At 45.2% G+C, this 109680-nt stretch overlaps 3 protein-coding genes across 8 annotated transcripts; 2 read left to right on the top strand and 1 right to left on the bottom strand.

The window, feature by feature from the left end:
• Window positions 1–5031: 5031 nt before the first annotated feature.
• Window positions 5032–39407, bottom strand: P2RX3 (purinergic receptor P2X 3). The gene is made up of 13 exons (XM_063116942.1): window positions 39250–39407; window positions 26547–26682; window positions 18690–18761; window positions 18064–18130; window positions 17500–17593; window positions 16224–16301; window positions 14384–14525; window positions 13329–13465; window positions 12450–12543; window positions 10238–10303; window positions 9023–9108; window positions 8196–8206; window positions 5032–5411 (listed from the first exon to the last, which is right to left on the bottom strand). The coding sequence occupies exons 1-13, from the start codon at window positions 39381–39383 to the stop codon at window positions 5305–5307; spliced, it is 1224 nt and encodes a 407-aa protein (XP_062973012.1). The 5' UTR covers window positions 39384–39407; the 3' UTR covers window positions 5032–5304.
• A 6426-nt stretch (window positions 39408–45833) lies between these two features.
• Window positions 45834–61764, top strand: SSRP1 (structure specific recognition protein 1). Of its 2 annotated transcripts, none has more exons than XM_063116918.1 (17): window positions 45834–45878; window positions 46301–46566; window positions 48525–48710; window positions 49474–49579; window positions 49855–50045; window positions 50142–50372; window positions 51589–51692; window positions 54026–54154; window positions 55489–55710; window positions 56094–56166; window positions 56784–56925; window positions 57052–57097; window positions 57936–58056; window positions 59021–59191; window positions 59865–59956; window positions 60074–60254; window positions 61237–61764. In XM_063116918.1, the coding sequence occupies exons 2-17, from the start codon at window positions 46513–46515 to the stop codon at window positions 61303–61305; spliced, it is 2118 nt and encodes a 705-aa protein (XP_062972988.1). In that variant the 5' UTR covers window positions 45834–45878; window positions 46301–46512; the 3' UTR covers window positions 61306–61764. The 2 variants fall into 2 exon arrangements, with proteins under 2 accessions (XP_062972988.1, XP_062972987.1); XM_063116917.1 differs by lacking the exon at window positions 45834–45878 and adding an exon at window positions 45920–46005.
• Window positions 61765–75638: 13874 nt separating this feature from the next.
• On the top strand, window positions 75639–108160 carry TNKS1BP1 (tankyrase 1 binding protein 1). Of its 5 annotated transcripts, none has more exons than XM_063116902.1 (12): window positions 75639–75704; window positions 83309–83450; window positions 84747–85512; window positions 86213–86285; window positions 87600–89045; window positions 91337–93120; window positions 98827–99208; window positions 101994–102135; window positions 102968–103101; window positions 103937–104088; window positions 106086–106160; window positions 107692–108160. In XM_063116902.1, the coding sequence occupies exons 2-11, from the start codon at window positions 83321–83323 to the stop codon at window positions 106144–106146; spliced, it is 5070 nt and encodes a 1689-aa protein (XP_062972972.1). In that variant the 5' UTR covers window positions 75639–75704; window positions 83309–83320; the 3' UTR covers window positions 106147–106160; window positions 107692–108160. The 5 variants fall into 5 exon arrangements, with proteins under 5 accessions (XP_062972972.1, XP_062972975.1, XP_062972973.1 ...); XM_063116905.1 differs by lacking the exon at window positions 75639–75704 and adding an exon at window positions 82601–82928 and having other exon boundaries at window positions 86216–86285; window positions 87600–89039; XM_063116903.1 differs by lacking the exon at window positions 75639–75704 and adding an exon at window positions 82601–82928 and having other exon boundaries at window positions 86216–86285.
• The last annotated feature ends 1520 nt before the right edge of the window (window positions 108161–109680 follow it).

The raw sequence follows: 109680 nt of genomic DNA, 5'->3' as shown, positions 1-109680 counted from the left end.
TCATAAAAATGGAGGCAACTTGGTGCTGTCAAGGCAGCCTCCCAGGCACAGCAAGTGAAACAGTGCAGTCAGTTGCTGTGTCCTAGAATTGCATTTCTCCCTCTCCATTATCTATTATCCTTTATCAATTATCCTTGACTGCAACAGCAGTTGCTGTGTTTTTCCTGATTCAGCCCCCCCGCCAGCTAATCTTAAAGAGGACTCTTTCCCCACTCCGTGCTTCCCCCTTTTCTGAGGTTTTTGAGAAAGAAGCCCTGAAGCTCTAGCCATTTCAAGCTAAGCCCTTTCGGTGGAAAAAACAAGAAATAGTGAAACAAATGCCCCTTTATTCCTTGGTGCTCTGGGGAAAGTGCCAGAACCCCACATTTTGGAAATGGGCAGAAGGCTACCAAACACTGCATTCCAGGAGGTAGAGGGCTAGGAATGCTTCCACAATTATGTGACCAAAGGAGCAAGTAGAATGGTGAGTAGGCCTGGACAGGGGACCAAGTGTATCCTTGCCTAATCCCTCAGCTTGCATAAAATGCAGGTCCTCACAAACACACGTCTGTTCTAAAAAGAGATTTACCTAGACCTAGTCCCAATCTCTCTCTCTCTCTCCCCCCAGAGTCCGAATTGCAGCACTGAGAGCCTTTGTACAGGTATCCCTGCTCAGAGCTTTTAAGTTTCATTCTCCTACTCTACAACATATATTTAGCTAATTATTTAGTGAGCCAGATGCTGTAGGGTGGTACTTCATGTGGCTGTGCATTGGCTAAGTTTAGACTAGGGGAGGGTGGAAGGTAAACCTCCAGATGACTTGGTCTTCAATTCCCTGAAGCCCCTGATTGCACAAGCAATGCTCCGGAATAAGCAATAAAAGGCCAAAGCATCTGGAGACCTTTATGCCCAGCTCTACTTTAGACAACCTCATAACCCATTTTCATCTTACCCATTCTTACCAGCAGAATTCCAACCCCATTGCATTGATCAGAGGGTTGGACTGGATGGCCTACAGGGCCCCATCCAACGTCATGTTTCTAGGTGAAAAGGCTTATGGTGAAAGCTACAGATAACCGGGCAACATGTGCCCGTTGCAGTCCTGAATGTGTTGAAAATGCTGTATGCTGGATGTCTCAGTACTCTCAGATGAATGGCTGGTAAGTGGTATTGCAGTGGCTATTTCTTCATTTCTCAGCTATCAAAAGTGGGAGATTTATGACCTTTCCTAAAACAGAAAGGCCTTTATCCCTATATGTGACTCAGAAAGCTCCCTCCCACTGACCTAGACAGCTTCCAGAGGGATGCTTCCTAGTGCTACCTGTCAAAAGATGTTATGCAGTGATTCCACCTTTCCCTCAGTGGATTTTCTGTGGTAAGAAAAAAGGGAGAAGAAATTATGGGAAAACACAGGTTACAATATGTCATCTGGAGCCCTGATAAAACTCCATGAAGGAGGCAGAGTGGTTGTAAAAGCCTCACCTGGAAGCATTCTTCACCTTAGGGGTTGTCTTCATGGCACTGGGTTGGCACCGCCTCCCCCTGAAACCCCAGTCCTTCCCACTCCTGGGGTGGCGTTGGGTAATCCCAATGCCAAGGAGGGAGCGGGGGTTTCTTAGTGGCCCTCTGGGTTCTGGAGCCAGCCCCACCCTCTTCCTGGTAGAAGGTAACCAATCACTGGTTGCCTTCCATCAGGCACTGCCTCTAGATTGGCCCCGGAGTGATGTCAGATGGCAGAAAAACTGTACCGACGTCGCTCTAATTGAAAAAGTCGGGGTAGCACATTCGCTACGAAAGAGAGACGAGTAAATCTATAAATTCTATATGCGGAGCTTCGCATATTCATATAGTCAAACCAGGATGGGGGAGAAGAACGAGGCAGTAGAGGAGGAAGCGAGAGGGAGACGGAACACATCTCCCTCTCCCATATATGACAAACCAAGGGGGAAAGGAATGAGGAAGCGAGAGGAAGAAGCCAGAGGGGGCTGTCACTGCCCATTCAACCTTTGTTTTACTAAGCTCTATCTGCGGAGCTCCCATAGAATTCAAACTGAAAACGGCAGGCGCGAAGGAATGAGGCAGCCAATAGGTTGGAAATCAGCCAATCTGATTGTCCTACCCTCAAAGCTCCACCCACATATCAAAATGCGATTTAACTCCCCCAACAACACATAACCATAATGCGGTGCAAACTTGGACGCTGACATGGTAAATCCCAACTGCGAATATGCATGTTATTGTGGTTAAAAGCAGACACTGAAGCAAATTGGCAGCTGTGTCATTGTCCTAAAACAGGAATCTGCGCATTTACTTTGGTGTAAAGAGCCCGTGTAGATGTGCCCTAGTAACAATTCATGCATGTCCTGGTTTTTACCAAAGAACACACACACACTGCTCTTGTTGGATCAAACCATCAACATCCAAAAGGATTTGCATAATAAATCTGTGGTGTTAAGCTGTTGGGTGACCATCCTTTGCTGCACTGATAACTTGCTAACAGTGAAAAAATGACAGTGGGTATTTCTTCAGTGGAAGACAATGATTAGGATACATTTTTCTTTCATTCCTGAAAAGGCATTTTGCCTGCACAGTGGGATCTGAGACCAGTGCTTGGGGAGTCACGAAAAGAGAAAACTCATGGCAGTTTTGAGTTTGGGACAGGGAGAGCTGTGAGTTTAGCTGGATCAGAAACCACCTGGTAGGCAACAGGGAAGGTCTTTAGCTCAGTGGCAGAGTACATGTTTTGCATGCAGAAGGTCCCGGGTTCAGGCCCTGGCATTTCCAGGTAGGGCAGGGAAAGGCCCCAGTCTGAAAACGCAGGAATGCTGCCGCCAATGAGTGTGTAGGCAACACTGAGTGAGACAGACCAATCGCCTGACACAGTATTTTTCTAATTTCATGTATTTAAGATTAGTTTTAGGCTACTTCCTGTGTTCCTCTGAAGCAGGATTAGCAGTTGCGCTGACTGCTGCAGGAGTCCTGCTTTCTTGCCATAAATGCTGCTTGTATATTTGTAAATGAAACAGATTTTACCAAGGCACCTGCTCCCTCATCCAAAGGCCCTTAGCTTTGTCTTCACAGTTCATGGAAGCAGGGAGTACCTAACAGCACTGCTGGAGAATGAAAAATAAAATTAAAAATGCCCAGACATTTTTATAAGACCTCCATTCTTCAGAAACATTCACCACTTTGCCTCTGGCTTGCAAGGGTAACCCAGCTCACACTGGGGCACAAATCCAGCCTGTGAAGGGCTGGGCATGCTCTGTGGGTACCATCCCTGAATTCTCTTTTGCACTGCTCATTCTCCATCAGAGGGTAAGTAGCACAAAGAGATAGGAGAGAACTTGGGATCATTATTCGATAGGAGCTCCATGCCTTTCTCTCCATGCGATGGGAGTGGGCACCATAGCACTAATGATATCATGGGAGAGGAAGGGGTTTCAGGAAGACCCCCTTGATGTCTTCTGACCCCCAGACCAAAAGAGGTTGCTTGCCCACCACGGCCTAAGGCCCGCCAATTCCCCCGCCCATTTCCCACATCAATTTATTTTGTGCTCTGTAGCAGTATTATCACTACATGATACAACTGTAGATGTCCCTCCTGTTAGCCCATGTGGTAGTGGTGATTCGTACAATGGCAGCAGCCTCCCCAGGTGAGGAACATTTTTCTTCTACCCATGGGCTAGATTCCATTTTGGAGAAGCTGCCAGCAGCTGCATTCCAGAGTTACATGGGACCACAGGCACCCCACCCCAGTATTCCATTGTTACTCATTTAGAGTAGAAAGCAAGTCTACTCAGAAATAAGCATGAGCATCACATCTACTCAGAAGTAAGCAGGACTGAATCGCTCAGCAGCTTCTGCCCCTGGTCCTGTTCCCTCCACTCAGCAGGGAAAAGATCATATCCCGATCAGCAGCTGATCAGAGATAAAAGCTTTTCCCTCCATGGCAGAAGGGGTTTTGGCCAGGGAAAGAAGCTCCTGGGTTAGATGGGGAACCTCCATGTGCCTGAGTTTCCCCATCCCTGCTTTAAGCAAGCTAAGATGCATATTTCAGTGAGAGATGTACTCTTTTCAACCTTTAAAGCTTCCAGTTTTATTGGTTGTCTTATAGAGGTTTTCCAACTGATGTTTTCTTTCTTCAGTTCACACATATTGGGTGGGACAGCTAATACCCTGGAAGATAGAAACAAACTTCAAAGTGATCTTGATAGGCTGGAGTGCTGGGCTGAAAACAACAGGATGAAATTTAATAGGGATAAATGCCAAGTTCTACATTTAGGGAATAGAAACCAAATGCACAGTTACAAGATGGCGGATACTTGGCTCAGCAATACTACAAACGAGAAGGATCTTGGAATTATTGTAGATTGCAAGCTGAATATGAGCCAACAGTGCGATATGGCTGCAAGAAAGGCAAATGCTATTTGGGGCTGCATTAATAAAAGTATAGCTTCCAAATCACGTGAGATACTGGTTCCTCTCTATTCAGCCCTGGTTAGGCCTCATCTAGAGTATTGCGTCCAGTTCTGGGCTCCACAATTCAAGAAGGATGCAGACAAGCTGGAGCGTGTTCAGAGGAGGGCAACCAGGATGATCAGGGGTCTGGAAACAAAGCCCTATGAAGAGAGACTGAAAGAACTGGGCATGTTTAGCCTGGAGAAGAGAAGATGGAGGGGAGACATGATAGCACTCTTCAAATACTTAAAAGGTTGTCACACAGAGGAGGGCCAGGATCTCTTCTTGATCCTCCCAGAGTGCAGGACACGGAATAACGGGCTCAAGTTAAGGGAAGCCAGATTCCGGCTGGACATCAGGAAAAACTTCCTGACTGTTAGAGCAGTACGACAATGGAATCAGTTACCTAGGGAGGTTGTGGGCTCTCCCACACTAGAGGCCTTCAAGAGGCATCTGGACAACCATCTGTCAGGGATGCTTTGAGGTGGATTCCTGCATTGAGCAGGGGGTTGGACTCGATGGCCTTGTAGGCCCGTTCCAACTCTGTTATTCTATGATTCTATGATATCAGCATTTTTATGTTGGGGACCCAGAGATCAGTCTTTCATTAAGTAATACTTTTGTTGTGGCCATTTCGCTAAAAAAAGTAAAAGAGGAGTGGGCTTCTGGCTAAATAAGACTTGAGAACTTCCCAAGGAGAGGTGTGGCAAGATATGTTGCTGAGGGAAAACGGAAAGCATGAGGTAAACCAAAACAGCCGACCAGTTCCCTCACTGGGAGGATGGGATAGGAGGGTCCAAAAGGCAGGGCTGCCAGTAGAACGATGCAGGGGATGTCCTAATGTCCTCTTCAGGGTTCCTTATATTTTTAGAGCCCAATTGAATAGGCTCCTGAATCAGTTGATTGCTTCTCCTCACAGCGACCTCCCAGTGTCTGGTTGCTCCGGTACATGGGGCTGCTGGAAGTATCTGTCTCTGACACCTGTGGCGGGGGGGAAGGGGTGAGAAGAGCTATTAGTGTCTCACCATTCTGAACACTTCTTTCCACAATATCCTCTGCAGAATGTGTACAGGCAGCACACCCTCCTGGCATCCATTTTGTATTACATTTATATCCCACCTTTTTTTGTATTACATTTATATCCCACCTTTTTTTCCTCTTGCAAGGGATGCAAGGAGGCTCACATGATCCTCTTCCTCCTCTCCATTTTATCCTCACAAGGACCATGTGAGGTAGGTTAGGCTGAGAGTCAGTGACTGGCCCAAAGTCACCCAGTGAGCTTCATGGCCGAGAAGGGGCTAGAACCCGGATCTCCAATGCTCTAACCACTACACCACACTGGCTTTTACAATGGGCTTATTTATTACATATCTCACCTTTCCTCCAAGGAGCTCAGGGTGACATACATGGGTCTTCCCTCTCCCCATTTTATCCTCACAACAGCCCTGTAAGGCAGGTTTGGCTGAGGGAGGGTAACTGGCCAAAATTCACCCAATTAGCTTCATGGTTGAACAGCAATTTGAGCCTGCCTCTCCAAATTCATAAGAACATAAGAAGTGCCATGCTGGATCAGACCGAGGGTCCATCTAGTTCAGCACTCTGTACCCACAGTGGCCAACCAGCCATCGGCCAGGGACCAACAAGGCAGGACATGGTGCCACAGCACTCTCCCACCCATGTTCCCCAACAACTGGTGCACACAGGCTTACTGCCTCGAATACAGGAGATAGCACACAACCTCAGCTGAAACTGTAATCACTACTGGAAGAATTCTTTGCGCTACCTCTGCCTCTCAAATCCAAATTCTGACCAAGCAAATACTCTCATTCTGTGCTTAAAATAAACACAACTTATGCAAAACATTTACTTTGTGCCCAGTTACCCAATTAGTTCTCCCCATTCTACCTGATTCTTATACCTCCTCTCCAAATAATTTCTTTATACAACACAAACCATGACTTGTGGGGAGGGGAAGTGGATCTTTCAGTAAGTATTTTTGATTATTTCTCTGAGAAGAGTCTGCGTCTGTAGGGAGAAATTTCCCAACAAAATACCTTTAGAAGGAGTTTTGCTTTGTTTGGAAATCTGAAAGTCCTGCTTCATTCTTGGAATTAATGCCTAAATGCTAGCTTGCTACTCTATAATGATAGGGAGAATGTGGCTAGAAAGATAAGGCGTAAGGTCCCTGCTGCAGCCCAGATGAAGGAGATATGTAGCTTATCACATCTTGTAGCTTATCACATCTTGTACCTACGCTACATGTATTTTACACATTTGGATCCCATCTTGTGTTTACTTAAAATATTTGTGTCCCACATGAGCAGCTTACTGAATGTTTTGTTTGGCTGTTTACAGCTCTCCTGGTCAGCTTCTGTATAAAAAGAACTGATGGATCGCAGCGGAATTTCCCAGAGGACTAAAATTGGATATATTTACCTGCTTACTGGCAGTTTGAGTCAGGAATGCAGGCGCTCTGCTTAGAGAGGGAGTGTCATTAGATAGGGGGGTTTTTGCGTTTCCCTACCATCGCTTTGCCTCCTGCTTCTGTTCCACAATATGGATAAACAGCCTCCTCTTTCTTCACACAGGGAAGAAAGAGGAAGCCAGCAATGACCGCATGGCCCATTCAGTGGGCATGGTAGCAAGTTTCGCTACAGCCCCCCAAAATTGGATTTTCTCTGTCTTATTTTATGATGGAAAAAAGACCAGGAGATGCACAGGAGGTGGATGGCATCATCAAAAGGATCTATGAACATCCGTGAGTGGAGAGTGTGGATAGAAAGACATTTTCCCCCTGTCTCAAAATATTAGAACCCGGGGTCATCCCATGAAGCTGATTGGTGGGAGATTCAGGACAAATAAAAGGAAGGACTTCTTCACACAGCGCATAATTAAATTATGAAATTCACTACCACAAGATGTAGTGATGACCACCAATTAGGATGGCTTTAAAGGGGTGGTGGCAGATAAATTCCTGGAGGAGAAAGCTATCAATGGCTACTAATCCTTATGGCTATGTGCTACCTCCAGTATCCGAGGCAGTAAGCCTGTGTGCACCAGTTGCTGGGGAACATGGGTGGGAGGATGCTGTTGCACTGTCCTGCTTTGTTGGTCCCTGGCCAGCAGCTGGTTGGCCACTGTATGAACATTTCATTAGAAACATTTCTCCGGCATTAAAAAACACCGAACTTATTGTTCTTTCTAGTAAGGCAACATTTCTCACAACTCATTCTTTTCTCTCTACTCTCCCGTGCTTCAATCAATTGCTGGGGAACATGCTGGGGAACATGGGTGGGTGGCAGAGTACTGTTGCACTTGTGTCCTGCTTGTGGGTCCCTGGCCAGCAGCTGGTTGGCCACTGTGTGAACACAGTGTTGGACCAGATGGACCCTTGGTCTGATCCAGCATGTATGTTCTTATTTAAAATCCTCGGGCTGTGGCTGGCAACAGATCCCAGCAGAATCAGACCTAGAGTGGAACAGGCCCCTAAACAGTGGGGTTCCCTATTGAGCTCGGGTCGGCACACTCCCTCCTTCCATTTCTGGAATAGAGTAATGAATGACCTATTTCAATGTGCCATTTCTGTTTGATATTAACTGAGAATTATTAATGCTGGGCCATTTTGTTTATCTATTCTTTGCCGGTTTGCCTTCATTTTGTTGTGTAAATTTTAAATTAAGAATTACTTTAATTAATAGTTATGATGATAATAATAACAACAAGACCTGTTTTGAGATCCATTATGGGCTGAAAAGCACGCATAACAGATCTGAATCAGAACTGTGCTGAATCAGAACTGGGCCCGGGAGTATCAAGTCAGACAGAAAGAAGGATGGGAGAGGAAGCAGACAGGCAAAACCAGGAAAGAATTCAAACTAGGCAGGAAGCTCAAGGGAAAAGGTATATAGTGGGTGGCCAAGAACCTGGCTTCACAGGGGAACTTACAGCTCCTGACTTGGGTGGGAGAAGAGAGGAGTAGGTGTGATTTTTCTCACAATAAGCACAAACATCAGGGCTGTTGAACCTCAGGCCCACGGACTCACTGGACATTCCCCAAATGGCCACACCCCCTTTCCCCAACCTCTGATCTGATCATTTGTGGTTTCCTGGATATTGCACATTCCCCCACCCCATTTTAAAAGGTTTCAATGGCTCTTCCAAGGCTTAGTTACTGGCAGTAAGAGCTTTAAGCTAAAATATGCTGGTATTATTATTATTTTTATCATTTTGGCCCTGCACTTTTTGCCTTCAGCCCTGCTGAACCCTAGAATGAGAGTCCTGAGAGCTTCTCTGAAATTGAATCTGGCCATTGGTCTACATCATTGGTCTTCAACTGGCCACATTACTGGGCTGCAGCCGGATATAACATGGGCCACAACATTGCCACCACCACCACCACCACCACAAAAAAGGAAGGCATGCTCCCAAATGCATGTTTGGACTAAAAGAACGAAAGTGTGCCCCCAAATGTATATTTGGACTAATGTTGGGTCCCAGGTCTCAAAAGTTTGAAGACAACATCATGCCGTACACATGCCTTTTGCTGGCAGACGTGGGCCAGGGAGCTTTACTGTGTACTCTGCACAGACTGACCTCTTCAAATTTCTTGGCCTTGTACTGATCTGCTCCCTTCAGGAAGTTGAGGAGAATGATGTCACACAGAACTGTCCCCTAAGGTGAGAAGAGAACAGGTTAGATGGCCTCTTCCTTGAGAAGGGGAATAGCAAAGTGATACAGCAGGAGGAGTAACTCTGGACCTAACTGATGATGATACACCAATCAACATTTTCCTGTCTAAAACAGGGCTTGAACCTTTGACCTTCTTGAGCTCCCTAAAACCCAGGACCCAGCCAGAGCATCCAAGCAAGGATTCCTGGTAAGGAATGTACTAAATATTCCATAAAGCTTCGTTTGCCCCAACCTTGTCCTGCATAGATGAACTATAGGGTGGCCACTTACATATTGCAGTAAAAGAGGAAATGCATCCTCCCAAAAGAGGATAATAGGCCAGGCTTACATGACATTTTCATATGCTAATTGTTATGTACAACTACAAATTTAGAATGACTATAATTTAAATAGAAATACAATACATCTCAACGTAGTGAGTGTGACAGGTGACCTGTTGTCCTGCTACGGCTGGATCAGGTTCACACTAGAGGCATTCAAGAGGCAGCTGGACAAGCATCTGTCGGGGATGCTTTAGGGTGGATTCCTGCATTGAGCAGGGGGTTGGACTCGATGGCCTTGTAGGCCCCTTCCAGCTCTGCTATTCTATGATTCTATGAGCTTAAACTAAGGGGCAATCCAAAAGTAAGCCAATAAGCAAGCAATTGTCATAGCAGTGTTTGATCAGACGAAACGAAGAATCCAAAAAGAGAAGTCTGAAGAGCAGCCAAGGTCAAAACGCATATAACAGTCAGATACAACGCACAGTCCAAGAAGCTGAGTCAAGTAGGAGTCCAAGATCAGTAACACAAAGATCCAAACATGGAGCAAGGTCAGAGATACAAGGCACTGGGGCTGGTAAAAGACATAGCTTCCATCAATGGCTAGAGAGATACTGCAGGCTTATATTGTCAGAGCTTCTTGAGTCCCACCCAGGGTTCAGCTGCATTTTGTGACAGGCCTTGCTTCCAAGGAATCCCTTCCTCTTGAGGAGTCCTTCTTTCTATTCAAGCACTTCTCCCTAAAGAAGCACTACTGGCCTGCCTCTTGAGGCAAGCATGCTGACTCTTTTGGAGGCTAGGTGGTCACCCAGCCTCTGCCTCAGGTGTGTGTGGTGGAACCAATTACTTACCACCCCAACAGATGTGAAGGCTGCCACCGTGTTGATAAGGGTCGGAATGATATTAAACTTCCCAGCCTGAGAGAACACAAGGCAGAGTTAGTATATATAAACAGTTTCTCCACAAACAACCATGGGCCAGCACAGATATGAGCCAAGAATTAAAGCTCTCCCTCCTTCTGTTGAGGAATGGGTTCTCTGGCTACTCAGGTAGCTATCTGTTTCTTTATAGCTTGTGGCTCCCCATGGAATGGCCACAGTCATGGATCTTAAAAATTGATTTTAAAAACATTCGAGGTTACCATCTTTGCAGCAAGCACTCTTTCTCAACTTACTTGTCAGATATCCCATTATTCCTCTGCAGTGACATCACAATGTGGGACTTGGGTGGAAATTTACTTCATTCTATACACCCTGCTGATTAGACTGGGGAAACAGGAGCACTTACAGAATTCTCATGGATGGAGTCAGTGGGAGGTTAGCCAAGTTGTAACACGTAGGCTTTGTCCTCAAAGGTGGTGTTTACAGCAAACTGCACTTCTGGAGGTGAATACCAGCCAGTCTATTCCTGGGACCCTGGAAAAGGGCAGGAGGGGCTCTCAGGGTTTCATCTTTGATTAAAGTGCTCCACTGCAACAACTACAACAAAAAGTGCTCCACTGTGAAGAAGAAAAAAAGTAGATGTGGGGTCCCCAATCCATAATATGCTCCAATCCAGACTGCATTATGGATTGGGTGCCCACAGATGCTTTTGTCACAGTGGAGCACTTTTGTGGGGGTGGGGGGCAATGGAGCCCTTTCATCAAGGACAAAACCCTAGGGCTGTCTATACGCTTTTAAAAAAAACACAGTGGTGCTGTGCCAGTTATACAATTCAGCAGCCACCTCGCAGCCATCATGGGGCTTTCACATGAAGCTGTGAATTTAAAATGTCAGGGACTTACCCCAACTTTTTCACTGGAGCGAGGCAAGTACAGTGCATCCAGCATCTAACCTCGCTCCGGCATCAGGGTGGAGGTGTTCCCAGGCAGATGGCACCCCCTGACTGGTTGCCATTCGTCCAGGCAGAGGGCGGGGAGTAGGCTTGGCCCCTGGAAAGCCCACAACCTCCCTCTGCGTTGGGATTAGCCACCACAGAAAGCACGGCTTTTCCTTAAATGCGGTGGCAACCCAGCACCATCGATGCAGGGGCCCTGAGAGCATCTTGTCCTGTTCCAGGGTCACAGGAATAGGAGGGTAAATCCAGTTTGTTCAGAAACACAGAGCTGAATGCAGACTAAAGGTACGTTTATGTACGTTTAGACAAACTCCCCACATTCCCCAGCTAACATGCATAGGATTGTGCCCTAAGTTAATTGCACATAGTTCCCACTGAAATCAATGGGACTTAATTTCAATGGGACTTAAGTTCAACTAACTTAGTCTGGATCCAACCCACTCTCTTTTCTTTAAACTAAACCATGAAAGGCCTCTCCACGTGTTCTAGCCTCCTTCACAAGATGAAGGGAGGGCCAGGAGGCCTTCACCAGCCCTATTCCCTCCAGCAAAGCCCCTTGGCCCTCCATGCCTTTGGAGGTATGCACATGTGAAGGCCTGTAGCAGGGAGCCTGTCCCCCTGTGCAATTTCGCTCCCTGATTGTGCAGGCAGCACTCTAAAAAACCAGATGGCGAGCCTGTGCACACAGACTAGTGTTCCTGCTGCAGAACAGCTTGTCCAGTGCTTGGAAGGTGGTGGGGCCAGCTCATGGAGATGCAACAGAGGGGGCGGGGCCAGCAAGCAAGTCCCTCCTCTTCCTTCATGCAATTATAATTGCTTGAGGGCTACAACCCACATCTCCCGGCTAGAATGCCTGAACAGGATTTAAGTGTCCCTTTTAGGACTTCGTGCCTTTATACTTTATATAAAGGCCCACAACTTCCACGATCCTGCACTACTGTCTATGCTGGCTAGGGCTGATGGGAGTTGTAGGTCAAAACTTCTGGAGCTCCACAAGTTGTTTGTATGAGCTCTAGGCTTTAGAACAGCCTTTCCCAACCTGGAACCCCCCACATGGGTTGGCCATTGGCTGGCTGGGGATGGTGGAAGTTGTGCTTCAACACATCTGGAGGGCACTAGGATGGGGAAGGCTGCTGTACATATTCTCCAATTCGCCCCTTAAAGATCTCATTCTCTCCCATCATATCTCAGCGGCCACCTCTCTGGCTATTGCCTTGTTCTACTCACATTCCCATATACCAGAACATCAATGCGGATGCCATATGCCTTCATCAGCGTGCGGAACTCTGTGCCATTCTCTTGCTTGTAGTACTTGGCATACCTGTGGGCAAAGGAAACACACACACACTGTTTATTCTGACAGCAAATATATCATTGCATATGCACATCCATCATGCCACATAAAGGTAGTGGTGACGTTTTATGCTTTGGGGAGATGTATGACCTGACTTTGATATAGAGGAGAGCTGGCAGGGTGCCTCTTGGCATGTCTGCTTGCAAACTGAAGGGCACTAGAGGCAATCTGTGTGCCTGAACACACTAGAGCATAGGGAGGGAACTTGCTAGGGTGCAACAAGGAAGTCGTGGAGGAATTAAAGGCACCCAGGAGTCCAAGATCCATAGGATGCTGCCTTATCCTGAGTCAGACCATCTAGCCCAGTATGGCCAACACTGACAGGCAGCAGCATCTCTCCGGGGTTTCAGGCACCCACCACCCGACCATGTAACTGGAGATGCCAGGGATTGAACTGGGGACCTTCTGCATGCCAAGCAGGTGCTCTCCCACTGAATTTCCACCCTTCCCCTTCATCCTCTATATCTGGGGGGGCAGAGTGAGGACATGCGTAATTGGGCATATATCAGGTGTGACTTATATGGGGGATGAATAGTTGTGTTCCTATAAGGAGAGGAGTCTCTGATCTGTCTGCTGTGCAAGTGGATGAGATGCAGGTGGGGGGAAGGGAGGCTGCGAGTTCAAGGGGCAATACGGTTCCAAGCCAGAGTGAGCTTGGCAGAGCAGGGAGGAACCTTGGCTCACAAAGGATTACAAGGGAAGGAGGGGTTTCTGGGTGTCACTTCGATTTAGGACTGAAGCTTTTGACTTGCCTGAAATTGTAGCCACGAGAGACTTTGCTCTTTTCAGAGACACTGTCCAGCCGGTTAAAGGAATAGGTGGGGATGCAGTGCTCCCAGGAATGGTCCAGGTCACACACCCATCCAATCTTGATCCCTATTATCCCACCCTGTGCAGAAAAGCACAGCTTTAGGAGAAATCTCCTTATCTGGGGTCCTAGACAACCATGCCCTTTCCCCTGGTCCCACCTTCTTTCTCCTGGCCCCACCCCTTTCCTAAGCCCCACCCTCTTTCTCCTGACCCCACCCTCTTTCCCTAGGCCCCAACCACCGACTGTTTGGCAGCTTCCCACTTTTGCGTGGCGTTTTCGTCTCATTCTAAAGGTTTAAATGCTTTTCCTAGACCTTAGCTATTAGCAGTAAGAGCTTTCAGCTAAAATATGCTGGAATTCTCCAAAACTGAATTTGGGTGAAAGAGGCTCAGCCCTCCTGCCTTACCAGGGCAGGGAGCTCTCGGCCACTAAGCAAGGACAGGAATTTAGAGCTGAATCTAAAGGCACATGCTCAAGGCGTGAATACAGATTAATTTCCCTTTCAACACTCTGTTTTGTCATACAATCTGGGTCACTAAAGGGAAGCAAAAGCACAGATTTCCCCTCACCCTCACAGGGATCCTAATTCATGCTAGTAATTGATTGTAAATGGAGTGGGTGGGTAGTTATTCTGGATCAACTAACCCAAAGTACAGGCTCCAATCTAGTTCTCCATACCATCTCCTATGCCCTATACATGCCTGTGGTCCTTGCCATCTCCATCCGCCAAGGCTTCTAGCCTGGCATCTCTCTGGTAAGTGGCATCACCACGGTACCACTTCTTTCATTCTTAGTTGCATTTGTATCTCTGCCTTTAACACCAAGGAGATGAGTGCAGCATTTCAGAATTTCAATTACCCTGCAAAATTTGGGGCAGCCTGAGAAAACGTGGCTGGGTTGCCACACTAAACACTTGACATCCAGTGCTGGCCACTACCCTATGGAGGCCACAGAGCACCCATGCCGGTGTCATACACTGGCAGCAGACAGTCTCACCGTACTAGCCAATGCGGTAAAGTTTTGCCCAGCGAATTTCACGATGTCCCCGAGACGCAGGATGGGGCAGAACGGCTGCTTTACGGGGTCAAAATGGCACCTCCGAATCTCTTCCGTTGTGACGTTGGGCAGGAGATTTCCCCTGGGATGGAGGCAAAGGAAGCCATACTGAGAGGAGAACGGCAGGGCCCCAAACGAAGAAGGGGAACGAGAGAGGGAAGACAATTCTGAACTTGGCAGAAGAAAATTCAGATGGAGGAGGCTTCCCAACCCATCCCTTCAGCTAGCACCAATAGGAAATGGCACTAGAACTATGGCCGTCATAGCATGAAGGAGACAGGCCTAAAGAGGTTGCAATCAGTTTGCTAGGGGCATCCATGAGCTGCTCTTCTGATCTGTCCCAACACGCTTTTGTGGTGTGACTTGATTGGAGATGGAATATTGACCTCTAGACTTTCCCCAACAGCCAGTGGAGGGGGTGGAGCCAATAGGAACTGCCTGGATCTTTGGCTTGCAGCTCTGTCTCTTCACAGGTGTTTACTGGGGCTTTTCACATTCCTACTGAATGCAAAAAGTTGGACCTCTAGCATAAGGAACGATTGCATCAGCAACGTTCCTGCCAGCGTGCCACATGCACCCACGGCACTGCTTCTGCAATCTCCCCAGCCTTCAGTGAAGACGGAGATCTACAACGTCAATCACAGCTTTTAAAGTTCAGCTAAAAACTTTTCTTTTTCCTAAAGCTTTTAAAACTTGATGTTGCTCAGACTTTAGACTGTTAGTTATACTGTTATACTGTTAGTTTTACCCTACCCTGTGCCTGTTTACCCTACCCAGTGCCTGTTTCCATTCTCTTCCCCTCCTTATTGCTTTACTATGATTTTATTAGAATGTAAGCCTATGCGGCAGGGCCTTGCTATTTACTGTTTTACTCTGTACAGCACCATGTGCATTGATGGTGCTATATAAATAAATAATAATAATAATAATAATAATAATAATAATAATAAATGTAGATCAGCTTTTCCCGACTTAGTGCCCTCCAGATATTTTATTTATTTATTTATTTATTTATTTATTTATTTATTTATTTCATTTATATCCTGCCTTTTTCCCTCCAAGGAACCCAAGGTAGCATACATAATCCTCCTCCTCTCCATTTTATCCTCACAACAACAACCCTGTGATGTAGGTTGGTCTGAGAGTCTGTGACTGGCCCAAAGTCACCCAGTGGGTTTCCATGGCTAAGAGGAGACTAGAACTTGGATCTCCCAACTCCCAGTCCAACACCTTAGCCACTACACCACGCTGACAACTGCGAGCGCACACACACTCACACGCCAGCTATACTGGCTGGTGGGTGCTGGGAGATGGAGAGCAACACATCTGGAGGGCTATGGTGACTGGGGGAGCACCAAGAAGAGGAAGGCTGATGTAGAAAACTGGGGGTCTGCATCAGAGGCTATTTGATCTCTCTCTCTCTCTCTCTCTCTCTCTCTCTCTCTCTCTCTCTCTCTCTCTCTCTCACTCACTCACTCTCACTCTCTCACTCACTCACTCACACACACACACACTACCGAATCACTTGGTCAGATATGCCCTACTATTCTGTATACTAGTTTTAGGACCCAGGCCTGGTTAAACACAGTCTTCACTGCCCACCCTTTGCACAGGGCCTCCTATAGGGGGAAATTCTGCAGTAGAGGAAATTCTGCAGGGGAAATTCTGCAGTAGAGGAATGTTCAGAAGGTGGTTTTCAACTCAAGCCCACCTCAAGTTTATGATGAATCACACTCCCAAATGTGAGCGCAGGTTTGTGTGTTAGACTCCCCTTACTCACTTTTCAAAATTGAACAGTGGAAAGCGAATACTGTTCTTAATGAAGATGGTGAAATTTTCTGCTTCTAGCATGACAGGTCTGCAAAGAGGAAAAAGAACTGAAATCAGATTCTTGGAACAAGGGAAAATAAAGGAAATAAAGAACAACAGAGAGACCCCACCAAAGAATTGCTCCCTGTCCTTGGGAAGTCTATTTCGACCTGGAGAGGCTATATGTGCATGACGACCACTAAATGCCCTTTTTTACTTTAAGGCATCTACCCTTAAAGGTGGCCTAAAAACAACAGCAGCAGCAATTTTAAATAAATATTGCATTGACCAAAAGCATGTGAATTGGGAATTGCAAGGTGCAGACACCAGATCAAGATTTTTTTAAAAGTGAGATGCTTTAGAGCTGTGAAGAGAGAGGCATATTGTTCTGTAGAAGCATGGAGAAGGAAAACAAAGAACAGGCCACATGCTTTTTTTTAAACTATCTTTCAATTTTATATTTTCAAAATTTGTTTTAAGTCAGATGGAATATTTTAGAAAAGCATCTAAGAAATCATGCAGCTGATGAATGGGCAGTGTCCACAAAACTTTTTGCCAGAATAAATGCCTTAGTCTTGAAGGTGCCACAAGACTCTTTGCTGATGTTTTAAAGAAATCTAAGATGACAACATCATAATCATCATATAGTCATAACACCTTTGATAGTGATAACACAACTAGTCACTAGGCCTCTTTTTGTGTGTGCAAGACAATATACATTTAGAAGCCTATAGAGGAGGGGATTCCCTATACTAAATCAGGAACGGGTACATCTGTCTGTGAGGCATGAAGATGTGTGAAGCTTCCACTTGGTTTCCAGAGCCAAGAGATGGTGCTGAAGTTACAGCTGAAGTTCAAAGTCTTGCCACCGAAAGCACTGGCTAGTCTACCAACCAGTGCCCCAACTTTAATTGAAGGTTTGCTACATGGCCAATGGGTAGTATCCAACGCTGCTGCTGCTGCACTTGTGGAAGTGACTGCTACTGCAACTAGAAGGTAATGCTTGTTGTTATCGCGTCCAGAAACTAGTTGAAACAACTACTTCCAAAATGGTCCAAATCAGTGGAATGGAGAAGGGGGCATGCTGAAGGGAGCTTCGTTGGTTGTTTTCGCTAATATCCTGGGTTGCTCTAGCATTCATTATCACTAGTGTGACATGTTTAGCATAGGCGGATGGTCAACACTGGATATTGCCCAATGTTTCTTCACTTTGAAATCATCATGGGCTGTGCTATGGGAGCACTTACACCTCGACACTGTCCACCTCTGCTGGGCACCAGCCCTGGATCTGACAAGTCCGGAAAGTGGCATTGTATTCAACACATCGGCCCGTCAGGATCCCTGCAGAAGGAAACATTCCATCACACATATACATACACAGTCCCTCTCCCCTCTCCCACTATTCCACCCTCTGCTCTCTCCCATGTCCCACTCTCCCCAGTGGGCTGCTGGAGGAGGGACACATTGCTTTGGCCAGAGGGCTGAACCGATGGTTTGCAGAGGGGTCTTGAATTTGGGACAAAAGCCACACACTGGCCAGCCCTCTTCTAAAATGCAGGTCTGCAAGCCAAGTCAGAGCCCAAGACGGGCTTGCATGAGGCTCCCTGGCAAGATGTGATCCGGGCGCTAATTGGTCTTTAACCATGCCACAGCTTCCCATCAAGTGTCCCATAGGCTTTTCAAATTGAAGAAATTCTGTTAATGGTTTATAAATGATTATGCAAATGCCCCACAGTCAGAGGAACAATTAAAGCCTCATAAGCCTTTCATTAGTACTGCAGCTCTTTCCATCCGCGGCACCATTAGCTTACCCCCTCCTGTGGTGGGGACCGGATTCTTGCACTCGCGGTCGGACTTACACATGTACTGCGATTGATTCTGAAATAGGAAAGAAAAGAGGTGGCTAAAGAACACAAGCCTCCGGTAGTGTGTTTTTTATTCTCATTCATCTTATCCCCTTGCTGCTGTTCCGAAACACTCATACTCCAAAAGAATAGGGTGTCTTAGCCACACACACCCATCCGACCAGCAATCAGGGAACAAATTATGGGGTTAAGGTAGGAGGCCTCTTAAAATGACCCACAAGCCCCCGCTCCACCTCTTCATCAATTGACTCCCTCAGTGGTAGGTTACATGCTCTGCAAGCAGAAGGTCCCAGGTTCAATCCCTGGTATTGCTAAGTAGAGATGGGAATGATCCCTCTCTCTGAAACTCTGGGCCACTGCTAATTAGCACAGACAATACTGAGCTAAATGGACCAATAATCTGATTCGGTATAAAGCAAAGCATGCCCCTCTACTGCCTGCTAAAAATAGTGGGGGGGGGGGGAGGCAGAAGATGCTGAGTTCCCAATGCTGAAAACAAGGCATCCTTGATCATCTGTGCTAGGCAGGAGAAACCACATCCCCAGTTCATTCTCTTTTGCCTCTCTGCTTACCTCAGGGCAGAAACCTTGTACCTGGTTCTCCGTCACAATGAGTTTGGTGATGATTACAAAGACTGATGTTCCCTGGAGGGGGTGGGGTGGGGAGAGGATGCCAGGGTTTTGGAAGATGGAGAAAGAGGAAAAGATGTCAAGTTGTTGAATATAAGGACACCAAAAACAGAAGAATACACAACGTGTATGAGAGAGAGAAGTAGAAAATACCCAGGCAGGAATTACAGGGACAACTACCAGACAGGAACAAGCAAGTTCACAAAATGGACATTAGCCCAACAATTTTAACTAGCTGCTTGCCCAAATGTACCAATATTAGTCATTTGTGAACCAACTCTTGGCAACTTTTCAAAAGTTTATCAGTTCAATCACCTGGAGGTAGTCTCTCCACGGTTTACCAGGCCTGTGTATTTACAAACCTGGTGTAGAATTTTTAAAGTAAGAGTAGCTGTGAGGTGCAAACTGGAAGGGATAAACTGGGATGCTGGGTGTTGTAGTCCAACACATCTGGAGAGCACCAGATTGGGGAGGGCTGTTCTAAGGCATTCAGCTGCCCCCCTTGCAGGTGTTGGCCAAAGCTACATTGTAGCTGAATTCCTTAAGGACCATTTCTCATGTGTTTTTAGGTGCACCCATAAAATGTTTGACATATACACCAAAAACCTACATGTGTCAACATGACAAAAATCCACTAGGTAGTTAAGATTGATTGTGGCTCCTCACAATGCTTACATGAGCTGAAAAACAGACTGAAGAGAGGCAGTGTGGCATAGTGGTTAGAGTGCTGGATTGGGACTGTGCTACAGATTTTAGTGCTTGTTAGTGTTATCAGTTTATAATTCCAGTGTTTAGAAATACTTAGGCTACCAGCTAATCACTTTTAGCTGACTGACTGTGCAATCCTATAAATGTCTACTCAAAAGTAAGTCCCATCGGGTTCAAAGTGGCTTACCCCCAGGAAAATGGGTGTAGGATTGCAGCCTCAGACACCTAAGCAAAGTATACACCATGAATTGTTGAGCTGAGTTCAATTCTAGTTTTACACTTAACAAGAAATAGTAAAAGGAAAGTATTTGAATCCATTTTTATTACTTTTATTATAAACATATACTTCAACCAGTAAAAAACAATATCAAAATATAATAAACATAGGCAAAGAGTTTTTAAAAATCATCCTTTTCCTAGGGATTGCAACATCTTGTAAACCGCCCAGAGAGCTTTATTTATTTATTTTATTTATTTATTTATTACATTTCTATACCACCCAATAGCCGGAGCTCTCTGGGCGGTTTACAAAAAGCTTTGACTATTGGGCGGTATAGAAATGCAATAAATAAATAAATAAATAAATCTTGATCATTCAATGGGAGAGTTATTTCACATCTAAATTCATTATTGGACCCATCTCTTTAAACTGACCAGCAAAAAAGTCAAACATGAAGGCGACAGAGGGGAAAATGCAACTTGTCCACTTAGAATAAACCCATAGAAATGAATGGGACTTAAGTTAGGGAACAAATTAATCTTAACTTAAATTCTATTTATTTCTGTTGGTCTACTCTAAGTAGGCTTTATGGTGTCTTTTTTGTTTTGCCTGATACACTCAAAACATTTGAGCATATTTATACTTTTTTTTGGTAAACATTGCCTCACTCTGAAATAATCTCCAACATAACTTAGCTGTCCATAAATCAGGGCCACCATTCTAAAACTAACTCATTGATACTACACATTCCAAAAGGATAAGACAGGAGACATATATCTTCTTTTAGGTAAGGCAAAACATGTCTTAATTTACTATTGTCTAACAATAGCACAAGTATAACAACTTTTCTAAATATAACATAGCTAGATCAATATTACATAACATAACACAACATGATTCACCACTAAACGGATAAGAAAAACTTGTAAATTCACCTTTTTTGCCTTGAATGAGAGATTAATCATCCATTCTTCAGGTAAACCTCTGACTTTGAACATTAAAATTATACACCTCATAATTCCTAAAATAATCATTTGACCCTGAGTTTGAACTCAACATCCTTTCTTTCTTTCGATTATTCAGACCATGAATAAATTTATAGAGATTATTCAGATCACGAATAAATTACCCAGAATTCATTATGAACTTCCTTTATGGCTTCAGTTAATCCAGTTGCTACTATCTACTTATTCACATCTCCAAATTCTTAATTATTTCTCAGGAACTGTTTCCACTATTTTTTTACTTGGTATTTAATAAGATAGCAGCTTAGATTGCTTTGATGGAGGTGACACTATTCTCAGTAGCCATTCTTCATAAGGAAGTGCACAGACCCTGATTTGGTGATTCAGAAAACAGCTCCATTTGGTGTGAACTGATTTGGAGATCACCTGCTTTGATCCAAATTGGCATGCCTCCCACTGGCTTTAACTGGAATTCAACAAATCACTATAACTTTTTCCTGTTTGCCAGAATTGTATGACTTTTGCAGATATCACAGTCCATTATTAAGAAACCAAGGGTGCAATCCTATGCATATTTAGACAGAAAAAAGTTCTACAACTCCAACATTCCTGGCTGGAGAATGCTGGGAGTTGAAGTATTTTTTTTCTGTCTAAACATGCATAGGATTGTGCCCTAAATCTGCCAGATTTCACACAGGCTCTGTTTGGAAGACACCTTAAACCACTGCTTTAACCACAGTGAATAAGGCAAAAAGCCACAAATAGGAGCTGGTGTGGACAAAAATGGAACTAAATACATTTCTTAGTGAACTGGTCCTGAAATAAGGACCAAACTTAGATGAAGTCCAAATGGCCCCTTGTGTTCTGAAATGAGCAGCGTGGAAAGATGAACCCTACCCACAACTGTCAGAGCAAAATGAGATTCATTTCCCCAAGCACCTGAAAAAAAAATGAACAGAGAGCTTGGCTCTGTACTCAGCTGGGAAGTAACCTGGCTCTTCCCTTATTTCTGGCCATATCAATTCCTCTCCATTTCTGCACCACAACTTCCCCATCTCTGCAATCAAGAAAGATTACTCATAATTTCCAAGAATTGTTCTGAGAATTTTCCCCACTGTAGTTTTCAGCTATCAAAATAAATAACTGGAAATAGTGACTATAAAGTTCAGAAAGACAAATGGGACCTCCAATAACATATTGCAGTGTGGAGCGCTCTTGTTCTGGATACTCCTTTGCACACAGACACCATTTCCGCCTCAAAAGTCTGTAAGCATCCCACGGTCACTGAGTATGACCAATGCCCAGGGTGGTAATGGCTCTTTTGTCAGTAAATGCACTCTGGGTTTCAGTCAGAACCAGACAGAGCTATCCAAGGTACAGTTATTTTTGAGGCTTGTCCCCTTAACAGGTTTCCCCTGTCATAAATCACCGGTGGTATACTCGATAAGCAGGAGGGATACATCAACAAACAATCCGTCATCAAAAGCCAAAGTATCCGTCAGAAACTGGATTGAACAACACTGGATTCAGGAAAGCATCAAAGAGTAGTCAGGGTCCAGTCCAAGGTCAGGATAAGTCCAGCAAGATCAAGGAGCTGGTATGCAAGCACCAAGGACAAGGCACCAAGAACAATAGTTGCTTCCAGTGACACTTTTGAGTAGGGCTGTGCACGGACCCCCAATCCGCTCCGGATCCCGATCCATAACTTCCGAATCAGGTCCGCTCTGCATCGAGCCGCCTATGGTCTGCTCCGCTCCATTGCGGAGCTCCGGATCTGAATCGGGGCTCTGCGGCGTCGGCGCCAGGTAAGGCCCCCCTACCCCCTCAAAACTTACCTGCCTCCATCATGGTCCAGTGGTGCCTTCAACTGAGGCCGAGGACTCAAACAGGAAGACGCCCTGGTCTTCCGGTTTGAATCTTTGGCGTCAGTTGAAGCCACCGGTGGACCACAGTGAAGCCAGGTAAGCCGCCCTCCCCCCTGCCCCTTACCTGGCTCTGCCACTGTCACTGCACAGACCACAGCAGCACCAGGTAAGTCCCCACTTCCCTTTTTTTTTTTTGGAGCTCTGGATCGAGACAAAGGATCCGCTTGATCTCAATCTGCAGCTCCCCCGACCCGATCTGTCTCCACTTTTGTTGGAGATGAATCAGGCCGCATCGCTATCACTTCTCCGATCCGAAGCAAAGCGGAGCACAGCCCTACTTTGGAGTTCTGGCAAGTCTTTTATGGGGATTGTGGTGACTGGGAATTGTTATCAGCTGCATGGGCTTTCAGCTAGCGGCTGCCTGTTCCTGTGAAAGGCCACTCCCAGGCTCAGCTGTTCCTCCTTTCTGTTTAATCCCTCAAACTGAAGCACCACCCACCCCAAACTAAAGATTTGGTGTAGTTCTGCAGACATGAAGGTCCCCTGAGCCTGCTGCTGGTGCTTTCCTCTTGTGAGTTGGAGAGTGTTGTTTTGGCTACACAAGCAACAGCACTCATAGTCTGAACGTTAGAACTAGAGGGAAAGATAAATTTCTTCTTTAAACGAGTTATTTCTAGCATGCTTGTGAATGGCCACTCACGAAAGTTTGCAGGTCATTTTGATGATGTTGTGAGCCTCCTGCATGTCTCCTGCTCCTTTTCCCAGTTATTTCATTTTAAAATAAATCTAGAAAACTGAGATTCTTCTGAAAGTTGTGCCATAAAATACCCACTAGAGAACGCTGTTCCCATTCAACTATATGAGTTGGGAGCTTTTATTTATTTATTGCATTTATATCCCATCTTTTTTCCTCCAAGGAACCCAAGGCGGAATACATAATCCTCCTCCTCTTCATTTTATCCTCACAACAACCCTGTGAGGTAAGCTGTGCTGACAGTCTGTGACTGGCCCTAAGTCACTCAGGGAGCTTCCATGGCTGAGTGGGGACTACAACCCACATCTCCCAACACCCACTCCAACACTGTAGCCACTACACCACACTGCTTCTCTTAAATTACAAGCCACGTGGTTGCTGTTCTCCTTCCATGTAATTCAGCTCATTTCAAATGCGAAGAGAAGCAGGAAGAAGAGCAACAGTAAGGAAACATATTTTCCCCTTGCCTGAAAGCACTCTCTGTGTTTTTTTCAGTAGCTCCCCATTTCCCTGAGTGGTGAGAATCCAGGATTGTGTGCTATCAGGATTGGCTTCCTTGGAATGAGAGACCAACTGAAGGTTGACCGTGTCTTCATCATATTTATTTCATTCACAAATACACAAACAGAGCACACTTGGGAGGCAAACAGGCCCTCCATCTCCAGGCAGCAAATCCCACGCCCATCAGGACTGCACCATCAGGTCAGGCTAACTCCCAACCAGCCTTCCTCAACCTGGTGCCCTCCAGATGTTTTGGACTACAACTCCCATCATCCCCAGTCAGCATGGCCTGCTTCGGACAGAAACTCTCGGCTCTCCCTTTCTCTTCTCAACTGCTGTTTCTCATACTCATTTGCACCGTCTGCCCATTCAGGGACCATCCAAAGTCATTAAGAAATATTAACGGCCTTTGGTTAAGGCCCTGGCCACTCATTCACGGTGACCAAGCCAGCCACCTTCACAACAATACTATGCTGTTTCTCTAACAGAGGCACAGATTCCATCGATCAGGTTCAGGCAGCTGCTTGCTCAACCTTAGAGTGAAGGAGCTTTCTTTCAAATTTCACCCAACCCAACCCTTCAATTTTAGGAGGAGGTGCAGCAATAGTGATTGACTAGGACAGTAGATGGTGCCAGAATTCAGAGCAGCTGCTTCGATTCTTTTGGCAAAACCACCAGCTAATGCACTACACAAGCACCTCCCTGTTGGCTTGCTTCAGATGCCTGATGGGCCTGCACTTGCTCGGGTGGGGAATGCGAGAAAGGCATTTGAATTCTGTTGCAGATGCCACAGGGGCGGGGAGGGGAGGGGGTGCTGCAGGAAGAGGGTTATCTGCGGTCCTGAGGAGTACAGTGTATATATTTAGAACAGAAATTGCTTGTGCTCGCTGACCTGTCCCAAATGTGATGCTGAAGGTACAAAGAAATGCAAACACAGAGCCCTAGAATATTCTGGCTCAAGACTCCCAATAACTTTTATCTACCGTTCTGCTGATGTTGGGAGCTTGTTGCCTTAGATCCACAGGAAGGCTTCCTCATACCTCTGCCGGGACTGTTGCTACCAAATAATTGGACTTCATTGTATTGCATACAATAAGCAAGCACATTTGAATGGCAAATCATTTAGACAATATTTATCGGTGCAGATATTTCAGGCAGCTGCTTTAAACATGACTTTGTACTCAGGTATTTTTGTCCAGAGCACAAAACACTTTCACTGAGCATTTGAACTGGGTGCACATGAGATCCTAGTGACATAGGGTGGAATACAAATGTTTTAATAAATAAATAAAATTAATAATAGTTGTTTGTCCTTTTAAAATTCATTGCTGGCAAGATCCTGACCCTTTTCCAGTTACTGCTTGCATGTATTGTAAATGGACAATACACACTAGTATCAGGGGCAGCAACACCAGTTGCTGGGGAACATGGGGGTGTGGGTGCTGTTGCACTTGTGTCCTGCTTGTGGGACCCTGGTCAACAGCTGGTTGGCCACTGTGTGAACAGAGTGCTGGACTAGATGGACCCTCGGTCTGATCCAGCAGGGCTCTTCTTATGTTCTTACGACACACGGTTAAAATATACACGTCTGCAATTCAAATATTATGTATCCTTTGTGTCTGGTTCACACACGTATGTTTATCACTTGATGGCTGTAATATCAGATGATGGATTAGATGAGTGAATGGACTATCCCAGATATAAACATCACAGACTGAACATCCATATTAGCTCATACCTCCTTAAATGCAATGGGTTGGATCCAGAGACCTACCCACAGAAAGGGGCAGCAAGAACTGACCTTCTACCTTGTCTCTGCCAGTCCCCAGGGCCCCCCTGAGAAGGCTCCTCCTGAGGGTCAAGAGACCCTACTGAGTGGCACTGGGGTGAGGGAAGGGGAGATGGAGGGATATCCAGCAGGGGCATCTCTGGTGAATAGATGCCTCTGCTACCTTTCATCCACCTCTTTCTGCAGGCAGATCTCAGTGTTTTTCATGCACGGAGTAGCTAACAATTAGGTTACTGTAATCTATTTTTGAAAAACCAAAATGATGTACATCCATGTGTAAACCAGGCCACAGAGCAATAATAAAAAAAAACATACCAGAAATGTAAGCCCAGAGTCGGCACAACATGCCACCCCAAGCAGAGAGAGAGAGAGAGAGAGAGAGAGAGAGAGAGAGATCTTGATTTTGGATAGCCACTTTTGATTCATCCATATATTAATAAACCAAGCTGCTGTCTCATCATCCCATCTCATGAGACATCTATCCTGTCAGGCTCCTGGCTGTTCCAAATCCAGGGGAGACCTTGGAGGAGGAGGAGGAGGAGGATTCCATAGCAAACCCCAGCTACAAAGAAGACTTGGGGCAGCCCAAGGAATGCTGCCACAGGGACGCCTCACCTGAGAGCCCAAAGAACTCCCTTGACCCATCCTGAGCTCTGTCTTGGTTCCCTACTCTCCTCCCTCATTCTGCAGCTCTTTAGAGCACCGGCAGCGATGGACCAGATGGAAGACTCAGAGCCATTGTTGGAGCACCTGCCAGGCCACTAGAAGATCCTTTTGCCGAGGGTCTACTCAGGAGGAGGGGAAAGACTCTGCTGTAGACAATGAGGAAGCAGACCCAGGGGCACCTGCTGATCTATGGAAGTAGTTGACAGCATGCATATAAGCCCTCTGTTTCCTCCCAAACCTTAGTTGGGTTAACAGCTCCCTTTGAACCGCTGCTCCAGCTGGGTGCTCAAGACATAGCCCCTTGCAACCCCCAGATCTTCATAAGGAGTTACCTGTGGAGGCGCAACGTAGTCAGCTGTGTCCATGACCTGGTTGCTGTACTTGCCAAAGCCCTTCACCTTGGTCACCACGGAGGACTCAATGGAGGTGTCCCTTATCTGGTAGGCTTTCTCATGCAGGAACACCCACCTGTGGGGAGGAAAAAAAACACCTCTCAGCAACTCCTCTGGGCCTGGGACTAGGTAGAAAGTACTGGTATTGCTTCTGATATGGCAAGGCACGTAACAATGCTTCTTTAGATGAGCGTTTTATTGCACGCTCATGACTGGCCACTCACGGGATCTTTGTGGGTCATTTTTTTTTTAATAATTTTTATTTGTTTTCTACACTATATAAACATACAACATTACAATAGTAATAATAATAAAAAAAGAAACATCAAACAACTGCTACATACATATTGAATAAATGTTGAGTACATATATGTTGAATAAGTATTACCTATACATTATCGTACTACAACATAATCATTCTTAACATAAAAGTGCACCCCCCACCTCGGGATCTATTCCTGAGTCCAAAATCTGATCGTTTCTTCTGCTGGCGGTTTCCCACTTCCCTTAGTAAACACAAATATTAGGAACTGTTTCCAGATTCCTTCAAACTCATTTATTTTAGTTACGCCTTTTCTCCACTTAATATTACATGTCAGTTTATCATTAATGGCTATATCCCATACTTCTTTGTACCATCCTTCAATAGAATATTCCCCTTGAATCTTCCAGTTCCTAGCTACCATCAGTCGTGCTGCAACCAGCAAACTCGATATCAGCTCTATAGTTTCTTTTCCACACTTTATATCTTCAAATAGTGACAGCAATGCAATCTTTGGTGTTTGTTCTATTTTCATTCCCACTATTTCTTCAATTTCTGAAAACACCATCTTCCATAATCTTTGTACATATTTGCATTGCCACCACATATGTAATTACGTTCCTTTTTCCCCACAACCTCTCCAACAATTTGCTGAATGCTGATCATTTATCTTATTCAATCTAATCGGGGTTAGGTACCACCTCCATAAAATTTTAAAATAGTTCTCCTTTATTCTCACTGATAAACTTCTCAACACTCTTTGTTTCCATAGTCCCTCCCATCTCTGTCGCCCTATTTGTACCTTCAAATCTGACTCCCATACCATTTTCTCTGAGTTCTCTCTAAACTCCTTTTCTAACAATATTTTATATATTTCACTCATTAACCCTTTTAAAACTATACTACCTCCTTTACCTTTTTCCTTATTTACTATTAACTCTTCAAACTTCGTCATCTTTCTACAAACTCTATTATCTTTAATCCACTTTTTATTCCATTGTTCTAATTGCCCATATTCTAACCAAGATAATTTTTTCTCCTTTAGCAATTTTTCCATATCCTCTCTTGTTTTTATATCTCTTAACCAATCCTTTAGTTTCATTTTGCTTTTCTCTTTTAATATTTTACATAATCTACCATTCAGATCCTCTGGGAAATTCTTTAACATTATTATCGGTGCTAAGGGAGAGTTGCTCGGAAGCAGCTTCCCTTTAAATTTACTCCAAATTTCCCATTGAGTTCTCAGGAGTGGATTATCTATACTTCCAACCCACTTTCTCCCTCCACAGCCATTGTCCGAGCTCATCTCTACGTTACTTATAGTTTTTTCTTCCATCCAATATTTGTGGGTCATTTTGATGACACCATGTTCCGCCTGTGCGTCTTCCGCTGGTCTGCTGCTCCTTCTGTCATTGCAAAATAATGTCCCAAAAACACGGCTCTTCTGAGCTATAGCGATGCTTCTCCTGCTGTGTGCAGGAGTTTTGCTATAAAACGTCCACTAGAGAGTGGTGTCCCACTACACTGAATGGGCCACGTGGTTGTTTCTCTTCCTGCTCTCTTCCTCCGTGTAATTGCAGCTCATTGCAGAAGAAGAGAAACAGCTTCAGAGCCAACGGAAAGGGACCGTGTGTGTCCGTCCCCCCAGGAAGGAGATCTAAGATAACTCTGGAATTATTTGCATGAGTAAAAACAATCTTTTGGTGAACAGGGCAAAGGGCCTGCCTTAAACATTTTACGCACCCTTCATGAAATGGCTCATTATGCATGCTAGATCCTGGGGCCTGTTAGCTCTTCCATACTCCTGAGACAAACCAGAGGAAAAAAAATAGGTGTGATGGAGTCCATAGAGTGTTCAAAAGACTTTACACACATTATGAGCTCCTTCACACCACTGACTTATTGCACTCTCGCCATGCCTAGTATGTGTTTTTGCAGCGCGGTACTCACATGACGTTGTCCCTATCCTGTGCTCATCTAGCCTCTTCCCCTCACTTTTCCATCTTATTTTGGAGCAGGGTAAGTCTGTTTTCCCCTTCCCTACGCAATTAAGCCGCTCCTCCGTCCCAGGTATGGCTGTCCTTGCACTACTTTGAACCATCCCCTTTTTTGTTGGCTCTGTGTGTGTGTGTTGAAGGGCGGTCTTGCTGACAAAAGAGGAGTGTGGGGTGGTTCTCCACTCAACTGCTCAACCGCGGAGGGAGAGGGGGCTCCCAGACACCCTGCGGAGAAGGCAAGCGAGGCCGCCCGTGCCTGGGACTCGGTCCCATTCAACTCTATGGTTCTTACTCCTGAGTAAGCATGTCTAGGTTTCCTGACTGGAACAATGTTGGCTTCCCGTTGCCATGCCAACATTGACCGCAAACATCTCCAAAAACTAATTGTAATACTTTCTCTTCACTTATATTGTTTAGTATGGGCTTAGGGGAAAGCATAGTGTGTTGTTTTACCGTAATAGCGCAGTTTCAGGCTGCCATACTATTGTATTTGTGTAGAAATTATCTATCTATCTATCTATAGATAGATATAGATACAGATATATATCTTTTTACTTCTTATAACATACAGAAATAATAAAGAGAAATACAAACTATAACTGCAGGGGGAAGGAGAACATAGGGGACAGGGCAGGAGATTTTGCCAGCACAGTAGCGATACAGGGGAAAAGATACATGAGCTGAAAGAGCGCAACAACACAGAGACATGAAAGTGCTCAGTGCGAGACTTGCTAAGGAAATGGAGGGGAAAACTGTGGACTCAAAGCGGGGTGGTGGCGGAGGTGTGATGGAGCTCTATGTTGTTCCGGTCTTTACAACAACCTTAAAAGGTAATTCAGTATTATTATCATATCTGAAAATGATTTCCCATTATCAGAGGCAGGAAGCCTATATGCACCAGTTGCTGGGGAACATGGGTGGGAGGAGGGTGCTGTGGCACTTGTGTCCGACTTGTGGGTTCCTGGTCAACAGCTGGTTGGCCACTGTGTGAACTGAGTGCTGGACTAGATGGGCCCTCGATCTTATCCAACATGGCTCTTCTTACGTTCATATTGCAGATGAGGAGCTAAAGATGGCTTGCTTAAGTTCATCTGATAAATTCACATTTGAGGTGAGGTTTGAACCCCAAACATTCCTGTTTGTGTCTCAGCCAACATACTAAAAAAATCAGGCCCCTGCACCATAGTAGTACAAGCAAATTGCTCCTACAACGTGCTTCCCTGCTAGGTAATCAACAAGGGAAAGGATGTTTAAAATGTTCTTATTCTAACCACATTCTGGTAATTCCTGTTTCCTGTCTCACTCCTGGTTAGGTGCTGCCCTCTAGTGCTCAGAGTTAACTTGTTTATTGCAGCAATAAATTCAACTCCCATCAACGTATAGCAGGGGGGGATCTACACTATTGCTTTTAAAGCGCTTTAAAGCACTTTGAAAACTGTATATGCAGTGTGTCCTGGGCTCCAACAGTTGTCAAAACTGTTATAAAGCGCTTTAAAGCTGTAGTGTAGATCCCCCCCCCCCCCAGTGGAACTGGCACCAGTGACTTCACCAAGAACAGGACTGGGCAGACGATCACCATTTGTCGAATGTAAAGTTATGATCTAAACACGTTTAGTTGGAAGAACATCTCACTGATTTCAATTAACCTTGCTCCCCAATAAGAGGGGAATGCAGCCTGTGTAAGAATGCAATTTGCCTAGTTTGGGCTTCAGTGAATCACAAATTATACAGGGCACTTCTCATCATTAGTCCGATGTTCTGCATACAGCAGGGTGCATATGTCATCTCCCCTGTAATGGCAATTCTTAGACCTTTTATGGGATATCAAACGTCTAGTCCTGATTCAACCATTTTCTTTGGCAAACTGTTCCAAATGCCAATTATATTTCCTGTGAAACATTTACACTGAATTTCCAGTCCAGGAACTTCATTCTCACTGTTGGATCTCACACTGTCTGCCTCAAGTTAAAATGTTTCTGATATGAGACATCACATCCCTGTTCAGGTACACGTTTAGATAGGCTATGTGAGCAAGCACAGCTGATGCCACCCCATACTGTATGTGCTGGAAGAAACACTTTGAACATCACAAGGGAGGGCAAAACCCTTGTGAAATATATCAGATGCCAACACATTCAAGGCTGGCAGCCACTAATGGATCAAATTAAATTAGGGTCCCATTCCCTCCTGCCGCCTCGAAGCCCACTTAGAATTTGGTAAAACACTAACAACATTAAGCACAGTCATCTTGAAACCAAGCTGCTTTCTTGGCTAAAAGGTTCATTCCACATGCACTTTTGTTCTGGTTTACCTTTGAATTATCCCGTATCGCTTATATAGTGCTTATGTAGCATATGAAAACTTGTAAACTTACAGCTCTGCTGTAGCGCGTTGGGGAGATCCGTTGAGGTTCACTCACACATGTTGTTATCCCCACCCACCCCAGATCTTCTTTGTACCTCCTCCTACCATTTATTGGTTGTTTGAAGTGGGGACAACTGCCCCTCGGACAACAGGGATTGGGATTTGCTTCTCTTGTTAGTGAACACCAAAGTAGAACGTTATGTAAGACTGCAGTCAACTCTTTGCATGCTTACTCAGTAAATAAGGTTGATTTTTGTGAACTGCCCAGAGAGCTTTGGCTATTGGGAGGTATAAAAATGTAATAAATAAATAAATTAATTAATTAAATTAAATTAAATCCCATTGAGTTCAATGGAATGCATTTCCAAATTAGAGCCCCTCAGATTGCAGTCTTAATATTTGCAACTTAAAAAAAAGGGGGGAAACACAAGGTGGATGGCTGAGGTGGGGGAGCGAAGCGAGGTAGGAAGTGGCCATCTCAACTCCCAGTGTACGGAGGAGGAGACTTCCAATGCAGCACAGGACCTCCAATGACAGAGAAATTGAGAGGCAAATCACAGTTATTGAGAGGATTAAGCCATCCTTTCCCATGTGGGGGCTCCCAATAAAAACTGGACCCCCCCATTGTTAAAAGAAAAGAAAAGAAAAAGGTGGGGAGATGCAGGATTCCCCCCCCCCATGGAGAACGTTTCCATCTCTGCTTCCCCTGTTTGTGTCTCCTGCCATCCCCCACTCAGCTTTACATACTCAAAGAAATGGAAGTATTATCTGTGTCCTTCCCCCACCAACTCCCGTTCAAATAGGAACAAGAGCAACACAAAGTAAGATGGAAAAGGACAGACACACACAAACACACACACTGATTCAGAAGCAGCCAAAGGACTTTGCTTGAAACTGACAAGACATTTGGGTGAAACTGACCAGCCTTTGAAGAGGGCTCTTCCACACCTACAGAGGAACAATGTGTTCCTTTGCAGTCAAAAACACACACACAGATCTAAAGAGTCTCTCCCCCCCTTCCTTTCCTCCCTTGCTGTCCTGTCTACTTGATTTGTATATATGTGGGTAGGGGTTGCTGCTGCTGCTTTGGAGGAGGAAAGCATTTGAATTTGCACACCCCTCTCCTTCATCAGCTATACCTCCCCTTGAAAACACGCCCACAGTACAGCTCATTGGAAATGATGGATGAAAACACATGTTGAAATTTGAGCAATGTGTTTTTGCATACCCAGAAGAACCAGACTTTCCCCGCGCCAAAATATTTCACTTTAAGGGGGGGAAGAACCGCAATCACAGCAGGATATAGTCGATGTCATCGGAGTACTTCGCAGTAAACGCAGACTATAATGTCGCCGTCATTTGAGTCTTTTGCATAGATTTCACTGCAACAGCACAATATAAGGCCGGTGTGATGAAGCATTAAATGGTCCCAGCTATTTCCCTCCATTTCATCAATGCAGAAGAAGCCAAAAGTGTCATCCAGGGTACATCTACATGGAGGGTTTGCCCTGGGGTTGCTTCACAGTAGCGACAAGTCAGTTACATGATGCTCCCGCCACTGCAAAGCCATCCGGGGGCAAACCCTTGAAAATCCATGCCAAAAAAGTTGGGCATTTATCATGACTTTTTTTGGCAGCGGAGGCAGCTCCGTGCCTCTAAAACGGGGGGGGGGGGGGAGGAGAGGAAAAGTACTGTTCCTCCCCCCCCCTTTTTTACATTTTATGAGCCCTATTTGCAGAGCTCTGCATAAATATAAATGCGGGTGGGTTGGGAGGAATGGGCAACCTCCAGTCCCCCTCTCGCATCCTCCCTTTGGCTGCTGCAGGGCCGGTGCCAGACTATTTTGTGCCCTAGGCAAGGCGAGCTACTTGCACCCACCCACCCCAAAAATACCAACTTCGATTCAGCTGTTCAAGAAGAGTTTCTGAACTATATTTTCCTTTTATTATGTTTTTTCTTAAAACAGCTAATTTGTATAAAACTGTGACCCTTAAAGGTCAGTACTGTGTCCCCTGAGGTCTGCGCCCTAGGTGGCTGCCTAGTTGGCCTAATGGTAGCACTGGCCCTGGGCTGCCGGTTGCCCCTCTTTTGTTTTAATTTTATAAGCTCTATCTGTGGAGCTCTGCAAATTTATATATGGTGGGGGGGGGAGAGAAAAGAACGCGGCAGCCAGAGCAGGATGCGAGAGGGGGACTGGAGGTTGCCCGCCAGTTTTAGTAGCTCCTGCCCTTTAGGCTTTGCCAAAGACAAAGGGACTTTTAATCTATTTTTTTTATCCCATAACAAATATACAGTGGTTGGTATTCACTTGTTGCATGGGATCCAGCACTCCTCCCTCAAAGAAGGGCTTCTGTTGAAGGGAAGTTGCGTTTCCCTAGCATTCAAACCATCCTCATTTTGTCACTGGTTTTAGCATGTCCACTGATACTATTGCCAAAGGTACATGGGATGTAATAGTGGGAAGGAGGATCACTAAGGGTGAGTGATGCAACTCCTCCACCACCATGTCAACACTGTTTTAGAACTTCCTGCTTTAATTATTGCTGTTTAGGGGCTGCCGCAGCACTCCAGGTTAGCAACAGATATCTACTCCTTGAAAAGGGGGGGGACGGACATACACCAGAAAGGTTACACCATCCCTCTATAATGATCCCTTGACACTTCATGAAATGTTTTCTTCTATAATCAGCCAAATACAATTTCATTCGGATTTGTGTTGCTGATGAGTTCCTCTTCCAGTAAAGAAGAAACACTTCTGAGTTTTCCAGCTCAGAAGAACAGAACAATATGGAGCGCTGAGCGCCAGTATAAAAGGCCAGGCCAGGCTAAAGGTGTTCAGAGAAATCTCAGAGGAGATGGTGCAGGGAAGTAGGTCAGCCAAATCAAAAGGTCAAGACGGAACAAGGGGTGCTGCAATGCAAGACTCAACCCTCCCAAATCTATTTGTAGGTGTGAAAGTGGGTCGGGCGTCACATCACAGGCAGCAATCCCTCTTCCAAGAAGCTTTCAGCTCTCTAACATGTATTCAAGTTCCCCCCACCCCTGTCCTGCCCACAGCTCTATCTTCTGTTGCCCACCAAAAGCTCACAAAATTGCACAGAAATGAAGTGAGGCAGCTGGGTCGCCTGCCACTTGAGAGACCCCAGGCACCCTTCAACAGGCCCCGTAGCACCGGCACAAACAAATCCTGCTACTGGGGTGAGACTGCATTCTACCAGTGACAAAATATTGCAGGGTTGTGGGTTTTTTTTTAAGTATTAAAAAATGTACTTGAGGATTCCACACATCAGTGGTCCTAACAACGCTATCGACATTTGAACAGGTGGCATCTAGGCACCACTCGGGAATGGATAAATATATTGATTTTTGGTCTGCTTTTCTTTTTTTAAAAAAAACTTATGCATAATCTCCCCACCACCACCACCACCCATCTGCCCCTTTTAAAGAATGTTGTACTTGATGGAATATTGATATTTCTATGCATGTACTTTCTTGCTCTTTTTTCGTTTTTCTTTTCACGATTTGCGTTCTGTTTTGTTGTTAAATTCAGAATAAAAGGGGGAAATTAATTAAAAAAACACATATCAGTGGCCCTAATTTAGCTAAAGTTTGCTATGACTAATGGTCCTATCCCATCCATCCTAATGCGTGCAAGCGGATTTACTCCCAAGGAGCTGTACATAGGATTGTAGCCAAAGTCCCACTGAAACCAACAGAAGAAATGGAAGTCCCATGGCTTTTATTGAGATGTGCTGTGTGCAATCCAATGAGTAATTTACTTAGATGTAAGCCCTGCAGTGTTTAACGGGGCTTACTCCCTAGGAGCTATGCCCGAGTCACATTAACTTGAACTGGATTGGGGCCTGTGCACTTACTGCACTGTCAAGTAATTGCTCTGAGAAGAATAACGTGTTCATTAGCCTGATGGGCCCCTGGGAGGGGAGTGGGAAGTCAGGACGTAATAGGCTAGTTCTCCCCAGCAACACTGCATCCGAGAAGAAAACGTGCTCCCCCCTAAGAGGGAAGGATGTGGCTGGGGGGTGGGTGGGCTGGCAGTGGCTATTCATCCTAATGGAACTCTGGTTAACAACATCAAGGGAGAGGGGGAACTCAGTCCAAGCACTCAAGCAGAGCTGGGGTGTGGGTGGGTGAGTTAGTGAGGGCTGTGCCACGGCACCAGGCATTTCCTGCCATCAGCCCCTCCATCCATATTCCTCTGGAATGCCCCTTGCCCATATAAGGGAGTTGCCTGTTACATTGTTGCCTCTTCTCAGCATGTCACATCTTTACCACACAGAATGGTACGTGCACTTTTGATTTTATATAATGGACTTTTAGAGCTGCATCCCAGCCATGTTCTCTCAGAGGAAGTCCTGCTGATCTCAGTGGGACTTTATGGTAAATAGGCAACTCTAATCTGCTTGGCAGTCTTTATCATGTTTATCTTTTTACAAGCAATTCAGCACACACACACACACACACACATTTTACAGATCAGGAAGTGAGGTTTACAAATACTGACTTGCTTGGGGCCAAACAAGGAGTCCATGTCAGCGGTGGGACTTGAATCCAAATGACCCAACCCCATCTCTGTAGCTACTAGGCCACACTGACTCTATGTTCATTTTTAAAAACGATTAGCTTAATCTCTGCCCTCCTGCAAATATATTCCATCAAGCCCTGTCCCCTGGTGGAATGCCACAGTTATCTCCAACCTGATTGGAGATAACAGTGGTGTTGTGGCTGGTTGAGTCGATTTGCACACTACATGAAGTCAGAGGAGTATCTGACTTCACGCAGTGCGCAAATAGACTCAGCCGGCCACAACGCCACTGTTATCTCCGATCAGGTTGGAGATAACTGTGGCCTTCCCCCAGGGGGCTGCACTATGTCTTCTCTCAGTGGGGAGGACGTGGTGCAGGCGAAGCAGCCCTGACCAAGGCAGTGGCTGCAGCACTCCTCCAGCCACCACCTCAGTCAGGGTGGCATTGCTTTGCACAAGCTGTTCCCCAGTCGAAAGGCCAGCTGGAGCTCCAACCTGTGCTTCAGCTGGGACCACATGATGGCAAGTGGGCATAGCAAGGCCTCTTGGCTTGCAAAGTGCCGGGTGGGTGGGTGGGTGGTTCATTCCCCACCCTTGTTTCAAAACATGGTGTTTTGAAACACCACTCCTAAGTGGTGAGGAGTTCCAGGGGCAACACAACCCCACCTACTAGACAAGGCTTTTCTAGCACCATTGCTCTGCCTTATTCATGGAATTTTACAGGGGTTCCAAATGACATCATCTTCCCTTTGTAACCCTTCCATATTTTCCTACTGCTTCTTCCTCCCCCCCCCCCAAAAAAGAACCCATTAAAGAAGGAAAAATTAAGTAGCTTCACAATACCTTTGAACTGGTAGCACTAGGAGCTATTTATCTGGAAGCGCCCTTATGGCATTTTTGTAATATCTGCGTTATTTACTAATCTACAAGCAAGCAGCCCCACACTCCCACTAGGCCATGGCTCTGCTACCTCAAGCCAGCTCTCAGACACACTCTGCACCCCAATATCCTTCCAGCCTCCACCTCACAGCCTTCTCTCTGTCTGTGCCTCTCTCTCTGTTCCCAAACTGCTTGTTTGGTTGATTATCTTTCACTCAGACTTCACATCAGCCCCCTCCTCTTGCCTGGCGCTTGTGGTGGACTGTATCACTTTCCCCAAACTCAGATGGATGGTTTTCGCATTCCAAACATTCCAGAAAAGGTCTCAGTATCAAGAAACCATCTTCTAACAATTAGCTCCCATAAAGAGATCCTCCGAGGGCTATTAGGAACCATTAACATTCTTCCCTCCAGTCCCAGACTCTGATCAGACATTGCCTGTAAGGTGAAACCATAGCGATAGACTTCCTCACAATCATCAATAACAGCAAGCCCACCACACTTGGATGCCTAGCAGGGATGTCCCTGCAACAACTGCTGCTGCTAGCATTTGTGTCTTGCCACCACATCTTCACAGCCTTTGCTTCCTCTCCCATTTAACTACTGCCTTTCATAAGTTACCTCACCACTCATGATCATTATCCCTGCAGTTTACTGTACAATAGCTATTATCTCCATGCATACAACTCTCCCCCACCCACCCACCCTGCGCTCTCACAGACACACATAACCTCTCCGGCTGAGCTAGCTTTTAGCTGGTCAATTTTGCTCACAATCCACTGAAGTGCCTTGTCCCAGGTGTCATCCCGTGTTGTCTGAATAACGTCCGCCCTTGTGTGCTACAATTCTGAAACTAGTTTATTTGAAGTAATCATCCAGGCAGTGATGGATTACAAGTGGACTGCGGGGGGGGGGGGGAGGGGGAGTTCCCATTCCAAAGCCATCATTGAACTGTCATTGCTTTCTTCCCACATTGCCCCAGTTCCCCCATGAAACTCCAGAAGCTGCTTTATACCAAGTCAATCTGTTTGTCCATCTAACCCAAGGGTGAGCAACTTGTAGCCCTCCAGATGTTTGGGCCTATGACCCCGATCAGCTCTAGGCAGCAGAGCTAATGGTGACAAATGATGGGAATTGTAGGCCAAAACAACTGGAGGGCCACAAGTTGCCCACTCGTCACTAGCCCAATATTGCCTACTTGAACTGGCAGCATTGCTCCAGTTTTAGGCAGGGGTCGTTCCCACCCCCTGCTCTCCGACCCTTTTAACTGTCTGTCAAGAGACTGAAAAACTGAATGGAAAACGCATTGTGTGCAAAGCATGTGCAGTCACACTGAGCTAAGGGTCACACCACGACTTCGGAATTTATAGAGGGAACTCTGTCCCCCCCCTCTCAAATAATCTCCCATATTCAACACTAGCTGCCACAGTTACTTTGTCAGGAATGACACAGTCACCAATTTCTTCACCTCTGCACATTCAAGCACACACGTTTAACAGTTCTTTGCCCGTGTCCACATGAACACCCATCCTACATGGAGAGTGGACTCATACGACCACCTGGAACATTGGGCCATACAGTGAAGCAGATTTTACCTTGACTCCGTAAACTGGAATAAGTATGCCTTATTCTGTGGCTACAGATGACCAGATTTCCATGTGGTTACAGTTCGCCCATTGCAGTGAGTTTAGCACAGTTCAAAGAGTTGTTTGAATCCATCCAAATTCTCACCTTCTCTTGCAAGACGATATGGCTATATTTGCAAACAGTCTTGCCTATATATCCAAAGTAAATCTCTCATGTGACCCATATGCATTTGACTGCCTGGAGCTTCCCCTGGACACACACGTGAGACAATAGCTGAATAATAACATACTGTACAGAAAAAAAGGAGTTAGCTCTTCTTTGCCTATCAAATCAGATCAAAAGCCCAAGAATTTGGATAGCATTCCCTTGGATAACCACTAAATGAGGACATAGGGTCTTTGTAAACAATTTTTTTTGATGTGATCCCGAAGCCAGGTCTCTTGTCTCTCCAAAGAGTGTCCTGACTACAGCATAGTAGACCTGCGAGAGAATGGAACAACTTTTTACCCATTATCAAAACCTTGCCAGGAGGAAACATTATCTACAGCACCATGAGATCTCAGAACTCTTCTTGCCACATGCAGGTTCCTTTTCCAGACCTGGCAATCATGGATATCAGTTTTTTGAGACCTTTTTTTTACAGATCTATGCAGGTTTGGAATATATTCCAGATATAAATCCAAACATCTCTCAAAACTGCCAGATGGAAACAGATGTGTTTATGACCCCAAGAGTTCACATAGGAACCTCTCCTGCTTGGCTTCTCACACCTTTCAATAATAAGATGGGGTGATTCTTTTTAGAAATAGAAAGATAGCTAAGCTGTACTTGGACACTTTTCCCTATCACTTTCCTTGTTCCATGCGCCCCACCCCCAATCAACAAAGGTGTCATCACCACTCAAATGAAAAGTATTTGGAAAGTGATTTTGGGGGTTTAAACTTTAAACCCTTACCTGGTCTTCCTGAATTAGGATACATCCCCCCCTCCCATTCACCTGCCTTCCCTCACCCAACGAAGTAGGAAATGATGAGTAACTGGACAGCCCGGTTGATCACGCCGATGGTCCAGCTTTTTACCACCACTGATTTGGTGGTTTCGTAGGTGAAGAAGTCTGCCACACAGGTCATGCCCGAGGAAAGCATGGACTCCGAGGAGCAAATCCGGGATGCTCTTCAAACCAGATGGAAATGTCAAGGTGTTGTGAAGGGTCTAGGTGTAGACACAGTAGAGTAATCTGTGCTGACAGAACATGCAGGTGCCGGTTTTTGAAGATCTCAAGCTGGCTCCCTCCCGTTCCTCTCTGCTGCAACGTCTGAGCAAGCTTGAAGCACAAGGACCCCTTTAATAAGATCCCTCCCCCACCCCCACCCAACACTATGGTGATGCCGTCGGAGAAAGGTGGGGCTTCCCAGCTCATCAATTACAAATTAGATTCCGGCGAGTACATAGATCTTAAGCATTAAATAATGAATCTGCGATTGCTGCATTTTCTCTGAGTGGTATTCCAGCCATACAGACATTGCTTCTGCAGTGTTAGGCTTTGCATTATCAGGAAGGGAGAAAGGGGCCAGAAAGGTGAGATATAGGCTGAATAAGGTTTCCTTTGGAAGACAAACTTTAAAAATGTGAAATGGGAATCAGCCTGACATGATATTGTTCTTCACTAGCTTCCTAATTAATCCCAAATCAGTGATAAGTGTGAGCAATAGCAAATGTAAGTTCCTGGATATCCCTTTAGAGTATTGTTCTTCGATGCACATAATTCAAGTTCACTCACCAAAGCTTATTCAAAGGCAGTGAATGGGAACAATTCCAAAGGCCAATGATGCAGTTAGGTAATTTAAGGGTGCAATCCTATGCATAATTAAACAGAAAAAAGTAATACAGTTCCCAGCATTCCCCAGCCAGCCATAAATAATGTATGCTTTACATGTTGGAGGTCCCTGGTTCATATTTAACCTCACACTAGGTAATAAAGAAGTTTCCCTCCACCTCTAAAACACATCAAAGTTAATCAGGAATGGGGAGGTGTGCCATCTTGTCCTTTGCTTCAGGAAGCAAAATGTCTTGGGCTGGCTGTGGCATTTCCCATCACCAGTTTTGCCTTGTGAGTTCTCAGTGTGTGGGACATGAGACCAGAGATACATAGGGCTTTTCGACATGAAGCTTTTAACTCACCACTTTACTGAGGCTTCTCCTTCAGGATTCGTTGTGGGATTAACATTGGATCCTTTAAATATATGTTTTTCTTGGGGTTTTCTTTCTCTGCCTTTCTATATGTTCCATTACATAACCATCAGGAGGCTCTGTGGTGAAACTGCACAACTACACTAGGGTTTCATTCCTTAGGTAAAGCACCTGCAAACTGTGAGTGAGGAATCATGAGCACACAATAAATGCCTCGTATTGGAAGACTCATAGCCCCATGTCACACACATTGTCATCGAAGTTATTGTCTCCCTGAGTGGTGGTGTGCTGATTGGGGGTTGAGTTATATCATCTCCTATGTCCTGTTGTAGTAATTTGGGCAGGGTGGTGACTGACCTGGGGGCTGCTATTTTTTATTTCCCCCCTCTCATTGAAGTGAATGGGATTTTTTCTCTGCAACGGGTCAACTTCCACAACAAATTCCTGACCCATGCCTTTGAGGTCTGTCAGCTTCCCTATATAATTGATAGAGTCTGGAGGGAACTATCACAACTTACATATTTAGGAGTATAGAAGTTTAGGAACCCTAAACCTATTGTTTACTTATTTCTGGAGGAATTGCCATGTTATCCTACTGCAGCATAAACAACAGAGGATCTTCAGGCACAATCCTGTGCATGTTTAGACAGAAAAAGTCTTACAATTCCCAGCATACCCCAGCACAGTGCCCCCCGATTCCCAATCACCTCAGGCGTTCCAGGATACCATGGTTGATGGTACTGAAAGCTGCTGAGAGGTCCAAAAGTACCAGCATGGACACACTCCCCGTCAATACTCATGCGGAGATCATCCACTAAGGCGACCATAGCTGTCTCAACTCCATATCCTGCTCTGAAGACAATTTGAAATGGCTCTAGAAAATTTGAATCATCCAAGACTGCTTGGAGTTAGAAGGCAACTGCCCTCTCAATCACCTTGCCCCCAAACTGTAATCATTAAGGTCCAGGGGGTTCAAGGCGGGCTTTTTTAGAAGTGGCTGTACTATCGCTTCTTTTAAGCATGGTGCAAAACTCCCCTCCATGAGAGATGCATTAATAATATGTTGTAGTCTAACTGCATCTTGTCCCTGAATGACCAGCCAAGAAGGACAGGGATCGAGAGGACAAGTTGTCCTCCTTACTTTTTCAAGCAAATTGTCCATGACCTCAGTACTCACCAACTGAAACTGATCCAGTGTAATCCTACTTGTGGAGTTGGTGGTAGACACTTCATCGTCAGCTTCTGTTATAACGACGGCAACTAAATTGACTCTTATCCAAGAGATTTTATCTGTGAAATGATTGTTAAATGCATCACAGCGAATTATCAAAGGCTTTAAAACCGGGTCCAGGGGGGAAGGTGTCAGAATTAGACCCCTCACCACCTTGAACAGTTCTGCTGGACGTGAATTTGCAGACGCAATGTGTACAGAGGAAAAAGCTTTCTTCGCTGCACGTATTGCCACCCTATAGCAATGAAGACGTTCTCTATGTTGTGTCTTGTCAGATATAAATTGAGTTTTCTGCCATCTGTGCTCCAGTCGTCGTCCTTTCCACTTCAACTCCCTGAGATCTTCTGTATACCAAAGTGCCAAATTGGAAGCGGGTCGGAGAGAACATTTGGGGGCGATCGTGTCGATAGCCCTAGTTAGGTCTTGATTCCCTCTATTGACCAGGGCTTCAATAGGATTGTCTACGATACCAGCCATAGAACCCTAAGGCTTTCTGGAATCCAAAAGGATCCATCAGCTTTCGAGGATGGACCATCTTAATAGGTCTGCCACCCCTGCAGGGGCAGATGGTGGCCATGATACTAACCCTGATGAGAAAATGGTCTGTCTATGACAATGCAGAGGTATTTATCAACTCCACCCACAGATCCAACTGTTTAGAACTGCAAACAGCATCAAGGGTGTGACCTGCTGAATGTGTGGGTCCAGAAACCAATTGGGATAGGACCATGCCAGTCCAGGTCCGGGCCCGATTCAAAGTGCTGGTACTAACATTCAAAGCCCAAAACGGCTTGGGGCCAGGTTATATGAAGGAACGCCTCCTTCCATATGTACCTGCCCAGACCTTAAGATCATCCACAGGGGTCCTTCTCCGTGAGCCCCTGCCAAAGGAAGCTAGGCAGGTGGCTACTAGGAGGAGGGCTTTCCCCATTGTGGCAACCCGGTTGTGGAATGAGCTCCCCAGATAGGCCCACCAGGTGCCTATACTGTACTCCTTTCGTCATCAGCTGAAGACCTTTTTATTCTCTCAGTATTTTAACAACTAATTTTAACTTACATTTAAATTTTACTGTTTTAATTCTGTATTTTAATCTTATATCAACTTCTGCTGTGTGGTTTTATCCTGGTTGTGCTTTTTATACTGTATTTTGTATTTGTGTTTTTAGATTGTTAGTTGTTTTATTATGTTCTTCATGGTTTTAATTTTTATGAACCGCCCAGAGCTTCGCCTATTGGGCAGTATACAAATGTAATAAATAAATAAATAAATAAATGAATGTTTGTCATGGATGCCATGAATTCCCGAGCTGCACCTGACAAACTGGTCTCGAATGGGATGTTGAAGTCGCCCAGGACCAAGAGCCTAGGCAACTCCAACACCAACTCTGAGATCAGTTCTGTAAGCTCGGCCAGGGAGTTTGATTGGTAGCAGGGGTGGGGAGGGGGGTGCAGTACACTAACAGAATCCCTAGTCTATCCCTGGTCTTCAGACTCAGGTACACACACTCAATGTGATTCAATTCTCGGACAGGAAGTCTCGTCAGGTCAAGATTGTCTTTGTAGACCACAGCTACTCTACCCCCACCCACTTTTCCTCGCTTGCTCACTAACACATTACCCAGCTGGGAGGGCCTGGGCCCATGTCGGGCCACTGTCATCTCCCAACCAGGTCTCTGTGAAGCATGCCAGGTCAGCCTCCTCATCTGTAAGAAGGTCATAGATGATATTTATTTTGTTTTTAACTGACCTAGCATTGCATAGGAGCAATGAGAGGTTCTGTGGGTGGCTTGGTTCGTTCTCCAAGTTCCCCAGGGTGGCAGGTCAACCAGAAGGTAAGATAGGTGTTAAATATCTACCTATCCTTCCCCTGTAAGGACACTTAGCCCTGCCATTACCATATCTCCCTCTACCCTTTATACATTATGCTCTATAATACCCCAACAAAAGCAATACCCACAATAGCAAATTAACAAAGTACAAGAATACAAAATTAACAGTGAAATTTAACAATTAATTAGTTCAATTTGACAATCACCAAACAGTGAAGATTTTTGGTTCCCAATTTGTACATACTGGGCTTGTAGAACTGATAAACTGGCTAATCCAACAAATCTTACTCACACTAAGGCAAAGTTGTGCAGCCAACTAGATGGTAGTTACAGACATACTCCATTCAACCAATCAATCATACACATCCAACTAGCACAATCACAGAAGATACTTTATGGTAATAGCCAGCCACTCGTCACAAAAAGGATATCAGGCTAGCTAATCCACTAGCAATATAAAGGTAAAGTATTTCCCAGTCATTCAGATTCATACACACTCCATCTCTCACATGGAATCTTACATACATTCCTCCCCTCTGTCTCTCACTCAGAGGGTAACCCACTTCAAACCACCACACGCTCTCACCCTGAGCAGAAGAAGCAGTCCTAATACACAAACAAACAGGACGGAAAGAGCAAACAAAGAAGACAAAAATGGGAGGCGCCCTCATCCTCATGGCATCCCGAAGGGGCAACCCCCCTTTGTTGTTGCCCCCTTCGGGGACACCCCTGCTAGGGCAGCCCGCAGTGAGGCTGCTGTTATCTCTCTCTGGGCCTGAGATAGTCCAATGCCTGAGAGACAGTGTCCTGCCTCAGCATCCTGGATCTTCCAGCAGGTGCTTTCATTTGGTACACTTGGCGAGAGTTCCACCACCACAGTTACTGGAGGTGGGAATGGGCAGTTGCAAAGCCATTCTTAAAGCAGCAGTTCTTAAAGCAACACAGTTGTTTAATCTGCCACAGTCTGTCCTCTTCCCCAACTCCTGTTCTCCTCACCAGCACAAGCGTAGGGTGTCAGTCCAGAGCCCTTCTCAGTCCTGCAGCGAGGCTGCTTTTATCTCTCTCTGGGCCTGAGATTGTCCAATGCCTGAGAGAGAGCGTCCTGCCTCGGTGGGCCTGGGATTGTCCAATACCTGAGAGAGAGCGTCCTGCCTCAGTGGGCCTGGGATTGTCCAATGTCTGAGAGAGAGCGTCCTGCCTCAGTGGGCCTGGGATTGTCCAATGTCTGAGAGAGAGCGTCCTGCCTCAGTGGGCCTGGGATTGTCCAATGCCTGAGAGAGAGCATCCTGCCTCGGTGAGCTGGATCTTCCAGCAGGTGTCTTCATTCAGTACACACGGTGGTCAAGCAAAGAAGCGCTGGGCAGTCTGCAGTACTGAGACCCACCTTAAGGTTGGCTGAAGCCCACTGGTGGATCCTCCTGACCTACAGTTTGATAAACATTGAACTCTTTGTCCATCACTGAAATGCACTCCCCAAGCACTTCCCCCAAACTGAATTCAAACCTTGGCCTGAAAGAAGTTCAACACCCCTGCTGTACGGGGTCTGTACGGGGAAAATTATATTCTACAATTAATTTATCTCCCCCCAGCATATGAAGCATTGGCAGGGCATTTTTAAAAATAAAATTATAAAAATAAATAAATTAAAACCACATTTTTCCTCACACAAGACCAGAGTGCGAAAAAGTATGAACTATCTCCCATCTTTGCTATTACTTTTGTGCGTGAGTGAATGAAAGAGATTAGATTTCTCCATTGTCTCCTATGAGCATCTCTCACTTTTACCTTCTATTAAACAGAGGGAATAACTTTGGGAGTAAAAAACAAACACAGGGAGTCCGCCACGACGACGTCAAAAGAATTGCCGGTCTATCACTTTCTTACGTCTTTGATACGAATTGGCTTCCGCTTTCATGAGCAAAAAAAAAATACTTCAGCGGCCTCCAGACTCTGGAGATTGACCACGGCAATAGCCAATCAAGTTACAGCACTGGGACTCGCTCGTTCGCCCTCTAGATGAGAGGCTTCAGACCCTACCATAGAGTGAGGGCGGGAGGAGAGCGAGCCTTACGCTCCTGACGTCCGCTCCTCCAGAACTGAGCTGGTTTCCCGCTCCTAACCTTTCTAACGCAAAGAATGTAAGAGTTGCACCATAGAGATGCCAAAGTGATGGCGCTCCTCTGCGTTCATAGAGAATCATGGCCGATGGCGGTTTTCCATTTTTACCGGAAGTTTGGGGGGGGAGAAAGAGAAAGGGCGGACTTTTGCTATCTCTATACTGCCGTACAACTGAAGGTCTCCGTTGTGGCACCGGAAGGCGGAAGTGAGATTTGTCTTCCGGTGCAGTGGGGGAATGTGACTCGTGTTGCGCAGGCGGGAAAGTGTATCTGGTGAGAGGGTGATGTAGGGGTTTGGACATTGATGGTGGTGGGCGCTGTGTCGGTCTGTCTTGCTGCTCCCTTGTGAGGCGAGCTTTGGCTTCCCACTGCTGCATGCAATCCTATACATTCTTAACTGGTAAATAAGTCCCGTTGATCTCAGTGGGGTTTACTTCTGAGTAGACACGTATAGGGAGGAACAGTAAGGCAGACTGACGTGTGTTAAGGCAGAGAGGCAGCATGCTTTGGGAGCTCTTGCAGAGTTTGTGTGGCCTCTTGTGAGACTGCATTGGGGGACCCCGTAGCCAATATGGTTCTGGGATTGCTGTGTATAATTTGGGTAAATGGCAGATACTTGTCCCACAGTTGTAAAGTGATGGATTTTGTTTGTTTGTTTGTTTTGGTAAATGTTTGTTTTTATGCTTCCTTCCCAGGTGCTTTAGGACTGTTTGAGTGTTCTCTGGATCTCAGGGCTCCTTTGGCTTTTCTTACGGACTAGAATATGTCAACTTCAAGAATGGACTAAAGCGTTTTCTTTTCTTCCTGTCTGATTCTATGCACAAAACGTTTTCCAGAGCAGCACATCTTGTTGGTGTGGCTCCGACCCCTGCCATAGTGGCTGAGGGGTTGGGAGGGAGCTGTCAACATGGCAGATACATTGGAGTTCAATGAAATTTACCAGGAGGTGAAGGGATCTATGGTGAGTGAGGGTGGGCAGTTCTGTAATTTGGTGCTATGGGAGGAATAAACTGTATGTTTGGAGGAAGACTGGCTTTGTAGATAAGATGGCCAGCTTGCCACTGTAGAAATCTGAGATGGATCCCAGTGCTCTGCCACAGACTTATGTGATCTGTGGCAGCCGTCTCCAACTTGGTGTGCCCCAAATGTGTTGGGCTATGGCCTAAGCCATGCTGGCTAGGGATGATGGTGTTTCTAGTCCAACATATCAGAAGGCCACTAGATTGAGGAAGGTTGATCTGTGGTATCTTTTGGGTATCCTATCTTTAAAGGGAGCAAAAAGTAATACTGCTATGCCTCTGAAGAAATTATTGAGGGTAAATACTTTAAATGTAAGACTGTGGAGCCTATGATAATACATTTATTGGGCTAATAAGTACTTTAAGAGTGATGGTTAGATGTATAGCTTTACTTTTCTATCTGTACTTCGAAGCACCAAGCATTGTGGACAAATAACTTGGGGTAGAGTTGAGTGTCATCAGTGTGTAGGTGGTACTAAAAGCCTGAGATTACATGTGTTTGGCCAAGGACAGCATGTATAGAGATAATAGCAGAGAGTCTGGAACAGATCTGTGGGATCCCAGTGGAGAGGGGGAAAGCTGGAAGGAAAAGCTTCTCTCTGTAGAAACACTGAATAAGTGATTAGACAGATAGAAAGAGACTCAACTGAAGACAGAGCCGCAGAAACCCAGGGCATGGAAGGAGCAGAGAAGGAGAAAACGAGTATCTGTACGAAAGGCAGCAGAGAGGTCAACAAGAATGAAGACAGAATAGAAACCTTTGGATTTGGCAGTGAGGGAATAATTATAATGGTGAGGGCATCTGTTTCAGTGGAGAGCAGAGGGCAGAAACCAGATTGCAGAACACTGATATCTGGAGATTTAATTGAACAAGTGGTCATTCTCTCTAGTTTTCATATTATAATAAGCCATATTAAGATTGTAAGAATTGCTTTTCTGAGTCAAACAGAAGGTGCACTCTGGGAAGTTCAAAAGCAAAGTATGATTTTGCGCTTTTGTTTTTTTGCTCATCAGAAACACATAGCTTGTGTGGGTTTTCAAACCTGAAATCATTTGAGGTATCCTAAACTATAAGAAAGTCTGATAGCCTACTCAGTGGTACCAAAACTTGCCTACAACCCTGATTTCAACTGGGTGCTGAATCCTGAGTGCTCAGTCTAGGTGGTGTCATGATACGAGATATATTTAGACTCCTAATCTGCCCCATCCCAGATGTTTGGGCAGAAACAATTGTAGGAGAAGGAATTCCCACAATTTAGGAGAGTTATTGTGAGCATTACTTTAGATGTATGCTTATTTATTATTTATTTATTAATTACATTTCTATACCGCCCAATAGCCAGAGCTCTCTGGGCAGCTCACAAAAATTAAAAACATTCAAAGTATAAAACAACAGCATAAAACCATAATATAAAATGCAATATAAAAGCTCAACCAGATAAAAACAGCAGCAATGCAAAATTACAAATTTAAAACACCAAGTTAATATTTATTTATTTATTTATTTTGCTGCTCAGGGGATTCTGAATGGTATTTGAGAGACAGCATTTGGTGGTTCTTTGAAGAATGAAGATGAAGAACCCACCAGTCTTCACATTTCTAATGGGAATTTCACATATCCCATATATATATATATATATATTTATTTAAGGATTTTTATGCCGCCATTCAGCCAAAAAAGGCTCTCACGGCGGCTTACAAAAGTATTTCTTGACAGTCCCTGCCCACAGGCTTACAATCTAAAAGACATGACACAAAAGGAAAGGGGATCCGGAGGGAGGAGGAGGAGGGGGAAAAGGAAATTTTGATACATCTAATTATACAGTTAGATGCCATTCCCTGTCCAAGTGCTCCAGTGGCACCGCTTTGTTGCTATCATTCACTGTCTCTTCTGGCTTAGAACGATGGACGTCTGCGGCTAAACCGTCAAGGGGTGATTTTCAAGAACAGCAAAACTGGAAAAGTTGACAATATCCAGGCCTCGGAGTTGTCAGAGGGCATCTGGCGACGAGTGGCATTGGGCCATGGTCTCAAACTACTTACAAAAAGCGGCCATGTCTACAAGTATGATGGGTTCAGAGAGACGGTAAGGTCCCTCTTGTTAATGAGTTTGCTTCTGAACATGATACAACACAGCCCTTTGCAGGTCCCCAGGACTTGTAGGGATGAGCAGCTTCAGTTATTAAGGCTATCTTTTGGTTGTTATCTTTTGAAATCTGTCACTGATTGTTCATTGTAGCCAGAAATTCTGTAGTTTCATATTCAGTTAGATTATGGAGATGTATGTGCCTCTTAACTTTAGCCTTATGCACCCATTCATGGCTTTTATTAGTTCCAGGTTCTTTTAGAGTTGCTGCCAGTTTTATATTGGGTTGTGTCTAGAGAATTTCCAGTTTTATGCATCTCTTGTAGGAAGTTGTGCTGGCAAGGCATACAACGCTTAAGTTGTTTTTTTAAATGGCTCATCTACGTCATTGAATGTTTGTTAGTATTGCTTTCCTCTTTACATTTTCATTTTGCATTTACTTTCTTCTGGACTGTGGTGTGAGACATGTTTCATTTTCAAGGCACAGTGGGAACTTTTCTGCTTATGTAGAGAGATCTACTCCCTACAAGCCACAACTATATACTCACAACAAGTCACAATCATATATGTCAATGTGATTCACCCCCCCCCCCCGATGTTGTAAACAACAGCTCCTATAATTCCCAGTCAGTGGGGTCATTGACCATGCTGTTTGGGTGTGATTAGAGTTCTGCTCCAACACATCTGGAGGGCACCAGATTGGGCAAGGCTGTACTAGTGCGTTGTCTGGCTGTTTCCTAATTAATGCATTTTCCTCCCTTAGGAGTTTGACAAACTCTCAGATTTCTTCAAGACCCACTTTCACTTGGAACTTGCTGAAAAAGACCTGTGTGTGAAGGGTTGGAACTGGGGGACAGTGAAGTTTGGAGGTGAGTTTGCATGGGTTAGATGGAACCCATGGGAAACTGGCACATAGAACAGAAGCATCTAGCAGATAATATAGCTAATAGGAAGGCATCATTTCTACTTATTATTATTATTATTATTATTATTATTATTTATTTATTTATTTATATAGCACCATCAATGTACAATGTACTTACCTTGGAGCAGGATTGACCGTGACCTATGTGTGTTTGGGTTAACTGTGGGCTATGAGAGTGTATTACATTCTCTTGAAAGCTATCCTGTTGATCATTTGCAGGGCAGCTCCTCTCTTTTGATATTGGGGAGCAGCCGGTTTTTGAGATCCCACTCAGTAATGTGTCCCAGTGCACAACTGGCAAGAATGAGGTGACGCTGGAGTTCCACCAGAATGATGACGCTGAGGTGTCGCTGATGGAGGTGCGCTTCTATGTGCCGCCCACCCAGGAAGACGGCGTGGACCCTGTGGAGGTGAGCATAGTGTAGTGAATGTAGCCTGAGGAGGTGATGAAGGAGACGGGGAGGAAGCATTAGTTCATAAAACTCTCATTCCAATCTTTCTTGCAGGCGTTTGCCCAGAATGTGTTATCCAAGGCAGACGTCATCCAGGCCACTGGAGATGCCATCTGCATCTTCCGAGAGCTGCAGTGCTTGACGCCACGTGGACGCTATGATATCCGCATCTATCCCACCTTCCTGCACCTCCATGGCAAGACATTTGACTACAAGATCCCCTATACTACTGTTCTGCGGCTTTTCCTGCTGCCCCATAAAGACCAACGGCAGATGTTCTTTGTGGTGAGGAGCAGTGGAATTGTGGGGAACAGGTTTCTTGTTAGGAGTAGTAACTATGGTTGCCTTTTGGAATATGCACCATGCAAAAACCCTCTTCCTTCTCCCGGCACTTGATGTGAGAGAGACCACTTGCTTTAATTCTTTGTTACTAATTTAAAATCCAGGAGTAATGGGGGTTTGTCCATGTTATACTGCATTCCTGGTGGCTGCAGAGCTGGAGGGAAGAATCCAGAAATGGCCTTCCTCCCACATACTAAGTAATCAGTAATCGTTCCTGATAATGTTCCAGGGGTAGTTGTGTATCCTTCCCCCTCCTGTTCCTCTCCCCTCTTGATGATGCAGGCAAAGGAGCTCAGCTTCTGTGCCTGGGTGGCAGGCTTTGTGGCTTTCTTCCTATGTACTGATTACAGTAGTTGTGGAGAGAGGTGCCGGAGTTGTTCCCTCAGTATTGCACTACTAGCTTGCCCATTCCCGTCTTCCTGTTAGACTGGGAGAAAGCATGGCCTCATTAGGCTGGGAGAAAGTACCGTCTCCTTAGAAAGACAGCTGGGTGGACTGGAGGTTGCATGCCTGTACCAGGAGCTGTGTACCAGATTGCACACGTGCCCAAGTTCTTTGTTCCTTGGATGGGCCTTAGGAGAAAAGAAAGTCAGAGCTTGCACATCCAACCTGGCCCGGGAGGTTGGGAGCTGAGCATGCAGGCAGTGGTAACTTGGGCAGCTTCGTGCACAGCATTGAGTGGTTTTCCACTTGGATACTTACTTGTAAGCAACTGCTACTCTAGGTACACTAAACCTAGATCATGCTATTTCTGGGGTAGCTGTTGCCGTTGTGACCGTTTCCATTTCTACATGTCTGATTTTTTAAAAAATAGACAACTGTTATGCTCTTGCCGTTCCAAAAAGATCTGTGTGAACTATATTCACTTGGATCCAAGTCCAATTGATTAAAACAAATTCTCAAAGTGGAATAAACTGTTCTCCAAGTTGAGTGTCTGTTGAGACTGGTGCTGTTTAAGATGCCATTCAGATTACTCTCCTGTTGGTGGCTTGCAAAATGAATTTTGACCAGGCATGGGTGGCTAAGTTAGGAGGAAGGTCAAGTTTGTTACCATGTTATGAAATAGGAGTTGAATGTGATTGTGGTGTGGCTGGTTGCTCCCTATGAGAATGGGTCAGAACTCATGACAAAGGTAATTGTTGTCTCTTCTTCCTCCCAGATCAGCTTAGACCCTCCTATAAAGCAAGGCCAAACCCGCTACCACTTTCTTATTCTACTCTTCTCAAAGGATGAGGACATCTCCTTGACCCTCAACATGAATGAGTGAGAACCCTTCACCATATTGTGTTCCTTTACAGCAGCTGTGGGGAATTTGTGGGCCTCCAGATGTCATTGTATTCTGACACCCATCAGCTCCAGCCAGCATAGCCAATGGTCAGGAATTCTGTTTTACCACATACGGAGGGCCACAGGTTCCCCAGCCCTGCTTTATTATATATTTGCATATGACTCTGCCAGATGGCTTCCAACGCCAACTTCTAAGCTTGATGCCATAGATCATCTCCAGATGTTTTATGTTGTTTTATTTGGTGGCGTAATAATCTTTGTTGGCCCTTGCATTTCCATTTCTGTTGAACATGGTGTGCGTGGGTGGGGTGGGGTGAGGGAGGGGGAGAGAGACTTGCACAAGGTGACCCTAATGCATGGGTCACCAACCTTCTAGGGCCAGTGGGCACATTTGGAATTTTGGGAGAGCATCGTAGGTGCTCTCACAAAATGGCTGCCATGGTGGGTGTACCCAGTCACAAAACATCCATTTGTCTGAAGGCAAACTGGCTGAGGTTGAAAGAAAAAAATAACTTGCCTCAGAACTCAAGTAAAAGGGAGAACGAGAATCTGAGCTCCAAAACACAAAAGCACTCTTTTGAACCCACAGTTCTTTGCTCCAGCAGCCATTTCACAGACAGCAGTCTGTTTTTATGGTTTTAAATTTTGTATAACAATTTTTAATATTTAATGTTTTAATCTTTTGTAAATTGCCGAGAGAGCTTCGGCTATGGGGCGGTATAGAGATGATGATGATGATGATGATGATAATAATAATAATAATGAGGCTCAGAAACAAGAAACTTGGTCAAGAAATTGAGAACAAGGCAGAGGTGGAGTCTGTGCCCTAAATGCCAAATCACATATTCCACCCCACACACACCCCGTGAAGCACAACAAAATACCCATTTCACAGAAGACAAACTAGCGATCCTCAGAGAAGCACCCCACCCCCGAAGAAAAAAGACCTATTCAAAACACACACAGTACGGGCAAATGACTCCCTTTGCTCCTCGTTCCCCCTTCTAGCCCAGGTGTTGCTTAACCCTTCCCAGCTTCCTGTGTTCTTTTTTCTAGGTGGCTGGTTGCACTTCAAAAACAAAGCACTAGGCTTCAGCTGCCCACCATTTTATTTTCTAAGAACGCTCTGGGCCCTTCTTAAAATCTCTATTAATTTTTCTTTAAATAAAACGGCTAATGCTTTTTTAAAAAATTAAGTGGGGCAATGAGTCTGGTGAGAACCAAGAGAGATGTCTAGGTACATTGATGGCCTCAGGCACCATGTTGCAGACCCCAACACTATGTATACAAACTGAGGTCTTCTGGTTCCAAGCACAAGGTTTTAACATTTGGGCAGGCATTAGCACTGGTCGTGTCTCCATGTATGCCTTGTTACTCCTCCCACCCATATATTTTTTTTATTTATTTAAAACATTTGTAACCTGCCCTATATCACTAGGGTCTCAGGGCCGTGTCCTTCCAGCGTCTTTTAGATTCATCATTGTCATTTGAGGCTCAGGTGACCTCGGTGGCACAGAGTGCCTTTTACAAACTCTGGTTGGTGGCCCAGCTATGCCCCTATCTGGACAGGGATAACCTGGCTTCAGTTGTCCATGCTCTGGTAACCTCCAAGTTAGATTACTGCAATGCACTCTATGTAGGGCTGCCTTTGAAGACGGTTCGGAAGCTGCAGCTCATGCAAAATGCAGCAGCCAGATTGATTTCGGGAACCAGAAGGTTCTACCATATAACACCTGCTCTGGTCCGCTTGCACTGGCTGCCTGTATGTTTCCGAGCCCAATTCAAGGTGCTGGTTTTGACCTATAAAGCCTTACACGGCTTGGGACCACAATACCTGATGGAACGCCTCTCCTGACGTGAATATACCCGGTCATTACGTTCAACATCTAAGGTCCTCCTCCGGGTGCCTACTTTAAGAGAGGCTCGGAGTGTGGCAACAAGTGACAGGGCCTTTTCGGTGGTGGACCCCAGACTATGGAACGATCTCCCTGATGAGGCTCGCCTGGCACCAACGCGGCTATCTTTCCGGTGCCAGGTTAAGACTTTCCTCTTTGCCCAGGCATATGGCAGCACATCTTAATCACCCACATGTTTAGTTTTTTTAAACGGTTTTTAATGCTTTATGTGTGTATGTTCTGTGTTTTAAAATTTTAAATTTTGTATACTTGTTTTTATCTCAATTTTAGAATTTCTGTAAACCACCCAGAGAGCTCTGGCTATGGGGGCGGTATATAAGTGTAATAAATAAATAAATAAATAAAGGGCCCCTCCAGTGTGGTTGTTTTTACTTGTATTCTCTTTGTGTTTAGGGATGAAGTAGAAAAGCGCTTTGAGGGAAGGCTCACCAAGAATATGTCTGGCTCCCTGTATGAGATGGTCAGTCGTGTCATGAAAGCCCTTGTCAACCGCAAGATCACCGTGCCTGGGAACTTCCAAGGGTGAGGAGTGCTTGGATTCAGGGGCAGAGGAATCATCAGCCATCAGCTTTTCTTGGGGTGGGTGTAAATGAGAAGAAGGGGTGGATTGAGATTGCTCCTGGTGTTGTGGTTGAAAATCATCAAGACTTCAAGATGGCTGGTGTAGTGCTCTGTAAAATCACAAGTTTTTATTGTAATGTGACAGATTTGTCCTTGCCTAGGGATACTATGATACTATGATAAATTTCTGAATTTAGCTTGATCACGGATCAGCAGGTAACCTATCCCATGCCATATTCCAGGAACAAAGTGTCACGAAATTAACATATACATTTTTTTTTAAAAAATAGAGTACTCTGAAATCAGGTTTATCATTTCATGTTTTAATTCAAATCTTAAGCAGCTTCTGCACGATTCACATTTTAGATAAGAGCATTAAATATTTCTGAGCTTGTAACAAAAAGGATCATAGAGAAGCCCAGACGAGGACCAATATTGTGTCCAAGTGAAGACAGATAGAATGTGCTGGTGAAACCAGTGTTTTGAAATCCCTATATATTTCCCCTCATATTTATATGATTCTTTATCAACTTGCTTATGTATGTTTCCCACAAAGCAGAATTTCTCTAATAATTAGCTACATTTTTTTCCAAAGTTCCCAGCTATGATTTGGGGTGATGTATTTACTGCATATCTTCTCAGCTTTTCTGAGTCACACTTTCCTTCATAGCAGAATAACATTTGCTTCTCTTCATAGGTTTATTATTCCACTATTTAAAATCGTATGCGTTTCTAAGTTCTATTTACTTCCCATTATATTTCATGTTCACTTATTTACATCATAGCCACACGTAAGCAGATAATGAGGACAGTAGTCCAGTAAGCAAGCAGTTATCCTTCCTTTTCCCAACTTTCTTATCTGAAACACCTGCTGGTCTTTCCCAAGTTCAGCTGGGGAAATGTCATCTTTCTCCAAGAAAGCACCTAGGTCAATGAAAAGTTTTGCAGGGATGTTTCTGTTAGAATGCCTCTGTTAGTATCAAATCAGTTAAAACTAAATACAGGAATATGTCTTAATATTCCATGTGCTTCTCTCTGAAACTCATAGCTTAGGAGAATTACCACTTATGAGAAAAAAATGTGGAAGACCAATAACTCTTTTTTTGTACAAGTATTTGCAAGGTAGCTTATTATGTAGGTTGGTGCAGGAGTCTTGCAAGATGCAAAGGCTTCTGGGGCAAATATTTGGCACCGTAACAACTCAGGGTAATGGGGTTGTGTGATGGATAGGCTGTACCTGTGCATCAGATGGTGGCTGAGTGAGATGTATGTTAACATGTCTTTCCCTGTTACAGGCATTCCGGGGCACAATGTATCACCTGCTCTTACAAGGCCAGTTCGGGGCTCCTGTACCCTTTAGAACGTGGCTTCATCTATGTGCACAAACCACCTGTCCACATCCGGTTTGATGAGATCTCTTTTGTAAACTTTGCCCGTGGAACCACAACCACACGCTCCTTTGACTTTGAGATAGAAACTAAGCAGGGGACACAATACACGTTCAGCAGCATAGAGAGGTGAGTGAACCTGACAACCATGGAGGCACACGTGTGCGCTCTGTCCGTCTCTCCATCCATCTCAGGATGTAGACATTGTGAAAGAGGGAGTCAACTGCTGCCACCTTCGAGCCTCTTTCATTCCAAAAGATAGCTCTTTATTGGTGATGCATGATTTCAAGATGCGTTTTCATTCAGTGTCTCCGTCAGGCCTTGATCCTGCTCAACCGTCACAATGCTCCTGTCCTCCTTTTCCTTCTCCTCCTCTCCTTCCCCTCCTCACCCTCTGCCCACCACAAGATAGGAGGTGGTTTCCCTGAGAGCAGCAGAGTCACTGCTATTGTGACCAGTTCTGCTCCAGGCCTGTACTAGATGATTTCAGCTACGGCTTCTCTTCCCTGCAGAGAGGAATATGGCAAACTGTTTGACTTTGTGAATGCCAAGAAGCTGAACATCAAGAACCGAGGACTCAAGGAGGTACTTGTTATGGGAGGGTGGGCTAAAGAGAGGACAGAGAAAGGCAACTGCTGTCTAGTCCTGATCCTGATCTGCTTGGGCTGGGCTGTGGGTTTCTCTTACTCTCCAGAGCTTTTCTCCCTTCTCAATTTCTGTTCTCTCCTTGTAGAAGAAAAAGGTCTGTGCGATTGTCCCCTCCTCTTCCTCCTCTTGGTTCAGGTCTCCTTTGCATGGCTGTGGTGAACATTCCTAATCACCATAGTATAACCTTGCATGAAAGCACAGGGAAGGGGCAGCAGCCTGCTTTGCTCCAGGAGTGGCTTCTACCTAATCCACCTTATAGTCACTGGCATGATTCCTCCCTTCCCCTGGGGAGGGAGGTAAGGTGTGTTCTGGCAGACCTGAGAGGCAGCATGTACTCAGTTGTTGAGGAATCCACAGTGTGTGTGTGTGTGTGTGTGTGAGCAAGAAATCTTTCTTATGCGGTCTGTGAGCCCAGGAGCATGGTGAGAGTTGTAGTTTCAGGATCCCTGCATGCTTTGGGTGTGGAAAACGTTGAGAAAGTGTGTCGGCTCAAAGAGTGGAGTGGGGAAGTCTTGTGCCAGTTCCCATGGGACATCTCCTGTGTGCATTTCTAGGGCATTAAGTCTGTGCCCTACGATGACTATGCCGGCTCAGATGAGGACACCCACGATGCCTACTTGGAGCGTATGAAGGAGGAGGGCAAGATTCGTGAGGAACATGCAAATGATAGCAGCGAGGACTCTGGGGAGGAGACAGGTGAGCCTTGAGATAGAAGCTGGCCCTATTCCCCCGAACTGCTCTCCGTTGCAGCCAGGACCATCCTCTTGCCTTCCCTTCTTTGCATTTCCCTTTGGGTTGCAAACCAGGATTTACTTTTTCTAGATGAATCGTTTAATCCTGTGGAGGAGGAGGAAGATGTGGCAGAAGAGTAAGTAAAATGTTTTTCGTTGCCAGTGATATGGCTGTTGAATGGAAATGGCTGTTCTGTATGAATGGGGTTGTTCTATGCTCTAGCTTTAATACCCTAGTGACAATATTGCCTTGGGGGACCGTATGAGGGTCCAAAAGGCAGGAGATAAGTGTTTTAAAAATAAATATTTGGGAATCCTGTCCTCTTGAAGGGAGTGGTATAACCCTAAAGCTGCAATAAAGTCTGAGGCATTGTGATGGGATCTTCTGGAGTCTTGGAATATGATTAAGACAGTGGGAGAAGGGAAATTGCATGATTGGAAGACTTGTAAAAAGGGATTGTTAGATGTCTGTGTTAAGAATGACTACAATAATAGGGCGGGAAGGGAGAACAGTTTGGGTTTGATTCTAGAAATGATGTGAGGATCAGTAGGGTGAAAACAATAAAAAAATGATAATCAAAATTATTGGGGAAGAATTGGTCTTAACAGTCAAGGTGCTACCTTGAGACTCACTTCAATCATTTTATGCCTTTCATCTTCAACTTTGAAATGCAGTGTCCTAGTGTCAAGCTAATATTATATGCTGATGGCTAAAGCTTCAGGAAAATATTGTGAGTTAGTAATCTGGCAATGCTTTCACTTCATTATTCTTTATTTAATGGCCCTGTAGTATAATGGTCAGTCTTGGAACACATGGGAGCAGTAGGCTAGACTCTGGAAACCTATTAGGGAAGGAGGATGTTACTCGAACGAGAGAGAGAGAATGTATGTGCACACACTTATTTACAAACCATATGGGATTTGTTAGTCGGGCTGTGAAGCTGCTGTCTCCTGAATGACTTTTTCTTGAGATAGGTTTGACAGCAACGCCTCAGCCAGCTCATCTAGCAACGAAGGAGACAGTGATGAGAAGAAGAAACCTGCTAAGAAAGCCAAAATGGTTAAAGAACGTAAACCCCGCAAGAAGCCGTCTGAGGTGAGAGCAACCAGGATGTGGAGATGGTTGAACCCAAGGCCACTCTGCTCTTGGCTTACTCTGGGCACAGGGAGAGAGAGTACTCTTGGGGCTTACTGTTAGGACTGGGCATCTGTGAGAAGGCAAGTAAGTAAATGTTTCAGGGCACAATCCTGTGCATGTTTATACAGAAGAAAAGTCCTATAAATCCCAGCATGCCTCAGCGAGCCCTTCTGTGAGTTGTAGGTCTTTTTTTGTCTGTAAACATGCATAGGGTTGCCTCTTAAAGGAGGTTTTATGTACCTTAGAGCTAGGGGCATTGTGACATACAAGGAACTTCTTACACCTGGAAATGTATGTCTGTGGGTCTGTGATGTGCAAGATCATCCCTGTATCCTACTAGGAACATTCTTCCATCGGCCAGAGAACTCTCAAGAGTCAGTCTACAAGTGATTAGCTGTCTTCACGCTGTTAGGATCTTGTTGTTGCTGTTGCTGTTGTTGTAAGAACCTTCATATGTGGCTCTCCTAAGTCAGTTGCTAAGCTTTATCATGCAACTTTCCGTTATGTGGCTTCAGAGCCTGGGTTTTTTAAGGATTGTCTTGTGCTTAGATAATATCAGCAAGATTAGCTGCATGAAGAGAGAAGCTCCATAATCAAAATGCATTTCAGGCATTTTGTGTTTAATCCCTTGGAGCCTTCAGCATCATGATCAAGAATTGCAGTAGGAGATGCTTTGGGAGAAGAATATGAGGCACTTTGGGGGGTGGCAGCTTGCCAGAAGAAGGGTTGGCCTGAAGTTCGCCATCCTGGCTGTAGTGAAAAGTCAACGTGGAGGTCTTTGCACAAGTAGCTTTATGAGGCAGGTTAGCAGGGATCTTTTTTGAGGAACCTGGGAGGATGTATCTTTACCCTGTGATGGATTGTTGTGCTTTTTCCCTTCTGTTCCCCCTGCCCCCCCCCACCCACCCACCACCACCAACAGGGTAAGAAAGGGAAAGACCCCAATGCCCCAAAGAGACCTTTATCTGCCTACATGCTTTGGCTCAATGCTAATCGTGACAAGATCAGATCTGAATGTCCCGGTATGAGCGTCACTGATGTGTCCAAGAAGGCTGGAGAACTCTGGAAAGGGATGTCCAAAGAGAAGAAAGAGGTGAGTGAAGAGGTGGTGGCAGCGGTGGTTGTGGTTGTACTCGTTTTATGGGGGTCGGATGAAGGTTATGTGCTTTCTGGACAGGGCTTTGGCAGCTTGTACCATAAATCCAAACTTTGCACCACTTTAGCATCATTTTGTACATGGTGTATGTGACTTTTGGAGTGCTGTGGTTTTCAGAAAAAGGCCAAGGGGGTACGACCGAGGTTTATACAACTGTGCATCTTGAGTACCAGTTGCTGAAGGGCAAACCATGAGGGAAGGCTATGATCTTGATGTCCTGTTTGGGGCTTTCTCAGAATGACCTTTGGGGCAGGCCATGGCTCTGTGGTTGAGCGTATGCCTGTCCTCCCCAGGTAAGACTGGGAACGACCTCTACCTGAAGCCCCAGAGAGCTGCTGCTCGTCGGTGTAAAGATTGTTGAGCTTGATGGACTGATGGGACCATAAGGCAGTTCCTTACGTCCCTATCTGGCTGGCCACTCTGTTTCATGCATTTTAAAACCTTGACATATAAGTGTAAAAGTGGGGGTAAACAATTTATTAAAAATATCAGTGTCTTATATAGGATATAAGTCCTGGCTTTGGTGTTAGTAGGGATGGTAGAGGAATTCGTCTTTTATGGGTTACGCAGCTTTTTATGAATGAGTAGAACTGACTACGTTTGGTTATAGGAATGGGATCGCAAAGCCGAAGAGGCCAAGAGGGACTATGAGAGGGCCATGAAGGAGTACACGGAGGGTGGCAAGTCGGAGAGCTCCAAGAAGTGAGTCAAGAGTTTCCCTAGAAGGACCAACTCCCTTCCCCATCTCTCCACAGTGCTTCTGCTACCCCAAAGGGATTCTGCCATTATAGAATCTTGTCTGCGTTCTTGCATGTGCAGGGAAAAGCCCAAGAAGAAAAAGAAGCCGGAGAAGCCAGGGAAAGGCAGGCCAGAGAAGAAAGCTGCGCCCCCTGCAAAATCCTCGGCCAGCAAGAGCCCTTCCAAGCAGCTAGGCGAGAGCTTCAAGAGCAAGGAGTTTGTGTCCAGTGACGAAAGCTCCTCAGGCGAGGACAAGAAGGAGGTGGGTGCTCTGTGGTGGCACTGAAGTGTCTCTGCCAATGACCTGGGAAGCGGCGAGGGAGAAATGCATGTTACATTGAGTTCAAAATCATCTTAGCAGCTCTTCTTGCTGCAGAGGAGCTGCCAGATCCCGCCACTTTTTCTGGTGTTCTTTCTGTAATCCCTAAAAGTTACAGACCAGACCTCTAACCTTGTACATGACGTTCCGTAGCATGTGTGTTTTGGTTGAACTGTACCCTTGAGGCAATGCCATATTTGTAGTGTTGTGGATGTCACAAAATTGAGAACACTTTTGCAAGAACCAAGGCTTTATAGAGTCGTGTGAGTAGGCGAGTGCGTTAGGACAGATGCTGTTCCAGGGAAGATCGATCTAGGGTCATGGGAACAAAAAGGCCTTCTGGTTTTAGAAGTCTCACCTCTGACAACTGGAAAGGCTTGCTTAAAGTCCCCCTGGGTTTTTGAGCCTTTGGAAGACACATCTGTGCCCATGCATTTGCTTTGCTATGGTCTGCAGCCATGAAGGCTAGAAACCTCATATTTTAGAAATGAAACCTGAGACTCCCCTGAACCCTGTTCTTACGCTGAATATGTGCATATGCACAAGTTGGGGGGCAATCTTGGCTTTAAACATATATCATATTAACATTTCCATTCCTCTTTGGTTTCCAAACTCACTTGCTTATTCATTGCCATTTGCTGAACCATGTTGCCCACTTCATCTATGTTATGGATTGTGTTTCTAGTGTAGCAAAACATTTTGAGCTACATAAGCACAATGCCTTTGTCTCTGGGTCTCCCATTCTTCATGCAGCTTACACATCCTTTTGGCTCCTTTTATTGCCGTTGGCTGCTGAGCTGAGGTTTAATTGATCTGGTCCCAGTGGTAGCTGGCTCTCCTTTCCGGTGTTGATGCTCTTAGCGTAGATCCTGTAAGACATGCAGTTAATCTTGATTGCCTATCCCTGTGTCACTTTCTTTTTCAGGACTCGGAGGAGGAAGAGATTGCCAGCACCCCACCCAGCTCAGCAGAGTCTGCATCTGGCTCCGATTAGCAGGAAAGACCCACACAACCACCCAGGTTCCCCTATCCCTCTTCCAGGTGGTCTGGCGGTTAGATTGCTGAGACGAAACTGACTGGACACTGTTTTATCCCGGCAAGTAGGCTGGAGAGCTGGCACTGTATAGGACTCCCTACTGGCCTACCCAGCTTGTTCCCCCCCTCCCAGTATTGCAGGTTGCTGCCGGGGCCAGCTATTATCTCTGGAGAAAATGGATGCCACTAAAAGAAAGAGGATGGAGAATGCCAGTTATCCCCTTGTTCTGCTTCTATGTTGTCATAGATGCACTGTATCCCTTTAGATGGCAGTCTGGGTAGTATGTGACATGGAGCTGGAAGCTGGGACACTATGCAGCCTCCCTAGTCAGATGGCGTTGTTTTTCTTCTTTTTTTCAAGGCTCTCTTTGTATTCTGTCTTAATGTGACTAACTGATTTAATAAAATCTTGAATTTGGATGAGATTTCTTCTTGTTTAACCCAAAGCAAGGCCTGGATAAACAAGCAAACTTTTTTCAACACCGATACTTACGAAGAAGTAGTAGAAGAAGAGAAAGTAACCAAGGCTTCTGCAGCAGCAGGAAAAGACCTGCCCTATTCCCCCTCCCTCCCCCCCCCACCTGAGCCAATGATTTCTCTGTAGGGCTTGGGGTGGGAGCTGCATCTCCTTTTGCTTTGGACCAAGGGGCTTCACTGCCTTCCATTAGCAGCTGTACTAATGGTGTTTAAAGGACACTTGTGTGCTGCTGGGACTTGGCTAATGCAAGCAAGCAGTCAATAGTGATGAGGTCTGGCAGTGCAGGAGGCTCCACCAGCAATAACAATGTCTTTGAGCATCACCAACGTTAACGCTGGGGGCAGCGTTTGGTTCCTGAGCTTTCCCATAGCTGCCACTGGCACCTCCTAAAAAGTGTGGGGAGCTTCTATACTATGCCTCTCCAGTGTGAAGCAGTATTCCTCTAAGGAAAGAAGCTAGCACACAATTTCTCTTCCCCTCTGCTAGTACATTCTCCCTAAATCCAGCCAATTTGGAAGCAGAGATATGTGTGGGTGTGAAGGGAATAATGGTGAGCTGGCCTCCAGTGAAGTGCTGATGGCTCTTCCTTTGGCAGAGCTGCTGCTTTGAAGATGACTGTCTCGGGATTCATGAGTAGATCTGGAGGGAGACAGGACTAAAAAAAGTTAAGTTGGACCACATGGCTCAGCCCATGGAACTCAACAGCCTCTTTGCTAAGAGTATAATTGGTCTGCTGGGCCAAAAGACTGGTCCGTCTCCTTCAGCATTCTGTCCCCCAGGCACAGGAAACCCCATTGGGGAAGCGCACAAGCAGGGCATGGCAATGAAATCCAGCATGTTAACCTCCTGGGTTGTCATGGGAGTTGCTCTTTTGGCTAACATTTGTACTTCTTTTTTAAAAGCAATTTATGCTGTTGGCCATCACAACATCCTCTGGCAGTAGGTTCTATGTGCGAATTACACATTCTGTGGAGTACTTTTGATTTGTCTTAATCAGCGATTGAGACATTCCAATGGGGGGAGCTTTGTGCTCTTGAATTTTTAGAGCGAGTTGATCTGTAAATTCACTTTTCCTTACCATTCAATCTTGTGTTCCAATCTTGCCTCGCCTCAACTGATTCCCCCCCCACCCCACTAAGCTAAATTCCACAACTGATTCAGCCTGTCTTTGAAAAGAGCGGGAAACCCACCATTGATAGTTTTATTCCTCCTTTTTACTGCTGTACTAATCCTTTCTGAGATGAGGCAGGCAGAACTCAGCACTAAAATGTGAACAGAATCCAAAGTTGTACGAGCAGATTTCTGCTCATGCAATGGAACTTTCCCTTCTCTCCTGCCTTCCCCACCCCACAAAAAAACCCAAAAAACTGCTCTAGAATATCCCTCAGTTGTCTTGAACAGATATTGGGGGAGGAGGGGTAATTGGCCCCTTTCCTGTTCTGCTGATGGAAACCCTTGATTAGAGGAGAAGCACTTGCAGGATTTCTCCCATTGACTTTTATATAATTGATACTGATGGATGCTGTTTGTTGTCTCTTATGTCTTAACATTTTTCAGTTTTAGTTCATACCACATTCTTGTATCTGTCCTGAGATCTTTACTGAGTAGTTATGACTATTTCAGACATGAATCTGCATTTATGTATATTTAGGATCATTTATAATCACACTGGGGAAAATAATATGTATATAATGCTTTTAAGTGCTTCACACTATTTCAGTAATTCATTATTAAATGTGTGTGTGTGTATATGTGTGTGTGTGTGTATACACACACACACACACACACACATATATTCAAAGCTCTACAGATAAAATTGGAGAAGGTAAGTTATAGTCATGGGAGCTGGTGTAGTTCATTTCCCTCCTGTTGGAAACAATGGGATGGAAAAGTTTATTTTAAAAATCAAATGGCTGGAAAAGGCCAAAGAAAAAAGATACTCTCTTCCCACTTGCCCTGCTGGTATAGGAAAAGGCAATTTCTCTTCTTTGGTTTCTCCCTTTCCATTCCCCCGTAAGATTGCTCTGTTAAAATATATTTATGAATATATGTCTAAATGGCTGGGCATATACTGTATTCATCTTAGGTAAGTAAGAAAGGAAAGGAAACCACCTCTCAAAAGATCTCTCAACTTGCTTGAAACAAGACTAGTCTGGGGCAATGTGACTTATCTGCTGCATGCCATAAACAGCGTTATACCTACTTGCCATATAAAAGGTATCTGAAAACATAGAATTAACTGAATTCCACTTTTTAATTTTTTTATAGAAATTATCCCATTATTAAAGTTCCTACATGTTGTTTTAGCAGACTTCTATTATCAGACTTCCTTCATCTCAGTCTTTCAGCTGCCTGAAACTTTGCAGTAAGAAGTAAATTAATTAAATTCTTCCAACGTGCTAGAACATAATTCTGACTGAAATAGCACAGTGAAATCAGCAACATGCCCAGTAAATGTGTTTACCTTCATCCCAAAATGTTGAATCCTGGGACAGAATCACCCATGAAAATATGAGCCAGTCCAAAGTGTGTGTGTAAGTAAGAGTAGATGTAGGCAGAGAATGGCTTAAGGCTACCTGATGAGTTCATGGTCAAACTGGGATATGATCCAGGGATGTCTAGCTCATGCTCTTAACGCCTGCACTAACTTCGCTTACCTTGTACTTGTTTACTTTCACTGAGTCTCACTTTCCATTTTGTCTAGTCCTGAAATATGGAGAGCCTTCTGCAGGTTTTTCCAGTCTACTTTGGATTTTGGTATTATCAGTATTCAGTTTTAATTTCATTAATGTGTATTACACCTATCATCAGAAAGGGTATTTAGTCACATTTTGAAGGTTGCAAGTGACGGAATAAGATCTGTCTCTTGGTAATCTATTAAAATGATGGATCAGTCTTGTTTGCTTTCACCCACCCCCCACCTCTTAACCGTAAGCTTCAGTAGCTGTCCCTTTCTCGCCTTATAATTCTAACAAGGTTTAAGAACCTGCTACTTAATTTCTCCTTGGGCAAATACTTTATCATCTTTTTACAGCAATTACTTCCATTTTAGCTTTTCTAATGATACCATTTTGAGTTCTTAATGACTTAACCAGTACTGCCACTATTTATGAGAATACTACTTAGGGAGTCATCAAACTCCTTTTCTCCTCCCAAGTTAGTGCAGTGCCTGAACCATTAATTGAAATTCATTGCTTTAACCCAAACCAGAACAGAGCTTTCAATTTTGATTTTTTAAAAAACCAACCTACTCTTTCAGCATAGAGGTTTGCAGTATTTTTATACATTGATTTTTTTCTAGGTTCTGTTCTCTTCCAAGAAGAAATATAAAGCGATAGGATGGAGGATTGTCATTTTAAGGTTGCAAGCTAGCGTAAAACAGCCTGTTGAAAAAGTTTAACGTTCTGGTGTATAGCACAGTGCTTTCCTCTTGCTGTAGTGCTCAGGCAATCTCTGTCATTGCTTAGGTGTTAAAGTTATTAACTTTTTGGAAGTGGTTCCCAAATAGGCAGTCTGCATCTTTTAGGACTGCAGGGTTGTGGGCCCTGTAGTGTAGCCCCTTCTCATTGCACATAGCTCCGAGAGACTTGAGATACGGAATCCTGCTGCAGGCAGGTGGCTGTTGTGTTTGAGCAAGAAAATGGCCGTGGTCTTTATTTAAGCATTAGAAGTTGTTTCATTATGTTATAGCTTTCAGTTAGGGTGGGCTATTAAATAAGTTTTAGTAGGGTTGATTTATCATGACTTTTAGTCAATTTAGTAGAAGAAATCTGCATATGAGAAAGCAATCGTTCTAGAGAAAAAGGATATTTTGTGTATGTGTGTATTATATCAGGAATCTAGTTACAAAAGATTCCCCACCCCCCATTTCTCTCAGCATGGGATTCCTCTTGTAACAGGACATGTCATTTGTTACTTTCAGTAGCCATCCAAGTAGAAGATGTGTACGGATATGGTGAAATCCAGAATTTCTGTGTGCAGAGTGGTAGACTCCCACTGCTGGAAGTGGTAGTAAGGTGCCTTTGCTCAGTCTTCCTTCCCAAAGCTCCCTTTCCCCTTCAATCTGCTTTGGAGGGTTTGTGGGGTGGGAGACACCCCAGAACATGGGGAGCAGTGCGGGGCAAAGGGGGAAGTGGTGAAAATCATCTCCTTCCTCCAGTGGCAACCTCAACTGGATCTCAGTTCCTTACATGAGCAGGAGTTGGGAAGGGCAAGTCTGGATTCAACCCATAGTTTTAAAATGAGGCCATCTTATTGCATATGCAAAACACCATCATTGTAATGTGAATATTTGAATTTTTCAACATGAACTTGATGTAAACTGGTGCAACCAAACTAAACTCCAATAATATCAGTTCCAGCTGAATCTGTGGCTGATTTGACTCTGCCAATATTTAATCTTTAGTGACAGGCTAATGCTGAATGTTTCTTACTGTAAGATTTATTTTTCCAAGCCTCAAATATCCTTTGTACTGTCTTTTCTTTCTTTGACTTCCAAGATTTTAAAAAATATTTTAAAATACCCGAACTTCAGATTCCGTGGTATATGCTGAAGTTAAATTACCTTCCTTCTGTTTGCAAGAAAAGCTAAGAATCACAGTAGCCTTTTTAATAAATAAATATCCTGCGCTACAGTCAAGGCCAGACTAAATGTGACGGTGCCAGTTCAGTGTGCTTAAATGCAGAAGTCCTCCAAGCATGCATAAAGAGGTAGAGAGGTGTGTGTATGAGGGCAGATTTTTATAGTAAAAGGGCCACTGCATGAAGATGGCAGAGCACTCCTGTAGCTTAGTTCTTTGTGGCTCCTCTCAGAGTTCTTTTCTCCTTAGCTTAGCTCTAACATTGGAAGTGACCTCAGTTGAGCAAAACATGTGGTGGGCAGGGGGAGAAGGAAGATGGGCTGCAGGTGGGTAAGTTACAGATGTGTAAGTGGGTGTCAGCTGCCCACACCTGCATGCTCCTTTTACTGTTAAAAAACCAGTCCCTGCCCCATCCATTGTTGCAACAATGCTATGTTAAACACTCACACACAGATTTACTTGCTGCTCTCCTATCTAATTTAAACCTGTTCACTGGTTTAATCACCCTTGGAGGGCCGAGTGCTGTCTGAGGGTCACTCCAAGGATTCAACCACTCCCTTGTTGTGTGGATAATGGAATGGATCTTGTCTCCTTCTCCCAGAAAAATTCACTTTTGATGTGCACATTCCAATCCCTTTCATTAGTCATCTTATCCCCTGTAGCCCATCACTTTTTGTCAACTTAACAACTAGGTGACAATTGCTATGAAGGTAAATTTTCTATCTAGCTCCATTACTGTTAAAGCAGCCTGAAGCTTTTTCCTGCCAGGGCAGCTAATTTGAGCTAGGGGACTGAGCCATGATCCAATTAGTGTGGATTACCGGTCCTCTGCCATCCATTAAAGTGGCTGCGGGAACATTTCAAAACCCATCTTCCAATCACCTGCGAGTCAGCCAGCCTTTTCTGTTTTGGGATAATTAAATAAGCACTGAATTGTTTTTCTGAGGCCTGGTAGGGAAGAGTCCATCTCCTGCTATGCTGCTTGATAAGGAACTGAGCACTGGAGTGCTCCAAAGGGGGTCTGAACAAGATTGCAATTGAAGGCAGCAGCAAGTTCCTATTTGGCCATCTGGAAGCAACACAGGATGTAAAAATCTTGAGACCCTTGTGTTTCTGCCAAGTTTATTCAACCCATTTACTGGAAGGGTACATATTGGTCGCCAAGAGTAAATGGGAGCACATTTCATCTACCTGTAGAGTAGTCCACAACTGTGATGTTTAGGTGCCTTACTTAAATGTAATTATTGCCAAAATTATTGTGTAGGATGCATGTTTAGATAAATGGTTTTAAAAGGTTATAAAATGCATACAAGTTCCAGGAAATAAGTAGGGCTAAATGTACTTTTTGTTGTTGTTGTTGTATAGCTTAGAAGGAGGGGGGAGTGAATGCCTGAGTGCTGACTGGATGGTGGCAGGGGAGTGCCTAGATTAGATAGCAGTGTGAGATTAGGAGGAGCTAGAGAAATGTGTCTGTATATATATGGCTTTGGCTGACGGGAGCTGAGTAGTAGATGAATATATGAGAGTGTATGATAAGGAAGAGAGAGTGTTAGATTATAGGGTGTAAAAAGACCGATAGGCAGATACTGGATAGGAAAGATTTAGGTGGGATATTGTGTTGAGAATATAGATATTTATAATACGGAACAGTCAAATTCCACAGTGAAACCTTTTAAGAGAGAACTTACAGAAACCAATACACATTGAAACCCTGTAACCATATGCACTGCAACTGAAGAAACCATTAAGCTTGTTTACACACAATTACTTCTGTTAATAAATTCCAATTAATTTGAACAACTGATGTGGTCTGTGGAGGAGTGCCTGAAGAGGGTACTGTTAATGGTGGCAACGGAAAGGAGAACTGAGCACTAGGTTGGTGGGCTGTGGGGCCTAAAACAGTAAAGGCGAGACAGGGCCAGCAGCAGTAAGCCTAAACCCTCACAAGCGTCATCAGCACAGTGGGGGATTGAATTAAGTCCCGAGTGCGAGTGGCGTGCCTAGCCCTGTAAGGTGTAGCCCGATGGGTGTCACAGGTAAAGGTAAGACATCCTCAGAACAGCCATGAAGCTCTTTTGACGGAACAGCTAAGGCTGGCAAATAGATGCTATTAGCCTGCCGTTTGATGGTCCTTGTGGCTATTTTATTTGATGAAGTCCTCAGCTTTCTATGTTTTTGAAGGGCACTGCCCTTAGTTCAAGGAGTTACTTTAGTTTGCATTTGTAGGGCTGGCCTAATAATATTTAAGGTACAATATTACAAATAAAGAATAGGGCTCCTGTATTTGTAATCCTTCCCAGGTGGGCAGGAGTTAGTGATCTTGGGGAAGAGATATATGTGGAGATGAAGGTGGGTGATTGCTAGACTGAAAGGCGGTTTATCAAGGCAATGATCTGATTCTATGCAGTACATGCAAGTAAGTACAGGCAATGGTACTTCTAAATAAGTATGTATAGGATTTGTAGCCCAAGAATCAAAGATAGTGGGAATGAAAAAATGCATCCTTGCAGCTGAACAGTGAAACATGAGTATATTACCTTGTTAGAACGTAGTTCCAGATGCATCTGGCTCTCTGGTGTGTCCATTTTGTTCAGGAAGGCATGGACTGAGAGCTGCCATGAATGATGTTTAAAGCTCAGGAACTGCCACAAAGGAGTCGGAGAACGTTTGCGCTTTCTTCTTGATTAAATAAAGTTGCTCCCCACATCTGCGGAAAATATGCAAATGTCTGCCTGATTGCTCTGCCCCCAGTCAGCAGATTAACCCACAAGGGTACTTTGAACTGGACAATCAAAAGCCATTGTGGTGGTGGTGGGGGGGGGGATCCATTCCTGAGGTCTCCCAGCAATTATACCTGAACAATACTTTTTGTTTTGAAGGTTGAACTATGCTATTCAATACTGTCTTGGAGTTCAGGCAGTCAATGTCCTTTTTTTCCTGTTTGAACATCCTTTACATTTTGGTATGTCTCTGCTCTGAGAATAAACACAGAGCCTGTCTTGATTTTTACAACAGTTTCTTCTGATTCTTTCCTAGCACTATTCTTCATTCTCTTCTGGTGCCTATCCTATGTTTCCTGGGCCAGAGTCCCCCATTCCCCTCTGCTTGCCTCAGTTAGATCCCTTGGCCCAAGATACCTCGAGAGAAAAAACTTTGCCCTCTGATGAAGCCCATCTTTGGGTTCAGGGCCAGGTTGCACACATAACAAAGTGGATTGAAACTACTGCCCCAGTTTTGTATTTTGGAACTAAGCTGAGAATCCCAAAGGTAGTCTGTGGCCATGTTTTTCTAAACTTTAGCAACCAACTAGGAAGTGAAGTCCTTCACATTTCCCTTCCTCTGAAATCAGGTAATAGAGCAGAAGCAGCTATGATTTCCTCTTCTTACCTTCTAAAGCTATCATTTCCCATCCCTGCAGCTCACCAACAACAGCTCACCATTTTCACTTCACCCTGAGTGTCTCAGGGCACAATCCTCTGCTACTCATAAGCCTACAAACTCACACTTCCTGCTCTGCATTTAAGCTAGATGGGCAATTTCGCCCATCTAGCAGAGCTTTGTGGAGGGAAGGAGGCTGGGCTGCCATAGGATTTGTTGTATTGCTGCTACATCAGTCTCCTCCCCCAGAGAATGTTCCATTTTCCCTGTCTTCACACTTCATTTTGCGAGTGCTGAGTGGTAGCCAGCATGGTTCTCTCTGTGCCAGTGGGGAGCCCGGTTTCCTGATTCCCAGCTTAGAGGCCAGTCTACAAGCTTGAAGCCAGAAAATCGGACAATCCTATGTCCCCATCAGATGCTGTCTTGTTCCCTCTCTATACCACCATTTCCATAATGCTTCCTTCCCTTCCTTTTGTGGTAAACATTAATTCCCCCAGCCTTTACCTTATCTTATCTTCTAAGTTAGGCCCATTCCAACTGCTATACTGACCCATTTGCTAGGACAGCCTCCCCCAGCCTGGTGCATTCCAAATGCTTTGGACTACAATTCCCAGCATTCCTATTAGCCATACTGGCTGGAGCTTATGGAAGCTGAAGTTCATCTGAAGGGCATCATTTTTGCTTCCCTCTGGTGAATGCTGTCTGTGTTTCTGAGAACAAAATCCATGTTTTTGTTACTCTGAGCTAATTTTCTTATTTGACAAGTAGATACCCACCCACCCCATTTAGTAATAGTATAGTGTATAAGTCTGTTACGTTTGTACCACACCTTTGGTTAAAGTCCACCTTAGATCTGCATTATACATGCTTGTCCATGTGAACGAGGATGTGTGGCAACAACTTACAAAAAGGATTTTGGTTTAACTAGGCTGTTGCCAATGGAAGCTCATGCCTCAGTTAAATTTGCTTTTGGAGGGACCCCATGATACTCTGCTGCTTTGGCATAGTATGGCTGCTGTTCTGGGAATTAGTCATTTTTGTGGTGAGTCTCTAAATCCTTATTCATCCCCAAGAAACATTGCAAGAATTATTAATAAATGAGGAACAAATATGAGGGGAAAGAGGAAGGGCAGAGTGGAGGACTAGTATTCATTGTCAATCTCCATCAAGTAACAAAAGGTCCATTTTCAACCAGGTCATAACAATATATGGGACAATTCTAAAAGCTACTGTGGATTGATTAGCCCCATTCAAACCTTGTTCTGAATTCAAATAAGGAGGGTTGGTGGTTTTATGGATCTTGCAACCATTCTAAACAGGAGAAAATTGGCTGTGGGCCAGAATTCAGCTATGCATATTTCTATATGTCAGAGAATCCAATTGCTCTGTTCAAGAAAGATGCCTTGTTCTGAGTGACAAAAAAATCCTCTGGCCTTCTTCCGGCCTAGAGTATATATTCCTTCACCTTGTTGCGTTTTATGTCTTTTTACCTTGTGGTAGTGGTCTAAAATCTCTAAATACTGCAAGAGCCAGACTGTATATTTCAGACCTATGGCTCAAAAAGAAGTGGTTTCAGAGCATGGTGGAGGGGAGAGGTAGAATGGGAATAAATCAATGATCCTGCCAGCAAGAATGTTGAGGTTCCTAATTGCCAATACTTTACAGCACAGCAGATGAGCATGTCTATTACCTGTGTTAAGTCCCCATCTAGTGGCCAAAATAAGTTTCAAAAATTGCCCAGTAAAATAACTTATTCTAGAATCCTAAATACATCTTCTTGAAATAACACATTGGGGATGGGGAATATATTTTGCTACTTATATTTCCCTAATCTCTTTATTTTCAAGATACTTTTAAAGCATGTTGTAAGGGTCAATGCATCTGTCAGTTATGGTTATATGTGCCTTGGAATTGGGTGCAGCTAGATAATTTTAGACTCTGGACTTAATGGTCTTATGGGCACCCCTTTAGCCAGGCAAGTGAAGCACACAACTAACATTTATCTTCTCCACACCCCCACCCCACTGCCATTCTATGCTTTAGAACTGCTCTAAAATTCCTGATATGCAGGAATGGCCCTCGCATGAGGCAGGGTGAATCCTCTGTCTCAGGCAGCAGAAAGGCAAACTTCTGCTGCCTGGAGCACCTGGTGGCCTGCCGGTGCCAGAAGGTGCTCCAGAGTCCTGCTGGCCCCGCTCTCCCACTCTGGCAAATACCAGCTGCCTTTGAAGAGTGGCCACATGGGCTCTGTAGAGCAGCCACATGGCCTCTGGCTCCCATTACAAGTGATTTCCAGGGGCACCTGTCCCACAATGTCTGGTTCCGAGGAAGGGCTCCCTCAGAGCCAGGCATTTGTGCCTGGCTGGTTCTCTAGGCCCAGTCAACACATATAATCATAGAATAGTAGAGGGGCCTATAAGGCCATCGAGTCCGACCCCTTGCTCAATGCAGGAAACCTTAAAGCATCCCTGACAGATGGCCACCTGCCTCTTGAAGGCCTCTAGTGTGGGACAGCCCACAACCTCCCTAGGTAATTGGTTCCATTGTTGTACTGCTCTAACAGTCAGGAAGTTTTTCCTGATGTCCAGCCGGAATCGGGCTTCCTGTAACTTGAGCCCGCTATTCCGTGTCCTGCACTCTGGGAGGATCGAGAAGAGATCCTGGCCCTCCTCTGTGTGACAACCTTTTATGTATTTGAAGAGTGCTATCATGTCTCCCCTCAATCTTCTCTTCTCCAGGCTAAACATGCCCAGTTCTTTCAGTCTTTCCTCATAAGGGTTTGTTTCCTCATAGGGGTTTGTTTGTTTCCCAGTTCTTTCCTCATAGGGGTTTGTTTCCAGACCCCTGATCATCCACATTGCCCTCCTCTGAACATGCTCCAGCTTGTCTCATTCTTCCTGAAGTGTGGTGCCCAGAACTGGACGCAATACTCAAGATGAGGCCTACCAGTGCCGAATAAAGGAGAACCAGTACCTCACGCGATTTGTAAGCTATACTTCTATTAATACATTTATCTTCTCCCAGGCATTTAACAGCATAGGCTGAGTTTTTTTTAACTGACCCCAGAATAGTTGTTTTAAACGGATATTGTGTTTTTGTTTGTACTTTATGCTTTTTATGGTTTTAAATTTTGTATATTTTTTTTAATGTTCACTGTTTTTAACTTTTGTAAACTGCCCAGAGAGATTTGGCTATGGGGTGGTATATAAATGTAAATAATAAAACAATAATCCCAAAATAGCATTTGCTTTTTTTTGCAGCCACATCACACTGTTGGCTCATATTCAGCTTGTGATCTACAGTAATTCCAAAATCCTTCCCATTTGTAGTATTGCTAAGCCAAGTATCCCCCATCTTGTAACTGTGCATTTGGTTTCTTTTTCCTAGATGTAGAACTTGGCATTTATCCCTATTAAATTTCATTCTGTTTTCAACCCAGTACTCCAGCCTATCAAGATCACTTTGAAGTTTGTTTCTGTCTTCCAGGGTATTAGCTATCCCACCCAATTGTGTGTCATCTGCAAATTTGATAAGCATTCCCTGCACCTCCTCGTCCAAATCATTAATAAAAATGTTGAAGAGCACTGGGCCCAGGACTGAGCCCTGCGGTATCCCACTCGTTGCCTCTCCCCAGTTTGAGAAGGTACCATTGATAAGCACTCTTTGAGGCCAATTCTGTAGCCAACTGTGAATCCACCTAATAGTTGTTCCATCTAGCTCACTTTTAGCTGATTTGTTAATCAGAATATCATGGGGCACTTTGTCAAAAGCTTTGCTGAAGTCAAGATATATTATGTCCACAGCATTCCCACAGTCCACAAGGGAGGTTACCCAATCAAAAAATGAGATCTGATTAGTCTGACAGGATTTGTTCTTGACAAATCCATGCTAGCTTCTAGTAAACACTGCATTGTTTTCAAGGTGTTTTACAGACTGACTTCTTTATAATCTGCTCCAAATTTTTCCCAGGGATGGATGTCAGACTGACTGGTCTGTAGTTCCCAGGTTCCTCCTTTTTGAAGATAGGGACAACATTAGCCCTCCTCCAATGGTCTGGCACCTCACCTGTCTTCCATTATTTTGCAAAGATAATAGACAGTGGTTCTGAGAGTTCTTCTGCTAGCTCCTTCACTATTCTAGGATGCAGTTCATCAGCCCTGGACATTTGAACTCTTTCAAAGAAATTAAGTGTTCCTTGACCATTTGTTTATCAATCTCAAACTGCAATCATGCCCCTTCAGCTTGTACTTCACTTTCTCCAGGGGGCTCATAGACCCACTTTTGGGAAAAGTCTGAGCCAAAGTAGGAATTGAGCACTTCGGCCTTTTCTTTGTCCTCCGTTATCAATTTGCCATCCTCATGAAGCAGTTGAACCACCATTTCTTTCCTCTTTCTTTTACTATTCACGTATCTGAAGAAAGCTTTTTTATTGCTTTTAGCATCCCTTGCTAGTCTCAGCTCATTCTCAGCTTTAGCCTTCCTGACTCTTCAATCTTCTCTCAATTTCAGCAGCTGAGGATAGAATGGCTACATTAAAGGGCACTGGTAGAGTCACTGGGCTGGTTTGCATGATCACAACGAGGGAAATAAACCATGGTGGCTTCTTTTACCTGCTGCTGCTCATGCCAGCTGGATTTCACAAATTACCCTTGCTGCTGTGGCTTGCCATGTTGTCCCAACACAAGATAGAAAAAAGTGCTACAACTTCCAGCATTCATGGCCCATCCAACCATGTAGATTGGGATTGCTGGGAGTTGTAGGACTTTTTCCTGTCAAAACATGCACCCTAAGGCAGCAATCCTAAACTAACCTACCTGGGAAAAACTCAGTGGCACTTTTGTCCTGCCCAACCAGGTATAGAATTGTGCCGTAAATCATTCAAATAGCAGCATTAGAGGGGCATAAAAGCCAACCGGGTCAGTTTTAAAAATATACTGCCACAGTAGGAGGTTAATGGTGCCGCCCCATTACATTCAATGGGACATACTTCCAGGTAAATGAGGATAAAATTGCATCCTAAAACGGATTAAAGGCAGGTTAGAATTTAAAAGAGCTGCCCTCATCAAACGCAAAAGCGTTGAGGGTGGGTGGCAAGCAACCAAACCTTTTTCAAGAAGTCCTTCCAGTCTGCTTGCCATTAATCAAATTAATAGCAAGACGTCCCCATGCTGGATGGGGATGATGGGAGTTGTAGTCCAAGATATGTGGCGGGCGCCGGGTTATGAAGGACTGCTCTACAACGTCCTAACGCAAATTGCCCACGGCCGGACCTTCCCCACAAAGCCGCGATGATGGGTGGGGCTTTTAGGCAGGGTCGTGCTGCCTAGTGCCGGGCAAAGGCTGGGAAGAAGTCACTTCGCTTGCAACGCTGGAAGTTTGGGGTGGGGTGAAGAAGGCTGTGTCGGTGGGTGGGGAACCCGCGACCAGAGAGGAGCCTTTAAAGTTTGGATCGCCGGCCAAACCTAAAGTCATGAATAAGAACGAGAATCGGTTTTTTATTCTGTGTCCTTGAAATGGAAACCACATGTTCTTTTTAAGCCGCTAGTGATTTTAGGGTGGAGAAGTAAAGGCAGAAATGTTTCGAAGTGTAGTGGGAGAGGGGTAGAAAGAGGAGGCGCCTCTTGGTAGCTCCTCTCCCCGCCTCCCGCCGTGCTCGTAAAGCAGCCAGTTTTTTCTTAATAAGGCGGACGGAGCGAGCGCGTTTTCTTCGTCAAACGCAAGCGGAAGGCTCCCCGCCCCGCCCCTTCTCGGAGCCACTGCTGGCCTCGTGAAGGTGACACGTGGGGGCTGGGCGCCTCCGCCTTTATGAATATGCATCGGAGTAGGCGGGGCGAGCCTGGGCCTTCATTTGAACGTCATGAATATGCAAACAGAACGAGGATCGCCTGCGCCTCTGTAAAGGGCCGTAGATCGCCGAGCCCGGTAAGGCGCTTTCGCAGCAGCCCCCCAACCGGGAGTGCGGAGCGCGCCGTCCCTTTTCTTTCGTCCTGAGCGGCCGAGCTGTGGTTAGCGGGAAATCCTGGGGTTTTCGGGGGCGTTGGGCGGGAGAAGGGTCGGCAATGGCTGTGCAAGAAAGGAACGGACCGCGAGGGTCCCGGGAAGGGGGGAAGGCCGCGTGTGCCTCCAAAATCTCTAGAGTTGCGAGCTTTGCAGGCAGAGATGGGCTAGGATTCGGAAGATCCCATTTGCCTAGATTCGAGTCACCGAGAGTTGTGCTTCGTAGCCCTCATTGCTGTAGGGATTGCAATAGGCCTGGTTTGGAGATCCGACTGGAGATGGTAGAAGAGGCAGGGGTAGCGGATTGGCTCTAGCGGGAAGGCCGATTAGTACCATATGGTATGCGCATGCAGGAGTTCGTGTGTTGCCTGTGCTTTTCTGGGTCTGTAATTGGCTCTGATTGTTGGAATCCGGAGTCGGGTGTTCCCCAGGCTGCCTTCCCACTTTCTCGTTTCTTTAAAGTGGGATCCTTGTCCCATTCTTTGTAACCTCGCCACTAAGTGCGTTATGAGTCTGCCTTCCACCCCCTTCTGGCTGGAGTTCTCCTCTGCAATACTGCCTCCTACCACTCCCTCTTGGCTGTGATTCCATGTACACCCAGCTGAGCAATCCTTACCTCCCTTTAAGTTTAGCTAAACAGTTATTATAGACAGACCCCGTGACCCTAAAATACACTCTCCGACCTGTCCTTGCACCTACCCGCTTCTGTATCAACATAAAATAGTATATCTTGCCTGACGGTCACTTGACTATGTTTACAGTCTTGCCATTTTGCTTGTGGGAACAGTGGTCTGTGTCAGACTATGGGAACTCTCCAAATGGGTTCTCTCCTTCTCACCCCCAGTCCTTTTTGTGGGGGACTGATTTTTTTCTCGCTCTCTCTGTACAATAAAGCGTCTTCTCTGACAGGAAAGATCTACTCTCTGTGTTCATGATTTACTCCTCTCTTACGTTCTCTATACCAGCATTCCCCTACACGTTGTTCATTTCTTGCAACCATCTCGCTGCACCATTCTCCACCTGATAGAAGAATTACCTTCTAGACCCTTAGCTATCAGTCTGTCTTTGACTGTCTCCCATTCAAAATTCCATAATAACCTCTTTTCTATCTCTGCCTGGTTTCTGTTTGGGATTCATTTTGAACCTCCTGCTCGGAGATCTATTTCAGCTAAAGGCAGGGGTCAGGACACATCTTTAGGATGTATCCATCTTTAGGATATAGTCCTAACTTTTCAGTTTGTAATAAGCCACTGAAATTTCCATTTGGGATATGCCTCTATTACTGCAAGCTTCATATGTCTATAATGCTGTGCTTTTCTACTTTTGTTCTTTCCCAAAAGAGGCTGATCCATTTTTTATCATCCCCCATGAGGGTTTTTAATCCAGTAGTTATTGTAAAATGTGTGTGCACACATGTGTGTATGCTATGGTTATGTTAAGATTAAGTCCCCTTTGTATGTGGATGTACAGCAGGAGACAATGACTGCTGGCAAGGATTTCACAGTTGTAATGCAGGGTAGCAGGGGAAACAATGGCTCAAAAATGGTAAGGATTTGCCTGGAAATGTGTAGTAGTTCAGACAGTATGGCAATTGGGATTCCTTGATTTACACTGTAGTAGGTTCCTGCTGTCTTTCTACTTCCTTTATTTATTTTTTAAACCACTGGTTTCCACTCCATCTAAACTGTGGCCTTGTTCACATTAATGCTTTTAGATGGTAAATAGCTTATCTACTTCCTTTATTTGTTTTTTAAACCACTGGTTTCCACTCCATCTAAACTGGCCTTGTTCACATTAGTGCTTTTAGATGGTAAAGAGCTTATAGGGTGGTAGCGTGATTCATTGCTAATTACACAATATGTAGTTCGGACACAATGGAGCTGCTTCTTCAAAAGATGTGTCTCTCCCTTCCCTCTTGACTAGAATGCGTGTCATTGCTGCTGAGGGAATCCTGACCTGTCCACCTCTTGCCTGTAAGAACTCCCATGTCACCATAGTTATTGATGGTCTATGGAAGGGGAAATCAATTTCACTTCTTTTTGTTTGCTTATGAGGACTGTCATTTTCACCTCACTTTTGACCAGCCTTCCCCAACCTGTTGCAGTCCAGATGTTTTGGACTACAACTCCCAGAATCCTTGATCATACGTCATGGTGATTGGGGCTGATGGGAGTTGAAGTCCAAAACATCTTGAGGACACCAGTTGGGGGAAGGCTGCTCTGGAGGACTTGCCGAAGAGGTAAACGGAAACAAATCTTACGAATTTGCCTTGCCTCCCCCCCCCGCCACTACCCAGAGTTTTTTTTGCAAGTTCTAGGGGGGCTCTATGTACTCCTTTTAAAAAAGTACACTTGAAAAGCTTTACCCCTGTCACCTCTGCCTCATTTTCAAAGCAAAAATGTGTGAAATTTAATTAAGGTGTTGCTGAATTTCACCCAAACTGCTACATTTTCATGTCCAGAGATACCATCGCATTTAGAAAAGATAATGATGATGGGCACATCACAAGCCATATTTCCAAGCCCAATGGGACAATAGTCCTATTTCACTCCAGGCCTGAAGACTGTGCTATTTTATTTATTTATTTGTTGCATTTCTATACCGCCCCATAGCCGAAGCTTCCAATTGCAATGGAAGCTTTAAAAATGGCTGTTAGCCATCATTAAAAAAGACCTGGTATGATACTGGTTTGAGTGTGGTAGGAGGAAAAGAGAATGAAAATTCAGCAGTTTTGAAGAACTCTTGTCTAGATTCTCAGGAAGAAATGATTCAGCAACTTGTATCTATACTGGAAAGTGAGCCTACTGTGGAAGCCTTTTTTGTGCTATGTATAGCATTAATGACCCCCTTCATGTTACATAGCTCAGCAGTGGGGAACCCTGGCCTTCTAGAAATTCCCATCACCCTTGACCATTGGCCATTATGGGAGTTGTAGTCCTACACATCTGGAGGGCATTAGGTTGGAGAAGGCTGCTCTTGAGGAATAAAGCAGTTATATCCCAACTTGGTTGCGAGTTTGTAGGCAGCAAATTGTATACACATTGGGAAGGTAGTCATTGATGCCTAGTGCAGTACATCAGAGCTTGGGGCCAAATATGGCCTACCAGGGAGCCCCATCTGGCCCTCTGTGGTTGGTGACACCCTCTTCCTTGGCACTGCCCCCTTTCCCCCAGCTGCTAATCCTTTCATGGTTTCCTGATATTTGCACTGTTTCCCCCCATGCTAAAAGGTTGAAATGCCTCTCCTAAAGCTTAGTAACTGGCAGTAAGAGGTTTAAGCTAAAATATTCTGGTATTTTTGCTATGGCACTTTTGTCTTCATTCCCACCCTGAAGAGCTCCAAAACTGAATTTGACCCTCAGGCTTAAAGAGGTTCAACACTCTTGGAGTAGACAGATCTAAAGGATGTGCAGCTTCCTCTTCTCCAGTAATTCCCTCTGCACTAATGTCTTGGAGGTATAAATGTTTCAAGAGAGGAGTCTCTGTAGATACCCAGCAATGCCCTTTGGGCATTCTCTCAGCTCTATTTTCCTAGCTCAGCTTTTGTACTTGCTGTCTTCTGCATGCATCGTTTGGCGTCCTTGAGTCTGAGGTTTCTTCCTCCCACATCTTCTCTGTTACTTGCTCATCCCGTGGTCTTTCCTCAACTAGATCCCTGTTATAGTCCGAGTAGTTTATTTCTTGTAACTTTCCAAGTTGCAAATCTCAAGTGGTTCCAACATGGGGAGATTCTGTTACTGGCCTTCTTGCACACACCAAGAAGTCCCTTCTGTGCAGTCCCTTCTTATTTGGGAGCCAACGGTAGGGAGGTGGATTTAGATCAGTGGGCCTCAGCTCAGTGATCTGCTCAGCCATGGTGGTGGCCTTGGCTAAGTTACTATCTCTCAGCTTCAGTTCCTCTACTGTAGTATGGAATAATAATAATTTACATTACATTGTTGTGGAGGACCAAGATACATGACAAATTATTCTACTTTAGATACTCATTTCTATTCTTCACACTTTGAACCTGCCTTTCTTCTCTTTCTTCCATTGCCTCACTCTTCAACTTTATGAATTGCTTTTCTGCATATCTCCATTTCATCATTGTAGCCCAAGGCTCACTTGTGCCTAAATAGTTTCTAATTCTGTCCCTTATTTATTTTTTCTTTGAAATGATAATAGATTTTCTTTAATATTGCATCACTATTAATCTTTAAGTGCCTCCTTGTAAGCCTACATACACCAGTAAGCCTACATACACCAGTTGTTGGGGAGCATGGGTAGTGCTGTTGCGCCTGTGACCTGCTTGTGGGCTTCCTGGTCAACAGCTGGTTGGTTACTGTGTGAACAGAGTGCTGGACTAGATGGACCCTCAGTCTCAAACAGCATGACACTTATGTTCTTATATGTCCTCTCTATTAGGGGCAACATAACTTTGTAAAATATGCATACATAGATATGTGGACCTGTCGCAGGAGTGCAACTAAATCATGTATCTGAGAAGGGAATGGAGATCATAGAGGGAATGTCAGTTTGCTTTATGTGCCTTTCAAACTAAAACTTTGATCATGTTTGAAAGAATGCAGCCTTCACGGAACTCTTGCAACTAGAGGTACAATCTTCCCACAATGGAAATTTTATTGCAATACAAAGTTTCTTCCCATTTGAAGACTGTCAGTTTCTAACTACAGAGCAATTTCTGTCATTGAATGATAACACTTTTCTTTCTCCTCACATTCTCCAGTAGCCAAAGATATTTTTTCCCTTCCGTTTTTTTGTTTGCCCACCTGTGTGTATGTGTGTGTTTTCTCCCAGACAAATACTTCCTCTCTAAAGGTCACTTCACACTTGACAATCTTCCTGTATAGACATTGCTATTCTTTTTCAGTGTAGGAAAATGTGTATATCTTCTAGTGTGATAAATGCATACAGTATCTGTTTCCCTGCATGTATTACGGCAAAATGGATGTGAGTGGATTCCCTGATATAGAAGGAATGTGGATGTAAATAATAATGTGTGCACCAGTCCTAACTGAAATATAGTTTTGTGTACGTCCTTGTATTTGTTGCACTGGAGTAGGAAAAGCTTGTCTGTCTGAAGTCCTCTTCTGCCTGACAAGTACCTTTCCCAAACTAGTACCACCTAGGCGTTTGGGACTAAAACTCCAATAATTCCTAACGATTGCTAGCATATGCTCCCTGTGGCTGATGGGAGTTGTAAAAAACAAAAAGGAGAAGAGTTCTGCTCTACTGTGAAAAGACGGGTCACTAATCAGAACAGAAGAATAAAAAAATTCCTATGATGCATGAAATAACTATTATGGCAAGTAACAAATATTTATAACACAATGAACAAATGGTGTGAACATGTAAGTACAATAATATATAAATACAATGGCTTTTATTATATTATTGTATTTACATGTTCACAGCATTTGTTCATTGTTTTATAAATATTTGTTACTTGCTGTAATAGTTATTTCATGTATCATTGGCACCTTTTGATTTTCTGATGGAAGTTGTAGTCTAAACATCTGGAGAGTACCAGGTTGCTGGAGACCGGGTGCCTCTTAAGTTCTGCCTCTAATTTTTTTTGCTAATAGTGCTGAACTTGGAAAGAGTCTGATTTATTTCACTGTGGATTAGGTATCTGTGGCTTTAATAGATTTCGCTGGGGTGACATGTGACTTATTTTGCTGCTGGTTTTAGATGTCCTTGTCCAGCCATTCCTGCTTTCTCAGCTCTCCTTCTTCTCATCCCTTTCTCTCTTCGCTAAATGAAATGCCTTCCTCTCTTTAGTAGGTTCTCCCAGTCCTGTATTCTGGAGCAATATTACTCTCAGGAGTTTCTTTGGGAAATTTACAATACAAGTTGCATTGAATCAATTATGCCTTTGCCTATGAAACCTTTCGTAAATGGATATATTCTCAATAGGGTAAATAGGATGGTACCTCAGAGAGGCAGGGGTGTGAGAAGTTAGGGTAAAGATTAATACAAGAGAATATGAAGAGAGAGAAGTCAGCAGTATATGAAAAAGTAGGTTAAGCAAAAATCAGACCTGGGGCATTGGTATGTCTAGAGGCTCAGAGTTAGCAGTCTAGGATTAGGGACGGCTTTCCCCAACCTGATATTGGACTACAACTCCTAACATTCCCCAGTCAGCCATGCTGGGTGGGGGATGCTGGGAGTTGTAGTTCAACATATTTGGAGGGCACCACGTTGGAAAGGGCTGGAGTAGAGGATACTACCACAATTTGATGTGGCTTGTAGAAAAGAACTGTGGGGGCAGAGCAGCAAGAACAGAGGTGGTTGTATGGCCTTTGCCTTCAGAGGTACTCTGTCAGCCTTTGTCTGTCAGAGGCAGTTTGAAATCTTCCTCATACTAGCTTTGTAGGAGGGATTTGTTGCTACTTCAGCCTAATGTAGAGATGCAGGCTGAGGGCGAGGATTGTTTACAGTCTTGTGGCTGTGCATTAATCTCAGCCCTTTTCCTATTGTGCTAGCATTTTTGTTGTTGTTGTTATACTGAGGGCAGGTTTGTTAATGAGCCCTGCTTCTGCCTTCTTTTAGGGTTCCCTTCTGTTCTTGAATGCTGGAACAGTTTCTGGAACACACACTGCCTGTAACCAAGATGCTGGCTGTTTCTCCTCTTAGCCAGGGTTTGGCCCTCTCCTGAAATCTAGTGGGAGGCCGTTGCCATAGTGATGGGAGCAGGCCTGAGCTTTACCTCATTGAATTCCAGTGGCTGCGCCAAGCGATTGAGAAATCGGGAGGGGGGAAGTACTCCAGATGTTTACTCCCTGCGCTACATATCCGGGTTGGGAGCATATATAGCAGAAACTCTCCCGCTGCTTACTCGAAAGGGTGGGAAAGAAGTGAGGGAGCAGGAATGGACTTGGACGGAGAAGGGCAATTCTGACAGGAAAAAGCAGCCAAGTGGGAGTTTTATGGCGAAGGGACAGGAGCTGACAAAAGAATGGCGGCTGCAGAAGAGTGGAAGAGGCAGATTTGGCAGGAGAAAGGGGGAGAGAACAAGTTGGCAGGGAAGGAGAGGGTGTGGCAAAGGTGGAGCAGGGCAGAACTCTGCAGAGCAGAACCCTGCAGAGCAGGGTAATAGCACAGGCTGGGAAGCTAAAGCTTTATGAGATTGAGATCCTCATCCTTCAGTGTGAGTCATGGCCTGGATGCTTGTGGGAGACCTGCTCCCCTTCATCCTTGTTCTAGCCTGCCCTGGGAGTGGCCTAATGTAATACTGTGTGTGCATGTGCATTTGTGTTTGCATTTGCGTGTGTGTGTGTGTGTGTGTGAGAGAGAGAGAGAGACAGAGAGAGAGAGAGAGAGAAAGTGGGGGCAGGGGAGGAGGAAGAGAGTAATGGCTCCCTATGTTCAGGCTGGTAAGGATCTAGATGAAGAAAGCGAAAGAGGATGTTGGGAAACTTGAGTTTTGTGCTGTTAGTGCCAGTGGTCTGACATTGGATAAAAATCCTTAGTTTTCGCTTGACTCGATTTTGCAAACTGCCTAAACTTCTTTTTTTCCCTGTGTCCTAGGGGCTGGTATAAATGCTGAGTTCAGAGTCCCATCCCGGTGATGTGATGGACTCTAAGCCCCAGTCGCTGTGCTCCTCATTTCCCTGTACTGCTGCCAATGGCCGTAGGGGACCCAAACAACCTTCAAGCAGCCCTGAGACAGGTATGTCCTGGGATTGAACTAGAGTGGCAGCAAAACTGAGTTGATTGTTGCAGAGTAATGGGTATGGGTCAGGGTGACCTGCCAAGTTGGTAAAGGCCCTGATTTTTCTATTAATATGAAAGAGTGGTGGCTCATCTGAAAATTGAGCATTATAGTAAGCGGGATCACATGATGCATCTCTTGAGGGACTGGACTGCTTTAAACTTTAGGTACAGGATAGCATATTGTGATTTTCCCCTATGTGTAACCCACACACAGAAACTTTCAGCCCATAGAAACTACTATGTCAAGAAGACTAAGGCAGAACCCTTCTACATTTTATGCTAGTTTTGTATGTACAGGGAGGATTCTTTTTGACATGGGAGATCATTCAAACTTGCATCCTGCACCCACAGTCTGAAGTGGGGCAGTCTCTCAAGAGGCAGACTGCATAATCCTGGTGATTATGTAAAGCTCAGATCCCACTTTCTGGCCTAAGAATACTGCAACTTAAAATCAGTCCAAAGGGTCTTTTACAAGCTATATTGCTAGTAGTAATTTTTATTACCCCTGAGAATCACAGGCTTGACAGACCAGAAATTCACCCAGTCTGACCTGTGTCCAAAGATGCATGTAATCTTAGTGGTTTCTTTGTGGTCAACATATTACAGTTTGGTCTGACATGTGTTTATACCTTTGTGAGATTGCACAAACTGTCGAACCTGCTTACCTTGGCAAAGAGAATGTGTGATCTCGTAACACCAGCACCCACCCACCCCACCCGAGTAGTGATGTAGCCTTTAACAATGGGGAGCAAAACATAACAGAAAAGGAGATAACATGTTTCATGTCGGGGGGTGGGGATGTTAAGAAAATGTGTTCTCTATCCCACTGTTTTGCCTTGGCACTGGTTTAAACCATTTAGTGGAGAGAAACAATTGATGTTGGGAATGTATGCACACTGTGGCTTTTATACTAAGTGATACCTAATTACAAGTTGGTATAACCTGTGAGCAAGCACCCACTGTTGAAAGGGATGGGAATGGAAGGCTTGGCAAGAGGATACAGGGCTTTGGCCTTCTGGAGCCCTGTTGAGCTGCACTTGGGAAGTAGGCACTGGACAGGTAAACCTTTTCCCAGTACATGTCACTGCTTTCAATCTATCCCCTTAATAATGGTTTGGAAATTAAGAGCAGGGAGTGATTTAATTTTTTGTGCCTAAGCAGTGGATTCTCATCTTGGATCGATATAGTAATTTAGTCATTGTCCATTGAGGTTGAACTCTGCATTAAAAGCCTTCCCACTTTTTTTCATCAGGGGACACCCGCCCAAAGCCGCCCGTGAAACCCAAGCCCTGTGTGCTGCCAAAGCCAGCCATGCCAGTGAAGCCTGCCCCTGGACTGCGTCAGGCTCTCTCTGAGGTGCCCTCTGCTGAAAAGATGAATTTATTGGCTGGGCCCAAGCCATATAGCAGTGGGGCTGGCAGTTCTGTGAAGCGTCTCTCTTTTAGTCTAAAGTGCCCTCCAAAAGAAACTACCAATGGGAAAGAGGTTTCATCTGCATTTTCCACTGCAGTTAAACCATCTGGAGATGGAGAAGTCGCTGGTACTGTAAAGAAATCCAGTGCTATGGAAGGAGCTTCTGGAGAAGAATGTGGAGAATCCTCCACATGTGAGGGTGCTGTCCCTTTCAAAGTGAAGCCAGTGCCAGTGGCAACCAAGCCAGAGCGTTTTCCTGGGACCACAGTGGAGGAGATCTTGGCCAAGATAGAGAAGCCCAACAAAGAGGGGTCAAACAGCCCCAACAGGCCTCGGCTGGTACGCTCCTTCTTCAGCCAGGATGGTGGCACAGCTGTTCACCTGGGGCCTAAAGGTTATACTGCATTCCGGAGATGTTCCAGTGGAGGCGAAGGGGGAGGGACAGAGTCGGAGGGTTCTGCCTTCAGAGCCTCTTGTGAAGCTGTGGAGAACAGATTGTCAAGGAACAAGGAGGAAACTGCGAGTTCAAATGGTCAGCATGTGCCTGAATCTGAGCAACCAGCAAGAGCAGTAGAGAGAAACTTAGATTTCCTCTCTAGGGACAGGTGAGATTCTGATAATCACGGTAGGGTGTCCTGGGTATTCTTGGAAGATGGGCTTGGCAGTGTATCGGAGTGCTCTGTAATGTCAAGGACTGAGATGGGATGCTGATCAGCAACTAATCTAGCCGTTGAATGTCAGGAGAAGTGAAAATAATGTACTGAATGTGTCTTGAGGGTGACCTACCGGTAATTCCTCTTTGTTCTTTCACGTTTGGCTCTAGCAGAGCGAAATTATTCCTGTGATTTAAGAAAGAAAGCTGAGGTTGCCACACTTTGAAATTGCAGTTCTGTACTTCCATTATTGGGAGTAAGTCTCATTCTACTCTGTGTATCTTTGCCCTGAATAAGCATAGTTATGATTGGGCACATTTCTGATAATTGTACCCTTTGCAAAAGCCCAATTACGTTAAATCCCAGGATAAGAGTTGTGAGTGGTGGAATGTGCTTGTGCTTGGTGGTTTTCAGTGAGGCCTTGAAGCCTTCATATAAACTATGGTAGGCTCCGGCGGTAATCATGAGAATCCAGGCACTCTCTGCCCAAGAGTATAGCCAATTGGACTGGTCATGTCCAATTATACAGATTATACATGTGTCAGGTAGAAAACCCTTTTGTGAGAGAAGTAGCATACAATTCCTTAGCTGTATGGTTGTTTTCAGTAATGGACCAGTCCTGTTTCCTGATGGTGATGTATCTTTCTCTTAGCAGCTCCGGTCAACCTAGCATGAGCTGTGATGGAAGCCAACCTGGGCGTAGCAGTCCACCATCTCCCCCTGGCGTGAGTTATCTGCAGCACGGCAATTGCTCCGCTGGGCTCTCTCCTTCCGGGCTCTCCTCTGTCTCAGGGGTATCTGCCACCTCTCTCCTTCCGGGCTCCCTCTCTGTAGGGTGCGTGTCTCCTTTCTCTATTAATGCTTCTCTTCAAGAAGAGACTGGTAACCCAAGCAAACAATGCACCATCATGCACCGCTACTGGGTTTCTCAGGCCAAGCCTGTGGACCCTTTTTCAGTCTCAGGTTATGGTACTGTGCAAAATCCCCTCTATTAGCTTACTAAGTTTCCTAGTACTCTGGGGTTTGAAATATTCAACCCTAGGCCTGTGCAAGATGGTTAGTGCCTGACATTTTGACATTACCTCTTAAGAAATTTATATATACACAGTGTTAAAAAATACCAAGGCATACTGCTTCCAAATTGGTGTAGCACGCAGGCCCCCATGACTGTCCTAATACTGACTTTCAAACCTACCCAGTCCCAACAGCAAGAAAGTAAGAGAAATGGAAGCATATCCCTTCAAATCTTGAAAGAACAAAAGCTGGCCCAGGTTATCAAACTAGTGTAAACCTAGCCTAGGCTCAGTTTGAAAGACTAATGCAGAGTCCTGAGCCCTTAGTTGGAGGGAAGGGAGCAGCTGTGACTCAGTGCATACAGTTCAGCGTCCTGCCAGGTATGTATGAAACAATTCCCAAACTGCTTGGCCTGTGGCCAAATCCAGTAGGGAGGGTACAGCATCCTCTTGCTGCTTGTTCAGAGTCAGTGATGGTAATGATTAACTCTATTTGCCTCTCCGGGGAAGGAGGAGGCGAGGGAGGCCATCAGCTCATTGGGTGTGATCTACCTAGCATGGTTTCTCCCCCCTCCCTTTTTTTTTGTAGGTCTAGCTGGAGAGGAGGCAAGGCCTGGGGTGGGGCAAGCAAGCTTGATGTTACTGCAGCACGTTGACTGATTTCTTCAGCTTCTCTTTTTCCCTTCCTCCTCCACCCTTTGCATTTCATTTCCTTCTGGCTATAATGATTGGGGGTGTACTTTACTGGGAGGGTTTGGAAGATGAGGTCAGGGCGTTTATATTGGAAGCAGAACTTCCAAGGTATGGGGGCAGGTTCTGAGGTGCAGAAACAGATTCTTCCCACTTGGGTGATTCAGGGAGGACAGGATTGGGGCAGGGCGGGGGGAGAGATATCCTCTTACTCTGAGTAACAGCTTTGAGACTAGAGGAGTCAGAATGTAGGTTGAAGTTTTAATTGGGGTGGTTAGGAAGGGAGGGAGAAGTGATTTGGTTTTTGATCTATTTTCCCTTGTCTCTCTCCCCCAGACCTATCAACCCCACACCAAGCTGTCTTCTGGAGTCACACCTGGGTCTCCTGATGCTCCTGCTGAAGCAGCCCAGCCCCCAGGTGCCCCCTATTTTCAAGCAGATGTCCCCAGCACTGAAACTCAGCTTCCACCAGGTTCTCCTGATGCACCTACCGAACTCCCCCAAACTCCTGTCAAGGCTTTCCTTGGTCTGGCCCAGGCTCCAGGTTCCCCTGTGGCCCTTGCAGAGCCCTGGCCCCCAGGATCCCCCAGTACTTTCATTAAGACTTCCCCAGGACACTCCCTGTCTTCGGGCCTCTCAGGCTCTCTGCTTCCTGGGCAATCTGCTAGTTCAACACATTCTCCTGCTGAGCACAGCCAGGAAACCCCTCGTCTCCTGGGAGCCTCTGAACCCCCTGGTTCCCCAAGCACTCCTTCTGAGTACCATGTTGGTTCTGATCAGCCTCCTGGCTCCCCCTCTCGCACACAAGGCTCCTTACCCTCCAGAGACCAAGATCCCCTCAAGAATCCAACACAGGCACCCCCTCTTGAGGACAAGGCCCCCCAGCTCTCACAGCTGGTCCTGCGGCGTGCCTCGGAGGGAGTGGTGCAGCCACGGGGTAAAAAAGTGTCCAGGGAGGAGTTGGGGGGGTCCTTGGCTGTCCTACCAAGAGGAGGGGGGCCTCCTTTAGAGCAGGCTGCAGGGGGAGAGTCCAACTGGAGCCTGTCGCAGTCCTTTGAATGGTCATTCCCTAACCGGGCTCCTGAGCTTGGTGGGAGGAGACTGGGGTCTCCTCCCAGGTCTCCCATTAAGGAGGCGGATGATACCAGTTTTCTGGAGGCAGAATTGGGTGGAGAGAGTCCTAGCCCCAAAGGGGTTTATGAGGAAACAGTGTCAAAAAGCCAGAGTAGGAGAGAGGAAGAGGCTGAGGCTTATGGGAACTCTCCCTGCTTTGCTGACTCCAGGGATTCCCAAAGGACTGGGAAGAAGGCTGAGCGGGAGCGAGAGTCCTCTTCAGCCCTTGGGATATCTGCACCTGGAGGCCCCTCTGCTCAGCTGGAGCCTATTAGCCCCAAGCTACAAGGCCCTTTAGTGGCAGCAGAGGGTGATTTTCAAGAGGAGCATGATGGCTTCCTGCCTTTTGCCCCAGCTCCTGAGGAAGGGGCTTTACGGGCAATGGAGCCCTTGCCAAGTGTAGAGCAGGCTTCCCCTCCTGCGGAACCTTGCGTCTTGTTCTCGAAAGATGCCCACGTGCAGGTGGCTGCTTGCTGCCAGGAGGACGATGGTGCTCTGGGTCTGGCCCAGGAAAGCAAGATGGGGGATGCTGACCGCCCCAGGGGGCTTGGGCCTGATCATGGCTCACACTGGCTGGATGAACTTCTGGCATCTCCACCGCCCAGCGCTGATGACACCAAGAGGAGAGGCACACCCAAGTCGGAAAAGTCCACAGGGCCGGAGGTAAAGGTACTTCACTTAGTGTGGGCATGGGAAGCTGCCTGAGGCCAATAAAGGAGTTGCAATGGCAGGCATTACTGCCATCCTCTTTCTAGTGCCTTTATAGCCTGGCACGGAAGGCGTTAAGTGGACCCAAGCATGCTAAGTGGGTGTACATTCCTGCCCAGTTGGATAACAGAGACTGGGCTTGTCTTTGAGAAGGGCAGGTCTTAGTTTTTGAGTAAGCCGCAAAGCAGTTAAACAGGTTAGATGGCTGCAGAGCATGCAAGAGCGGAGGCTCTGCCAAAACCTGCTGCCAGATGGGATAATCCTCCAGTCCTCTGGGGAGGAGCAGCAGCTTCCGTCGCCGCCATCTAAATCACATGAAAACTGCTCTTGCCTGTGCTACTCTTGCCCCATTTGCACATGGAAGTTGCTCTTGCCGGTGCTCGGTTGGATCTCCTGCCCAGCATGAAGCTGTAGCTTGAGCTCCATCACACTCTGCCTAAGAATGAATAATCATTAGTTCGGGAGGCCTCATGTGTGTGTAACATTTACTGTACTAGGCTGCATACAGTAACTAATGTAAATATCTTGGTTGTTCTAAGGACCAGGAATTAACTATTCGTTAGGTGATTATAATAGACCGTGTTTCTTATAGCTGAGAAACCAGATGGGCTGACTAGGGTTTCAGGGACTTGCTTCTTGGGCCTTCTATTCACTGCACAGCTAATTGTCATTTTCAGTGGCTGCTATTTCCTTTTCCTGTTGGGTCACATAAATATCTTCTTTACAGCTTTTCCATCCTCCTTGCCAACGTGTCCTTGCCAAGATTTATGAAATTATTCCTCAAAGCTGATATTTTTATGGGCACATTTCAAGTTACAGTTTTTTTTGCATGGACAGCACTCTTATGTAGGAAAGCCAGTAAAACTTCAGTGCAGAGAATTGGTCTATCTGAAATGTTTGTAACATGGTGCAGCTACTCCCAGTTGGATACAGTTTTCCAATCTGTAGACGCCTATCTAACAACAGATGAGCAAGATAATCACACAATCTACATGTGGGTTTGACACATTTTTTTCCTACCTGAAATTGCTTATCATGTAAGAAAATAGTAATGCAGGAAGCAGCACTTAGGGCAGGAGTTGGGTGTGCGGGTTGGATGATGCTCTCCACCCCCCACCCCCCGAGCTCTTGGTGGGCAAAATGACACCAGGGAGCATGGCTGGTCCCCTAGTGTCATTTGGTCCATGACTGAAGGGTTGGCAGGAGCTCTTCCAGGTGGGGAAGGCCCATGCACATTAAAGCCTCCCTGGTTGAGGTGCAGGGTAGATGATCCACCTGGTGCCTTGGCTGAGGTGACTTCACCCGGCTTGCACCTTTCCCAATGGGGCAGGTGAAGCTGAGCCAGCCCAGTTTCTGCTTCACTCCCGGCTTCAGTGAGTGTGTGCTTTCCCCAGCTGGAGAAAACATGTCTGCACTGAAGCCTCCTCAACAAAGGCCCTGGGGAAAACTTGGCACACTGCCTCGCCCATCCCCGATGGGAGAGTGAGCAGCGTGCTAAGTAAGGGGAATTCCCACTTTTTTTCCTTTCACAGATCAGACACAGTAGTGGGGATTCCTCCATGCCTCCTCCCCAGCCCCACGTAGCCTCCGGGAGGCAGGGCTTGAGGAGGTTGAGGGGCAGCGCCCTTGGAGGGGAGCCCAAGTCTCCATGGGCTGGGTGGGGAACCTCCATGGGCAGGATTAGTCCCACGGAAGGATGGAATCCCTCGGAAGGATGGAAGGCTGAGTCGACCTGAGCCGGCTGCCTGAGAATCAGCTGCTGGGATCGAACTCAGGCCGTGGGGAGAGTTCCGGCTGCAGTAACTGCAGCTTACCACTCTGTGCCACACGAGGGGACCAACATCTTAATTTTTCATCATACATTTGTATGGTAGTAGTAACATCAGGTCAGGCTTACCCGCTGGATCCAATTCCACTGGTAGAAGACCAAGGATTTACACTCTCTAGGGTTTCAGTCAGGAGACTTCCCCAGCCCTATCTGGAGATGCCAGGGATTGATCCTGTGGCTTTTAGCATGCAAGACAGGGGCCCTTCCATAAGTTATGCAAGTTAAGTAAATACTTTCAAATTGATTTTTTTTTGGACTCTGAACATGGGGAGAAGCTGGTGAACTTCTATTTTCAGTTTGTCTCATTAGCATGCTACTCATATTGAGTGTTGGGAGAAGGGGCAGCTTGACTAGATCCAATGCCCTCTACATTGCACCCCTCCCTGACCTCCCTAGGTTTTCCTCTTTTTCTTGCTTTTCTTAGAATCTCCTTGGATGGTCACAGAAGGACTTTTGCAGTGAGTTTGGCTTTGGAGGGGTTGATCGGCCTGCTACCTTTGGAATGGGTTGGTCTGCTCGTGTCAACAAAGTGGATTGGCCTGGTGAGACGGAACAGGATCGAGAGTTCGGCATTGGCACACGGGACTGGCTGAGCTCTTATAGCGTTGATGATGCCAAAACACAGGATATGGAATTTGGTGCCAGCCAGCAAGACTGGGCCAGAGGGACACCATTGCTGGTCAGCTCCAACCCAGGGCAAGAAGATTGGCTCGCTACCTATAGCAACAGCTGTGCTGACCAGAAGATTAAAGAGCCGGATTGGAGCAGCACATACAGCATTGATACTGATGAGTGTCAAGACCAAGAGCCCTACGTGAGAAAGCCAGGCTGGCCCAAACTCTGCAGTGCTGACAGTGATCAGGAGAGCAGCGGATTTGCAGATGAGAAGGCAGGTTGGGGCAGCCAGTACCATGCTGGTGCTGCTGAAAGCACTGACTGGACCAACAAATACAGTGCAGAAGGTGCCAGCGATCTAGAATCAGAGGCCAACATAAAGTCGTCAGATGAATCTAGCAAGTACACTATTGAGAGCCTCCAGGATACAGAGCTCAGTGTCAGTCGTTCAGAGGTGCCTGATGATTATAATGTTATGGATGTCACCTCTCAAGATGCAATATTCAGTGTTAATCGATCAGGCTGGCCTAGTGAATCCAATGCTGGCAGTAGTACTAACCAACTGCAAATAGGGTTCAGTGCCCACCGAGTCAAGCAACCCAGTGAAAATAGTGGCACCCATCCAGAATCTCAGGTTAGCACTCAGCAGCAATCACGGCCCAGTACATATGGCTTCAATGATGGCAAATCTCAGGAGTCTGAACTGAGTATTAAAGCATCTGACTGGCCTAGTAGATGTGACATGGGGGTTGCCCAAAGCCATGATGGTGAGTTCAGTGTTGAGAAGCCAGATGGAGCTAATGAAGATGATAATAGACAAACAGACTGGGAAGGAGAACTAGATAATGGAAATAGAAGCAGCAGAACTGAGTTTGATGTTCGTGATCTGGGGTTCTGTGCCCAGAAGCAGGTCTGGGCTGATGAATATAGCCTGGACGAAACTGATCTGAAAAATAATGATTTCCCTACTGGCTTAAGAGCCTGGGTCAAGGACAGTGATCTCTCAGAATCTGAACAGAAAAAGCTGTTCAGTGTCACAGAGAAGGACCAAGCTAGGAGCTTTGGCCCATTAGATTTCCCAGATCGAAGAGCGATGGTGGATTTGGAGGAGACAGCTGACAGGCTGATAGATAAGGCTGTGGACTTAAGAACTGTAGCCATGGATGATGAGCCTAGAGGCATTGGAGAGGGGCAGCCTGAGTGGACTCAAGACCTTGGTCTTAGAGATATGGATCTCTCCAGTGACTTGAAAGTTGGGAGCCCAGATGCATCTAAAAAACCTACGGAGAAGCAGCCTTGTTGGTTCTCTGTCCCTGGCTTGGAAATTGTGTCTGCCTCATCAGATACAAGCCCTGGGAATCCAGAGGAGGCCAGAGAACCTGGTGTGGGACAAGCAGATTTGGCCTACAACTCTGGCACAGAAAGCATGGATGTAACTGATTTGAGGCCCAAGGCTTTGGATGGGGCTGAGGAAATGGGCCTATTACAAAGGGATTGGACTGGCACAGCTGAGCATAAAGGCCGCAGCGATCCCTTTGGAGCTACTGGTTTAGATGATGATGTCATACAGCACCCAGGAGCATCTAGAGAAAGGTAATGGCTGTAATGTATCTTTAATAAAGTTAGGATAGGAGAAGAGTGAGGCTAAATGAAGGCAACATGAGGACAAATTGGAACACTAATTGATTTTTGCACTTGTATCCATTTCTGTTACTCATCCTTTGTAAATAATTAGTCAAGGGGCAACTACCTGTTGTTGGTACAGGTATCACCATATGGGACTCTCTGTTGTGCAAAGCTGATGAGATAGGTCTTGCAGCTTCCTCTTAAAGCCAGAAAGTATTGAAGGAGCCGAGGTAAGCTGCCGCCGTAGCACTGCATGGTAGAAATGCAGTCCAGAACAATGGCAATTGTTTTTCCAGCTCTCTTTTTGCCTTAAAGCCATAAGGTAGGGAGGATGCCAGAAGACCTGGACTGGCCCAAATTTAAGGCAGGAACATGTGCTCTATGTCCACTAATAGCCATAGACACAGAGAACACAGATGCAATAGTCATAGCATGCCACTGTGTTTCCCTAGTGGGAAAACCCAGTAGTGTTCTATGGCTACCTTACATCTGGTCAGGAGAATTTACAGACCTTGTAGCAGCAATGTATACTGCTGTGTTGTCCTGACTGGGGAAACAACAGAATATTGTGCTGCAGAATGAATTCACAGGTTGCTGCAGTAGGGCACCTGGAGATATATTTTTATTCGCCATAGATGACCAGGCAAATGCCTAATGACAAAGCTGCTGTGCTTCTTCGTTCTGCAAGAGCTACTGCCTTTGCTCTTGTGTGGTCAGTTACCCATCTGTTCCAGTCTCTTGTCTTGGGTAGCTGCCAGGTTTAGTCGGATGGAGGACAAGGAGGTTCATTCTTTTCTGAATTGCATCTAATGTTTGGCTCTCAATTAGCTGTCTTGCTTCAGCAGCATCCTGTACCAGCAGGTCCAACATCCTTTATAAACAGTATCAGCAAACTCATTCAGTATGACCTGAAGCTGCTGTCTCCTGTCACGCTGTTGGGCCTCTTTGTGATGAGTGCAGGATGAATGAGAGTATCTATAATTCTCTTTCCTCTATTATATTCTGTAGACACCTCTCTTCCCCTACTCTGAGGTCTATGGATCTTCTCACTTCAGCCTTTTTCTTTACTGACTAGTATTGCTTTTTAGCTAGGTGGGGATTTTTTATTCCACTGACAAATTCATAAAGCTTTCCTCAAAGTTTATGATGCCACCTGGAACATATGGGTCTTTCAGAATCCATTCAACTGAGCAGAATATTGGAATAGTCCTCTTTAGCGTATATGTTTGAGTTATTTTACTGTTGGCTTTCGAGGTTTTCTAACCTTAGATGTTCTTGCAACCTCGACAGCTTCTTGATGATAATCTTGTTTTGTTTTGCTAGCACATTTTCTTGCCTCCTACTCGAACCTCTCCCCTCATTTCATGGCAATACTGAGCATCAGTCATCATAGAGTTTCAGTAAGAGATATCAAACAAGGCAACGCTGACACCAACACTGAGTAAATTGGGGCACTTACTGGGGCCCATGGCTGATAGAAGTGCTCAAGAAGACTCAACCCCACATGGTTGCTAATGTGACTTCTCGATGCATCTCCTGAACAGTGGGGATTAAGCCTGGGCATGATACTCGGAGCATTCTGTCAGGAGAATGGTCCATTTGCCAGGATGCGGAGTAGCACTGCAGCTGGTTCCTCCCTGGGGAGTGTGCTGTTCATCTCTCCAGTGGCAATACGTTATCCAGCTTCCCAGCTGCTGTCTAGGTACTTGGGAGACTGGCAGGGAGGGTGGATTAAGGATTATGCTGCTGTGGAAGTAGTACACTCCTGCAGAGGGAAGAACAGTTCCCCTGACTCGAGTGTGTAAGGAAATGTGAGATAGGCCCTAGTGGCCTCTTGCCAGGGCTGTGGGCTGAAGTACCTTGCTCAGAGGCCCTCAGTCCTGGAGCCATACCTGTACTGCTTTTACCAAGGAAGTGACTTTTTTTTGAGAGCCATCCAGGTTAATTGAAATGCAAAACAGAGTAAGACTAGCAGGCTGCAAACACACCTTTTGTTGTCCTTACCCCAGCCTTCCTCCTAAACTGGGAAAAAATTGTGTTTATATAGCTATCACCCTCGTCACGCTCACATCTCTTCCTCTTGGTTATAACCTGCTTCTCCCTCATTCTAGTATTCAAGGAACTCATTTCACTGTTTGGAACAGGGCTTCCAGATTTTAAATTGTTTCTACCAGACCGCCTTCAAACCTGGGCTGTCATGAAAGGCAGGGGGAACATGAAAGCGAGCGAGAGAGCACTTACATATCTGCACCTCAGCTAGTCATGAAATGTGGACAAATGCTTGAAGCCTTCACATAATGTCCTTTGTGGATACATAGTAATCAGAGGAAGAATTGGATCAGTTTTAATCTCAAATGATTGAAATTGTCATCATGTAGTCCTTGTAACTTAAGAAAAACAGATGATTGCAGAGATTGGGTTGGCTACTGTTGAGAGATGGCACATAAGACAGAGGGCATGGCATAATCAAGGCCGCACACAGTTAATTTTAAAAATGCTAGTTCTTCCTGAAGATGCCTGATGTTTTCCAGAAGGTGTGCCTTCTGATTTGGCTAAAATGTGGTGGTGGTGGTGGTGAGACTTGTAGATTGCATTAAGGGCACTCCTGCATCATTCTGCCTTCTCTCCAGACTTTAAGCACTGGACTGGTCCAGTGCCTCTGGGCAGCTCTCTGTCCATAGTATCCAGTATTGAGAGGAATACTTTGCCTTTGACTTGGAGGTTCCATTTAACTATCATGGCCAACTGTTGATAGACTGATCCTTTATGAATTTGTCTTACTCTTAAAATAAAATCCTGGGGTCTAGCCACATGTTGCATATCAGTGCACACAACACAGCCTTAACAGTCACTTCTGTTAAGCGGCTTTAGGAGGAAGTGACTTTCAGTGGAGAAGTTGTGGGGTTGGGGAGCAGCCACCCTCCCTAAAGCCTCCCCCACCCATGTGATTTCTTTTTTCTTTTTTAAAAGAGGTTGCTGTCCAAGGAAAACGTGAACCCTATTCTTTTTATGCTTTTTATAGGAAAGAATTTCTGCAGGATAGATATTTTCCAAACTGCATGGGCAAAATATTCCACTAGAGCAGATGACTAACGTCACTGCCATTGTGGATGGTACCAGTGGTTTTTTGGTGGTGATGGGATCTGGTTTCTCTCACAATGATAGTTCAGTTCTTCTTGTCTAAATTTACCTTGTTTCCTCTACTGATTAGGGATTTTTATTTATTAAGTGGTGTAAAAGTATTCTATTAATTTTAAAAAAAATACTATCATGCCCTGTATTCTTCTAAGAACCTCAAGAGTTGGGTCAAGAATTGAACGGACCTTTGTTTAAACAGCCCTGGGCTACTTCAGTGCCACTTTGCTTATGATGCAGAAGAAAAGCTTTGGGGTTTGTATGCATGTTGGTTTGCTTTCAGGCATAATTTTCTTCTATACCAGGGCTGGGCATTGTGACCCTCCAGATGTTTTGGCATACAATTCCCATCAGCCCTAGCCAACATAGTCAATGCTGAGGGATGATGGGAGTTGTAATGCAACAAGATCTGGAAGTCCAGAGGTGTCCACCCCTGTTCTATTTATTTTTATTTTATTTACTTATTACATTTATATTGCACCTTATTTCCTCCTTAAGGAACCCAAGGCAGCATACATAATCCTCCTCCTCTCCATTTTATCCTCACAACAACAGCCCTGTGAGGTAGATTGGGCAGAGGGCCTGTGACTGGCCCAAAGTGAGCTTCCATGGCCGAGTGGGGACTAGAACCCAGTCCAACACTCCCAGTCCCAGTCCAACACTCTAACCACTACACCATACTGGCTCTAAAGTGTTCTACACTTTAATCACTGCAAAGTCATGTGAATGATAAATGGGAACTTGTGCATAAAATGTGAAGTGGCCCTGGGATACGCTTTGGGTTTTATACTGTGCATCAGGCCTGCAGTCAGAGGAGTGCTGGAGCAAAGAGGTCCAGCTTTGCATTAAACAGTGACCTCATAGGCCCCTTCCAACTCTACTATTCTATGATCAACTAGGAGTCAAACAGTGGATAAACCTGGGCTCCTGGCCCAAGTTCACCCATTGAGCTTTAGTTGAGTAAGGATTTGAACATCAGGTTCTCTTGTCTGAGCCTAACTTTCTACCACTACATCACATTGGTTCTCTGTTGGGAAATCCTGTGCTTATGTGCGTGCCTTATCACCCTCTTGTTTTAAGACTATCCCTTTCCCTCTTGGTTGCTCTGTAGTGGATACTTCCCAGCAGAGACTTCCTTGCACGTTGAATGCACTAATTTTGTGCACTTGATACCCACAACCTGCACAGTTCCTAGTTTCTTATTTGGACTCACAGGGATCAGCACAGAGATACACTAGCAGGATTGGCTCAAGTGACACTGTCCAGAAGACTGACCATTGTGTGAAATCCCCATGCTCACAGATGCCTCTTTTCTTTGGTACAACCCCGTCTGCATACTTACACACTTTCAGCCATGGAGGAAGCGGTCATCTGGGCCAACCTTTATGGCCCACAAAAACGTTGCAAAGTTTGCCAGTAGTTGGTTTCTCTCACAATGAAAGTATCTCATTCAGCAGACATCCTTTTCTATGGTTCCCATTCCTGGCTTTTCTTTTCCCTCCCTTTCTCTGTCTGTGATATAAGAATCTGAACAAAAAAATTCAAACTCTTCAATGACAAACACAAACTGCATAATCAAACCAAATTGTGCATGGCATCATCTGATGTGCATAGTTCATGCTAGTCACAGTATTAGAACTTACTGGCCCAGTTCAGAAGACACCTTAAACCATGGCTTTAACCATGGTGATTAAGCCAGAAAGCCAGGCTGTGTTCAGAAGACACCTTAGCGATGGCTTTAACCATGGTGAATAAGGCTTTCTGGCTTAACCACCATGGTTAATGCCATGGTTTAAGGTGTCTCCTGAATGGGGCCACTGAATTCTACCTCTTGTTTTAATGCAGTATTCTAGAGCCTATGATCATTGTCCCCACTCTACATCTCCTCTCCACCTAGAATGGGGCTGGATATAGAGTGCTGCCAAGGCTGAAGCAGAGCTGTGCATCTTGTAGCCTATGTATGGCAAACCTCTAAGGTTGAGGAAAGCTGCACTCTTACGTGTTATGTGAGAGTAAGCTCTATTGAATAGAAGGGGAACTTTTGAGCAAACTTGTATAGATAGGGTTGTACTCCTTGTTTTGCTGGGACTGAAAAAACAAGGAGGTTGTCAAGCCAGTGTTTTCCAGGCTGGTGGCTCCTGTTTTCTCTAAAGATACAGATGTGGGCTGCATCTGTATCTTGAAACAGTATAGCTGCATGAAGGTGATTCTTATGGGGGTTATGATTTGTATGATGAGTCCTGCTGAAATCATTTATACTGCTTCAGTGATGACAGCAAGTTTGAATCCTCTACACAGTGTTGTCTATAGCATGTCATTGTCTCTGGCAGGTATTCCCTTTTCCTTTGACTGTTCAGTGCTTTTTTCCACGCACTTTCATTACTCTTATATGCTGAGAAAAAAGATTTGGGAAGGAGAACACCTGATATGGGGATGCACTAGGGTGGGGGAAAGCAAACTCTAGTAGGATGGTGAGAACCTTGTGGAGGAGAATAAGAAGAACCTCACACAGATTTTCTTTATCTCAAACTCCGGCAGAAAATTAAATAGTCAGCGACTGTCTAGTCCTAGCCACCTGTTGGAAGAGATGGTTTCTGATAGTACTGCCAAAGAGGTGGCCCAACAGAAGAGACCTGCCTCCTTCCATAGCTGCCAGTTGGAAGCAGAGAAGAGATGGAGCAGCTTGCCTGATGAGCAGGCTAGGGCATCTCCTCCAGTGGAGGAGGATGAAAACGTTTTGTCTGATGCTGAGGGTGGAGACAGCCAGTTGGACATTGGAAATGGGGGCCAACCATCTGTGGAAGCAAGGGTGCTGAATCATCCAGAGCAAAATGGAACCCAAGTGGCACAACCTCTATCCAAGGAGAGTCATGCTTCAGAGGGGGCTGGAGCACTGGCGCGGGAAAACTTCTTCTTGAAGGTAAGTGCTAGCTAGGTTGTTTCTGAGAAGCCTGCTTAAGATAATTCTGCCTCTTTCACCTAGATATGGACTTATACCTGCAGAACAATGTTGAGATTTGAAGGGCTGTTGCATTGCATTTAAATGCATTGCTATCTCTCAGATAGTGGACTGTATTTCAGGCTTGACAAAATCCTTGCCTTCCTTTTTCTCCCCAGTGCTGCTTAATTTTGGTCATTTAGTGCAGATGATGATGTGGGCTTTGCAAGTTGACTGAAGAACAGCTTATGTCTTGTTGCTGAAGTAGTATAAAGCTGGGGAATTGGGAAAGGAGGAGAGAAATCTTTCTAATATCATTTTAGCCAGATAATTTACAACTCTCAAAGGACAAAATGAAGATTGTAGATGAAGATATTGCGGTGGTTTTCATGTGCTAATCTGCTTTGAGTTCTCCTCCTACAGCCCTGTACTATGTGGCTGTAGGAGAACATGTCAAGACTATTGATAAGAAGCCAATGGAGGTCCACTGGATTTTTTCTGGGGGGTGGGGCCAATCTGCACAGTGGTGTGTGATTGTAATTCACATGCATAGCATGCACTGCTGCAATCCACCTGTGCGTTTTCCTCCTGTGTTTGTACATGCTTTGTTACTTAGAGTCCTAATCCGTGACATTTGGAAGCCTATACAGTGTGGCAAAAAATCCTGGGAATTTGACAGCACTAATGCAGAAGAGTGTTCTAGTTAAGCTTTCACACAAGCGTCATACATCAATATGAGAGTTAGAGTGCCTGGTTTTAAAGGAGAACCTAGATATAGTGAGCATAATGGAAACCTGATGGAATGGAGATAACCAGTGGGATACTGTCATTTCTGGATGTAACTTCTATAGGAAGGACAGAGAAGGGCATATTGAGAGGAAGTGTTGCTGTGTATCTTACAGAGGGCATAGGGTCATGCAGACTACAAACCTTCAGAAGCAATGTGGATAACAATGCCAGATTCCAAATGCAATTTAGTACTGGGGAAATGCTATCATTCGCTAGACCAGAATAATCAGGGTGAACTTGAGATGGAAAATGAAATCTGGGAAACATCCAAACAAACGGTTGTACTAAAGGGTGACTTCAATTACCCCCATATTGACTGGATCAGTGCATGTTCCAGTCACTACCAAGAGGCTAAATTTCTTGATGCCCTAAACAACTGTGCCCAAGAATACATGGCCCCTGTCTTTATGGCGGCACTTTAGCGCTGCAAGGCGCATTGCTCCGGCACTTGCGTTCCTTCCTGGCATCTGCATGGGAAGGCACGCACGTGTGAACTTTCTCCTCTTAAAAAGTTAAAAAAATGGGGGTGGGGAGAAGAGGAACGGGGCTGTTCCCCCCCCTTTTAAAAATTTTTATTATCTGTCTGCCCACAACTGTGGAGCTACAGATAATAAAAATTAAAAAAACGGGGGGTGGGGAGGAACGAGGCAGCCAGAGAAGGATGCGAAGAGGGGGAAGGGACTCATGGCGAACCACCTCTACACCCTCTGGCTGCCCGTTCCTCCCCCCACATTTATTTTTATTATTATGTGTATCTGTGCAGCTGTGGAGATACAGATAATTTTTAAAAAGGGGGGGCGGAACAGCCCCGTTCCTCTGCTCCCCCCCTTTTATGTTTTTTACTTTTACAGGCATGGGGCCGCCCATGGCAGCCAATCAGGGGGCACCATGGGCTCTGCTGCCAAAACAGTCGGGGTAAGTAAGTGCCCAACGTTTTTGGAGTGGAGTTTCCAGGGTTTGCCCCCGGATGGCTTCGCAATGGCAGCTGATCATGTAGATGACGTGCCGCTACTGCAAAGCCACCCCAGAGCAAATCCTTCGTGTAGACAAGCCCTTGGTTATGGAATTGACCAGAGGAGAGATGACCCTGGACTTAATTCTAAATGGACCTTAGTGCAAGATGTGAGTGTTGTCGAATCAGTTGGAAACGGTGACCACAGTGCTATCAAATTTAATTTATGTATAAGTGGAAATTTGCCAGGGGGGGTCCTACAAAGTTACATTTGACCTCAAAAGAGGAAACTTCTCTAAAATGAGGGGACTGGTAAAAAGGAAGTTGAAAGGGGGAGTCAAGAGGGTTACTCCTCTACAGAATGCTTGAAGCAGTTTTGTAGCTGTGTGCTGTTCTTGTGCATTCATAGGGAAGGGAGAAATGTATTTATTTGATTTGTACCCTGCCTCTCCACCATGAAAACGGCTCTCAAGACAGCTAACACTCGTAGGAACTTTTGAAAACCAATAGAGAAAGGGGCTGTTCACACAACATGCTAATCCACACTCAGTGGTTTAGTGTAGGTTATTGTGTTGTATAAAGGCAGCCAGGGTGGCTTATTACCTATGCAGTGCGCTGTACTTTTCTTGAACTCGCCACCTTGGAACCCATGGTTTGTTGTTGGGTTGCTCAGGGTGGTTAACAAGCCTTACTAAATAGTTAACAAGCCAGCATGTGGAAACCACGCTGCATTCAGACAACACAATAACCCACCCTCTAGAAAACATGTTGTGTCCAGACAACATGCTAACCCACAGTTCAACATTTAACCGATGATTCAGAACAACCCACACTAAACCACTGAATGTGGTTTAAACCACATTGTTTCAAATGTGGTTAAAAACAATAAAACACAGATAAAACACACAATAATTGCAGAATTAGAAACAGCACACAACCGAACAGACCAACCTACAATTGGAAGGCTCCCTTGAACAGAAATGTCTTGCTCTGACCTCTTCCTTACCCTCTTCTATATGCTTACAGGATATAGAGGTTCTTGACAACACTGTGTACCGCGACCGTGGTAATTTGGGCCGCAAGCGGGGTCATCGGGCACCAGCCACAAGGTCTGCAGGCGCTCTTTCAGAGAGTGACAGGGACAGCTGGATGTTCAAGGATTCCACAGGTATGATGGAGTGCTGCAAACTGGGCTTGGCATGTGGCTTGCATGTAACCTTCTTGGTGGCGTATTACTAACACCAGTCAGTGGTGTTACTTGGGATATGTTGTCTCTGTGTGTCCTACTTGGTTATGTCATTTATGTGTGGAATGTTCCTGTAAGGCTGTTCTATTTGCTAGCTGTATACCCACGTTTGTTCACAAGAACCTCTAAGCAGCTTCTATGCAGTTCCATCTAGACCCTCATAAAAATGAAAATGAAACTAATAATAATAGAAATATTATTATTATTATTAATATTATTATTATTTCTTTCACAATCAGTGTGCATTATATTTTCTAGAGTATAAGATGGCTCCTGCCCCAAGGAGCTTAAAATCTAAAATTTGACAGAGGAGAAACAGAGGAAGGGGAGGCCCCAAGGATAAACAGGAAGCAATTTACAGTTGTTTCAGTTGTACATGCTTAGAATTAGTTACAGGCTTTAACAGATAGCCTACATGTAGTTAGTGTGGCTGACTGCGACAAAAGATATTTGGCAGGATTTCCCTAAGTTGCCTCTCTTTACTGTGCCTTTGGCGACTGAGTGATTACTATAGGAGACAGTTTATTGCTAGAAGAAAACCTTCTAACAACCCGTTGAAAAAGGCCTTTGAAAGGACACAGGCTGAAACGCGTCGGGCTTTGTACAGTAAATCTTTTTGCATCCTGAGGACTTGTTTCTCTCTTCTTTGGATCTGAGTTGGATGCTTTCCTCCTTTGTTTTTGGTTTTGTGTATGTCCCATGGCATCACCCTGGATTCTCCTATGTTGTTATACTTTCACTTCTCTCTCTTTAGAGCCTCGAATAGCTTCTGCAGCCTCGGATGAGGAAGCTCATGAGGAGCCAAAGAGCAGGAAGTCACGAAATACTCCATCGTCAAAGGGGGTAAAGGTGCCCCTCTTCCCAGGCCTCAGCCCCTCAGCATTAAAGGTAGTATTTGATGGGGAGTGGGATGAAGGATGAATCAATGAGAATAAACATATTTTAGGGAGGGATCAAGGTTGGTTATTGGAATGTTCAAGTTGAAATTTCCAAGCTGAAATCAGAGTACTGATCAGGGAAAGAGTGGTATTAGGCCCTTTCTACACCTAAGGATTATCCCAGGAAAATGGAGGGGATCGTCCCTGCCTGCTCCCGGGATTCCCTGTGAGTCATTTGCATACACAGGGATGTTCCCGGGATGATCCCTGTAAAAAGGCAGATGTAGAAACGGTCTTAGTGTCTGATCTGACCCTGATGACAAAGACATTGCAGAGGGTAGGTGTATGGGAACACAGAAGCTTCCAGTGAAGATCAGGGAGAGGGAGTACAAGAGAGCTATTAGCAAACTATAAGTTTTGCTTATTTTCTCTCTGGAGAAAATCCTGGAGTCATCCCATGAAGCTGATTTGTGGGAGAGTCAGGACAGATAAAAGGAAGTAGTTCTTCACACTGCACATAGTTAAACTATGGAATTCACTACCACAAGATGTAGTGATGGCCACCACATGGGATTTTTTTAAAAAAAAGAGGATTAGAAGAATTCATGGAGGATAAGGCTATCGATGGCTACTAATTGTGAAGGCTATATCCTTCCTCCAGGGTTGGAAATAGTATGCCTCTGTATACCACAACAGTGCAATTGCGCTCATGTCCTACTTGTGAGCTTCCCATAGGCATCCGGTTGGCCAGTGTGTGAACAGAATGCTGGACTAGATATTTTCTTAAGTTTGATTCAGCATGGCTGCTTTTATGTTTTATGTCATTCTGTTGTCCTTGACCCTAGGCCAAGTTGAGAGGGCGCAACCGCTCTGCTGAGGAAGGAGATCCACAAAGTGAGGCCAAAGAGGCCAACATACAGCGCTCTAAATCATGCAAGATTGCCAACATCAGCGGGAAGCCTCTGGTGCTGCCACCCAAGCCAGAGAAATCCTCAGGGTAGGTCTGGTGGTGGTGCTGGTGGTGGAGGAGGAGAGGTTGGACAACAGCACGGGGTGGTTACCGTGCTTGGTACAGAAAAAGGGTTTGGCAAAGCTCTAGCAAATGTAGCAAAAGAAAAGCAGCACCCAACAATACATAGAAAAACAGCATAATACCAATAGCAATCCCAGTTCTCTGAGTGCCGTGGCTTATGTAGCCAAAACAGCACAACCTATGTGGGAGAGGGAGGAATCACCATGCTTCTGCAGAACACCAAGCTTTGCAGAAATACCAAAAAATCTTTAGAAAAAATGCTTCAGTGGGGAAATCCCCCTGAATGGTTCAGTGTGGACTGAGCGTGGTCAGTGGGCATTGGGTTACTGACCGGGGTGTGTGGCACAGAAAATGAGGAGAGGGAGAATGGAATGGTGTGCCTGGAATCCAGAACAATGAGCGCTCCACACTGCAACATTTTGTTGCGGGTCCCACTTGTCTAATCCTAAGGGCACTGGAGACCTCTTCTTGCTCATTTGGGGGTATCTGAATGAACACCATTTGTCCCTCTAAGTGCACAGCTATTCCTTCTATTTTTGTCCTATTAATGCTGAGATGGATTGAGATTCTGGCATGCCAATTGGCATGCGATCTCTGAGTGGTCAGCATTCACCCCATTGAAGCTGGGGTGAGGAACTTCTAGCCCTCGGCTTAACTGCATGCAGAGCAGGGCAGAGAGAGCGAGAGCTATGCAATCCTGAAATGCTGCCAAATCAGCCAGTATTTGGCTCTCGCTCTGCCCACCATTGGCTGGGCCCTCCGATTGACTTTTCCTTATGGATCAACAGCCTTTCATAGGAAAAGAATTCCCCATGCCTGTATTAGAGGGACAAGCGGCATCCAGAGGTGCATTTGCAGTAAATCCCACCCCCCAATGTACCTAAGCTTTGCAGTTCCCTTTGGGCATCCCAAAGTTGTGTTATTATGGAAGTGCTGAAACTGGACGTACTCTAACGTTTCAAATTACCTCCTCCCATATGAAATTGCCCCAGAACTCTGTTCTACAGAGGCCCTCCTCCTGTTGGAGGTGCAGCAATAGGGCACATGAGAGAACAAGACCTTTATCTGGTTGGGTGCCCAGATTATGTAACAGCCTGCCTGGGGCAGGGCCTGAGGACTGTGTGACCTGCCAGATGTTCTTGGACTACAATTCCCATGATCCCATATCACTGGCTGCACTGGGTGGGTCTGATGGGAGTTGGAGTCAAACACCATCTGGGGGGGGGCAACAGGTTCTCCACCCCTGGCTTAGGGGGTGGTACTTTGGCCACTCATGCTTGCCTTTCAATAGGCAGGGAAAACTCTTATTCCAGTGATCAGTCACTTAATCTGGCCTTTCACGATGTTTTAACTGCTGCATTCAAAACTCTTATTGGTTTGTATTTATGCTTTGTATTTTATGTCTGTAGCTGTGATTTTATTGTAAGCCGCCTTAGTATGCTTCAGTGAGCAAAGGCGGCATAGAAATAATTGAAATCAATAAAATAATAAATAACTTATTTTGGGGCCATCCTTGTTACTTCATGTGTGGTGACTGGTGGGTTCCCCCATGGAGCTCTGGGCTGTCTTTTCTGTTGTTTCCCTGCCAACCATCAGACACTTTGTGGATGGGGCTAAAATGCAACCCCCCCCCCCCGCCCTCTGTCTCATTGCTGCTGCTGCTGGAGTGGTTGGAAAATTGCCTATGAGGGCATATCTGTGTGGTTAGCAGGCTGAATGTTCATACTAGAGCCACTTCTCTGCTGCCTGAGTCAATGTCTGAAAAGTCCCTTCTTTTCTGAAGGGAATTTGTGTTATTGGGGGCGGCATACATGTATGTATGTATGCGGGACAAGAGACATCGGATGAAAACACACATGGTTCCATGTTTACATTTGCCTCTGGAATGCAGGTAACTCTCTTTCTCTTCGGTGTACTGCAGTGCCACCTCACTGCTTTTTAACCATTTCCTGACTCCCTAGGTCAGAAACATCCTCACCCAATTGGCTGCAAGTTCTGAAGCTGAAAAAGAAGAAACCTTGAAATAAAACATTCAGGCAAGTGTCTCATCTCGGATGTGGGGCTTGAGTCTAGCTTCCTAAACGGCCATCTGATCCCTGATATCCACGCATGTGGAATCACCATTGCTCGCCAAGAGCACTTGCATACACTGCACACTTTTTGATTCTGCAACTGCAAGAAAAGTTTGTGGAATTTTGTGGTTTGGCCAGAATTTTCATGGAAAACTGCCTGTGGCTGCTATAGGTCGAGCAATAAAACTTCCGAATTCTCTCTTGGAGAGGAGGCCTCTTGGAAGTTGAAGTACTCATCATAGTCATGGGATTGGAAGGAGTTGCAAGAGTGGCTGTTGTGTCTCTTCACTGCCAGTATCCATATACCCTGAATTCTCTTCTCCATGTGCCTTGGTACATTCTTGTCATTCAGCAACTTTTTGCGAAGTTTTTTCTTTAGGGATTGAGGATCTTTGGGCCTTTTGACCTTTTCTCCAAAGAGGTAAATGCATTGGGATTGTCACTGTTATAGTTGGCTGATCCCAGCTTTCTCTGATCAGAACATTTCAACAGCTAAGACAGAAGACTTGATCTCCTCTAGGCTTTTGCCAATATAGGGCTGCTGGATTTGGGCTTGTGGTATAGCTCCATCAACCTTTTCTGCTTTTCGTGCAGATGCAGTTCTGCCACCATAAAACCAGTTTCCCAGAGAAGGGACTGATCTTGTTCAGGGCAGAGCTGTAGTTGGTAGAACTGCATGACTATGTAGATGCTGCCCTGGTAGATGGTCTTGTGTCCACAGTGCAAAACTGTGTGTAGTTTGGGCGTCTGTCATTCTACATAGGTGAGTTATCCTCCAGCATGGTGGCCATGCTGTTTGAATCCCTATGATCAGCCACAATAAAGGAGCCTAAAGCTTCTGACATCAGCTAGAGGTCAGTTCATATAGTATGGCACTACAGGCATAGGGTGATTGTGAATAGTCTAAGTAAGGGAGCTGTAACCTTATCAGTAAGGTTCGAGGCTAAAGAGGTATGCCTGGTTCAGAAACATTCCCAGTGAGTGCTTCACTGGTTTACACAGGGCTTGTAGTATCACTTCTACCACTAGAAAAGCATGTGGTGTGATATGGTTCATCCTTTGGTCTGCACTGCAGTGGGCTGTTTATTGCCCCCTAGTGGACACTGATGTGTCTGACTTCTTATTTCGGTTTGTGATATGGATGGAATACATTTGGCCCATCTGTAGCCCACCTGGCCATGCAGGTTCTCTAGTTAGATGTTTTGGTGGGGGAACTAGAGAGAGATTTGCTTCTTGGGAAACCTAACGAAAAGTGAACTGGGTGGGGGGATTTTACATAATTCACAACTGTGCAGTTTAGAAAAGTCATCTCAATTCAAATGTGCTGCTCCACAGGGTGTTCAGGCTTGTGCGGGAGACTAAATCGTAAAACATGCCCATGGGTCAAAGTCAAGCAACAATACATGATTGTGTAAGGGGGATCCCCACATCACAGCAAAAAACTCTGCCTACCTTTGTAATTCCTGTCATATTCTCTCTTTTTTTGTTTTTGCAGATGTTGCTCTCCTGCTACTGGGGCCTTGACAGCAGACGTTCCAGTGAGCTATTCACGGGTGGGAGGCAGCATGGTGGGGTTGGAGCCAGAGTCCCCATCTAACAGCTCTAAGGGATTGGGGGGAAGGGGGGGGAAGAGGGAGGACGAGGCACATTTATGCACTTTGTATCACATTCACTCACTCATGCATATGGCGGTCAGATTTCTCTCTGCCGCTCTCCTGTCTTTTTCCTCCTCCTTTTTTTTCCTTCTTATACCACGTACAGTTTTATAAAGTCTCTTTTATTTTTTTGTAATCAGCCAAGGAGCTTGGTTCTGGCCCCTTTTCTTTCAGCCCAAGGTAGGGAGGGAAGACAAAGAGGTGAGGCGTTTGCTCTCTCTGCTGCCATATAATGCATTTCAGACAAAAGAGGAATGAATTTTTTCCCCTTCGGTCACTTGAATCAAATAAAGGTTTTATGGTTATGGAGTCGATGTAGTTATCATGTGCTTGTGTGTGATCCTCTGATTTGTATCCAGAGCTAAACCTTGTTACTTGGCAACAGACTCCTGAGATGGGCAGACAGCAAGGGTTATAATGAAATGCTGCTGAAAGAAGAAGTATGTTTTTCCTTTTAAGGGGGCAAAATAGTACACTGTTCTTGATAATTTTCTGTTCTTAAAACTGATTTTCAGGTTTTTCTACTTGTTGATTTACACCTTTTAGGAATTTAGAATGAATGTAAATGTTAGAATACATAATCCAGTTTACTAATTAGCTTTCACTATGAATCAGCAGCAGTATAACTGTACATCAGGGCAGGAGCCTAATTCTACCTCTTGGCAATGCAGATGCACATAAAAAGAGTAGTTGCTGTACTCAGAAAGGACATTCACCACATTCATGTTGTCGTGTCTTATGTCCCGATAGCAAACTGATTCCCTGAGTGTAGATCCTTAAGTAGTCAAAACGCATGCACAAGTGAGAGGTATCGGCAGGATTGAGTGAACCCAGAGGTTCCCAAAATTACAACAACATTAGAAAATAACCCTCACTGGGGAGGGGGAAAACCCAAATGAGGACTGTGTATGGAATGGTGACTGACATGTTGTAATGCTGGGTGGTTGGAACTGGAAAGAGGCATGGCTTGTCAGCTGCCTGGGACACTGAACAGGAATACTCCGTATTGCAATGTTTTGTTATAAGTCCCTCTTGTACACATCAAATCCTGTCTAGGATGGAGATTGGGGAAAATTGATTCTGCTAGTTTGAAGCAGAAGCTAGCTGTACACAGTGCCTACCGTGCAGAGCACGGATTTATTTATTTATTAACTGCATTTCTATACCGCCCAATATCCGAAGCTCTCTGGGCAGTTCACAAAAATTCAAAACATAAAATACAACTTCAGTATAAAATTTAAACCACAATAAAAAAGTACAATCAGAATAAAACTGAGCAACACTGCAGAGATTTTTAAAATGGACATTTGTATGCATCCTCACACTCTTCTTTAACTGGACCTATATACTGCAAGTACAAATCATTCCACAGTAATGTTAGAGCTCACGTTCTTGAGACATTTAATGACGTTACAGTATCATAAGGAAGCATGTCTCTAGTGTGCAAACGTATACCAGTTCACCTTAAAATGTAATTATCAGAATAGTAGAGTTGGAAGGGGCCTATAAGGCCATCGAGTCCAACCCCTTGCTCAATGCAGGAATCCATCCTAAAGCATCCCTGACAGATGCTTGTCCAGCTGCCTCTTGAATGGCTCTAGTGTGGGACAGCCCACAACCTCCCTAGGTAACTGGTTCCATTGTCGTACTGCCCTAATAGTCAGGAAGTTTTTCCTGATGTCCAGCCGGAATCTGGATTCCTGTAACTTGAGCCCATTATTCCGTGTCCTGCATTCTGGGAGGATCGAGAAGAGATCCTGGCCCTCTTCTGTGTGACAACCTTTTGAGCATGTTCAATCTCTTCCAAGATTGCAGTCATTCATCCACAC

This window comes from Elgaria multicarinata, chromosome 2 (genome assembly GCF_023053635.1).
Source record: "Elgaria multicarinata webbii isolate HBS135686 ecotype San Diego chromosome 2, rElgMul1.1.pri, whole genome shotgun sequence".
NCBI classification, from domain to species: Eukaryota; Metazoa; Chordata; class Lepidosauria; order Squamata; family Anguidae; genus Elgaria; species Elgaria multicarinata.
This window is presented reverse-complemented; position numbering and strand designations above follow the sequence as displayed.

Excerpts from the sequence above, each read along its gene's own strand:
- P2RX3 (XM_063116942.1), bottom strand. The coding sequence starts at position 39,383 with ATGCTTTCCTCGGGCATGACCTGTGTGGCAGACTTCTTCACCTACGAA. Across the intron at positions 17,594-18,063 it reads GGTCCCCACCACAGGAGGGG|GGATCCTGACGGGCCGATGT; the intron begins GTAAGCTAATGG and ends TTCCTTCTGCAG. Across the intron at positions 16,302-17,499 it reads GAGGTGGACAGTGTCGAGGT|ACCTGTCATGCTAGAAGCAG; the intron begins GTAAGTGCTCCC and ends TCCTCTTTGCAG.
- SSRP1 (XM_063116918.1), top strand. The coding sequence starts at position 46,513 with ATGGCAGATACATTGGAGTTCAATGAAATTTACCAGGAGGTGAAGGGA. Across the intron at positions 48,711-49,473 it reads ATGATGGGTTCAGAGAGACG|GAGTTTGACAAACTCTCAGA; the intron begins GTAAGGTCCCTC and ends TTCCTCCCTTAG. Across the intron at positions 57,098-57,935 it reads GAGGAAGATGTGGCAGAAGA|GTTTGACAGCAACGCCTCAG; the intron begins GTAAGTAAAATG and ends TTCTTGAGATAG.
- TNKS1BP1 (XM_063116902.1), top strand. The coding sequence starts at position 83,321 with ATGCTGAGTTCAGAGTCCCATCCCGGTGATGTGATGGACTCTAAGCCC. Across the intron at positions 85,513-86,212 it reads GATTTCCTCTCTAGGGACAG|CAGCTCCGGTCAACCTAGCA; the intron begins GTGAGATTCTGA and ends TCTTTCTCTTAG. Across the intron at positions 93,121-98,826 it reads CCAGGAGCATCTAGAGAAAG|AAAATTAAATAGTCAGCGAC; the intron begins GTAATGGCTGTA and ends AAACTCCGGCAG.